A 112,132-nucleotide genomic window follows, 5' to 3' on the forward strand; every position below is an offset into this window, starting at 1 on the left:
TACACAGTAATCAAAGCTTATGCCCAATTAAGCTTTCAAAATGGTACCCGACATTTCATTTAAAAATGGTATGACAAAAAATTAAAATTGGTAAATTCATGATTTATTTAATGAATGACAATAATTTATTTTGATTTTATTGAACCATAAAACTAATTTTTGACTCTTCACATTGAATAATCCGCGAAGTGGATTATGTAAAATGTGAAGAGTCAAAAATTAGTTTTATGGTTCAATAAAATCAAAATAAATTATTGTCATTCATTATAAATAAATTTCTATCAAAAATAAGGCTCAAAGAACTTCTTATATTATTTATTTTGACAATAACAACATACACACATGTTGGTGTATGAATACACAACGTCAGAGTGGGCGTGTCGCCATCAAAATTGATAACATTGAAAATAAAACTAATAATTTTAACCAATCAGAAGACAGTTAATACACCAAATTTATTTATAATCAATATATTAAGAGAGGGCTAAACATACACTATAAGAACAAATAAGTAACTCTTTAAAAGTTTGTGAGGTCAGTTAAACTTACATTATCAAAGGGTGAAATTGCAGTACTGTAGCATAAAAGACTAATGATAGATATATGCAGTAGTTATCTGATCTCCCAGAGGGGCAGATTCAGCGGGGAAGTGACGGCCATGCACCCCCCTAAAATTTGCAAAGCATAGATTGTCCTCAGCATAATAAAAAATATTTCACTATTCTGCCACAAAATTTTTGTCACCTCACTACGCTCAGCAACAATTTAAGTTTGCATCCCCCTAACCTAAATTCCTGGATCTGCCCCTGCCCCAATCCTTACAATTTTAAATCAATAAACCCTTAAAAGGTCAATTAATCATGTCGATTACTGTTAATAGACAAATTATAATTGATTCATTAACTATTGAGTCAGTAGTATAATTAATCACGAAACAACACCCATGTAGAGTCAGCAGTACAACTTTGTAGAAAGTCATCAGCACCGTAAAGATTGGACAATATTGCGTAAGAACCTTTGATACTATTTTAATGACTAGCCATTAGAATCGTAAAGATTCCCCCATGTAAGAAGTTCATCAATTGGATTGTCATAGGTACAACCAATGTAAATGCATGATGATGGTAATGGAAAAAATACAACTAAAGAACAGGTTTATCCTTATAGCACCAAAGCTGTGTGCATATATCAGCAAAAGTTATATGTTATGCAGAACTTGTCTTTCGTGTTGGTAAGTATTAGAGTAAAACTAATAGAAAATATTAAGGCATATTTATGATAAATAGGTAAGGTGTCTGGGGTCCTCTGGTCCCCTGCCGGGTTCCAAACAAGCCCAATTATGGACAAGTGTGGCAAATAATAATTAGCAGATGTGTTATTGTTTTGTTGGTGAGTCATAGAGTTATACTTTGAACATAAGACTATTTTTTACTTTGAGCAAAGTATTGGGACTAATTCAAAGATTGGACAGTATTGCGTAAGGATCAGTTACTATTTTAAATTAATGACTAGTAATAAGCACCATAAGGATTGCAAAATTATTCAGTCACTGAGTGTAAGCATTTCATCAACTTCCATAGGTACTAGCAATGTAAAAGCATGAGGATGGTAATGGTATACACAATAAATGGAGAACATGTCCATGGTACACAGATGAAACAAACACTGGTATAAAATGTTATAAAGGGACATAACTGATAAAATTGTAAAAGGGAAATAACTTAGAAAACTGTGAAAGGGACATAACTTAGAAAACTGTAAAAGGGAAATAACTTAGAAAACTGTGAAAGGGACATAACTTAGAAAACTGTAAAAGGGACATAACTTAGAAAACTGTAAAAGGGAAATAACTTAGAAAACTGTGAAAGGGACATAACTTAGAAAACTGTAAAAGGGACATAACTTAGAAAACTGTGAAAGGGACATAACTTAGAAAACTGTAAAAGGGACATAACTTAGAAAACTGTGAAAGGGACATAACTTAGAAAACTGTAAAAGGGACATAACTTAGAAAACTGTGAAAGGGAAATAACTTAGAAAACTGTGAAAGGAACATTACTGAGAGAACTGTTACAGTGACGCCACTGAAATTTAAACTTTATCTTTCTTTTATGGTAATAAGCATTGTTCACAAGTTTCAAAACATAAAGGAGCCATAGTTTGAGAAAAGTAAAAGTGAAGCCACTTGTTGGCCTTAAAGTTCTTGATTTGTAAAATAACAAAAAATAAATTCATATTGTATAGACAAATTGCTGATAATATGCAGCCAAATTTATTCTGCCATTTAAAGTTCTGAGTTCATGCTGAAGATTTGTTATCACATTCATTTGAAGAAATTGCGTTGTAAGCAGACACAGGAGTTTGCAACTATTCTGTAGTTTGACAGACTTAAGCTCATTTCTTGCCAGCCTAAAAATCATTTAAATCATTTATTTTTTGTAAGTGGGGGTGACAATACAGCTTCACAGACTTCACAGAAATTGTATTTAAACCATGAAAAATAGATATGAAGATACATGTGTGATGTTTGTAAATGAAACCTTAAAGGATAGAAGATCACGGTATAATTTTTTTATCATGATCAGTCAAGTGAGCTTATTAGGGGGATCACATTAAATGTACATACAACCTACAGATAAATAAATAATATGGCAAGAAAAGCAATTGAAAATTGCACATCATTATACATAGGTTTCCGATGTTTGAGTTGAGTTACTTCCCTTGGCTGCCATTTTTAAATGGTTGATATTCTTATTTTCTAACCAAGAATTTAATGCATTCTGGGTAATATTTTCAAAAGCTTACACCATAACATCGTGATTGGTTTAAAACGTTCTAAATAATGGAAATTCAACCAATGATGTAACATTACTTTTATTTTAGTGTGATGAAAAATGAGATTACCCAAAATCCTTTAGATTCTGAAAAATGTCTGACTAGTGATTCTTTCTAGGTTCTAGTGATGAATAAAGTGAAGCTTGAAGAAAAAAATGTTCAGAAAAGACCTTTTTCTTAAGTCTAGTATTTGAATATTACCGATTTATAAAGACTTCACACACTTAGACATCTAACAAAGGGAAGTAATTTATGCTCAATTTGTGTCAATTAAAACCTATCTATTACATATCAACATTCTTATTATATAATAATTGTATATTTACTTATACACACCTTACAATTTTTCAGACAGTTCATATGAGTAATCTAACTTTTGATTTCAATTTTAGTTAAGAATTGCACATATTTTGGGTGAAGATTAGAGGACAACAATGTAGATTAAATTTTAGATTATATTGCACATATTATGGGACAAAAATATGGATTAAACGATTTGTTAAGATTCTGGGACAATAATATGGATTACATTTCAGTTACAATTGTTCTGATTGAGGGTTTAGAAATGTACAGATTATGGGACAACAATATAGTAAAAATTTAGTTAAGAACTCAAATAATATGGGAATTGTAATAATATGGGACAATAATATAGATTAAATTTTATTAGTTAAGAATTGTAATAATATGGGACAATAATATAGATTAAATTTTAGTGAAGAATTGTAATAATATGGGACAATAATATAGATTAAATTTTAGTTAAGAATTGTAATAATATGGGACAATAATATAGATTAAATTTTAGTTAAGAATTGTAATAATATGGGACAATAATATAGATTAAATTTTAGTTAAGAATTGTAATAATATGGGACAATAATATAGATTAAATTTTAGTTAAGAATTGTAATAATATGGGACAATAATATAGATTAAATTTTAGTTTCCAATTGTAAGTTTTCCATGTTTACTACATGTGTTGCTGTTATGAAATTTGAACTCCATTCATCAAATTTTTCTTGGCTTGAGTAATGGTAACTGCTGCATTGGCAAACTCAATGATTGCTCTGTCTAACCAGGTTATTGTGTCAGGGGTGATATATCCTCCTTCAAAAAATCCAAGATGGCCACCATGCTTAGTTATCATCAGTATACAATTTTCATGAGACTCTGAAATACAGGATAAATTTAAATGTTTCAATCTCCAGTTTTATAATTTGATATTATTTTCCATATGTAGGATGTACAGAATTAATTCTATTAGGAAGGTCTCATTTGTGTGTCTGATTCCGGATCCCACTTCCTGTTAAGTGATCATCCCTTATGGCTTATCTTTGCCATAATAGAGCATGTAATTTCCCGAATTCCGCCAGACATTTCTCATTTTCATTTATAATTATTCGACTTTCACATGTCACGCTTATGAATGAAAGAAATCAGCCAATCCTGTGTCACACTTAGACCCCAATGAGACCCTCTATAAGCATGTGATAAGCATTGAACTTAACTTAACCAATAAAATAGTAAACAAATATGTGTACACATTGAAAGCTCTAGCTTGGTTCTTAATAATAAGTGATAATTGAAATTTAAAAAAATATGTGTACATATTGAAAGCTCTAGCTTGGTTCTTAATAATAAGTGATAATTGAAATTTTAAGAGTCTATAGATTGACGAAAGTCTTGTCATTTTCCAAAAAAAAAATATCATAAGAAAGTACCATGTTTATGAAAGGACATTGTTTGGCAGATGTTCGCCTGGATGCCTGCCCGCTGTACATTCCCATATCAATAGCAGATATTTCCTTCAGAAATCTGATTCAAAATTGCATTTACCTCTTTGTTCTATTTTAGACATGTATGCCATGATTATCTGCAGGAGGGAGGCATTATTGGCCATATTTTCAAACTAAATACTCCTTTATATTGTGGCAAAGTTTGGTTAAATTTGGCTCAGTAGTTCAGATGTAAAAGTTAAAGGACAACAACAGAAGAGGGACCCTTTAGACCATGCATCGTTGACAATGTGATGGAATTTGATGCGACTGTCATACAAGTGAGAGGTTTAGCTAGCTATAAAACCAGGTTCAATCCACCATTTTCTACATTAGAAAATGCCTGTACCAAGTCAGGAATATGACAGTTGTTATCCATTCGTTTGATGTGTTTGGACTTTTGATTTTGCCTTTTGATTTTTGATTTTCCTTTTTGAATTTTCCTCGGAGTTCAGTATTTTTGTGTTTTTACTTTTTTATAATATACCTGCATATTGTGTGGCACACTTCAGTAACGGTTGAGGTACCAACGGGTCATCTCTAGCATTCAACAAAAACATTGGTATTGTAATCTGAAAATAGACAATAACAATCTCTATGTTGTAGAATAAAGAATGGAAATATGTAATAAAACAATAACACCCCTTTTCCTTAAAAAGCTACAACTTATAAATTACTGAACTTAAAAGCCCTTGTTAACCCTTTTTATAGCAGAAACCCTTAAAGTATGCTGAACTCTAATAGTAAATTAAAAAAAAAATATCTTAAGATTTAAAAAGCCTAAATAATGATGTGTTCAATGGACTATTTTTTTCCAATATGATTGTCATGTACTGTAGAAACATTAATTTTCGTGGGGTTAAAATTACATGTTTTTCTGTCTCTATAAGATTGCATGGTGATTTAATTTTGTGGTTTCCTTAAATGTAAGTGATATTATATGGAGGTTAAATTTTCATGGGGTTTTAATTTAGTGGATATATTCTTTCCACGAAATAAACAAAATTAAATCTTCCACTAAAATTTCTTCTTGTACAGTATATCTATAATACTAAAATTACGAGGTCCAATTTGTCAGCCGTCATCGGGTAAAAACGACAAATCAAAGAAATCGACTTTATATATAACTAATATAAGACAATGGTGTAGATTAAAAATTACACCACTCAAGACCCTTTTGTTTTCCAAACAATTAATATTGCCAATAATTATCAAGTTCCGGGTCGAGTCCGATACCGATACCAATAGTATATTCACCTGTTACCTATTACCTTATCTGTACGTTCCGCATTTGACAGGCGCACCACCAAACGGTGTATTTCGGATTTTGCTACATAGACGGGTCATAATCAAAGGGCTGACACTACTAAGTTCAATCATTGTCAAATTATTCCCTATTGTAGTTTTATTCAGCAATCAGCAAGATTTTCTAAGATTACTAATATAGGACAATGCTGTTGATTAAAAAATACTCCATTCCTGGATAGCCAGGACCTTTTCTTTTCCAAATAATTAATATTACCAATAATTGATAAGTTCCAAGTCGACGGGTTTCGAACAGAAAGATTTGAAAGCAGAGAAAACTGTGCATCTTATAATCGACATAACTTTATCCGATGACAATACCAATTAAAAAATTAAGGCTTATATATATATAATTAGACATAGTAATATACTTTAAATCAGTCACGGACTCGCGACGTCACGGGTGTGTGTATTTAGGATTTTGCTATATACACTGGTTATTACACAGGGTTGACACTACTAAATTCAATCATTGTCACATTGTTCCCTATTGTAGTATTTTAATCAGTATGACTTTCTAAGATGACAATACGAATACTAAAAATCTGGACTTAAATTATCTTGAGGCGAATAGGTTCAATTTGTAAGCCGGCATGACGTAAAACAGCGAACCAAAGAATTCAACTTTATTTATAACTAATATAAGACAATGCTGTTGATTAAAAAACACTCCATTCCAGGCCTTTTTGTTTTCCAAAAAAATAATACTACCAATAATTGATAAGTTCCAGGTTGACAGGTTCAAACAGAAAGATTTTGAAAGCAGAGAAAAAATGGCATCTTATAATCAGCATTACTTTATCAGAAGACAATACCAATACTATAATAAGGCATACGCATAGTTATATACTTTAATTCAGGAACGGACCCGCAATATCACGGGTGTGTTCTAGTATTACTAATTAATCCTAGTATTGGGTTTATTTTCCTATATAGAGGGCATGTATACATTCTGGTTTTAGTCTTTGTATGATTGCCAATTAGACAACTCTCCACCAGAGGCCAAATGTCACAGAAATTATCAACTATCGGTCAACATACATCCTTCAACAATGAATAAAACCTTTAAAGCATAGCCCTGAAATGATAATATATGCATTAATTGGGACCAATTCAATTGATGAATACCCTATGAGTAAAGAAGAGAATCTAAATGAATATTTACATTGTTAATATAATTACAGCTACTACAGGCTTCATAATACTCGTCTAAACTCTTGTATCCCCAACGTTTTCTGAAAGTAAACAGATTATAATTATGTTCAGTCGACTGTCAAAAATTGGGGAAAATCTCTAATGTGGCACTAAAATTAGAAAGATCATATTATAGGGAACATGTGTACTAAGTAAGTTTTAAGTTTATTGGACTTCAACTTCATCAAAAACAACCTCAACCAAAAACTTTAACCAAAACTTTAACCTGAAGTGGGAAGAATGAACGGACAGACGGACGGACGCACAGACCAGAAACATAATGTCCGTAAATGGGGCATAAAAACAAGGGTTAGGGATGTCCATCCTTGACATAAAATCAGAACATGCACAGCCACAAAATACACAAATAGCAAAGGAACAGTGCTTTAAATGCTTCAATAGTTGTTCTTCATCTCAAAGTCACTATGCCTACTACAATGCAATTTTTTAATTTTAAAATTCTCACTGAAAAAGTAATTCAATCTCTACTTTCACAGATGGGGGATCTCTGTACTGGGGACACATTCTTGTTTTTTCTATTATAGGAAGGCAATACTAAAGAATTAGTTATTTATTTGTAATTATTTCAACTACAATTATGTATAAAGGAAGATAACTCCAATTTTAAACATATCCTCAACAATGAGATATTGTACAGAAATGAAAATTATGTTAAAAAAGGTGCTAAAATTTACAAATATACAACAGGTATTCATTAAAATGTCAACTTTTGTTAAATTTTAAGTGATTCTAAAATGTATAGGGGTAACAGAAATCTTACATAGTATAAGACTGATCTAATTCTGCCAAAGATGTGGAAGCAAATATCTTGTCTTCTTCAAGCTTGTGTTTACTTTTGACATCCTCAGACAGTACCGTGTGGTAATGGTGGCGCAGTAAAAACTTCTGATACGATGTCATAAAATACACATACATTCTCCTCAGATGACTCCATTCTAACAGCAATGGAAAGGCCCTGAAAAAAAGTTTTATGGAAAAATCAAAATAAATAATTTTTATTTCACGAGGATAATCCCATTAGTTAAAACTAATATAATAATAATGTATTCTTAAAGTACATACAATATCATAGTGATATGTAATGGAATTCAATTGTATTATCTGTATTAAAATTCTTGATTGTTAAAACTTTTCATCTACATATGTATTCCTAATATAAACTAGAAATATCTTTATTCTGTTTTTTGATTGTTGGGGATTGTGTTGCTCTGTCTTTAGTTTTCCATGTGTTTTTTTCTTATTTCTTGTTTGCCATGGTTTTTTTTTCTTTTTTCTTGTTTGCCATGTTTTTTTCTAAAATCAAGTTTGATTGTACCTTTGGTTACTTTCAAGCCTCTTTTACCATGTTTACATAGTTTTATTGATAAAAATAAGAAAATGTACAATTGTAACAACAAAAACAAGAGGCTTCCAAATACAATGTACCTAAATCACTCATCTGGTAAAAAATATTCCATTCAAAAAAATTATATTCTCTTATTGGAACTGGTTACTTTTGCTTATTTTTCCTCGGAGTTCTGTATTTTTGTGATTTTTCTTTTTGTTTACTGTAAATTCAGAAATAATTGCAACTAATGTGACAGGTATATATACTCGAAATAATTTGAACTCGCATTTTAAAATGTTGTATATATAATTTGAACAGGAATTTTTCTAAACACCACAAAAATTTAAATAGCAAATTTAGACTCAAATGACAAAATCACAATCGATATTTTCTTAATTTACAGTATTTAGTGCCATATTTGTAAGTCTTGTATAAGTGATAATTTTGACTGATTACACTATATAAGAAATCAGTCAAAACTATCACCCTTTAATGAGGTTGGATCTTAACCCTTTCCTCCAAAATGATGTATTTTGATGGTACCCCCTTTCCTCCATAATAATGCCTTTTGACACCTGTGAAGTGCCTCAGTTGAAATGTCTTAACTGCAAAAAAATCTGTATCAGACCTAATAAAATTTGTATCTCATATAAAAAGGATATTTAAGAAAAACTATGACTGGATTTTTGCAATGCATTATTATTCCTTTAAACCCGATGATTTTTTTTTATTAAAAAAATCCTATGTGAATTAAGCATGTTAAAAAAAATATCAATGGAGGATTAACACCCTCTTGTCTAAAAAAAAAACCCAAAAATCTATAAACACCACAGCCTACTACTCACTTTTGAATATCATATCCCTGACATATTGACATCCCACATATAAACTTATGTTGGTGACCGTTATCCTCTCCTAGATATTTAGTGACTATATTACCCCCCATACTGAACCCCACAGCTAGGAACTGACTATCAGGATAGAGTTTCTCTATGTCTTCAACGATAATCTTTAACTCATCTGTATGCCCTGTAATAAGAAATTTTTTCATTGTACTGATGAACTCAAAATCATTAACTTTTTTTAATTCCAGCATTTACACAGAGATCCTTCTTCCTGTCTGGTTGTCATGAGACTTTGAGTAGTCTAGTAAAATATAGGAACTCAAGGAACACAATACTAATTACATTTTCAATAATTCTTTGTCTTTAATATGAATAAACCATACCTGTCAACCTGTGATGATGAAAATGCAGGTCATGACCTGCATTGAAGAATCAAATCTCAGGTCATAACGCGTACAAACTTTTTCGAGCAGAATTTCAGTATTAATGGTACATTTTCTTAAAATGTAAATCAAAGATACCAAAACATCAATGCATGTTCACTTGGTTAAGTCATTTTAAATTCTATTAATTATTATTTTATTGCACTTTTAAAGATTTTTTTATAAATTTGGGTAACAAAGTCTTGTGTTGTTTGCTTGATGAGATTATGAAACACTACAATTTATTATTCAAATATAATTTTAAATGGTTTGACCCTACTTGCTGTGGAGCTTTAACTCTTACCATCCCCTAAATACTAGGAAATTAGACTATGATAAAATATAGTAATACAGTTAAAGGAAGTATAAATGTAAAATATAATTTTCAACTATTTTTTAAAAATTGTAGGAAGATAAAAAAATAATGATAAGTTATTTTTCAATATGTATTTGAATTTTATATTTACATTATTAAATCTTTTTCACCCATAAAACGTAAATGTAAGGAATAATTTTGAATGGTGACAAACTGAGACTACTAAAGCAAAGGTAATTGGTGTTAATTAACAGTGTGTTTGACACCAAAGCTGTCAAGTGAAGCCATGCACTTAATGGGTCACTTAATTTTACAGTTTACATGGCTAGATGAACTTTCTGTTCATGGAAGAATTACGAATTTGCCGGTATTTCAATTGAATATTACTTATGAAATCAATCTCAAGGCTAAGAAATACGGTTGAAATCGGGTCATTTTCGGAATTCCCGGGATATTTCAATGACCCGGCGGGTGACCCGGGTGATCCCTCAGAACTGTGAAAATCTCGGGTCACACCCGCAGAAAACGGGTCAGTTGACAGCTATGATAAACATTACATGAGGATTGAGTTCTTTGTTTACTTTCAACATGATGTCATAACTTAAATAATGTCACAAGTAAATCTCTAACAACAGAACCAAAATCAGAAACGTTACGGTATTTCCGTTTCTTTTTTAACAGATTTTGGGTTTCCAAAAAAAATAATTCAAACAGGTATTAAGAAATTATAATCTCTGTGACGTGTCAAGTGTATAGGTACTCCATAAAGGAGTTGGTTCACTCACTCATAGTTTTTGCCCTTAAAACCTGAATATTTGTTTTAACTGGTATGATATTGTTATAATTATATGAAAACATGTCTTAAAATGTCCAATTGTTAAAGTTATAAAAGATTTCTCACTGATCATGTCATTTGCTATGTTTTTGTGACGCCTTAAATATAGGTGAATTTGTGAACGACTGACTTTTGACATAATTTTGTGAAATTAAAAAGTATGTCAGTATTCTGAAAAATTAATTTAACAGTGGCCCCCCTCACTTACAAATACTATTGTTGAAGTTTTTAAATATACAAGGTTAAACCCACAAATTTCTTCTGAAAATGTCTGTACTAAGTAAGGAATATGGCAGTTGTTTGACCCTCCTTCCATTGATTGATAGCATTTGATTTGTTAGTTTTATCTTTTCTTCTGATATAAATAACTCCACTATCCTACTACCTGTCGATACATTTATTTTTGGCATTGCACAAGTCATGTCTTCTTTGACTATCAATGACGTTAAAATACTAAATCCCTGGGATGTGTTTTAGTTGATTTTAGTCTCTGATGCATGATTTTTTATTATTAATTGGTTTTGGCTTTTAACTAGCTGTCAGTAACTGCGAGTACTCTCAAATCGTATTTTCTTGTTAATTCGACCTGTTGATACTGTTTATAACGCTTTTTTGTTATTTGTTATTTATATGGATCTTGTCTGTACACCAGCTTTGATTATTTGTAATATCACTTATTCTTACTACATTTGTATAAACTTCAAGATTGTAATTCTTTTTTTAAAACCGTTTTTTTTTCTAAAGTGAATATTGATCAATATTTTTGAAGGGTTAAATATTTCTCAGTGGTGTCCTGCTATGGCTTTGTTTGAATTTGGTTGTTAGATGTTTGGTCACGAATATTTGTCTTTAATATTTAATTAACTGTGCATTTGTATTCAGATATCGCAGATCAAATTTATACGTTCATTGTGTAATCATACGTTTTTTGATTGAGTTAAGTCTGCCAATTGATATTTTATCGTGTGTTTTTCTATGTTGTGATGTTATGCTATTGTTTCAGAAAAAAGGAGAAGGTTTGGATCCATTAAAACGTTTAATCCTGCTGCAAATAGTTGCACCTGTCCTAAGTCAGGAATCTGATGTACAGTAGTTGTCGTTTGTTTATGTAATATATACGTGTTTCTCGTTTCTCGTTTTGTTTATATAGATTAGACCGTAACCTTGGTTTTCCCGTTTGAAGGTCTCTTGTGAAGACTCATCATTTTTTTGTCATTGGCAATCATACCTACATCTTCTTTTTTATATCTATATTATATATAATAAAAACTATAAAACAAATTCCCATACGTTTCGGCCATTACGGCCTTCTTCATTGCACCACCTATAGTTTTATAGTTTTTATTATACAATCATTCAGAGACTTTATGTATAAACAGTAACAGCATGGAATACACGCAATTGCAGAATGTTGTAATTTATTCCAATGAAGAAGGCCGTAATGGCCGAAACGTATGGGAATTTGTTTTATAGTTTTTATTATACAATCATTCAGAGACTTTATATATTATATATATATATATATATATTGTTTTATTAAAGTGCAGCCTGATATAACATTATAATACAATTATGAAACATAGTTTATGTCAGCCAGCCTTCATAGGCTTATGATGCACTGTAACTATAAAATTCCCATATAATGAGAAGTATTGTATGTGAACATTCTAGACAAGTTTAATTGTGTAACAAAAACATACCGTAGGTGAACATTCTAGATGATGTTAGTTCTATACTGAGAACTGCTCCTAGATGGTTCTGTACCACTACTCTGTAACCATTGTCTTGAGCATAATGTACAAATGTACAGATATAGGCCGTCTCACTACTGTTAGCTATACCTGGGCTGATCACTATAGTATAATCTCCTAAAAAAGCAGAAAAAAAGAAAATGAAGTCACGTAAAAATTGTATTTGTATCACTTATTTCATGTCGTAAATTTATGAATGGAATAAATGTTAATAATGCCTTTTATAGCTGACTATGCAGTATGGGCTCTGCTCATTGTTGAAGACCGTACAGTGACCTATAGTTGTTAATGTTTGTGTCATTTTGGTCTTTTGTGGATAGTTGTCTCATTGGCAATCATACTACATCTTCTTTTTTATATAATTTCCTGCCTGTGTCTTTTCGTTTTAATTCTCATATTTTAAATTGATCTTTATAGTTTGTTCTGATGCTGTGTTGTTACACCACTGTCCCAGGTTAAAGCAGGGTTAATAGCTCACAAACATGTTAAACTGGGAGTGCAATATTCTTATTGTGCCTGTCCCAAACCTGTAGTTCAGTGTTCGTTGACTGTTCATGTGTTATGTTTGTTTTTTGTTAAAATGTTTTGTTATAAATTAGGCCTTTAGTTTTCTCAATTGAATTGTGTCATACTTTTCTTGTCAGGACTTTCATAGGTAATTTTACGGTATGGATTTTTCTCAAGATCATTGTTATATTAATAGACTTAAAAGTTTTGGTTGCAATTAAGTGCTTACAAGTTACATCCACTTCATTTAAACTTTGCTGGATAGTTGTCTCATTGGCAGGCATAATACGTATGTCCTTATTTTTAAATAAGATATCTGTATAAAAAAAAAAGCATCATTTTATACACTTTGTTTTTTTAATTAGATATATTATCTAAAAATACTTAATTTTATATTATGACCATTTTATGTACAATTGTTTATGATTGTAATAGATGTGCCTTGATTTGCCAAGGTTTATTCCCCTTAATTTGGACAGATTAATTATTTAGTATTTAAATGTTTATTTTAAGTTTAATTTTATTTAAACACAGTAAGATAAAAGTAAGGATTGTTAATTTAACTGTTTTAGTATTTAACTTTCGATGTTTTGATAATGTTTTATGAATATTTATTTATTCAACTTTTCTTCAGTACTGTTTCAGTTAAAGTTACCTGGTTTAATGACAAGTTTAGAATATCATTTGATTTTCAGTCGGAGTCGGCCTCGCACAGGCCTCCAAATACTCGCCGGACTGATACAGTCCACTGGAGTTTAGAGTTAGTCACCCCTTTATGGTGCAACTTTCACTACTTTAAAACACAACGCGAAGCAAATTTACTGTACTTTTAAGACTAACTCTGGAACACTCTAATTTTCATTTTACATTTGAAATTACTTTATTTTTGAACTGCAGTTAAGAAAGTTTTCCGACTCCTGTTTATATCCGACTTTGTTTAATACATGCAATTATTGTACATTTGTTAATAAGATATAGTTTCGTTTGATTCATTGTCTGTTGTTCAGCCATAATCTGATATCAGGTATCCCAATGGTCGAATAGGGGCGAAGTACTGGCCACTACACGTCCCGGGAGGTGTCTTCACCGACCCCCTCCGTTACAATGATTAAAACTCCAAAATATAATTTGTATATAGTCTACCATACATGTATATATTATACAAACCTCTAAGATGAGGGGATATAGGTTCAAATACATCATATGTCAACGTAGCTCCATCTTCCAGTTTGATAAAATGTCGCTTCCCCTTTGGAAATGGAGATTTAATTCTACCTAATTTCCCATACACAATTGTTTGCAAATGTCCACTTTTCCCCCAAACTTTTGTAGGTATATAACTAAAATAAATTAGATGATTAATTATGATAAAAGATTTCAATAGCAGGATACATACATGTACATATATAACGTCACAGTACCCAAATTGCACTGAGTACCCAAACTGCACCTATTGACTATTCAACATAAACAGCTGAGAAATCGTAAAAGTTTTCTTTGAGACTAAACAATTTGTATTTTGATTATTTGACATTTACACAGCTTATAAATTAGGTCAATACATGTATATTCAAATATACACTAAACATTCACAGTTTATATCAAGAGATGAAGCTTTCACTGGAAAAGTAAAATGAACGAAAACACGGCCATGCAACATTTGTCACGGAATAGAAGTTCCTTTATAATATGTGTTCCAAATGGAAACAATATTCTGGAATATTACTTCCACTGGAATAATTATTACAGTATATGTTCCTAACGGAATAAATGGTATAGAATATTTGTTCCAACAGGAATAGGTATTATGACAGTGTTTATAACAAAGTTTCCATTGGAACTTCTGTAAGGTGGAACAAATATACTTTGACACATTCACAAAAAAGTCATCTTTTTAAACAAAAAAATATTTTTTAAGCATCAATTTAAAAAAAATATTTAGTGAGCATGTACTAATGTCTAATTGTTGTAAATATTTGAAACAAGAATGTGTCCCTATTACACGGATGCCCTTCCGCACTATCTTTTTCTATGTGCAGTTATTAAACTGTGAAAATGGGACGCATAAAAACTGTAATTTGGCAATAAAATTAGAAAAATCATATCATAGGGAATATGTGTACTAAGTTTCAACTTCATCAAAAACTAACTTGACCAAAAATGTTAACCTGAATCAGGACAGACGAACAAATGGACAAAGGAAAGAACGAATGAATGAACGGATGGACGCACAGACCAGAAAACATAATCATGATAATGCCCATAAAATCTCTGTTATTTTATGTTTAATGATGTGAATTTAAGTCCTGATGTAATTTTTGTACTCCTCATTACGGAATCATGGATAGTTGGAAATCAAATCAAACCCATTTTTCTGATAGGATTAAAAATCAAATTGGTGTATTCCTATAATAAAGATTCTTAGATACAAAATAAACACAGAATGGATTTTTTTTCTTTATAATAAAAAAATGTAGGTGAAAAAACTGTCTAAATAGGTATAACTTGGAAACCATTAAATTAACATGTATAAGAAGAGCTGAGCGCATCATGACTCAGCACATTATACGTGCAAAGCTTTTTGAAAGAATAAAGTTCTAATACTTCTCAATATCAACCCCCCCCTTTTTTTATGATCAATGCATTTAAATGAGGACATATGGTTGGAACCCCCTATCTATCCCGCAGAATCCCCGAGGACATATGGTTGGAACCCCCTATCTATCCCGCAGAATCCCCCACACCTGGAATAGGTAAGTATTATACATGATATATAATATATTAATTTACTAGAAACTTAAAAAAAATTTAAGGGTTTGATTGGACAAGAAGTTTTAAGAATGTGCTAAATGTATATTTCTATATTTATTTACCTGTTTTAATGCTTTATCCTTCATCTATTCATTTTTATATTGATATAAATGTGATTTTTATTGATAGATATTTATTGGCTTCAATTTCAAAAATTATAGAAATTCTGTCTTTAAATAATTGCCAAATTGGGGAGTTTTATTTTGTGACAATTTCACCCAAAATTTATATAGAACTTTTGGCTTTCCTTTAGGGTCACACCTTAAATAGGGCAGCGGTACAGGTATACTAAATTGTCCATACCTATAACACGCAGTAAAGTTTAAACCGGTGCGCAATAACCCGAATTTGTGTATGGCCTGAACTTTTGAGTTATTTAGTTGCAAATAATCATTTAAATGTAACATTATGTTATCATACTTACGGTTTTGAGAGTATAGAACACATTTTAAGAATTTGGCTGGCAAAAAACGAGCCATCTTTGTATTTCAGTTCTGGTGCAGATGACGAACTGGCCAAATGAAGCAGACGAATTGTTCCGTAAATTACAACTCCCGCCACACACGCAAGAAGAAAACTCATTCTGACACTATACACGCGTTTAAATAATATGTTAATTGTGTGGATTGCAATACACTAAATGACCTAGTTTATAAGTTCTGCATCCTGAGAAAAAATGTTTCTGGAACTGCGATCATGCGATCATACGATGATAAATAGTAAATTTGGAGTTGCGTCCCTTGTAAAGTCGAAACGGAATGGGGACACAAGACAACTTCCGGACTGTCATATTTCCTTGATTGATATATGATCTGATATTAAATATTGTAATCAATCAGTTAGCCGTATTATGATTGGGAAATAAAAATATCAGTATTTGTTTTAGTATATTTCTGTATATTTGTCCCGAATCTGACCATACTATTTATGATCTATCTGTAAATTATGCAAATTTGTTCTAGATACCTTTTTGAAACATTTATGATTATTGATCATTGCGAGTAACTTTCACAAGTTTCTATGAAATCTGGAACGGAAAATATATACTGGTACATAATATCCGCTTAATACAGCGGATATATTTTCAAGGCTTCTCTGGAAAAAATCTACCTGTGAAATTCCATGTCTGGAAAAAAATTACTGTGACAAATCAAGGACGTATAACTAACAAAATAATCTAATATACGTCCTTGGACAAATTATCCCGAGGATAATATATCACAGAGGAAGAAATAAACCGTTACATCCAAGTTTTTTTAAAGTCCTATATGCAGCTTTTACAGTGGCGGATCCAGAAATTATCATAAGTGGGGGCCCACTGACTGACCTAAGAGGGGCCCGCGCCAGTGATTTCCTATATAAGCAACCAAATTTTTTTTCCTAAAAGGGGGGGGGGCGGGCCCCTGGGCCCCCTAAATCCGCCTATGTTTTATACACACGTGTTATATATACTAACTAAAAGGTATATAGGAAATTTTTTCCGAGACAAGTTCATGTGATACATAGTCTGTTTGAGTGGGATTGAACCATGTGTCAAGTTAACAATTGAAAGTTTAGAGCATTAGAGTTTACCATGTCTATGAGCAGTAGTAGCAAAACATGGATTTAATACAAATATAATAAAACAGAGATTAAATAAAAGCCGGTGTTGTTTACTGGCAGTTTAAGAGGTCAAATGTGTTCCCACTTTGAAATTCCTCTATATATTCATACAAAAACACACATATCCGGATCCATGCTTGATTATGCTTGTATTTGGTAAAATTAATAAATATATATATATATATATATATACAACTCGTCTAAACATCAACCATATATATATATATATATGTATTAGTTGTTTGTACAGTCAGAGGTAGAAAGTGTTTCAATATTCGGAAATTTCTCTAGATATTCATATACAAACATTTATTTAAACTGAGTCAAACAATTATTTAGATTCAATTAAATTCATAAATATTTTGGTAACATTATATTACTGTACTGAGAAATCACTGATTATTTGAAAATAAATATTAAAATCTATTACATTTTCCCCTATGATGAACAAAAAAAACAACAGAAAATCATCAAAGAAATGCATATATATAAACCTTTTAATAGTGAGTTCCTTTAAAACAATATTATCCAAAAAGTGTTTTTTACAGCGCCGGACGCCGGTTTTAGAAATTTTCAGAAGAGAGTAGGGACTGACTGTAAAAGAGGCGGCCCGCTCCAGTCATGCGTCGGTGATTTTTTTTCTGCGTTTAAAGTCAGAGACTTATGAACATTCTCTGTTTTCTTGTTTACTTTACAAAAAGATTATATTGACACCGATGAACTGTAAAGTTCAAGATCATAAAGAATTTGAATTTGATTCCCTGTACAACTAGCAAAGGAGTATGATCGGTAAATGCCGATTGTGGCCTCAAATTTCATGTTCATCTAATGAAATATTTTGGACACTTTTTTGAGTTGAGTGTCTATTTCAATTGATTCAATTAGTTTATGTGAAAATTTTTAACTGATTACGTCATTAAAAATGCTCCAATTCAACATGTTCAAGCTTAAAAATGAAAAATCTATCAAATATGCAAAAAATCGTCACTTTTAATATCCGCGTGTGTTTTGATGTTGTTGTTGTTGTTTTTTATATCCCAGTGTGTAAATTTTCTAGTAAATCGCTTAAACACATTTTCAGAGAACAGATTGCCACGAAGATGCAATTCTGCTGTACATGTTGCTGATGAATAAGGCATTTTGATACAAAATTGCAAATTTTACATTTTTTTTGGGAGGGCATCACCATGGTCACTAACAAAAATAAAATAATATATTTTTGAAATTGAGATACATTGCATATCATTCTACTCCAGATAGCAATGTGCTATGTTCAAATATAATAATAGATAGATAGATAGATACTTTATTCTCTAAAAACTAGATACAAGTTTACAGAGAAACATACAATATAAATACATACACATATAATAAAACATGTTAATTGATAATGAAATGCTATTTAGGGTACATTCAATTAGTTCAATACTAATCTCTCATATGAGGCTCTCCGAATGACTCAAAATATAATATAATACATGCATATAAATAAATAAAAACTAACTATGTAAACAACCGGTGAAATAGATATATATAAAGTATTATGTATCATGAATTTGTTTCCTGTAATGATATATATATATATTGCATAAATAAGTGGACTTTAAGAGTATACACATGTAGATCAAGTTTTGTGATAATTTGTCATTGTATGGTTGACATGAATTGCCACTATGTTATGGTCATAATCATAGAACAGTTTACAAAAACTTTGAATTTACTCATTGATAAGAGCGAGAAAAATATTTTTATTCTAAATTGCGAGTCGATGTATATATTCATAATAATTCAACCAGATTGAATTGTTGTATGACTAACAATTATTAAGTTCAGAAATAACACTTCAAATTATCGTCGATTCGATAAACGGACAGATTTTAAAGGAAAACAAATTGAAAGGAGTTACGTCGCCTCAAACTCGCTTGTATATATAAAATTGATAATTGAGACGGAGAATATGCCAAAGTGGCAACAACCAAACAAACGAACAAAACAGTACAAGGCCACCAATGGATCTTCAACAAAGTTAAAAAAAAAAAAAAAAAAAAATCCCGCACCATCGGAGGTGGGCTTCAGCTGGCCTCTAAATACAAATGAATACTAGTTCACTGAAAATGAACGTAGCACTGAAGTAGCTCCATAACATTTAAACGAACCAACATAAAACAAACCGTTATTTCTTTACAAGCAGAACCACATACAATGAATCTCTCATCAATGTACAGGCTTTCAAAGCTGCACAAAACACCTAACGAATATATATATTTAAACCATTGTTCCATTACAGAACTGTCAGTTCTACATTCTAGTATACGTGGTACAGTAAAAAGCCACCGGATAATAAATTTTTCAAATAAGGCCTTTAGAGTGTAAAACAATCGCTAGAAGCTATTGATAAATTGCATGCTTATATGGGAGATTTTGAATCTGTTCGAAGTTTTGATTTTTCTACTCTATATACCACTTATATTATATCCTTCTTAAGAAAAAAGTACAATTTACAATGCTTATATTCTTGCACATATAGTTTAATACAATTGAAAAAGGGTATAATTATTTTAAACGAAGATATTCGAAATTCATCTATTGAAATTATCAAGGAATCGGAAATTATTCCCGTTTTTAATACAAGCCATTAGTAAAAATTGATGTATAAATTGGAACATGAGCTGGTAACAGAATATTTATTTAATCTTATTATGCCTACAAAAAGTAAACAGTCGTACAACACTCGATTTTCATCTTCAGATAATTTCATTGTCCCTGAATCAAATACAGAATCATACAAATCAAGATTTCTTTGAGTGATCCGAAAGTGTGTAATTCACGTTTCAGTAAAATTAAAAAAATCAAGAGCTTTATCTTCATTCTCATACAATGTACTCTTACAATTAGAAACCACTGTAACACCACTGTCCCAGTTTAGGGGAGGTTTCAGCGATCACAACATGTTTAAACCACCATAATTCTGTATGTACAACCTCCAAGTCAGTTCAAGGATTGTCGTTGATTCAAGTCCCTCATGTTTGTTTTTCGTAAAATATAATGTTTAAAGACAAAATGATCGAAACAACTATATTCCAATGTTGAGTCTACAACAATGAGCAGAGCCCATACCATACAGCAAAGTATAAAACGATAAAGTATGACGAAATGTTAAACAATTCATAGAAAAAAACTAACGGCTTGATTTTTGCTTATTAAAACATACGAAAATCAAAGAAGCGGTAGGTACCCAGTGGGGGATACACATGTTTGTAAGCTATTAATCCTCCCCTTAACATGGGACAATGACGTTATGACACGATACAAGAACAGTTGTCAGTAGCTTAAATTATCAGATTGGCACTATGCACACCAAAACGCTCAAAAAGACCTACACCAAGTACGTGTATCAATCTAACTCTCACAGTTACTGAAAGCAAGTTTGAGTTAAGTTTCAAGGTACACCTCAATTATAAGAACATGAATTACACTTCGAGTTAGAACATAGAGTTCGAACTTCTAGTAAGTATTCGAGGTATGCAATTAGAATTTAATCATTTACAAAATCAAACGCGTCTTCGGTATTTTCGTTATGAGGACAGAGGACTAAGGTAGCACTCCACAATTAGGTGTGTAGTTTCGCATTTTGGCCCCTGTGGATTTTTTCAAATATGAGAGCTAGTGTGCAATAAAATAAATTTTTGGATAGCTGAGTATTCAAATAGCCTTTGTATTAGGTTTAAATGAACATCAAGATTATGTAATGTATGTAATATAAGCTGTTTTCTGTATGACAGTCCGTATTTGCATGTCCATACCATACATTGGTCCGGCAATTATTGTAATGTTTTTTTTCCCAACTTTTTATCGCACGAACTTTGTGATTGGATTTTACCGAAAAATGAGGCGAAAGACACCCATTTTTTATTTGATCATTAGGAAGATTAATGTCAACAGTTTCATAAAAGGTATATATCACTCAAAGGCATTGAAATTCTAGTTTGATCCCAATTTTTGGGGGATATGTGACATGTTCACCCCACTTTTTGCAATATTTTATGGTAAATAAATGCAGTTATTTTTCACCCTTTCAACTTTTGAAAATCAAATCTATGGAAGATACTGATTACATACATATGCACGTGTACAACACAAACAGTTAGGTTTATGTATTAGAAATCCAGGAATAGGAGATGATAAAACATTTTGTGGCTCATTTTTAATTTTATTTTCTAACTGTGGAGTGCTAACTAGAAATAAAGGGGATCGGCAGTTCTGTTCTGTTCTGTTCTGGTTGAGAAAATCCCTCCTTTAAAGGAGCAATTCGCACAATGACGAATAAATGTTTATATATATTGACCTAAAAAGACATACTAGGTACGCCTCGTGAGATGAGTGTTGGTTACTGTCAAAGACCCTTACGCTTGCTTGGCGGAAGGTTTTTAATAATACGAGTTCGTAGTCCATGTAGAGCAATGCAAAGCTTCCTTGTTATGTATTATACAATGTAGCAGACATCCATGCATTTACATTTGCAACCACAAGCACATATAAAGCTACTAGGGTCCTATAGAAAGTTAGTGTCTAGTGTGATGTTACTATGAATACTACATTTCATGCACACATCAATACTACAAATACAATTATATAATTCTTGTAGATAAGGTGAACCGATTTCATGCAGAGCTGGACATTCTATAAGGAAACGATCGATTGTTTCTGGCTTACCCTTGCATAATAGGCATGTTGGGTGTACTGAGTTTTGGTTGAAGGCAGCTTTGTTGCTTTGTAGATAGTAAGTACATGTCAGCAGTTACAACTTCGTCGGTAATCTACTAATATCTTGAGAAGAGGTATTTACGCTGGCTAAGCTTGAATGTGGTCTATTCCATAGCAGATTATTGGTGGATAAGAAGCGTAGAGATAAGTAAAGCAGATCAGAAGATGTGGTTTGATCTTTGTAATAATTGTCAACAGCCTTTTTTACTATTGATTTCCAGCGCTCCTTGCTGTATGGGTGATCAAGAATATCCTGCGCTGATGGGAGTTCATAAATGGCAAGGAGATTTCGAAGCTTGCCAAACCAGATAGAAGAGGAAAATCCAACTAATGCAAGTTGTCTTACAGCAAGATCTTTTTCCACAAATGAATACATATCGCAAATTTTATTTGAGGTGTTAAGAGCAGATTTATGGATTGTCCCAATAATAGGAATAACTCCTACAAGTGTATATATAGCAACGTCTGCCGTATTAGTTGGCATGAATAGAATTTGCTTTAATGATTTTCGATAAAATACTTCTATATTATCTAGTGGTTTCTTATCTGGAAGGAGAATTTCTAAGCCGTATGGTAAGGTAGATTCATGGTATACCGCCATCTTGGATTGTACAATCCCAGTACAAAATCGGTCTAGTTATTTGCCCAAATCAGCAAATTTGGAAACAGATTTGCATTTTAATGGTTAGATTGTTTATTTATATGAAGAAAACTTGTTAATTTATTGTATTATTCAAAATATTTTAACAAATAACATATGTATGAAATATATGATGATTTGTTGTAGGGTTAAGTCCATTTTTGCCGTGGAGTCCTGCGCCAATTAGGCTTTACATGATACTTCTTTTTGCTTTGGAGATGTTTTCATTTATGTGAGAGGTGATGGTCTTTTTAAAGTTAGCATTATGTTTAATATCCAGGTGTACCGCTGAATCTGGTTGAATAGTTGCCTGCTCATTAATTGAAAAGTCTTGGAGAGAACTGGCACTACTGTTACTACCTTCGTTTTTTAAGACAACACTTTTAGTAGGTTGAAGAACATATTTTTCGTGTTTGCTATAATTTTCCACAGTTCAGATCATTACTTGGAGTTCTGTTGGCGAGTTTGCAATCAAGGCGATATCACCGGCACATGTTGGCGCTCCACAGTAAATGTCTCCAATAATATATTTTCCTAACCCGTTGTCCTATAGTGGGTCAAGTACATCATTCACATAAAGTTTGTACAGTTCATAACCTAAAATTCCACTCTGTCTAACTCCTTGTGGTATAAGGAATGGTTCAGAGGTAAGACCGTCCCATTTGATAGAAGTGAGTGCGTTAGTACGTAGCTGTGCCCCCTACACATGACAGGAATAGTTTTTGGTACAAGCTGTTATGGTTCACAACGTCTAAAGCAGACTTTGCGTCCAAAAGAGCTATAAAAATTGATGTTTTTTGATCGAGAGATTCCAAAATAGATTCTAAAAAAATAAGAGCACTGTAGAGCGGGAAAACCGTAGGAGTAAATCCTCTTTGAAGCCTGTTTTGTAGAATTTTGATGAAGTCCCTGATAAGATCACGGAGTATACATTCAAAAATTTTCCCTATAACTGGTAGAACCGTATTTTCCACTGTAATATTTTGATTCAGATATTATGCCTTTGTTTCTGAAGATTGGAGTAAGTATGCCTAACTTCAGGGAATCAGGTACTGATGCTGTTGAACATATCCGCTTGATTATTGCTGTAACTGCCTTAAGTAATGTATCTCCTCCAAATTTTATATGCTCTACCGTTATGCCGTAAATATCTGTAGCTTTTTTGGTGTTAATTAAGTTTGCCGATTGCTTGACAAATTTCCTCTTCAGTAAAAATTATAGGTGAGGCGTTGTTTTTGCAAATTTCTTCGATCTTCGTGAATATCAAATTCTCTATCTGTGTATTCACCATTTTCGTTTGACGTTTGTGGTGTTGCAAGTTGTTTGCAGTGTTTGTTCCACCCTTATTGCCCTTTGATGAGGGAATTCCTCCTTGTACATTTAGCGCTGATAATATGGTTTTTCCTGATTTTCCTTGCGCATTTACTTATTTATGGAACATTTTACTGTCACTAAGTTGTACAGTCATAATGACTTGCATAAATTCATCTTTTTGTTTGGCAATTTCCTGCCGCCTAGCTCTTCGTAGTGCCTTTTTTTTGCGCTTTTGCATTGTTTCTCCATCAACAGGTTTATCCTCTTGTCTCCATTGATAAAGTGCCTTTTTGTTTTCTATAAGTGCCAGACCAATTTCATCATTCCAGATGTGTTTGTTTCTTTGTTTCCCAGTAAATAAAAATATGAGAAAACAGATAATAATAATATATTTTCAGCCAAAAGCAATGTGTCCTGCATAATAAACTCATTATTATTTACATAAATTTGTTAGATATCTTTTTCCATTATGACGTGTATAAAGTAGTTTCGTTTTTAGAATTGCGCGATATTCAGGTTTATGACCCCTTCTATAGCCATTTTTGTACGATCTTTTCAAACTTCAATAGTATCAAAACTACAGATATAATGAATAATAATTTTGTACATATACCATGGGGAAACTTGATGCAAAGCATTATTATTTACTGTTTCATTGCATTTATTAGAAATAGAGGACTTTGTGGCAAATTAACCAAGATTTTTATAGAAAATCCACAGCCTTTAATACAGAGATTTCTGTTATAAAATTTGAAACATAGATTACTCACTTGCTTTTCTAAGAAGTGTTAGCGTTTATTGTTTACAAAAAGTTCTAAGTAACCAGTAAATTTCAAAACACTTCGTGCAGAGTCACTATAGTCGAGCGCACCCTAAAAGGTGTACTTGATTTGGTCCATATTTATATTTGTTTTAACCAATCACTACATTAATAAACTTGTCATAAGGAAATCAATGCTAGCACTGCATGCAATAATCATATATCTATCAGTCACCAAATTGCCAAATGTGAGATAACAAGGATAAAGGCTGTGGATTCCTGCAAAGTATCGCGCATGAATAAATCACAGTGAAGGCTACGAAAGTAGTTTCTGTAACATGATTTATCGAAGTGTAAACCAATAGAAACAAAATCTTATTGCCCAATTCAATTCGAGTTCCGCCTGTTAAATGTCAAACAATTAAACTTTTGAATACGAAGCCTGTGTGTTTAAATGGTTAAGCTTTTTATAAAACGTTAAAACGTTTGGGTGTGCAGTTACAAAGTGAAATAAGGAATCATATATGACAAAACGCGCGTCTGGCGTATTAAATTTTAATCCTGGTACCTATCTATTTACACCACTAGGTCGATACCACTGCTAGTGAAGGTTTCGTCCCGAGGGTATCACCAGCCCAGTTGGTAACAGATCGAAGTTGACATGAATATCAATTATATGGTCATTTTTATAAATTTTCTTTTACAAAACTTTGAATTTTTCGAAAAACTAAGGATTTTCTCATCCCAGGAATAGATTACCTTAGCTGTATTTGACACAACTTTTTGGAATTTTGGGTCCTAAATGCTCTCCAACTTTGTACTTGTTTGACTTTATAACTATTTTGATCTGAGCATCACTGATGAGTCTTGTGTAGACTTTGATAACTATATATGTATCACGAAGTGAAAATAAAGTGTTAAATTTCAAAATTGTTACATCCTTATCTATGTATAATACTTATGTAATATATTAATTGATGGTTTAATTGATATCTATCAGCATTCAATTGGTCAAGATCCGACTATGTTTCTTTCATGCGAACAGTCACCACATGTTGTTCTACTAAAGTTATCGATTATAAGATACACAGTGACCAATTGTTCTGGCAATTAGGTGTTGGTCAATTTTTCCGTAACGTCACATACTCTTTAATTGGTACAGTATCTATTGTTTTTTGTTACGTCCATCATTGAAATCTTAAAAGCCATTACCTTTTTCTACTTAGATTTATAGTTATTTATAATGGTGAGCTGTTACAGCAATGTCCAATGTATTTTGTCTCAGAAATTTTTATACTTTACACAGATATTTGTAAACTGTTGACGAAACCTTTGTATAGGATCAAAGTTTAACAGATGGAAAAAAAAAACTATAATTAAACCATGTGGTGATACAGAGATTTTTTTTTATATTTGATAGTATCTTTTATATTCACAACATTTATAATGACTCAATATAGCATTACGTGAGTGTAAATGAAAAGTATCATCGGAAATGAAACTAAAGTAAATTTCAAGTAGATACACATTTCGTACTTAAACCACATCAGGCTAACAAGATGGAAGGTAAACAATTACTTTAGTTTATATATATTCAACATTATTGTTAAAATATCAAGGGCATCATTCGGGTTATGTATGCCTTATTACTTTGATCTTTGTTTTATTAAAGTTATATTGATATTCAGTCTGCTCTTGGTGCACGATATTGGCCGGTTTGGAATAACTTGTAAAATGTTGCTACGCATTTTTTTAGAATTGTTAGAAATTTTCTCAAAGTAATTTAGTATAATATATATATTTTTACGACTTGTGAATAGGCTCAACATTTCAACATGATCTACGGTTAATTCCAGAGTCAAATGTCTAAGTTCTCTGAATACAACTATTCACACCTTAATTTGACCCTGTGGTGATATAAATATTGTTTTATAATTGATCGTATCTTTTATATTCACATCTTTTATCATGATGACTCAAACATAGTACTACATGTGTGTAAATGAAAAGTTTAATCGGAAATGAAACTAAATTAGATTTCAAGTAGATACTTATATTTCTCACTTAAACCACAACAGGCTAACAAGACAAGATGGCAGGTAAATAATAACTATTTTATAAATGTTTACAAATCTTAACATATCAAGGGCATCATTCGGTTTATCGACGCCTTATTACGATGTTTTTCTTTCTTTCTTAAAGTCATATAGGAAATCAGTTTGTTCATGATGCAAGATTCTGATCGGTTTTGGGTAATTCTTAAAAAGTTACTATACAATTTGAAGAATATTTAGAAATTTAGTACTATATAGTAAATAGGTACATCATTTCAAAATGAACAACGGTTTATTCAAGAGTCAATTGTTTAAGTTCTCTGAATTGAACTGAAAGCAAACAGCCGTACAACTATTTGATAAAACAAGTAGAGATGCGGAAATAAAAAGTGAACTTTACAATAACGCAAAACCACCGGAAAATACTTTCTGCCTATAAACTATTTAACATAATAGTTCATTTTCATTGTTACCCCTCCCATTTTTTTGTAAGTTGTTTTCCTACGAATACATATATATATGAATCTTATATATCAATGTCAAAGATTTTTTTTTTTGTTAGCAAATTTAACTATTTCAAACTTGTTTAACTGGATGGTCAGGCAAACAATTGTTCTAGTCTATATATAGTTTCCTAAAATGAACATATCAAGGGTATATTTTGTTTTTTACGCTGATTTTGTTTTTTAAATTTCATAGAAAAATGGTTTGTTCATGGTGTATGATACTGACCGGTTTGGAGTTATTTGAAAAATGTTGCATAACGGCTCTCGAAAAGTGTTTATTCTCCACAGGCATTTTTGTAAAAAAATCCGTTCTAGCATGATGTATTTGTATAGAATTAGTCATGTCAGTTGATTTATTTTTAAACTTCAACATGTTGAATAGTTTTAGACCGGATTTCTCAAATAATATCAACGCCGACATTAAAACGGAATAATTATCCTTTATGATTTTCCCTTAAAGAAATTGCAATAGGACGAAAATAAATATATCCTGTATTTTAAATCAAAAGAAGTATTTAACAATTCCTCTCACTGTACCTTTGCACTTGGCGTTCCTGGAGCCAGAATATAGATTTAAATAGGCTATTTTTAGACTATTAATGGTTTGTAGTGATTGTATTTGGTGTTCCTGAAAACAGCAGGGGTTTCATACAATTCGTGTCGATGTATGGAACGCCAACACTATCTTGTTATGACCATTTTCATTATATGATGTGCAAACACCTTTATATGATGTGCAAATATCCTTATATGATGTGCAAATATCCTTATATGATGTACGCAGTATGGGGATTTTGTTATAATTATATATTAGAAAAGATATATTTAAAATTCTGTGGTAAATTACTTTTGAATCTGAAATCCTCAACACCCGTAAACTATAAACTGGTACCTGCATAAAGCAAAGGTTGTTAGACCAGTTTTTTCAGTTTCGGAACTGTAATTCGTTAGTCCAAAATGCGTCAAAAGCTATTAATTACAATTTTTAAAGAAAAAACAGGAATTTGAGAAATATTTTAATATTTTGAACTTTAAACATGACATTGTTTCCGTCGATTTGGAATGACTTATGATTATGGACTTTCCAAATTGATTTTCCTCTGAGTTCAGTATTTTTGTGATTTTACTTTTTTTTTTATAACAAATTGCCGATAGAAACAGGAAGGGGGCAAAATGTATTAAGATAACCATGTTTGCAATCAATGTAACAATCGACAAATTGGAGACGAACATAACTATAAAAACGTAAAGAGTATCTATCCTCCAATTTTTTACAACAACGTGAAATACTACGGTTAACAATTTTAATTTCAGTTTCCTGTGTATAATTCTGAGTTTAGTATGACGTCCATTATCACTGAACTAGTATAATATTTGTTTAGGGGCCAGCTGAAGGACGTCTCCGGGTGTGGGAGATTCTCGCTACATTGAAGACCCATTGGTGGCTTTGAGCTGTTGTCTTATCTATGGTCGGGTTGTTGTCGCTTTGACACATTCCCCATTTCCTCTCTCAATTTTATTTGAACTTATGTCGAGTACTCAAAACCCAGTCCTGAAGAATTGTGTTCATTTACCAAAAAATATTAAAACGTGCGTTTGTCCTCCAGCTGGCTTAATACTTTTGAAACCTCTCTCTCTCTTGTTTTGTATATATTGTATATAGTTTCTCTCTGTATACTGCTGCCATACACTGACTTTGTGAGAATAGATATATAGATTTAGAGGCCATAAGTATACCGGTATGGATTTTTGATTGACTGTTATTTAGCGCCACTTTCAACACTATCATGATATTTTATGGGCGGGATTTTATATTGGTGGAGAAAGCCAAAGTGCGCGGAGAGACCCCCTGACCTTCGTTTGGAAAACAGACAATTTTGGTCAACAAAGATTGGAGTCGATCTTTCTTGCCTACTTACTATGACTGTCAATGAGACAACTCTCCACAAGAGGCCAAAATTACACAGAAATTAACAACTATAGGTCACCGTACGGCTTTCAACAATTAAAGCCCATACTGCATAGTCAGCTATTAAAGGCCCCGAAATGAAAATGTTACCACTCGACCACCGAGCGGCCATCCCTTTCATCCGAAATGGATTATAGGAGATATGGAATAAACCTGAACTCGATGCATTACATTTGCGTTCAGCTTTTTATTATGTTTTTGTGCATATATTTCACAGTTTCAACTATAGATGAGTATGGGTGGATTCTTTACGTCAAGCGGCAAATTGATATGCATATTTGTCCAAGAACATGTAAATGTGATACGAATATTAACCCTGCTTTGTACTAGACCGACACCCTGAGCCGGATTTTTAACATGCTAGTTTAAAAGGTAACATTCCGAAGTAAGACATGGCACCTTACACGGACACATTATTCTGATTCCAAGCCGATCAGCGTTTGTTCATTATCATCTATCCTGCGTGCTTAGAAGGGAGGCCGCATGCACAAATGAGTTTTAGTCTTTGGTTTTGATCCGGCCGGGGTTTGAACCCACGACCTCCCTAACTCAAGGCGTACATGCTACCACGAATGCATTTCCACTAGACATGCAGTAACCCACAATATAAAAGGTTTTGTGGGAAGCCGCTCATATACTAGTATACACCTCTAGACTCAATTAAACAGGACCATTGAGATTGGGGGGGGGGATGATTCTAAATGTCTTGAAAGAGATTTTATCTATTTCAGAAGGGAAACGAAATAGTTTGTTTCCATTTAAAATGAGGTAAAAAAAACCAATGATGAAATTTAAAAAAAAATATAAACCATGTTATTTTTTATTTATGTCAAACAAGGAAATACACGTGCTCCTTCCCACAATAGAGTCGGTGTATAACACATTTTATTAATATATAATGTACAGATCATCTGTTTAAGCTTTGCATACAAGGAACTGACAACACTTCTTTTTACTCTCTGTCCTTGTTTATATTACATCAGCCAATCAAAATTTCAGCCTTCAAATTTTTGGAGGTGTGTATCAATCCATCAAATGAGCGTTTTAGATCAGCGTAGGCAAAACTTGAACACACAATATCTGTAATCTAATCAGATTAGTGTCAAAATGAACTTACAACACTGCATTTATTTACTGCTTACTGAGACCTGTTGTTCTCTTACAGATAGAGAGTTGTGTTTTGAATTTTTCAAAGTGAAGATTTACGGCAGCGGTTTTTAATATTTTGCGTTTATCCTGGAAACATAATAGATTTAAAAAAAAAAAAAATAGTGCAATGTGTCTGAATATACTCATAGTAAAGGTACTTTTTGTGCAATTTTGGCTTTTTAGAGTTTTGTTGTTTGATTGGCTATTATCGTGATAACTAATAATAGAGATACATTTTCTTGCAAGGTATAGACAAGAACCTATATAATCAAAGTACTGAAGTATGAAAATTTTTGCGACTTCAGGGAACTTAGTTTAAATTTATGTTTGTGGTTTCATTAATATTTACAAAAACCTTCATTCAATATTAGCTCCAGATGAACATTCTCTGCTAGAAGAAACTGTTGAAACTAAATATTCAGGTTTTAACAATTCAGGTGTGCGGATCAAGGCGTAATGATTGATGCCTACGGATGACGAACAATTTGCCATAACATTATACCGCGGTAAATTTATAACTATATAAAATTAAATGCAACCTTTCCATTCCAAAAATGATAAAATGAAAGGCCCCTTTATTTCTTCCTATCCCCTCTTTTTTTTGGTTACAAATAACCGCTCCCTTATATAACCCATTATCTTATCATTAGTCCGGTTTTCCCCCATTCATTTCATCTTGAGAATATTTAAAGAGATGGTTGTCGTAAGTAGAACGTAATAATAAACATTGTTTTTTCGAAAAAACATACTATCAAAGTTAAAATTTTAACTCCCATCTTTCATTTCATACAGACATTGTCACACCAAACTTACCAATAGCACTGTACCATTTTTTATGTTTACATTTGAATAAAGTTCAACTTGTGTATTATGTAAAATGCATTTACTTAACCAGGTTAAACAGTTTTTATTCATAGTTTTCATTTTACCTTTATTTAATTACAGACGACACTGTACCGCCAAACATATCACTAGCACTGTATCGTTATATATGTCAACATATAGTAGGATCAGAAGATCATGTTAAACGTATTAGAATGATGAGCGCTGTCAGGGACAATTTATTAAGTAACCAGGAACAAACAGTTATAACAAGTGGAAGCTATGGGGAAGGACTAGAGATGCGGGGCAGTGATTTAGATTTAATGTATGCATCAAAATCCTTAGAGGTTTATGAAAATATAAAACCCTTCTTTAACCAAAATATGACATATTTTTCAATGGAAAAGGACGACGTTAAATCTGGTTATGCTCAGTTGAAACTAGATTATAGCAGATCTCGGAGTATATTGGAACAATGTGAACAACAAAATTGCCAACATTATTTGTCGAGTACATTATATAAACAGCAGATCGTAGACGGTGATATTTATAATATGAGTTCGATTCATGGACCCTGTATATCTGAACCCACAGGAACCTTTGACAATGCACATTGCTTACACTGTAAAACGTGGGTATCTCCTACAGAACAGTGGATCACACGATCAAATAATTCATGGCCGAGTTATAATGTCAAACAAAGTATCATAAAACACGGAGTTCTTTTTGTTCCGATTGGAGTTAAGGGCTCACCAAAAGAAGAACTAGAATGGCGAGTATCTTTTTCAGTTGGTGAAAAATTTCTGACTAATACCTTTACACACACTCAATTACTGTGTTATGCTCTCTTAAAAATTGTGTTGAAAGATGTCATAGCTTCTTTCTCCGAATGTCAAGATTTACTGTGTTCTTACTTCCTGAAAACAATTGTGTTCTGGATATCCGAGGAACTGCCACAATCCATATGGAAACCTGATTGTATTATTCAATGTTTTATGCGATGTTTCAACAGGCTGATTTATTGTGTTGAGCACTCAGTTTGTTTACATTACTTCATTCCAGAAAACAACATGTTCGAGAACAAAATTGTGGGTCGTCCTCGTGACGTGCTTTTAGAAAAATTATATATGTTGCATAGTTATAATTGGCGATGTATTTTATTTTCTGATCAAATATCTAACTTTGGTTTATCAATTTGCAATTTATCCATCGAACCACATGCACTATATTCAAATGAAGTAGAAAAAATACTTTCATCCAAGCTTTGGAAACTGGCAAATACTTCTTTCACATTCACCCCGACGAAAATTATCAATATGAAGATGAAACAGACATATTTATTTCAGCAGTCTTCTAACTCTACTATTAAAGACGTATATATATTCTACATTTCAATGTACTGTCATGTTTATGCTCAGCGTTTACAACTCATTAGTACATTAAGTAATAATAAATACCAATACAAACAGTACAAATATTGTCTTAGTACTGTCATATGTAATGTCTATCATGACGTTGCATCTGGATGGCTGATGGTTGCTAGTCTTTTCTATAAGACAAAACAGTACAGTAAAGCCTTATACATCGTCAGTTATTCTTTATCAAAATGTACTCCCGAAAAACTGGGCTACTTCAGAACTTTGTCGGATATACATTACCAGTTGCTAAAATTGCAAACATTTCAGAAAATGAGTTTGGTTTGTTTAATGAAAATATTGGTTGTTGACGATGTAAAATTTGACATAATTTCTACTTTAGTACCAGATGAACTTCAAATGAACCTATTGAATACTTTAGAGACATTTCCATCTACAGCGTATGCTTATTTCCTTAATTTCCTTTGTTATTATCATCTCAATGATGTCAGACAATGTCAAGATTCCCTCCAAGGTTTACAACTGGTTATAGAGGAAAGTTATTTAATGAACCCTACATTTTTGAAAGCAGAAGCTTATAATCTGTTGGGAGTCGCTCTACAGTTATGTGGTGATGAGGAATCCGCAAGACAAGCATTTTTACAATCAGTTTACATAAATGAAGACGAATTAGACATATCTGCTATGAAGAGAACTATGTCAAAGCATTAATAGTGACATTTTTCCATTCAGTTGAATTGCCGAAATCATGACATTTGTGGCTAGAGGCAGTGTAGAATATATTTATATATGTTCAATATATATTTGTTCTAGAGAAAAAACATTATTTAATTGAGCAACACAACACTGTAAAATGACGAAAAATACATAGCATATATAAATATTGATTTAGTTACATTACATTTTGTTGTGATAGTGTTTTTTTGTGGCATGGCATTTTCAATATGTTCCGACAAAGGTATGCATCTCCTGACATGCAAAACTGTTAAATAAAGGCTTTGTTAATGATGTTAAAATTGATAATAGTTACAGGTCTGATCATTCACCTGTGGTCTTTTCTTTCAAGATTAATGAATATATAAAAGGCAGAGGCCTTTGGAACTTCAATAATTCCATTCTTCATAATACTGACTATGTTAAAGAGATAAAAAAAACAACTCATATGTATAGTTAAAGAACAATATGCCGTCAAGATATATAGAGATGAAAATTTACAAAATATTGACAACTCTGAAATTAAATTTACTGTTGATGACCAGTTATTTTCGAAACTCTACTCACAGAAATACGCGATAAAACTATTTCATATGCCTCTAATAAAAAAGGCGGGTATAAAAATTAAAAATGAGATTATTTCAAAATTAAAACAATTAAAAGTACATTCTCTAACAGTAGAAAATATGGAAGAGATTGATCAGAAAAAACGCAGAACTTTTAAAAATGTATAGACAAAAGAAGGTTCAGGGACAATATGTTAGGTCAAGAAGTCAGTGGATTGAAGAAGGAGAAAAAACTACATTTTTTTTTTTCAAATCTAGAGACTAGAAATTATATTAAGGTAACACGATACCGAATGACGTTACGCCACGAGTTATCTTTCCTGACGTTATCGAATAACGTGCACACATGCAAGCCAATGCATCAGGTTTTGCAATCACAAAGTGATACAATTATAAAAAAAATATATTGGGTATTTATGTGACATTTAGTAACTTTTTCTGGATACTTGATAGTAAAGGAAAATAGTTCCGGAACGGAAACGATTACTGTACGGAGTTTGACTAATGTACTGACAACCTGACAATGTCCTGAAAGAAATGAAAATGCTTAATACTTTTTTTATTATTGGAAGGATTAACTTGAAATTTAGAACCAAGCAAGATGAGAACTTATATTTAATTAATAAAAGGAAAAAATGAAAAAAATATTTATAAGAGTTAGAAAACTTGCCCTGACCAAATTGACTTTGAAAACTTCTTATGTCCTGACAGCTATGAACCAGCGATTTGTTTTTTATCATTGACTGAATAGACTTCAAATTCAATACCATAGCAGATTAAAACATTTAATACAATAATACAAGAAAAAAAAGAAAAAACTGTTTTATTTAGAGTTAGAAAACTTGACCTAACCAAATTGACCTTGAAACTTCTTATATCCTGACAACTATGAACCAGCAATTTTTTTTAAAATTATTAACAGGATAGACAAACATAATACAATGGCAGATTGAAATATTTTATACAATAATACAAGAAGAAAAAAAAGAAAAAGAAAACTTGACCTGACCATCTACAGCTTTCCCGTGACTAATGTCCTGACCAATGTAAATTGTGTATAACTTTTTTCTTTGACGGATCGACTTCAAATTGTTTTCAAGGAAGATTCTGACATAAAATATAGAGATATAAGAAACGGATCATTTAAAAAATAATAATTAAAGAGTTAGAAAACTTGACCTTACCAACATCGACTCTACCCAGACTGATGGCCTGACCGATGAAGAAAATGTTGATAACTTTTTTTTATTATTGCTCATTGTTAATCTTTAAAAATGTATTACTTTACTTTTAAATATTCAGTTTCTTTAAAATTTAAGCATCTGAAAGATCTATCATAATATAATAGACTGAGTCTTTATTCTTGGTATATGTTTGCAATAAATACTTTTTCATGATGAACGCCGTATTCCCATGAAATTTGGTAGTAGTGTGATGCTTTTACCCTTCCGATCCTATGTGTTGGTCTAGTAATACTTCTTTAACATGCACTTGCTAAAAAACAGAAGGTAGCTAACATTTTGAAATGTTTCTCAATAAATGGTTCTATTTCACAAAACATTCATGAAGAATTTCCATTTGATGTAGCTGCGTCATGTGCAGCGACAAATATATCAATCATAAAACAAAAAGATAGTACCATATATGTGTTGCAAAACGTTGTTTTATAGTCTATTTGTAGTTACAGTTAATAGATTCTACAAAGTAATGACAGAGAGGTGTTATTTGATGAAGCTGATTCATGTCCAGTGACAAATATGGCAGTCACAATACAATAAGATAGTAATAATTATGAGTTGCAAAATATTTCTTCAGTCAAATGAAAATTCGAGTTAATAGATTTTTGTTTACCAAACCAAAAATCGATGTAGGAAACGTCGAAAATACACAATGCTTTATTTATTGCTATCTTGGTGTTAAATGCCACTTTCATCACTATTGGCGTGGTTTTTTTGTGTGTGATTTGAGGTGGAAATAATGTACATGTACAAGTTCGGAGACAACATGACTGAATTAACATAGTTGCCTTTTTAGGCACCGATGGACATATTGCTCACATACTAAGGGGGGATTCGGCTATGGATTTTTATCTGAACAAACTTTTGTTTACACCATCGGCGAAAGACAATCTATTTTTTTGGCGACAAGTCGAAAACAATTTTTTTCTTACAATTTTAGCATTACATATAGTTGCAGCTGAGGGTGAAACAAACAATTTGTGTTAGCCCGAGGAGTTTCACAGTTTTAAAGGAGTTTTAGAACAAGCATGCAACTTCCACGTAGATCTATATATACATGTAAAACAGAACTGTATGCATTTCTTTCTGTGGATAAATATACTATATAAAAAAATCATATACATGTATGTATATTGTAATACTAGTATAAATTGTATTAGCATGAGCTTTAGAAACACGATGGAAAGCGAGACTCGCCGATCTTTCAACTTGTTTCGTAGCGAGTGCAAAAACCGTTTTATAATTCTGACAATTTATATTGCACATAATTTTATATTTTGTTTATATCCTACAATTTACACCCCAAGGCCTTGGGTGAATAGGGATAAAAAAAATGGTCACTTGGTCTTCTTCCGACCGGCTGTAAAATGCTTCCAAAGTGAGGCGTCCATTTGGCTTTGCTGGATGTATTATTTATTGTTAACTGCGTCTTGAACATGCATAAGATATTTGCCACTGGACGTAAAGTTACCAGCAATCATTCCTACAGTTCAAATTCGCCACTTGAAACTAATAGAGCACGCAACATCATATTGTTTCACCCGTGTAAATTTGATCGTCAATCCCACACTTGATAGTCTTTTTGCTTCAGGTTTGAATTGTGAACCTTTTTTTTCAAAGGTGCGCACACGTCTGGATTTTTTTTTTTTTTTTGGTTCATGACAGGTTGCTTTTTTAGGCATTTTGATAAATTATAAAGGCCTGCAGAGTACAGACTCCGGGTAACATCTCCTACATGTGGAATTTCAAGCTGGAGCTTTTATGATTCGCAGTTTGTTTTACTTATAAAGAATGCATATATGATCTCAAGATTTGTTTTATTAAATAATTTTCCACAAATGATAGACTGTTGAACTAATAGTGAAATTTTGCATACAGTTTGCAATGTTTGTCCGACTTGCTGAGCAAGCAACTCACACATTTACACCACGCAAAGTATACTATACTAATGTCCAAATGTACGTTGCAAATCAAGAATATAAGTTTTGTTTTTTTCTTTGAGTTTTGTTATTTTATTTATCATGCATGAACTATTTGCCACTGAACGTTAAACAACCATCAAAAACAGAGCAATTATATAACTGTTTACTGAATACATTTTTTTAAAGTACTATTTTTCTGCATGGATGAAGCAATGACACCACCATTGTCATAAAGGATGGAGTTAAAAAAAATCATGTTATTTTCACTCGAATTTTACAAAAATATAAAGGTATTATGCTGGTTAAGTGTTAAAATCAGACGAGATTAATGTTAAATTCTTGATAGTGAAATTTCTATGTGCAGGAAGAAATAAATTATATCAGTAGAATCTCATATTACTAGAAAATTTACGGAAACATGACAGGGGAAACGAAAATAAAATAAACACCCTTCAGATCCCGACACATGTTGTGTTTTCCATTTCTCATAAATCTGATGAGAATAACGTTGCATTCTGTATTCAACAACGTCACACGTTTTCGTTCAAATTCTTAGGGTATCAATCAATTTTGAAGCCATTTATCTCAAAAACAAGGATGGTGACATATGATTTTCTATACATGTATGAATTCAGTTTGTAATTCTGAATATTATGTTAGTTTTTTGTTGTTCTCCGTATATAAGAACATAGCCATCCATTGGAAAATCCAAAAAGGTTAGCCGAAAAATAGGCATTTCCCCTATATACCTAAGTAAATTTGTCGCCAAAATCGACGTTTTCCAATGAAAATACCAAGAAAACAAAAATGGTGACCCCCATTTTTTATTACATATTTTGATGTAACTCGGTGCAAAGAACGCGTATGCCAAAAAGTATGGAAATCGGGAGATATGCCATTCGGTATCGTGTTACCTTAATAAGACTATTCAAAAACTTACTTTAGAAAATGGTGTTATAGTGGAAGAACAAAAAGAAATATTAAATCAGACGAAGGTGTTTAATGAAAAACTATATAGAAAACAAGATTGCTTGAAAAAGGTTAATTTAGCACCAGACTTTTGTAATGACGATATACCGAAGCTTAGCGAGGATGAAAAACAGTTATTGGAGGGAAATATTATTTTTTCTGAATAAACTTCAGCATTAAAGAGGATGAAAAATAACAAGAGTCCGGGATCTGATGGTGAAACTGCAGAATTTTTCAATATTTTTGATTGATATTGGTAAATTTGTCCTTAGATCTATAAATTTTGGATAAATGTCTGTCACCCAGCGGCAGGGAGTGATTACATGTATTCCAAAAGATGGTAAACCAAAACAATTTCTTAACAATTGAAGACATATAACTCTACTAAATTCTACGTATAAATTGGCATCATGCTGTATAGCAGAGAGAATAAAATCTGTTTTGTCAAAATTAATAAGTTCAGATCAAACTGGTTTTGTTCCAGATAGATATATAGTCGAAACATTGTCCATTAATATATGATATTCTACATTTTACTGAAGAAATAATATTCCAGGACTTCTCTTGCTGATTGATTTTGAAAAGGCATTCAATTCCATATCTTGGTCATTTCTTTATGATACATTAAGATATTTTAATATTGGTGAATCCGTTATATCCTAGGTTAAAACCTTCTATAACAATATAATTGCTGCGGTGACACAAAACTGTTGTCTGTCAGAATTCTTCACTATAGAGAAAGGCTGTAGACAGGGAGATACTTTATCCCCTTAAATTGTCTTGCTATGGTCAGACATATTAGGCATTTTGGTAAGAAATAGTTAGGAGATGAAGGGTATTACTATAGATGATACAGAATTTGTACTTTCTCAATATGCAGATGAAACATCATTGATATGAGATGGCTCGCCAGAATCGTTCGATGCATCTCTTCGTGTTCTCCAATTGTATGCTGAAATCTCGGGACTTAAGATTAATTTAGAAAAAAAAACCAAATGTTATTTGAATAGGTAGCAAAAAACATAGCCAGGATCAAATGTGTGTAAAGTTGGGATTGAAATGGGTCTCCAGTACATTTAAGCTACTTTTTCAGTCGACCTAGATAGAATGATTAATTTAAATTATAAGCCATTTTTAGATAATAAAGACAACACTCTGAAAAATGGTCAAAACAGTATCTCACCCCTTTGGAAAGATTACCATTTTAAAAATGTTGGTCATAGCTAAATCAAATCATCCGTTTCTATCTATCCCTAGTCCAGATGAGAATATGTTACGTAATTTAACAAATAAAATGTATATTTTTTCTGGGATAATAAACCAGTTAAGGTCAAGCGAGATCTTTTCTGTCAAGATTATTATAAGCAGTGATAAGGGTGGTTTAAAAACGCTAAATTTAAAAGCATTTTTACAGGGACTAATACTTACATAGGTAAGACGTCTGTATAATTCAAACTCAAAGTTGGTGAGATTAGTCTCTATTGTGGAGCAAATAAATTTTATTGAAATAAAACCAGATGTTATGATGAAATTCTATCGTATTCTTTATGGGAGGTAGAAAACTTTAAAATTGGTGGTTCAAGAGTTTACTATAAAAACTGGGCAAATACGGGAATTTGGACAGTGCAAGATTTGTAAGATGACCAGGGCAAAGTTATGTCGTTTCAAAATTTCCAACAATTATATAAATTTAGGGCAAATATTTTACATTATTATGGAATAGCGCACTCGCTTAATGAGTGGTAAAACACGATCAACATTGAAGTAAATGAGAACAAAATTCATGCAATACTACCTTTTAACATAAGTATCTTTCTCGAATCAAAACAAGGTTCGAAGGAAATGTACAAAGTATTGAATGAAAAATATGTTACATTTGCTGCAAAAGAAAAATGGGAGAACCATCTTAGTATGACTGGTGTTTTGGAAAAAAATACACACTTCGTATACAAAATATAGTAAAAGCACTAAACTTTGATGGTTCCAATATAGAATTATCCATAGAATTTTGGGATATAATTCACTACTTTACAAGATGAAAATAAAAAGTAACAACATATGTACATTTTGTCAAGAAGGACCAAGGGCCATAAAACATTTATTTTGGAGCTGTCCGATGATCACCAGTCTATGGCATGCACTTAATGACAAATATTGGACTGCCTCTGAATATTATGATTATTTTATCTGGTATCTACGACAATGTTAAATTGAATTTTGATAAAAATAAGATTATTCTACTTTCAAAATACTATATTTACCGAACAAAACTAAAAGAAGTATTGACAAATTTAAATGCTTAAATTATTTAAAGGAACACTTAAACTTAGAAAAATACATTTCATTTAAAAACCTCTATGTAGACGAATATAACAATTACTGGAGTCCCATGGCTCCTATCATAGAATAAATAATAAATCTTAAAATTTGATCGAAACACCACTTATGTATATTGCAAGAACACATAAGATTTCAATGTTATAAGATATTTATTTAATTTAAACCTATTATTGCACCATCATATATATTCCATTGTTGTTTTATTTAAGGAATGCATGCAAACTTTTCCAAAACAATGAATTTAAATATGCTCGAATATGTGAGATTTTCGCAATCCACGAAAATTGGTACCCACGAAAATAAATGAATCAACAGTAATACTTCCTTTGTGTGAAAATGCCATTATGTACACCTTTGTTCATACATGTTGTGCTAGTCTATTGTTACAATAAAGAAAATTCATTATAAAATAATAAAGGCGACATTAGTATACCGATATTCGAAATTCATAAATCGATTGAGAAAAAAATACAAATCCAGGTCACAAACTAAAAATGAGGGAAATGCATCAAATATAAGAGGAAAACAACGACACAACTGAAACACAACATTAAAATATAACATACTCAAACACGAACTATAATATTTCAATAGCCATTTTCCTGACTTGCTATAGGACATTTTTAGAAAAAAAAAATGGTGGGTTGAACCTGGTTTTTGTGGCATGCCAAACCTCCCACTTTAATGGCATTTTTAAATATAGCATTAACATAACAACATTTTATGACAAGACTGCAATACAAATAAATGGGAGAAAATATTGGACAGAGAAACACACGAATAATAGCTAACCAAGAGCAAGAGTATCAGGTTTAAAATTTAATACGTCAGACGTGCGTCTCGTCCACACAAGACTAACCAGTGACGCTCAAATGAAAAAAGTCCTTAAGCCAAAACAAGATAAAAGTTAAAGAGCACTAAAGACCAAAAGTTCAAAAAAGAATGTGACCAATACGGCTAAGGTTTTTTGCCTGGGATATGAACAAGCTTATTATTTAGAATAATTCATACGTTTCCAAACAGTATTTCTTTATAAAATGGCTATACACAGCCATGTTAGCCAAAGCCAGCATAGAGTACAAAGTACAAAGTGACGTCACATTTGAATTTCTAAAACGAGTTCCCAAAATTAAGAAAGAATTTGTATGAGATTCAAGATTAGATTTGTATGACTTATCTAACATTTGTTAATAACAGTGAACATTACAATACTTATTAAAATTAAATTGTAGAAGCTATTAGATAATTAATTGTATTATCTAGCTTTATCGGTGTTCTTCTACATCAAATTCACTGGTATTAAAGAGATAATCGTAACTGCAATTACGATTATCCCAAATATGGCGACGGCAGATAAAGGTGAAATCTTTGCAGTAATTTTTCTCAATTGTAGCATGTTTTTGTCACTAGTTACTCAGCTGCATGGTTTTTCTATACCATTACATCATATTTGAATACTAACAGTGCACTCACCGTGTAGAACGCCACATGCGGGGTGTCGGCTATGTTTGACACGGGGTGGCAATTTCGAAGCGAAGAAAAACTATCAAAGTGAGTTCAAGTATCAAAATTTCTTTATTTAGAAGTCTTAGTACCATATGATGTACTGCACGGAAGGACCTGAAACACAATCTATTTCCTGCAAACAAAACCAGTCGTTTCCAGTGCTCTGTTTTCTCAAACACCTCTCCCTCGTTTTCCCTGTTGCAGATTTTGAGGCTTCATATGCAAATTTTTGAATATAAAACTACTTCAGACGACTTCCCTCTGCATCATTTATATATAATTGAATTCCCATTATGGAATTTAACCGAATACCAGCTTCATACTTATAATTGATTGCCACCCCGTGTCAAACATAGCCGACACCCCGCATGTGGCGTTCTACACGGTGGCACTGGCATTGTCTAAGCGCTTTGATAATTGCCGTTGAAAAATTCGGGATGATTATCGTAACTCTATGGAATTTTTCTTGTTTGATAATCGTAATTTCTTTATCGGATAATAGTAACTGAAAAATATTAAATGTGTCTTTCAGCATTCAATGGTATTGTGTGTATTAAAATGCAAATGTTCAGTTAATTGATGACATTAACGGAAAATAAAAATAAATGAAGAAACTTACATATCAATATCTAAGACAAACTTACTTATAAATCTCTCTATTTATTGACGTTTTTCTACAAAACCGTGATTTCTTGTCCCAGCCACTTTAAAAAAAATGTGTTTGATCTTTACAAGTTCAATTTTTAATTTGTTGTGCAGTCAGTACATGGAATTAGATTTTGAAAATTTTAAGCAAAGAAACATTCTATTTTTTGAAGGACTAATCAGCTATTGATTCCTGAAGGATTCAAAATAACCAAAATGGATTTCCCTAGACACCCTTTTCAACATTCATGCTCAATGTTTGCAAGAGATATAAACATAAGGGTCTTACAAAAGAAATAATGTTTTAATAACGGCAGTTAAATTGTTGACAAAAAAGAGAACATCAAATGGACCAGAGTGATACCGTATTTTTGTTAATGTCCACTTCGAAACGGTTCAAATCTCCTTCAGTATCTGGTTTTAAAATTATAAAACAAAATTCAGTGTACAGGTTAGTACGTGTTTTGATGAATATAATTCTTGTTACTATTGCAATATAGAGATTGTGGGAAAAAAAACATGTAAATATGTCCACTACAAAACGGTCACCTACGAAACAAGTATTGGAGATTTTTATTTTTCAATTCTATTCGTGTAAAAAAACAAATAACAAGGGTTAGTTTCGTGTAATTTTCAGTATGTTATCAACATAGTACAGGGTTGATGTCAACTACGAAACTTTTTGTTCACTGCGATCACAACGGTTTTGTCCACTACGACACTCATCAAAATGTCCAGTACGTAACATAAGTTGTACGTTCATTGTATGTGAAGTACTGTTTAATATTTATCGATAAAAAATGGTTCTCACATTCAGAAAAAAATGAGATCTTTCTGTTTATAAAGTAAAACAAACTGGAATGTCCATAGGAAACATTAAAATGCAATAAGATGTGCATTTAAAAGCAATTTCGTAGTGGACAAATGTCCCCTGCGCGACAGTTCGTACATTATGAAAATGATATCATTTCAAAGAGTATTTAAGATTGCACTTTTTATTTACAAACAGGTATACAATAGAGGTATTCAAAATAACTCTAGAAATAAAAATTTTGACAAGTTGATTTTTCATTTTTTTAGGTCTGAAATTCACACTTTTATTGAAAAATGTACTTATAACAGACAACAATATGCATAACCTTTTAATATATACATGTACTTGTTCAAGATATTGACAATGAAGCAGCTGTCGGGTCAGGTATTGTGGTAAGTGGATATTCTAGTTGTTTTCAAAGTTTATGTGTTCGTTTAAGGGTTTTTTTTGGGGGGAGAAAATGGAGGGGGATTAGCAATATCCCAAATCTCAAAAGTGCAAAACTGTTGTTCTTAACTTCTCGTCAAACTGTCTCTGGCGAATACTAAACGTCTTTCCTACTTCATTATGGCATAAAGGGTATAGGCTAGAATTGAACTAGCAGTCGCTTCCCGGGGGATGAAATAGCACATATCGCCACCTGCATTAAATGATTTAAAACATTATTTACTATATTAACTATGTTTTTTATTCAGGATAAATCAATGTTCTTTAACAGTCTTAGAGCCAGTTGAAAGACTCCTCCGGGTGCGAGAATTTCTCGCGACATTGAAGACCTGTTGGTGACCGCAATTTTCAATTTTATTTATCAGAAATCTGATGTAGGGTGACACATGCGTTTCCCCTGACAAGTATTGCCATATATCATAACTTCCTTTAAAATTTCCTCTTCGCTCATTCCAATATTGTGTGACATTCCTAGTTCTTGGGAGTTTTCTGTATTTTAACATAGTTCGTGTTTTTCCCATATCCAAATTTCTTGAAGTTTGTTCACCCTTCCAATTTTAAGATATTATAGTATGTAGCTGTTTTCATTAGAACCAATAATAATATATGCACAAAAAGAGATGTCATAAGATGTTGAAACGTGATTAATTCATAACCATAATTTCATCATGTGCTATCAGATATACGTTTTTAGTGTCAATATCAATAAAACACTATCCAGTTACGATTATCTTCTCGTTTTTTAATACCATAATTACGATTATTTTTTTTCCAAGTTACGATTATCATCCGGAATTTTTCAACGGCAATTTTCAAAGCGCTTAGACAATTCTAGTGCAAAGTTACGATTCAAATATAATGTAATGGTATAGAAAAACCTTGAAGCTGAGTAACTAGTGACAAAAACATGCTACATTTGAGAAAAATGACTGTAAAGATATCTGCCGTCGCCATATTGGGATAATCGTAATTGCAGTTACGATTATCTCTTTAATACAAGTGAAACTTTAAACCAAATATAACGTGTATATTTCGTTGATCCAAACTAAAATCTAATAAATGAACTGGATGATTAATTATCTTTACCATAACACACGAATACAACAGAAAAAAAAAAAAATTTACAACTACAAACGTTAAGACATGTGACAAAATCAGATGACAATAACAAATATAACATCAAAACTTCATAAATAAATTTGGGAGGTAAAAGAACCGTTACATGTCTTATAGCAATTCGTATGTACACTCAGCAAAACAGTCACAATCGGGAATAAGTCACGTTCGGTAATAAAAAGATCAGACAAACCACAAACTAACCCGTTGTAAAATTGTCCATAGTTAGTTTGGATAAAGATATATCGTATGGATCAACCAATTCGTGAATGTAAAATTTACGGAGTGTCATTTTTAATCTGTCCTCCTCATAACTTTGTTTGAGCAGTGTCTGCGTTAGGAGAACACTCCTATATATGGAGTCCGTAAAGATGATTTCCTTCTGAAGAAATCAAATAGCATTGTCTTGTTTAAGTTTGAAAATCTGTAAACATCAAATTAAGAGTAAGAAAATGATATATTTGTCCTTATAGTCTTCAGTTATAGAAAAGATGACAGTAAACTTTGGTTAACTTTTAAAAGACCAATGAACTGACTGAGTTACTTATCAACCGACCATTTATCAAATTTCTTGATATCAGTTGTGCGTTTTTTTTAGTCAAATTCCATCACTGTATTTTATATTTTTACCTGAAACAAATTTGAAATAAACAGTATGTAAACTATAAGCTTTGCATATATTTATAAAAATGGTTGACACAAACGTAGTGTGGTTCTTAGAGTGATTTCGCCTATTCTTATTGAGTTGTGATAAGAAATATTCTGTATCCATATATTTGTTGATCGCTTTGATATAAAAAAGAAGATGTGGTATGATTGCCAATGAGACAACTATCCACAAGAGACCAAAATGACACAGAAGTATAATGTTTTATATGTCTTAATATAACATTATATCAAAATTAAATAATCTAAATACTTTTTACAAGTAGCCATTGAATTACCTTTTACCTTATCTGTACGTTTTTCATCTGACAAGTGCTCCACCAAACGGTGTATTTCGGAATTTGCTATATACACGGGTCATAATCACAGTGTCGACACTACTAAATTCAATCATTGTCAAATTGTTCCATATTGTAGTATTTAAAGCAGTAAGACTTTCTAAGATGGCAATACGAATACTAAAAATCTGGACTTAAAATATGTCGTATAGGTACAGTTTTCAATTTATTAGCGGGCATGACATAAAACAGCGAATCAAAGAATTCAACTCTATTTATAACTAAATTAATAAATATAGGACAATGCTGTTGATTAAAAAATACTCCATAACTTTTGTTTTCCAAATAATTAATATTACCAATAATTGATTAGTTCCAGGTCGACGGGTTCAAACAGTAAGATTTTGAAAGCAGAGAAAAATGTGCATCTTTTAATCGGCATGACAATCCCAATACTAAATAAGGCTTTCGCATAGTTATATTCTTTAATTCAGTCACGGACACCCGATATCACGGATGTGTTCTAGTGTGTACTAAGTTTCAAATTGATTGGACTTAAACATGATCAGAACTACCTTGAAATATAAGCGAGAATAACCGAATGATTCAGGACATTATAGAATATATTGACAACGAAGATGAAGAAGAAATTATATTATTTTTGGATCAACAAAAAGCGTTTGATAGGGTTGAATGGGAATGGATAGATTTTGTATTGGAGAAATTTGAATTTTGCGGGAAATTCAAAGCATGGATAAAGATGCTATTATACAATGCTACTACGGGTATCAAAACTAATTGGTTTGTATCAAGATACTTTTCTATTACTCGCTCCGCTAGGCAAGGGTGATCAATAGGGCCTCTCTTGTATATCATACAAGCTGAACCAGTGGCTTGTGCGACAAGGGGTGACATTAAAATGGAAGGATTAAAATTACCAGGAGGGGAGGGAACTTTATAGAGACCAAATTATGTATGTTTGCAGATGACACTCAGGTATTTGATAAAAATGAAAAATCTGTAGAAAATACTTTTAAAATGTTGTCCTTATGCGATAAAGTTTCGGGTTCTAAAGTAAACTAAGACAAAACAAAAGGCTTACTATTAGGGGCTCTTAAAAAAGAAAACGATTTAAATTTGATAAACTCAAATTGATCACAGGCAATGTTAAAACATTTGGGGTGTGCCATGGTTATGAAATAGATGACGATGATATTTGGAGAAAAATAATAGAAAAAGTTAAAAACTGTATACATGTATGGAAAAGTAGGAAGCTTACGTAAAACGCTTATAGTAAAAAAATATGATACTTTCTCTTTGATCTTACGAGATCGAAATACGAGGAATTCCGGATAAATACTAGTATACAAAAGAGCTAAATAAAATAATTTGGAACTTTATATGGGACGGAAAAGTGAACCAGGTAGATAGAAATGTCTGTTGTTTGGACGAAATAAAAGGGGGGACGGGAATGGTAATGACAGATACGCTTATAAAAAGTAAACAAACAAAACTTGTTTATCGTTTAATGTATGAGCCATAGGAAAGCTGGAATGCGATCGGTAAGTATTGGCTTCGGAAATTTGACGAAAAATATAATGATGTTTTTTTGTATGTAAATGTTCAAGTTTACATGGTTTAGATATGAAACAACTACCACTACCACAAGTTTATCAAAACATTATAATAACGTGGTCAGGATTTATTCAAAATGTTGAAATACCTCCATATAGAAGTGCTATTTTAAATTCGAGGATATTTGGAAACTCTTCCATTCGTTTCAAAAATAAACCATTGTTCTACTCTTCTTTTTAAACGGTTTCACAACTATCCAGGACATTTGGAATTTAGAAACTACAGATTTCATAAGCTGTAATGAAATTTATAGGAAGCTGATTGATCGATTTCGTGCAAATTTTGAAATCTTGTGGAAACCAGAATTTGCATTATGAAAGTAAATTCAAGATGTCAAACGATCTTGAGATCATTAATTTAAACAACCAAAAAATCAAACCATCAAAGTTAAAACTCAATTATATCCGTACGGTTTTAAATAAAAATGTATCTCCGAAATGTCAAATTAAGTGGGAGGAAATATTTGGAACAAATATACCTTGGGAAAAAATGTGATCGGGTTAAAATATTTGAAATTTGAAAATAAAGTAAAAGAGTTCCAATGGAAATCCTTCCACAATATTTTATATACTGAAGAAAAAGAAAAAAAAAAAGAAAATATCAAATGGAAAATGCCACATTTGTCAAAATGACAATAAATTAGAAGCCCTGCAACACTTATTTTTCAGTAGTAGTACATCACAGTTAATTTTAAAAAATCTCCAAGAAATACTTATCGAATCAAACATAGGAATAAATAATCCTTTTTGGTGAAAAGGAGGTTCTATTGAGTAAAAACACGGGAGAACTAAAATATGATAGTTTTTTAAACATAATTATCATATATTTTAAATGGACACTATGGCAAACTAGGAATTCTATAAAATTTAATGAAACGCCTAAAACACCACGAAATATTTATAAAATCTGGAAACAAAACTTGAAATATAATCTAAAATGTGTTCTTCTTTTGAAAGGTGTTGATATCATTGATAAGACAAAATTGGTGTCTGTAATAATGAAATTTAGACATTTTTTATAGTATAATACAGCTTGAGTCAAAGTTCATTTTTTATGGTTTATAGTATTATAATGATGATTGTATCAAAAACAAAGGATAAAAAAGTATTAGCCTATCATGGTTATTGTAGTAAATGCACATATTGTATGTGGGTATCTTATAATTTTACTTACTATTATATTTTTTACACTAAATGTAAATCCAAGGTTAAAAGTGGACTACTTTTTTTATTGCCTTCTATTTCCCCTGGATAGCTGGTGTTTTAGTAAACAGGGACCCTTAGCCAGATCCTGGACGACTAAGGTAATTGTACACAGGAAATATTTATGAATAAAACGTTTATATGTCTTAAAAAAACAAACAAAAAAACAACCTCGACAAAAAACTTTAACCTGATCGGGACAGACAGATGGACAGATGGACGGACGAACGGACGAACAGACAAGAAAACATAATGTTCATAAATAGGGCACTAAAAGTGATTTTTGGAATTTTGCTGCCTAGAGAATGGTTTAGTTTGAAAAATACAAACTGTGATAAAATACATATTTGAAATAATACACGTCTATAACCTATTTGAAATGATACACATATACAATTGCAAACTTTCCAGAGGTGCTATCAAGCACTTTGATTTCTTATGTGCTTTGTCTATATGTCTTTTTTTTTTTTTTTTACATATTCGGTTGTTAATAATAGTGCTTAAGTTTATACCACACATGTTGACTGCTCAACCCCTATTTGTGACTTTTTCATCTGATATATCTGTTTGTTTTATTAAAACATTGTTGATAAAAAAATGAATTTAATGCAATTGCGTACAAGTGAGAAGGGAATTTTTGTACCAAGTCAGAAATATGACAGTTGTTATCCGCTTGAGCTTTTGGTTTTACCATTTAATTAGGGACTTTCCATTTTGAATTTTCCGCAGAGCTTTGGGGAATTTATTTTACCGTTAATAGATATATATTTAAAATTGTTATAATTCTTTTTTAGGCATCTATGGGGAAATGACGTTTGATAAAATAGATACTAAAGTTTTATATAAAGAAAACAAACACCAAAAGGCGAATAATACCAAAAGATCATAAAGTAGTTTTACCAATATGCCAACCAAGCCATAGTCGTGCATGACGCTACTATGAATATACGAGTATGTATAATATATAGGAAAATAAAACTTATTTATACAAAAATCCCATGGCAGTGATAGACATCACTTTCACGTCCAGGGTCAATGCGGGAAGGTCAAAAATCAAAGTTCGTAACATTAGGTTAAATAATCATCGAACATGACCTGATAGTTCAATATGAGTAAATAGAGGCAACTATGATTAGCGCACCCAAATTAATTCTTTTGTCAACCATCTATCAGTATCGTTTGATAGTTTTGTCAACCATCTATTAGGTGTTCATTCTCTTATGTCATTTATTCTTCTCCCTTTATAAACAGTATTTTTAAAATGAACCTTTCCTTATTCTTAGACTTTCCATGAATACGAACTGAATTTCTTATTTTCACAACTGTTAATCATAGATATAAGAAGATGTGGTATGAGTGCCAATGAGACAACTCTCCATCCAAGTCACAATATTCAATGTAAAACATTAAAGGTCAAATTATGGTCTTCAACACGGAGCCTTGGCAAATTTCGCTATGCTAGGACTTTCTTTAAACAAAAATTGAAATCTTTGTTTATTTTCACAATAATTAATTATAACTGCATTGCTATTAAACCTTCTGGTATAGTTATGAAGATGATTCTTTTTTATTCGAAGACTGGACTTTTTTTTTATCTATAATATTATATAAAAATCAAAATAGTCAAAATACAAATCACAAGTAACCATTAATAAAGTGTTTAAGCTTGCTATGAATCCAGGTTGTATCCCCATTAATAAAGTGTTAAAGCTAGCTATACATCAAGTTTTATCCCCCATTAATAAAGTGTTAAAGCTAGCTATACATCAGGTTGTATCCCCATTAATAAAGTGTTAAAGCTAGCTATACATCAGGTTTTATCCCCCATTAATAAAGTGTTAAAGCTAGCTATACATCAGGTTTGATCCCCCATTAATAAAGTGTTAAAGCTAACTAAACATCAGGTTTGATCCCCCATTAATAAAGTGTTAACGCTAGCTATACATCAGGTTTGATCCCCCATTAATAAAGTGTTAAAGCTAGCTATACATCAGGTTGTATCCCCATTAATAAAGTGTTAAAGCTAGCTATACATCAGGTTTTATCCCCCATTAATAAAGTGTAAAAGCTAGCTATACATCAGGTTGTATCCCCCATTAATAAAGTGTTAAAGCTAGCTATACATCAGGTTTGATCCCCCATTAATAAAGTGTTAAAGCTAGCTATACATCAGGTTGTATCCCCATTAATAAAGTGTTAAAGCTAACTATACGTCAGGTTTGGTCCCCCATTAATAAAGTGTTAAAGCTAGCTATACATCAGGTTTGGTCCCCCATTAATAAAGTGTTAAAGCTAGCTATACATCAGGTTTTATCCCCCATTAATAAAGTGTTAAAGCTAACTATACCACAGGTTTTATCCCCCATTAATAAAGTGTTAAAGCTAGCTATACATCAGGTTTTTTCCCCCATTAATAAAGTGTTAAAGCTAGCTATACATCAGGTTGTATCCCCATTAATAAAGTGTTAAAGCTAGCTATACATCAGGTTTTATCCCCCATTAATAAAGTGTTAAAGCTAGCTATACATCTGGTTGTATCCCCATTAATAAAGTGTTAAAGCTAGCTATACATCAGGTTTTATCCCCCATTAATAAAGTGTTAAAGCTAGCTATACATCAGGTTGTATCCCCATTAATAAAGTGTTAAAGCTAGCTATACATCAGGTTGTATCCCCATTAATAAAGTGTTAAAGCTAGCTATACATCAGGTTTTATCCCCCATTAATAAAGTGTTAAAGCTAGCTATACATCAGGTTTGGTCCCCCATTAATAAAGTGTTAAAGCTAGCTATACATCAGGTTTTATCCCCCATTAATAAAGTGTTAAAGCTAGCTATACATCAGGTTGTATCCCCATTAATAAAGTGTTAAAGCTAACTATACATCAGGTTTTATCCCCCATTAATAAAGTGTTAAAGCTAGCTATACATCAGGTTTGGTCCCCCATTAATAAAGTGTTAAAGCTAGCTATACATCAGGTTTTATCCCCCATTAATAAAGTGTTAAAGCTAGCTATACCACAGGTTTTATCCCCCATTAATAAAGTGTTAAAGCTAGCTATACATCAGGTTTTTTCCCCCATTAATAAAGTGTTAAAGCTAGCTATACATCAGGTTGTATCCCCATTAATAAAGTGTTAAAGCTAGCTATACATCAGGTTTTATCCCCCATTAATAAAGTGTTAAAGCTAGCTATACATCTGGTTGTATCCCCATTAATAAAGTGTTAAAGCTAGCTATACATCAGGTTTTATCCCCCATTAATAAAGTGTTAAAGCTAGCTATACATCAGGTTGTATCCCCATTAATAAAGTGTTAAAGCTAGCTATACATCAGGTTGTATCCCCATTAATAAAGTGTTAAAGCTAGCTATACATCAGGTTTTATCCCCCATTAATAAAGTGTTAAAGCTAGCTATACATCTGGTTTGATCCCCCATTAATAAAGTGTTAAAGCTAGCTATACATCAAGTTTTATCCCCCATTAATAAAGTGTTAAAGCTAGCTATACATCAGGTTGTATCCCCATTAATAAAGTGTTAAAGCTAGCTATACATCAGGTTTGGTCCCCCATTAATAAAGTGTTAAAGCTAGCTATACATCAGGTTTTATCCCCCATTAATAAAGTGTTAAAGCTAGCTATACATCAGGTTGTATCCCCATTAATAAAGTGTTAAAGCTAACTATACATCAGGTTTTATCCCCCATTAATAAAGTGTTAAAGCTAGCTATACATCAGGTTTGGTCCCCCATTAATAAAGTGTTAAAGCTAGCTATACATCAGGTTTTATCCCCCATTAATAAAGTGTTAAAGCTAGCTATACCACAGGTTTTATCCCCCATTAATAAAGTGTTAAAGCTAGCTATACATCAGGTTTTTTCCCCCATTAATAAAGTGTTAAAGCTAGCTATACATCTGGTTGTATCCCCATTAATAAAGTGTTAAAGCTAGCTATACATCAGGTTTTATCCCCCATTAATAAAGTGTTAAAGCTAGCTATACATCTGGTTGTATCCCCATTAATAAAGTGTTCAAGCTAGCTATACATCAGGTTTTTTCCCCCATTAATAAAGTGTTAAAGCTAGCTATACATCTGGTTGTATCCCCATTAATAAAGTGTTAAAGCTAGCTATACATCAGGTTGTATCCCCATTAATAAAGTGTTAAAGCTAGCTATACATCAGGTTTTATCCCCCATTAATAAAGTGTTAAAGCTAGCTATACATCAGGTTTGGTCCCCCATTAATAAAGTGTTAACGCTAGCTATACATCAGGTTTGATCCCCCATTAATAAAGTGTTAAAGCTAGCTATACATCAGGTTGTATCCCCATTAATAAAGTGTTAAAGCTAGCTATACATCAGGTTTTATCCCCCATTAATAAAGTGTAAAAGCTAGCTATACATCAGGTTGTATCCCCCATTAATAAAGTGTTAAAGCTAGCTATACATCAGGTTTGATCCCCCATTAATAAAGTGTTAAAGCTAGCTATACATCAGGTTGTATCCCCATTAATAAAGTGTTAAAGCTAACTATACGTCAGGTTTGGTCCCCCATTAATAAAGTGTTAAAGCTAGCTATACATCAGGTTTGGTCCCCCATTAATAAAGTGTTAAAGCTAGCTATACATCAGGTTTTATCCCCCATTAATAAAGTGTTAAAGCTAACTATACCACAGGTTTTATCCCCCATTAATAAAGTGTTAAAGCTAGCTATACATCAGGTTTTTTCCCCCATTAATAAAGTGTTAAAGCTAGCTATACATCAGGTTGTATCCCCATTAATAAAGTGTTAAAGCTAGCTATACATCAGGTTTTATCCCCCATTAATAAAGTGTTAAAGCTAGCTATACATCTGGTTGTATCCCCATTAATAAAGTGTTAAAGCTAGCTATACATCAGGTTTTATCCCCCATTAATAAAGTGTTAAAGCTAGCTATACATCAGGTTGTATCCCCATTAATAAAGTGTTAAAGCTAGCTATACATCAGGTTGTATCCCCATTAATAAAGTGTTAAAGCTAGCTATACATCAGGTTTTATCCCCCATTAATAAAGTGTTAAAGCTAGCTATACATCAGGTTTGGTCCCCCATTAATAAAGTGTTAAAGCTAGCTATACATCAGGTTTTATCCCCCATTAATAAAGTGTTAAAGCTAGCTATACATCAGGTTGTATCCCCATTAATAAAGTGTTAAAGCTAACTATACATCAGGTTTTATCCCCCATTAATAAAGTGTTAAAGCTAGCTATACATCAGGTTTGGTCCCCCATTAATAAAGTGTTAAAGCTAGCTATACATCAGGTTTTATCCCCCATTAATAAAGTGTTAAAGCTAGCTATACCACAGGTTTTATCCCCCATTAATAAAGTGTTAAAGCTAGCTATACATCAGGTTTTTTCCCCCATTAATAAAGTGTTAAAGCTAGCTATACATCAGGTTGTATCCCCATTAATAAAGTGTTAAAGCTAGCTATACATCAGGTTTTATCCCCCATTAATAAAGTGTTAAAGCTAGCTATACATCTGGTTGTATCCCCATTAATAAAGTGTTAAAGCTAGCTATACATCAGGTTTTATCCCCCATTAATAAAGTGTTAAAGCTAGCTATACATCAGGTTGTATCCCCATTAATAAAGTGTTAAAGCTAGCTATACATCAGGTTGTATCCCCATTAATAAAGTGTTAAAGCTAGCTATACATCAGGTTTTATCCCCCATTAATAAAGTGTTAAAGCTAGCTATACATCTGGTTTGATCCCCCATTAATAAAGTGTTAAAGCTAGCTATACATCAAGTTTTATCCCCCATTAATAAAGTGTTAAAGCTAGCTATACATCAGGTTGTATCCCCATTAATAAAGTGTTAAAGCTAGCTATACATCAGGTTTGGTCCCCCATTAATAAAGTGTTAAAGCTAGCTATACATCAGGTTTTATCCCCCATTAATAAAGTGTTAAAGCTAGCTATACATCAGGTTGTATCCCCATTAATAAAGTGTTAAAGCTAACTATACATCAGGTTTTATCCCCCATTAATAAAGTGTTAAAGCTAGCTATACATCAGGTTTGGTCCCCCATTAATAAAGTGTTAAAGCTAGCTATACATCAGGTTTTATCCCCCATTAATAAAGTGTTAAAGCTAGCTATACCACAGGTTTTATCCCCCATTAATAAAGTGTTAAAGCTAGCTATACATCAGGTTTTTTCCCCCATTAATAAAGTGTTAAAGCTAGCTATACATCTGGTTGTATCCCCATTAATAAAGTGTTAAAGCTAGCTATACATCAGGTTTTATCCCCCATTAATAAAGTGTTAAAGCTAGCTATACATCTGGTTGTATCCCCATTAATAAAGTGTTCAAGCTAGCTATACATCAGGTTTTTTCCCCCATTAATAAAGTGTTAAAGCTAGCTATACATCTGGTTGTATCCCCATTAATAAAGTGTTAAAGCTAGCTATACATCAGGTTGTATCCCCATTAATAAAGTGTTAAAGCTAGCTATACATCAGGTTTTATCCCCCATTAATAAAGTGTTAAAGCTAGCTATACATCTGGTTGTATCCCCATTAATAAAGTGTTAAAGCTAGCTATACATCAGGTTTTATCCCCCATTAATAAAGTGTTAAAGCTAGCTATACATCAGGTTGTATCCCCATTAATAAAGTGTTAAAGCTAGCTATACATCAGGTTGTATCCCCATTAATAAAGTGTTAAAGCTAGCTATACATCAGGTTTTATCCCCCATTAATAAAGTGTTAAAGCTAGCTATACATCTGGTTTGATCCTCCATTAATAAAGTGTTAAAGCTAGCTATACATCAAGTTTTATCCCCCATTAATAAAGTGTTAAAGCTAGCTATACATCAGGTTGTATCCCCATTAATAAAGTGTTAAAGCTAGCTATACATCAGGTTTTATCCCCCATTAATTAAGTGTTAAAGCTAGCTATACATCAGGTTTTATCCCCCATTAATAAAGTGTTAAAGCTAGCTATAAACCCAGGTTTAATTCCCCATTTATAAAGTGTTAAATCTAGCTAAAAACCCAGGTTTTACCTATCTATAAACCTAGGTTTTATCCCCATTATTAACGTGTCAAAGCTAGCTATAAACCCAGGTTTAATTCCCCATTTATAAAGTGTTAAATCTAGTTATAAACCCAGGTTTAATTCCCCATTTATAAAGTGTTAAATCTAGCTAAAAACCCAGGTTTTACCTCCTATTGTCAACATAAAACAATGTCTTTATCCGTTCTTCATTACAGTGATTGGACTATCATCGACCTGTAAGAAACCATTATGTTACCTTTAGCTGTCCAATATTTTTAAGAATAGCCCTCTTACTTAGAAATATTGGACAGCTTAAGGTAGAATAACTGATTCTTACAGGGATTTAAATGATAGATCAAGCACTGAAATACAAATAATAATGCTCCAACTATTTTCATAATGTAAACAAAAATACAACCAAAAAACAAATGACAATAGAAAAGAACATTTTATTAAAAACAATCTACTAACCCTGCCGGTCCACCTGAGATCACCCCTTGTTTTTGGTGGTGTTCGAGTTGTTTATTCTTGTGTTGTGTCGTGTGTACTTTTTTTTGTCTGTTTGTCCTTTTTTTTTTTAGGTATGGCGTTGTCAGTTTATTTTCGATTTATGAGTTTGACTGTCCCTCTGGTATTTTTGGTTCCTCTTTTATTAAAGTCACTTTCCAATACAATAATTTTGTCACTCATCAAAACGGTTTCTTGCGGAAAAAATCTATTGATTTTTGACACTACCAATACTTATATCACAGCCATTTTCTCATATTTTTTTTCAGTTGTCTTTTGCACTAATTCAATAAGTTGATTATACTCGTTGTTAGTCTTGATTTTGTTACTTTTATTAATTTCTTTTTGAAAATATTTATCCTTGTCCGTCTTTAAGTTATCAAAATTGACCTCTGGTGTTGCTCTAATTCTTCCTAACATCATTTTCAACTTAAATTAAAATGAAAAAAAGCAATAAAGTAATGATTCTAAAATTTGATAGATTATGCGGCAAAACAAGGCCAATTAATAACCTGAACCTTATCCTGTGTACAAAGTGAGAATCTGAAACTTCCTTTTTGAACTAGAGGACTATAATAGTTTTTATAATTTTCAGGTTTTGGCGTTGATTTACAAACTTTTGTTTTTAAGTCTTATATCATTGCTAAAATAATAATATAATGAAACAGTTCGCTTATGAACAACGATGAATATGGCAAGCAGAATAAAGGAAGACATTATCGCATTTTATCTGTCAAACAAACCAATCTTGTGTACGATTCGCACTTTGTTCCCAGTGATAGTTTTATAAAAGATTTTTCTTCAAAGAAATAGTATTTGTATGTTAAAGTTAAAAAAAAAAAAAGGTTTTATTTAAGTATCAAATTAAGACAATGAAATAAGTGTCCTTGTGATCTAAAGATATAAAACAGATGACAGTAAACTTTGGTTAAATTCCAGCAGACACAAAAAGTGACCGAGTTACATATCAACCGATCGTTTATCAAATTTATTAAAATTATAGATCGACGGGAAATGAGTCCTCTGATATCTGAATGACGCCCTTGATTCACATAAATCAATCAACAAACTTTTGCACTAAGAGGGGATGGACTTTGATGCGGGAAGATAATTTTTTAATTCAGTTATGCGTTTTATAAAGTCAAGTTTCATCCATGTGTTTTATGCATTTACCTGCAAGACAATTGAAGTATTCTATGTAACCTACAAACTTAAGATATATTTACGAAAACGGTTGACACAAACATACTGATGATTTGAAGAGTTATTTCCCTAAATGTAGATCTGCCTCATTTAGTGCCTGTCTCCCAAAAATCCATATAACGTCATTCAGAACAAAAATGAATGAAACATTACAGGGATATTCACCGTAGCGAATCTTAAAAAATTCAAATTAAAAAAACGAGGGTTCACAATCGGAAAAGAACCTATTTTGTGCATTAATTCTTCAGTTCATAACTGAGACCGAAGTTAAATTCTGTTCTACACTTAAGTAGTCAGGTAACAAGCTTATTTTTATTGTAATTCCTCAAATCAGAGTGGGAATTTAGTTTTAGAATTGATAAACAGTTGATTTCTTATAAAGTTATGATATACATGTATATAAGATTGAGAAAGTGCACAAAATCCTTTTCAAAATGAACTAATGCATATGCATTGAATTCTTTTCAGAAATAGATATATGTATTTCTCTTTGACATTATAAATATATATGGTTTATAATTTGATTACAGAATAAACTTCATGTCTTTACTAATCAGATGATCAATCTCTCCTAATTATTAATAACATACAGATTTGGTTTTTATTTCAATTACTGTATGTTTATGTCTTATTTTTTTTCTTCAGAGAAAACATACCACATTGTAATTAACTACATGTATGTTATAGATAATGCATATTTAAAGGTTTTTCTTGTCGTAGAATACACCGAGGGGTGTCAGGATTGATCAAATGAAAGACCGACCGGCATGAACAATCCTGACACCCCGAGGTGTGTTCTACGACAAGAAAAACCTTAAAATATGCATTATCTGACTTATATACCGTCAAAAAATATTAATTTTTATAAAGATTTGTAAAATTAAGTATCCTATTTTACCGACAACACTAAAGTGGGATATTCCTTTCTAATGCGTTCAGGTTTTAATACGCCCTGCGGCTCATTTCAAATGTGAAATAAAACTCACTAAATAATTTAGATATAAACCTTTTAAAAATTGTTATCCATACACAATAAAAATATTACTGTAACTGCGTGAAGTAAGACACAAATGTATTGTTACCATCCGATTATAGTGTATGACAAATACAAGACATGTTGTAAGTTATTAACTGTACCACTCAGCTTATGGAAAAGGGAGAGGGATTATGTTTTTTTTCTATTTGCTATGTTATTTCTATCGCGGAAAAGTTGTTATTTATTTAACCATTATACTTGAATCGAATGAAAAATTCAGAAAGATTGTCTTTCGAATAGCAATACATTTTATTAAAAGATAATCAGGATAAAATTATATCATGCCCTACGCACCCGACCCTTTTGTGAGTTACGTTAATGTTATTCAATAGAATATACGATTATTTTATTAGTTGATCATTTGATAGAGTAAAAAGTATACATTAATTTTAAGTTAAGAACTGACACGAAGACGAATATAAATACACGTAGGTCACAGTATGATTTCCTATTCAGTGTGTATCGTTCTGAACATGCATGAAATATTTGCCACTGGACGTTAAGCAAGCAACCAAAAATCAATCAACCTATTCATTTTGACTCAATAAGATTTTCAAAATCTTACACACGAATATGTTAAATCTGGATTAATTTTATGAAAATCTACATTAAAATGCATCTGACCTATATGATAATGTCTCTTTATTATAGCGATAAATCAACAAAACTTCACGTAATTTGTCTCTAAAATTAAATTGCGGGTCTACAATTACGGTTTCTTTTACATCTATCATCGGTTGAACTTTAGAAAATAAATTTCCAAATCGGCAACAAAAAACTATTAGACGAATAAAATTAAATCATAGATTGCATGTTTATTAAGGAGAATAATGACCTTACACAGGTCATTATTTTATGCCTTGGAGCATATACCATTGAAACATGGTATCGTCCGGGTTGATTCTGAAAAAGAATGACCTGACGTTCTGAAAGAAAATAACTCCATATAGGTATATAAGTAGACATAAATGTACCTGTTTTCAATGAGTAAAATCAATAAAACTAACTCAACTCAGTATGGAAGCAAAATTTTTCAAAAAACCTTTAATACAAATAAGTATACGATGAAATGCGATGTCATCTCTCACTCATAATGATAATAAAAGTTTCAAGATGTTTTTTTCCTTTGTAATGTTAGAAATTCATCTAACTGTCAAACTTTCAACTTATTATTTGGAAACAATATTTTAATGCTGTGTTTGGTAAAGTTTTATACTTTCACTATACAAATGTTGAGAAACGTAGTTGTGTTTAACTAGCTTTATTTTTTTGTTGCAATTTTGAAGCATGTAATTGTCAGTAATCGATAAGTTATGTAATTACTTTTGATAAAGTAATCGATAAGTAATGTAATTACTTTTGATAAAGTATTCGATTACAATCGATTACATACAAAAATTTGAGTAATCGATTATTAATCGATTGCACAAAAATCATATCAGACTACATCAAAATTACCAAGAACTTGATTATACTTATAAAGTAAAGCCGAGACCAACGTGGAGTACAGTTGATAACAGAAAAGTACTGTCAAAATAATGTCTAGCCAAAAATTATACACATGGTAAAAAGTATTGCAACACCTTGATATTTTAAAAACTTGAATAATCAGCCTTTTATTTTGTATGGAATATGATAAAATATATGTAAAATAATATTGACACATAGTTTATGATTACATTGGCGTTTTAACGAACAAAAAATGTTTGAAAACATTTATTTATCTAACCACTATTTTAAAATCAAAATGAAGTGTTTTTGTACAAAAAAACAGCATTTAACAACTTTTACTGTAGTCGAACTTTACAATGTTAGACATTTCAAAATTTTTCTTAAGATGATTGTTCACATCATGGTTGATCATTATACGCCAAAGAATTAGTACTTTGTTCGCAGCCTCCTTTCAAACGGTTAACCGCCACTTAACGTTTTCTGATTACTGCAATAAATCGATTCATTTTTTGCTAAGGTAGCAGCAACCATTTCTGATGAAGGGCATTGCTTATTTCATATCGTGTTTGGACTTGAATATTCTTTCGCGCACATTTACGCCCAATAGTGTCCCATATATGCTCGATATGGTTCAAATCCGGGCTACGATCGGGCCAAGGAAGATAAACAGAATTCCATTTGAACAATGGATCTTCCTCCACGATGCTAATTTGTAACTTTGGCGAGCTCTGCACTACATAGAATGTCTGTTCGTAAGCAAAGGTCCCCTAAATGGTCTTATTGCACAATAACCAGACGCGGTGAGTCGATCTCGAACATTTTTTGTTAAAAGGCTCCAGTATTCCCACCACTCTCTTTTTAGGATTGTATTGTATGCAATGGGTATCTTTCTGAACAAGCTTCGTTATGCTTGATTGTCCCTAGCAGATGGCATAGTAGGTCTTTTTGATCTCGGATAGTCTTTAACATCGTTTACTGCCTGATTTGTATTTTCAAAACGACTAATAGTGGAATGGTGATGACCAACAATACGTGCGGATATTGTAGCGACATTCCTGCTTCTCTCATGCTGATAATCCGCCATCTTGCTGCGGTTAAGAGTTGTGAAGGACCCATTACAAGGTGTCAATCACATAACTTTATAAACTTGGTTATGTAAAGTGTTGAAAACAATGAGGATACAAACACCTGTTTTGCTGTTTATGGGTACAGTAGGTGCATGTGCATATAAGAACTTATCGAGTCGATAATTATTGATCAAACTCAGGTGATATTTAAGTAATGTTTTACTAGTTTTATTTTAACAAATTATATCACAAAAAAATAAATAGTGTTTTTTTAATTTCAATTTCAATTTGGTGTTGAAATATTTTTTTCCATGTGTATATGTACAAAATATAATCTTTTCAGACTCTGACCAGTTTGAAGAACTAGGAAACCATTTCCGTATGTGCAGTTTTTTTTAGTTTTAATACATATGGGCATCATAAATTACTTGGTGTTCGAGTATAACCACAGTTAAGTTTTTACGTAACTTTAATTTTCCTTGAACTCGTCATTTAAAGGGACAGACATAAAATCGAAATGGATTTCACCTATGGTCAGTAACAATCAATAAATAATAAATCAGTTCTTTAATTGATAAAAGCTCCGATTTTCAATTTATACGTGAATAGGTTTTGCTTGCTTTCAAATAAAACATCGACAGGACGTTAATAAATAGGAAGAAATCAATTATTATGTTTTAACATGTCTGCCCAAAATCACAGTGATTTCATATTTGTTACCGTTTTATTTCAAATGCATGTTTTCTGTCTTATGTGTTTTTGAATCGATAGAAAAAGGAAGATGAGGTATCAGTTTCAATGAAGCACGATTGGCATGTAAGGTGAAACATGTATATAGCTTTCTTTTTCGATGTGAGCCTAGGCTCCTTTTTTCATGCCGTACTTTGACCGATAATAGTTTAGCTTTTACACATCGTTTTGTTTGCATTTTTCTGCATCTTCTTCTTGAATTTCGTGAAAAATGAATTTTATTTAATAGAAAACTTTTTATTGACATTTTTTTCTTATTTCAGACAATATAACACGAAACATATCAATGGCACTGTATCGTTATCTATGTCAACATATAGTAGGCTCAGAAGATCATGTTAAACAAATCAGATTAATGAACGCTGTCAAGGACAATATAGAAAGTAACAAGGAATACACACTTATAACCAGTGGAAGCTTTGGGGAAGGACTAGATATGCGAGGAAGTGATTTAGATATTATGCAGGTTTCAAGACACGTACAGGTGTATGAAGATGTAAAACCCTTCTTAAATCCAAACATAACATATTTATCAATGGATACAGACGATGTTAAACCTGGTTATGCTCAGTTGAAACTAGATTATATCGGATTTCGGAACAAAGTTTTAAAACTATGTGAAGAACAAAATGGTGAACATTATTTTTCGAGTACATTATGTAAACAGATGAACGCTATCAGTCGCACTACAATTCATGGACCTTGTATATCTGACCTGACAGGATTTATGGACCATGCTTGTTGCTTACATTGTAAGACGTTGGTGTCTCCTGCAAGACTGTGGGTCACAAGATCAAATTATTCCTGGCCGAGTCATAATGTCAAACAAAGCATTATAAAACACGGAGTTCTTTTTGTACCGATCGGAGTAAAGGGCTCACCAAAAGAACATTTAGAATGGCGAATCTCTTTTTCAGTTGGTGAAAAATTTCTTATTAATACCTTTACTCACACTCAACTACTGTGCTATGCTCTCTTAAAAATTATATTGAAAGATGTAATAGCTACTGTTTCCGAATGTGAAGATTTACTTTGTTCTTACTTCATGAAAACAATTGTGTTTTGGATATCTGAAGAACTGCCACAATCCGTTTGGAAACCTGATTATATTATTCCTTGTTTTATGCGATGTCTCAGCAGGCTGGTTTATTGTGTTGAGCACTCAGTTTGTATCCATTACTTCATCCCGGAGAACAACATGTTCGAAAACAAAATTGTGGGCCGTGCTCGTGGTGTACTTTTAGAAAATTTGTATGTATTGCACAGCTATAATTGGCGATGCATTTTATTATCTGATCAAATATCTTACTTTGATTTCTCACTTTCGAATTTTCCTATCGAACCACGTGCGCTCTATTCAAAAGAAGTAGAAAAAATGCTTTCATCCTAGTTATGGCGTTGTGCAAATATGTTCTTATCAGCCTATGAATCGAATATAATGAATATAAGGACGAAACAGACCTCTCTGTGTCATCAGATTTCCGGATCTTCTATTAAAGATACATATAAGTTCTACATATCAAAGTGGTGTCAATCACATGCCCAGTGTGTGCCACTAATTAACACATTAAGTTATAATAAATATATATACAAACAGTACAAATTATGTCTAGGTACTGTCATAGATAATATCTATCATGACGTTTTATCTGGATGGCTGATGGTTGCTACTCTTTTCTATAAGACAAAACAGTACAGCAAAGCCTTATACATCGTCAGTTATTCTTCATCGAAATGTACTCCTGAAAAACTGACCTATGGGATGACTTTATCGGATAACAATTACAAGTTGCTTAAACTGCAAACATTTCAGAAAAAGAGTTTGGCGTGTTTGCTGAAAATTTTGGTTGTGGACCATATAAAATTTAAGTCGAATTCTACGTTAATTCCAGATGAACTTCAAATGAACCAATCAAATGAAATGTGTGCATTTCCATCTACAGCGTATGCTTATTTCATCAAATTCCTTTGTAATTATCATCTCAATGATGTCAGACAATGTCAAGATTCCATTCAAAGTTTACAACTGGTTAGTAGTGAACTTTATTATGTGGAATCTGACCTTGCCGCAGCAGGGGCTTATAATCTCTTAGGAGTCGCTCTACAGTTATCAGGCGATAAGGAATCCGCCAGACACGCATTTTTACAATCAGTTGAATTATACCCGGACGAATTTCGCAATTTTGGTGTTAAGAGACTTTCGTTAATTTGTTAATTGTAACATATGTGTATTCAGTTGAAATTCTGACATTGTGATATTTGTGAGTGTTTATCTATGAAGCAGAGTATGAACTTGCTGGAACAACATGACATTACAGAATGACGAACAATACATATCATATATAAATTTTTATTTAAGAAATAATTCCCTCATGTCATGTTCTATGCTCATTTCAGCATGGGTAGACATCAAATGTGTTGATATTTTACACTAAGTGGAGAGCTTAACATGAAGAAACTATTTCGAGTCTAATGAGACACATAATGTTTTTTTATTGTCGAAACTTACGAAAAACCCATACGAACATAGCTATTCCTGTTTCCTTCTCAGGAATTATTTACATTTATTATAGATTTATTATATTTACAATTATTTTCATATTTAAGTTTAACATCTAATAGCAGGGAAAATATATGATGTTTTTATAACATATTAATATAATATTGATAGACTTTTATGTGAGCAGTTAAAATTAATTTTACCAGTATGCAAGGACATAGCGATAATGTAAACAGTAAATTTGTGCGCATGAGTCAATCATATGTTGTGCTAAATAAAACGGGACTTAGCTCACAAAGCGAAATAAGGATGTCATTATAGAATAAGTAACATTATAATCTTTGGTGAAAGTCACAATGAATACACACCTATTTTTTGTTTATTTATTTATTTTTTCTGGCGTTTTATTTTTCTGTCGTTTCTCTTTTTTGTCATGCATTTTTCAGTATGTTCCGACAAGTGCTTTATGCTTAAATTTCCAAGGTTTGGGGAGGGATGGGATCCCGCTAACCCTACAACAATTTGTCATGGAATTTTCAGTATGTTCCGACATGTGCTTTATGCTCAGATTGTCGAGGTAAGGGGAGAGATGGGATCTCTCTAACATGTTTAACCCCACCAAAATGTGTATGTATGTGCCTGTCCCCAATCAGGAGCCTGCAGTTCAGTGGTGGTTGTTTGTGTATGTGTTACATATTTGTTTTTCGTTCATTTTTTGTACATAAATAAGGCCGCTAGTTTTCTTGTTTGAATTTTTTACATTCCGGGGCCTTTAATAGCTAACAATGCGGTTAGGACTTTGGTCATTGTTGAAGGCCGTACGGTGACCTATTGTTGTTCATTTCTGTGTCATTTTGGTCTCTTGTGGAGAGTTGTCTCATTGACAATCATGCCATATCTTACTGTTTATATTTGTCAATATGACATTTTGTTTTTCTTTGTTTACTTATTTGTTTGTTGTCTAATAATGGTTATAAAGATTATAACACAAATATTGTCTGCTGTGTCCCTATTTTGTTCACTCATAGTTCTTTCTATTTATAATAAAGACCGATAATTTCAAAGGTGAAATAAACGTGGTAATTCCTCTGACGTCATACAATAATAGGCGTTGTCATGACTTCGGATCAAACCAAATTGTAATCGCTTAGAAAAAATATAGTTCCTTACATTTTTCCTTTAATTTCAGAAAAATAAACATTTGCCAATGTATTAAAAAGAATAACTAATCAAAGAATTCAAATATCGAAAACTATTCAACTCATGACCGAACAACACTGATAAATAACGCGCATTTGTGAATGTATGTGTTGTTCGGTCCCTCGTGGACTATTTTTCTCTATTTTAATTCTTCGATTAGTTAGTCTTGAAATCTTATTGTATCTTTTTTATACAATATAAATTGAAATGGCATTTTTTGAGCGGGAACTTACTTTTGTCCAGTGTCATAAATTATCATTTTTTGAACATTTGTTTTTACAGATTTCAACATGTAACCTAGAATGACTTATAGACTTGTGTCGAGTAACTTCGACTTCGAACTATTGAGATCAGCATGTTAAATAGTTATCAAAGGTACTAGGATTATAATTTAGTACGCCAGACGCGCGTTTCGTCTACATAAGACTCATCAGTGACGCTCATATCAAAATATTTATAAAGCCAAACAAGTACAAAGTTGAAGAGCATTGAGGATCCAAAATTCCAAAAAGTTGTGCCAAATACGGCTAAGGTAATCTATGCCTGGAATAAGAAAATCCTTAGTTTTTCGAAAATTTCAAAGTTTGGTAAACAGGAAATTTATTTAAATGACCACATTATTGATATTCATGTCAACACCGAATAAAAACCGAACAATTAAAACATAAAATTGAATTTCCTCGGAGTTCAGCATTTTTTTGTATAAATCTAAACAATAAATATCACATATGAAGTGTGTTTGTTTAAATTGTTTAGCTTTTGTATAAAACGGTAAAACGTTTAGGTATGCAGTGAAATATAGAATCAAATATGCTTGATATTTGATCGTATCTTTTATATTCATAATGACTCTAACATAGCGTTACGTAGGTGTCAATGAAATGTTTCCAGCGAAAAGGAAACAAAAGTATACTTTAAGAAAATACATATTTCCTCGGAATTTAGTATTTTTGTGTTTAAAACTAACCAATCAAAATTTCAAATATGAGGGGTTTGTTGAAATTGTTAAGCTTTTTATAAAACGTTTTGGTATGCAGTGAAAAATAGAATCATATATTTAACAAAATTATTCACACCTTACTTCTACCTTGTGGTGATACAGAAATTGTTATAATTTCATCGCATCTTTAATTTGACAACATTTATGACTCAAGCATAACATTACGTAGGTGTAAATAAAAAGTTCCCTCGAAAAGGAAACGAATGTAAATTTTAAGTAGATACATAATTCTTAAACCTCAACAGGCTAACAAGATGGAAGGTAAATAATTATTATAGCTTGTATTTTTTACAAATCCTTCTGTATTAATGGTATCATTCTGTGTATCTATGCCTTATTATGCTGATATTTGTTTACTTAAAGTTATATAGGAAATCAGTTTGTTAATGGAGCACGATTCTTGCCATTTGGATTAATTTGTAAAATGTTAATACTCAATTTGAAGAATCTTTAAAATTTTAAATTTTTTAAACTTTTAAACTTAAGTATATATTAAATAGGTTCACCATTTCATGAAGAATAACGGTTCTCTAAATAAAACTGAAAGGTAGCGAAACACTCCATCAAGTTAGCAATAGAGTTATTTGAAAAAAAAAAAAAAAAAAAAAGTTAACTTTACACTAAAACAAAACACGGAAGAAACTAGATTATCAGTATTTATGTTGTTCGTAAAGAATTCTTAATCTATTTCATCTTTGCTTTCTTAAACTGTAATATAAAAGTCTGCTCTTAGTGCGCGATATTGGCCGCATGGAGGAAAATTTGTAAACAGTTGCTACATTTTTTTTTTAGAATTGTTAGAATTTTGTATAATATATATATAAACTAGTAGTACATAGGTTCAGCGTTTCAAAATGAAAATCAACGGTTAATTCAAGAGACAAATGTCTAATATCTCTTAATAAAACTAAAAGAATAAATTGGAGATGCGGAAATACAAAGTGATCTTTGCACAAAACACAAAAGAAATTAAATGACTAGTAAATGTGTTTTTGAGAAAAAGATTGATTAATGCAACACATTTTCATAGAAGTAGAAACAAACTTGTCGTTGATGAGTAATTAAATGTTAACCTAGTCCTTTGAGAAAGTAGACCGTCTAGGTTTGGCAAATTTATTAACTATTTTCTTTATTCATTCAAGTGTCACGTGATCAAATCCGTCATTATTGAACAAAACCATCTAACTTCTATGTAAGTTTCATAAAAACAGGTTATCAACATTATCGGTATTGCTCCCTTCAGAGTTTATCTAAGCCCATATTTTATTAACATACTCGGTATTGCTCCCTTCAGAGTTTATCTAAGCCCACATTTGATCAACATACACGGTCTTGTTCCGTTCAGAGTTTATTCAATTTCAAAGTTTTCCAAGTGGAAGAAACATTATTTTCTATATTGACGTCTCATGTAACTGATGATAATTAAATATCAAACTTCTGCTGGCTTTTTTTTTTTAAAGAAAACTAAATATATATGGTTCTATATTATCAACACATGGATGTTCATGCATATGTATTTGGTTTTGGATGGTAGAGTCATTAAATATACTAGATAAGTTAATAAAACCAAAACATCTATTTATATATGTCAATTTCAGCATATTAAGTGAATGTCAAATTTAATTCATAATTCTGTATAATAGGACACATCATACATTTTTGTTATTTTTCTTTATTGTAGAAATTAGTTATGATGATAGAAGAGATAATTATTTACTTTGGGCGATTTAATTTAGTTGTGTTGGCCATTCGAAATAAAATTTCGCGAACCCATCTTGAACTAAATAGTTATCAAATTTACCAGGATCATAATTAAGTACGCCAGACGCGCTTTTTGTCTACATAAGAATCATCAGTGAAGCTCATATCAAAATATTTATAAAGACAAACACGTACAAAGTTGAAGAGTATTGAGGATTCAAAATTTTAATAATACTGTGCAAGTCTCGACAGGATTTTAAATCGAAAATAAATGCAATAGATTTAATTTTTTTTAACTTTCAAAACACAAACAATACAAAGAACTAATTTCATATTAAAGATAATAACTGTTTAGTGTCTTTTAAATATCAACCAATACTCGCATGACACCTGCCTCAGCCTCGTACAACTACAGCTGATTTTTAAATATCACCCAATGCTCACATGACACCTGAATCAGCCTCGTACAACTACAGCTGATTTTTAAATGTCATCAAATGCTCGCATGACACCTGCCTCAGCCTCGTACAACTACAGCTGATTTTTAAATGTCCCCCAATGCTCGCATTACACCTGACTCAGCCTGGTACAACTACAGCTGATTTTTAAATATCAACCGATGTTCGCATTACACCTGACTCAGCCTGGTACAACTACAGCTGATTTTTAAATATCACTCAATGCTCGCATTACACCAGACTCAGCCTCGTACAACTACAGCTGATTTTTAAATATCACCCAATGCTCGCATTACACCTGACTCAGCCTCGTACAACTACAGCTGATTTTTAAATATCACCCAATGCTCGCATAACACCTTACTCAGCCTCGTACAACTACAAAACTAAGTTTTTGACCCGGAGGTAGTTTACTCGTTTACGAGCCCTTTCAATAGCTTGACCACAATTGTCATTGTGCCAGTACCGTCTCATTAGTATGTCTGACCATATTATTTTTAAAGCTGGATACAATGCATGTAACCGAAGCAGGTCACATTCTATATCACTGAATAATTTCTCTGATGTCAATATACACAAATCATTAGACCCAAGTTGAATAACAAGGAAACTCGGAAGGGGGCGGTTAAGCAACCTTTGTTCAAAGACTCTATTTAAATCACCCCACTTCATACCCCTTTGACCATCCAAACCATATGAGCACCTGTATTCTGTAGGCCAAGGTGAAGTCCCCAGGTCTAGACGAAGCTTCTTTATTGGCCCAATATACTATGGATGATCCTATTATCCAAATTGTTTTGACACCTAGAATTGATGAATGTATTATAATTTTTTTTTTTTTTTTTTTTTTTTAATAAGCTATTGCGTTTTAATAAGTATAGCCTATAGGTTTAAATGTTCAAACGGATGTATTTTGTGTAAGCATCCGATGTCCAACGACCCCATTTCTTTAATGTTTCGTCATCTACACATAGCCTTTTAGCATCAGTTGCTCCCCCGATTCTGAAAGAATGTGCTCTGAAACGTCCATTGATTTCGGAGAATGACAAACTATTTTGTAAAATAGACGAAAAGTTGATAACGAGTGAGACTTGATCCGTCAAAATGTATGTATAAATTACTCCCGGACGAAGGATATCGAATTTGTAAAAAATTCTTTAGTTAGTGAATGGGACACAAAGATTGGTCGATTTGCTCACTAATAATCAAAGTTAAAGAAGAGTGTAGTTGATCTGTTTTGGAACTACGTATACACAAACGAAGCTCTTCTTTGTGGTCAAATTTGACAACTGAAACGTCAGATATTTGTATAACATGTGCCCCTAAATCAGTTTTACTTTCCGCAGCTATCTCACCCACGCGAAGTAAAGCGAAAAAACTTAGACTAAAAGCTGAAGCAAACATGGCGGATTCATACGACGAAAAACAGACATGTTGATGTGACCTGATTAATTTCCGTAATAAATCAATTGAATTGGTACCCGCAAATCGTTTTTTTTTTGGATTTGACCTTTTTAAACCTTCTTATGTTTTCCCTACTAAAAAGGATTTTGTACTATTTGTTAAATCTTGAATCTTATGTTGATAACTTATTCTTGACATATATGTTAAGACAGTAGAGGCTGACAGACCCTTGAATGAAAGGAAGGCAATGTCAAATATTAAATCGCTAAGCGGGGCTGGCCAAATATCATGTAAGTTGTATGCTGATCGAAAGTTTTAAAAGGATTCGATTGCCGTATTGTATGTTTTCCAGGTTTTTTGTGCCATAGAACTGGTAAGAAGATGATTTAATTCAATTTCGAAAACGTCCAAAGGTGGTCTGGAATTGCTGTTCTGTACTGATCTGCTTCTGGGCAAAGGTTTCTGAAACGCTGAAAATCACAACGGGATAATGAATCGGCTATGGTATTTATTTTACCAGGAATGTGTTCTGCTTTTGAAACAATATTATATTTTAATGTGGAAAAAACTAGATTCCTGATAAGGGACATAACGCTATTCGACTTAGAAGTTCTCTTGTTTATGATAGTAACAACGGCCTGATTATCCACATAGAAAATGATTCATTTGTTTTTAAGATGTACTCCCCATATGTGAAGAGATATAACAACTGGGAAAAGTTCCAAGTAAGTAATGTCCTTCAATAAATCATGTTCTGACCATTCTTTTGGCCAACAACTTTGTGCCCATTTTCCCTGAAAGTAAATGCCAAAACCTTTGTTTTGACCCCCGGCACTGTCTGTAAACAGTTCAAGCATATCGTTGGAAGTCCATAAACTATCAATCATGACCGTAACTCCATTATATTGCTCTAAAAAAGAGGTCCAAACTTTAATGTCCTCGCGCATATTACATGATACCCGTACCCTGTGGTGTGCTTTTCTTATGTTACAAGTAGCATCAATCAATTTTCGGCAAAAAGCCCTTCCAGGGGAGATAACCTGGCATGCAAAGTTTAACAAACCGATCAGGGACTGTAACTGGCGCAAGGTTACCTTTTTTGAATGAAGAAACAGCTGCAAAGTTTTTTTTAAATTAGTCAGTTTTTCCCCAGGGAGCCTCATTTCCATTTTTAAGGTATCAAATTCAATACCTAAAAAGGTCAAAATTTCTGTGGGTTGAACGGTTTTGTCTCCAGCTAATGGAACCCCCCAATCTGAACAAATTTTCTTGAACGTTTCAAGAGTTTCCTGACCAGTTGTACTATTTGCTTCACCTCCAAAAAGGAAAAGGTCTAGGTAATGAAGTATATTTGAATTTCCACTGGTAAGTTCCGTAACCCAATGAAGCGCTGTTGAGAACTTTTCAAAGAGCGAACAGTTGATTGAGGCTCCCTGTGATAAACAACGATCAAAATAATATTTATTATATATATATATAATAGCTTGCGATCAACAACAACTGAAGGAAATAATATGTGTCGATTATACATTATAGCTGTGTTACAAATATATATGAAAAGTGCACGAAAGACTTAGTTAAGGGGGCTCGCGGGTCTAAATCATTTTTTTTATTTAATATAAGATTTCGCTATTTTTTTCTATAAATGAACTTTATCTTATAACTAATAGAAAAATGAAATAAAAAAGGGGGGTCACCGATCATTTACGCTCACAATCTGCCTTCGAAAGAAACATACATTTTTGTAAATGTCCTTTTTTTCTGTTGAACTAATAGGAGAAAACGAGGTAATATCGAAATAAAAAAAGAACCTTATTACAGAAATCGCTTAAATTTTACAATTATTTAGTTTGTGTATAGCTTATTTGAAAACAACAATAAAAAATATAGGTCACCAATGAGTAAAAAAAGATATTTCAATATTAATGCCAAAAAATAGCATTTTTGCATCAAAGGGAGATAATTTTGAGCTTTTTCAATGATATCTACATTTAAAAGGTCAGGTGGGGCCAACACGGATTGATTTTTTGGAATGATTTTTAGGCCATATGATAAAGTAACAACTACTTAAGGTAATTTATAGAATTTATAATGAAAATTAAATGTTTAATTTTTTTCTGAAAATCTTATACCCGCGAGCCTCCTTAAGTATATATGCATGATTTGGTTCAATAATTTCGATAACATTAAAATTTCAAGAAAGTCGTTTCATATGACTATAGTTTTAAAAACAGAATATATTGGTAGAATTAATTATGAATAAAGGCAACAGTAGAACAAAAGAAAAATCACAAAAATACTGAACTCCGAGGAAAATTCAAAACGGAAAGTCCTTAATCAAATGGCAAAATCAAATGATAAAACACATCAAACGAATGGACAACAATTGTCATATTCCTGTCTTAGTACAGTTATGTAGAAAATGGTGGATTTAACCTGGTTTTATGGCGCTATACCTCTCACTTGTGTTCAAACGTCATTAATCGATAGAGAAAAAACAAACAAATCCGGGTTACAAACCAAACCAAAACAGGAAAACACATCATTTATACGAAAACAAATGCAAACACAAATATCAACGAACTATTTGATAACAACTGCCATATGCCTGGACAGTTTAAGAAAAAAAATAGTGAATTGACATACATATGTCCTGTTCCATGCCATATGTCTAGCATGGAACAGGACAGTTTAAAAACAAATGGTGAATTGAACCTGGTTTAATGGCATGCAAAACCTCCAGCTTTATGACAATGCTGAAAATATCACTAAACCACTACTTGACAGAAATACAACACAAACACACACAAACACATTCATAACAGATAAACACCACATAATGTATTTAAACAGGTTTAAAGGTTAAGTTGTTAATTTCTGTGTCATTTACTCTCTTGGAGAGAGTTGTCTCATTGGCAATCATACAACATCTTCTTTTTTATATTAAAGTCGTTGTGTGCAATGAAATCAATGGTTGACTTGCATTGCCGTCTGCAATACATAGACCTTTTTATTTTTCTATGGATACATCTATTGATTTTGTTCTGATTATAATTATTACATGTTTCCACTTTTCCATGTTTTTTTCCTTCGTGATGTATAATGGTAGCAACTCTTTATTAATGAAAACTTTTCAATATTGGATTAAACCATTTAACATTTTGGATTGTAGTTCAAAATAAATCCAACCCCAACTTTCAACGTATAAGAACAGATGAACACAAGTAGCCACTAATAGAGTGTATTAGCTAGCTATCAAACCAGATTTAATCCACCATCCACAAAAAAAAATATGAAAGTTGTTATCCATTCATTTGATATGTTTGATTTTGAATTTGTCATTTAATTATGGACTTTCTGTTTTGCATTTTTCTTGGAGTTTGGTGTTTTTGTTTTTGTTATTTTACTTTAATTTTAAACAAAATGAAAAACAAGATTTAAGCTTTCAGAACCTAGTTTCAGCTACTTAGCGGATTTCTGTTTTATTTTATCGGGTATATTTCATAAGTTTGAACAGTAAAATATTAAAAAACAAATTTGAATGTTCCTATATGCCATTTTGTGCTTCTTAGTTACATATTTGTTTTTATAGTGCTCAAGATAATAACACAATGTTGACTGCTGTATCCCTATTTTTGACATTTTTACCTATTATGTCTGTTTGTTTTGATAACACATGGTTGTCAATACAATGGAATTTGATGCGACTGTCATACAAGTGAGAGGTAAACCTAGCTTTAAAACCAGGTTTAATACACCATTTTCAACATTTAAAAAATGCCTGTTCCAAGTCAGGAATTTGACAGTTGTTATCCATTCGTTTGATGTGTTTCAGCTTTTTGATTTTGCCATTTGATTAGGGATTTTCCTTTTTGAGTTTTCGTCTGAGTTCAATATTTTTGTGATTTTCCTTTTTCCTAATGTCGTAACTACAATCCCATTCCCCCCGTTTCACGAATGTGACCTATCGAATTAGACTATTTTCTGGGTTTGTCATAGCATGAGCAACTCGACGGGTGCCGCATGTGGAGAAGGATCTGTTTATCCTTCCGGAGCACATTTGACCCCTTCTTCAGTTTTTGGTGGGTTTCGTGTTGCTTAGTCTTTACTGTTCTATGTTTTTTGTACTGTACTATTGTTTGTCTGTTTGTCGTTTTCTTTTGAAACCATGTCCAGATTGTTTTTTTTTATGATTTGAAACTCCCTCTCATATCTTTCGCCTCTCTTTTATACTGCAGTAAAGAAAATTCGAGCAACATTCGAGTCGCATTAATTTATGTATTCCTAACTGACGGCACAGCACTATGACAAAAACGCAACGAACGTACAGAAAAAAAATCGACGAACGGTTCATAACCGTCCGGAATCACCCATTCTTTGGTTATACCCTTGTTTATACAAGTAACCATCTACGACTAGCTTACATTTCAAATTGTAAATATCATCAATATAAAAGTCATTAAACGACTATTTTCAGTTGTTTAATGTCGGATTGTGATAACAAAAAAAAAACAACAATGAAAATGCATTGCACCTCCAAAATTTCAAATAGCATTTGTAGTTAAAATGTATCGCATTAAGTAATCAATATTATTTATTCAGCTGCTTTAAATTCAAGTTCTTGAATTTCATCCTGTTATTTATTATACGTAAAACATGTTATATTCTAATGAAATTGTGTTAAAACATACTTTTAAATCATGTATTTCGTATTTTCAAAAGGTAAACAAACGCAGTTTTTCCCATCATCTTTTATTCTACAATAGACATACTCGCATACGACAGTGAACATCCAGAGTGCATTTCTTTCTAACCTAAATTTTGTAAAAGTTGCATGGCGTTTGCTATCGTTTGCTAAACGCTATGAAAGTAGAAACAAATACATCGTTTAATCAATGTTTGCTGACCCTGTTTGAACTTCTAATAATGCATGCACATGTTGTTGGTAAACAGACTTATTACGCGGTTATAACAAAAAATGCTGTTCCTTCAACCAACATAGTAACAGATCTCAAGACTTTGCACCATTTTTTCCGGTTCATACATGTATGTACAATGATGTATGAAATAGTGTTGCCTATAATTATGATGATTACTAACAGTGTTTCGGGATTTTTGGCTTATACTGTTAAAGCATGGGTCCCTTTTCAAAATTATCCTAACTATTGCCTTGTTTTAGCAAGTTATGCTCTTATATTTTTCTTACGTTTATTTGCTATGATAGGCACTAGGGCGAATATTTCACTGCATTGTTTGTCTTTTTTGCAAATTGGTCAAATGTTTCTTTTAATTTTACTGAAATTCAAGGTTGAAATAAGAAACAAATGTAGCGTTTGTACTAACAAACGATGAACGACAAACTGTAGACGCATTTTTAGCGAGTTTGCAAACGTACGTTAGAAACAAATGATTAAAACATGCGCGCTTAGCCGTTTGCATCGTTTGTGTTAGAAAGAAATGCAATCGAAGTAACTAGATTTGCAATTTAGAAACTTTGTGTAAAAGAACCAAAAATAAATAAACATGGTCTGTTTACAATTGTAAATGCATGTGCAGATATTTGAATATTAAATGTTCATCTTCGAAATTCAGTGCCGTTTTTTGTCATCATTTTTAGAAAACAGATTTTACAAACAATTGTGCATCTGGAGCCGCGTACTTTGCCGCAAAAAACTGACAACGTCATGATAAAAATGAAAAACGAAAAAAACAACATAATAAAACATTTATATGACATTATTTAATTATTCAAAGTGACTTCTTTCTCAACAAAGTTGAATGTAAATTAATCAATATTTTATATGATATGTAACTTTTCTGCTCCATAAAATACTAATTACACTTTTCTTAGTACAATTATATATTGAACGTATATACAAATATTTTACTCTGCCTCGTAGACAAAAAAAGTACAAATGTCATAATTTTGGTAATTTAACAACTGTTACAATTAAGGTGTAGACCTTATGTCGGGGAGATAACTCTTTAAATCAGTGATGCGTTAAAAGTAAAAGTCAGGTTTCATCAATCTGTTTTAAGCATTTACCTCAGAATGGAAATAATCTATGTAACCTAGAATCATCGAATGTATTTATGAAAGTGGTTGACACAAACGTATTGATAATTTTAAGAGTTATTTCTCTTGACTTAGGTCTATTTCCTTAATTCATTAACAAAAGTCTCTTTCCAGCAGAATTATACAATTCGTCCGGGCATAATTTAAATGATTTTAAAAATACGTGTCTTGCGGATTCCATATCGCCTAATAACTGTAGAGCGATTCCCAATAGATAATAAGCTTCTGCTTTCAAATCTACATTAACCATAAAATAACCTTCATCTATAACCAGTTGTAAACCTTTGAGGGAATCTTGACATTGTCTGACATCATTGAGATGATAATAACAAAGGAAATTAAGGAAGTAAGCATACGCTGTAGATGGAAATGTATAAATTGTATTCAATTGGTTCATTTGAAGTTCATCTGGTATAAGCGTAGAATTCTCCTCAAATTGTGTATAGCCCACAACCAACGTTTTCAGCAAATATACTAAACTCTTTTTCTGAAATGTTTGTAGTTTTAGCAACTGGTAATGGATATCCGAAAACGTCATAAAGTGGCAGAGTTTTTCAGGAGTACATTTCGATAAAGAATAACTGACTATGTTTAAGGCTGCACTGTACTGTTTTGTCTTATAGAAAAGAGAAGCAACCATCAGCCATCCAGATACAGCGTCATGATATATATTATCAATGACAGTACTAAGACAAGATTTGTACTGTTTGTATCGGTATTTGTTATTACTTAATGTACTAATAAGTGGTACAGACTGGGCATGTTCTTGACACCACTTTGATATGTAGAAGTTATACACGTCTTTAATAGAAGATCCGGAAGACTGCTGACACAAAATTATCTGTTTCATCCTTACATTGTTTATATTCGATGTCGAACATTCAAAGGAAAGATTTGTAAAATGCAATAATCTGGATGTAAGTACTTTTTCAAATTCTTTTGAATATTGGGTATGCGGTTCGATGGGGACATTCCAAATTGATGAATTAAAGGAAGATATTTGATCAGAAAATAAAATGCATCGCCAATTATAACTATGCAACATATATAATTTTTCTAACAGTACTTCACGAGGACGGCCTACAATTTTGTTCTCGAACATGTTGTTCTCTGGAATGAAGTAATGTGAGCAAACTGAGTGCTCAACACAATAAATCAGCCTGCTAAAACATCGCATAAAACAAGGAATAATGTATTCAGGTTTCCATACAGACTGTGGCAGTTCTTCAGATATCCAAAACACAATTGTTTTCAGGAAGTAAGAACAGAGTAAATCTTCACATTCGGAGAAAGTAGCTATTACATCTTTCAATATGATTTTCAAGAGAGCATAACACAGTAGTTGAGTATGTGTAAAGGTATTAATAAGAAATTTTTCACCAACTGAAAAAGATACCCGCCATTCTAGATCTTCTTTTGGTGACCCTTTGACTCCGATCGGTACAAAAAGTACTCCGTGTTTTATAATACTTTGCTTGACATTATAACTCGGCCATGAGTTATTCGATCTTGTGATCCACTGTCCTGCAGGAGATACCCATGTTTTACAGTGTAAACAACAAGCAAAGTCAAAAATCCCTGTCGAGTCAGATTAACAGGGTCCATGAATCGAAAGTTTAATATCACTGTACAAGAACTTTTGTTTATCTAATGTACTAGAATAATAAATTTTACCATTTTGTTCTTCACATAGTTTTAAAACACTCCGAAATCTGCAATAATCTAGTTTCAACTGAGCATAACCAGGTTTAACATCGTCTCTTTCCATTGAAAAATATGTAATATTTGGATTAAAGAAGGGTTTTATATTTTCATAAGCCTCAAAGGTTCTTGAAACCTGCATTAGATCTAAATCACTGCCTCGCATATCCAGTCCTTCCCCAAAGCTTCCACTTGTTATAAATGTTGTTTTCTTATTACTTTTTAAATCGTCCCTGACAGCGTTCATCAATCTGATTTGTTTAACATGATCTTCTGAACCTACTATATGTTGACACAGATAATGATACAGTGCTATAGATATGTCTGGTGTTACATTGTCTGTAATAAAAACAAACAAAATAGAAAACTGTGAATAAACAAATATTATTTTACTGTGAAAGTAAATACATATGACAGTAGCTGTCAATTCGTTAGATGCGTTTGAGCTTTTGATTTTGACATTTCATTAGGGACTTTCCGTTTTGAATTTTCCTCGAAGTTCAGTAAACAAAAGTTTATTTAAAATGTAAATATTCGTATTAATACATTCAAATACTATTATGTTCCTCACACTATATATTTCTTTGTACACATGACAACCAACGTGAATACGATATTACATTTACGGTAGATTCATGGCATATCGTCATCTTGAATTGGTCAATCGCTGTACACAATCGGTCTAGTTCTTTGCCTAAATCTGCAAATTTTTAGGCAAATTTGCAATTTATTGGTTAGACTGTTTATAAACATACTATATAGTAACATACTATATAGTAAAAAATCATTTCTGTAGATCACCGAAAGGGGAAGTGGTCTAGAACACAGTATTATTTTATTTAGGGGATTCACTATACACGCAAATTTTTATTAGTCTTCACTTCAAGGTTAATCGAGCAAATTTTATTAAACAATGCTTTTTACAGTTTTTTTTACTTTACAACGGGCTCATAAGGATCTTAAATCTGATTTTATTGCTGTGTCCACAATAGACACAGCAATATTATTCTACGTATTTCACCTGTATCGGTTTGGACAATTCCATGGACTATTCCATACACACACCATTATGCTTAAGGGGTTTTCATATGTCATGCCAAGATGATATAGGCTATTTACCGTTGTTTGTCACAAAAAAAAATCTGGTAAAGTCACTTTTCTGAAAAACCAATATAAATATAGTTAACATGTTTATGTATTTAATCTAACTGTGTTCATTGACCCGAATGTTTTAATGACAACACACACCTAAAATTCGTTTTGGTCTATTCCATGACATTAGCGCGGGAAATATTCATCAGAGACTTAATTTTAATGGACGTTCATTTGGAAAATTTTACTATCTATTTTATGTGAACAATTGTCATATGTGTTTGTGTTTCGTACATTTAAAGGATCAACGTTATTTAAATTCCGTATATCTTCATTTGACATCAGGTTTGTACGCATTTAGTCTCTTCTCTAGTCTATAATCTAAACTGAAGGCCGCGAAGGGACACATGTCATGATGACACGTGCTGCACAACAGGTCAGGAATAACCACCAATTGGTGGATTATACCTCAATTGACGTATAATCCACCAATTGACATATAATGGTATAGACCAATTGGTGTATAATTCTTTGTTTTTCAAAACAAATTATTCTACCAAAATGGAGCATTCTTTTCTTAAAACCATATTATGGTATGAAAACTTGTCAAACATTCCTAGTTTAGTAAAGTGACATAACATATTGCATTTAATCAATAATTGTATTTGCAGTTTCTTCTATTGTTATCTTGTCAATTCTTGATTGGCACATTTACCTGTAATCACCTGTCAATGGACATCATTACTGCAATCGTAACTACTCGGCTATTCTCGCTACGCAGTACAATAGCTATTTCTTCGTGCAACCAGAAAGGCCGAGTTGTTCCGATTGATCATTACTGTTTGCAGTCATGTGATCTTGAGTACAACTCCACAGGTGAATGGAGCTCTATGTTAATACTTGACTTTCATTATCAAAAGTCAATCATGGTCAATAGTACAAATGTTTCAACAAAAGAATTGTTGTACACATGCATTCTCAAGAGATGCAGCAGGCTCTGACAAAACTGAAACTTTCGGAGGACTCAATAAGGGTCATAAAATAGGTTGCAAGTTGCAAAATCATGCTCCTATCTCACACTAGCATTTTATTACAAAACCAGATGCTCCGCAGGGCGTAGCTTTATACGACCGCAGAGGTTGAACCCTGAACGCTTGGGGCAAGTATGGACACAACATTCAAGATGGATTCCGCTCTAAATTTGGACTGTGATTAAATAGTTGACACAGCATAGGTTTCTGACACAGAATGAATGTATTCAAATGAACTTAAAATTTTTGTTTTCTCTTAAAGCAATTCACTATGCTGTTGAATATTAATCCTCTCAAAAAAATGTTTGAAGAAATTTTCTTTTTATTTATGAAATTTCAAATGAGAAAAATTGAACCCAATTTTTTATTCACATCCCCCTTTCCCTTATTCCAAAACTAATTTCAAGTAAAATATTCTAATGGAGTTTGCAACAATTACTACTCATTTAAATACATCATTAAATATTAAGATGTAAAAAAACTGCTTGTTATCACTGAATGGTAAAGATTATTTAAATTTATCAGTTGGTAGTAAAAAGTAAATATACATTGTATATTGTATATAACAAAGATTTAAGTTGATTCTGGACAAAGAAAGATAACTCCAATTAAAAAAAATTCTTGCAGATATTTCTTGCTTACTATACTGGACAAAGAAAGATAACTCTTAATTAAAAAAAAATTTGGTATTTCACAATATTGTGAAATTAGATATTTCTTGCCATTGCACAATACTGTGCAATTGAAAAGACTTGCTATTGCACAATACTTAATATAATAATTTTAGATCCTGATTTGGACCAACTTGAAAACTGGGCCCATAATCAAAAATCTAAGTACATGTTTAGATTCAGCATATCAAAGAGGCCCAAGAATTTAATTTTTGTTAAAATCAAACTTAGTTTAATTTTGGACCCTTTGCACTTTAATTTACATGTAGACCAATTTTAAAACTGGACCAAAAATTAAGAATCTACATACACAGTTAGATTTGGCATATCAAAGAACCCCAATTATTCAATTTTTGATGAAATCAAACAATGTTTAATTTTGGACCTCGATTTGGGCCAACTTGAAAACTGGGCCAATAATCAAAAATCTAAGTACATTTTTAGATTCAGCATATCATCAAACCCCAAGGTTTCAATTTTTGTTAAAATCAAACTAAGTTTAATTTTGGACCCTTTGGACCTTAATGTAGACCAATTTGAAAACGGGACCAAAAATTAAGAATCTACATACACAGTTAGATTCGGCATATTAAAGAACCCCAATTATTCAATTTTGATGAAATCAAACAAAGTTTAATTTTGGACCCTTTGGGCCCCTTTTTCCTTAACTGTTGGGACCAAAACTCCCAAAATCAATACCAACCTTCCTTTTATAGTCATAAACCTTGTGTTTAAATTTCATAGATTTCTATTTACTTATACTAACGCTATGGTGCGAAAACCAAGAAAAATGCTTATTTGGGTCCCTTTTTGGCCCCTAATTCCTAAACTGTTGGGACCGTAACTCCCCAAAATCAATACCAACCTTCCTTTTGTGGTCATAAACATTGTGTTTAAATTTCATTGATTTCTATTTACTTTAACTAAAGTTATTGTGCGAAAACCAAGAATAATGCTTATTTGGGCCCTTTTTTGGCCCCTAATTCCTAAACTGTTGAAACCAAAACTCCCAAAATCAATCCCAACCTTTCTTATGTGGTCATAAACCTTGTGTCAAAATTTCATAGATTTCTATTCACTTTTACTAAAGTTATAGTGCGAAAACCAAGAAAATGCTTATTTGGGCCCTTTTTGGCCCCTAATTCCTAAAATGTTGGGACCAAAACTCCCAAAATCAATACCAGCCTTCCTTTTATGGTCATAAACCTTGTGTTAAAATTTCATAGATTTCTATTCACTTTTACTAAAGTTAGAGTGCGAAAACTAAAAGTATTCGGACGACGACGACGACGACGACGACGACGACGACGACGACGACAACGACGACAACGACGACGCAGACGACGACGCCAACGTGATAGCAATATACGACGAAATTTTTTTCAAAATTTGCGGTCGTATAAAAATTGCATTATACGTCAATTGGTCTATACCAATATACCTCAATTGGTGTATTATACGTCAATTGAGGTATAATCCACCAATTGGTGGTTATTCCTGACCTGCACAATCCCACACATTTCAACGAACAAAAAAGTTACTATTGAATAGACTTTATCAGCTGTTTATAGACATCTATATGCATTTCATCCCCTAATGTCAGTCATGAATACACTGGCATTAACAGCGGAAACCGTGTATTCGCGAATTCTGTCTTTCGCCTGCTATGGACGATTCCATACAACATTGTATATTAGGGGTTTATTATGGACGATTCCATATAACATTGTAGTTCAGGGGTGGTTTACATGTTTAGTCGTATCTGGTATCGTACATTATTTCTACATATTTGTATATGTTGTAGGAAACAGCTCAATTTCATGATAATTTGGTATACAGAAACATGGCATAAGTTTGTTACATAGTTGATGCGTAACGTAAGGGTACCCAAATTGCACCGGGTACCCAAATTGCACCTATTTAGAAAAAAATAGCAATAAAAATCTTACAAGATTTCCTAGAGACTAACTATCTATTTTATGTGAACAATTGTCATATGTGTTTGTGTTTCGTACATTTAAAGGATCAACGTTATTTAAATTCCGTATATCTTCATTTGACATCAGGTTTGTACGCATTTAGTCTCTTCTCTAGTCTATAATCTAAACTGAAGGCCGCGAAGGGACACATGTCATGATGACACGTGCTGCACAATCCCACACATTTGAACGAACAAAAAAGTTACTATTGAATAGACTTTATCAGCTGTTTATAGACATCTATATGCATTTCATCCCCTAATGTCAGTCATGAATACACTGGCATTAACAGCGGAAACCGTGTATTCGCGAATTCTGTCTTTCGCCTGCTATGGACGATTTCATACAACATTGTATATTAGGGGTTTATTATGGACGATTCCATATAACATTGTAGTTCAGGGGTGGTTTACATGTTTAGTTATACACAAAACGTTCACAGTATTTATCAACAGATGGACTGTTTACTGAAAAAAAACAAAATGTACGAAAACGTCACTATGCGACGTCATCAAAATGTCATCTTTTTTAAAATTGGCAAATACAATATATTATAAGTATCCATTTCGTAAAATATGTATAGTAAGCATGGACAAATATCCAATTGTTCAAAATATTTGAAGAAATTAAACAAAAGCTCGGTTATTCGACTTTTGATGATGTAAATTTAAGCATGGATGCAATTTGGGTACTCCTCATTACAGAATCATGGATAGTTTGGAGGTTGATTCAAACCCATTTTTTAATGACTCAATATGGACTAAAAATTAAATTGGTGTACCTATAAGGATAGGGCTACAAAATAAACACAGTATGGACATTTTTTTCCTGATCATAAAAAAACGTAGGTGAAAAAACTGTCAAAATAGGTGCAATTTGGGTACCGTCACGTTATCTGATCCGTGATTTGTATATATTTTAATGGTGCTCTCAGTAAGGCCAAAAAAATATATGTTTGTTTACGGGTACCTGACAGATCCTATTTTGAGCACCCATCCTAAGCCATTGTATTGCCGTCGTAAGAAATAATCCAATCATTATAAATAGGGGAACTCTCTCCCCATGGACAACTCGGACCATGCAAGACGGACCACACAATTCAAAATCATGGCGCAAAAAAAAAAATTGACAAAATAATAAAAAGAAAATACCGACCTACCTACCTACCCTACATATTTTTATGATGTAACCTTAAACAGACATGTTAGTTTTCTCGTTTGAATTGTTTCACATTGTCTTATCAGGGTCTTTTATAGCTGACTGCGGTATGGGCTTTGCTCATTGTAACATGTACAACAATCAAACATCAACCCACACTAAACTGAATGTAATTGAAAGACATCTAGAGGTTGATATCAGAGGCGGATTTAAGGGGGGGCGGGCCCCTGCTTTTTGAGAAAAAATTTGGTTGCTTATATAGGGAATCACTGAATCGTGACTGGAGCAAGCCCCCTCTTAGGTCAATCAGTGGGCCCCCACTTTAAAAATTTCTGGATCCGCCATTGGATATACAGTATCGAACAGAAGATAAAAAAGGGAACAATATGGTGAATTTTAGAGATTAATATTATTTCATGTACATGCATTTGAAATATTTAAGATATATTGTTTCGATTTTTTTAGTTCTAGGTTCCACGGTGACCTAGCTTCCATTTTCGAAAACTGTGATTTAAATGCTAGTCTATTAGAGGGATATTTCCTTTTCATTGGTTGTAGATATGGAATCTTATTTTACCATGGATCAGATTTGAAAATGACTTTGGGAATGAAGATATCGTAAAGACTGAATGTCAGTTTTAGTCTTATATATGTACTTTATAATTTTAGTCTTGCATGTACATAATTATGTGTACATATATCACTGATTCAGTGGCAATGGTAAATAGACACTGACAAGTCTTAGATAATATTTTATAGTTTTGAATGTTTTGTCCGTTGACTAAAATTAGGTGGAGGTTTGTGTGTTCTTATTTCCAACAGAGGTAAACTCGACACATATCAATATGTGCATGAAGCAAATTGATAGTTGCTAGATACGGAATAAATGTACCACAAGAAAGTTTTAACCTGTGTATATATACTTAAAATGTGATAAAAAAAATCATGTCTTTTTCATGACTTCTGAATCCAACCATGTAGTATGGAATGTTTTTGAGATGTGGTTTTGGTCGATGTTAATGAAGGACCTGTAGTACAAAGTATATCACTGAATTTAGCTCTTTGTCTAAGTGTATTATTGAATACTTTGCTTTGAGCTCATTTCATTGTTATGCAAATCATTCTTTGTGAAATAAAGATTTGACAGAAAACTCTCATGTACAAGGATTTGTCAAAGTAGTATCACCTCTATTTACAATGTAAGTATTAGGGAGATAAAAGCATTCTATTTTGATTTGAACCAAACATATTATAAAAAAAAAAGAACAAATTTACCCGAGAATGCTACTACCACTACTAGCAATATGATGCTAGGTTGTTCTAATACATCTGTACTAGCTGCCTACTGATGACTCGGTTCTGAGTGTAAATGGTCCTTCAACTATGCGGGGAAAAATTATAAGGCATATCTAGGCTTATCAATTTCTAAAACAATATTTCATTGTACATGTTTGAAATTTTTAAACAACCACAGAAATTTTTGTAGTTGAAATACATGTAGGTATCCTGTCGTCGTCTTCCCAAGACAGATGGTTTCCAGATAATAACTTCAGTATAAGTAAAAAGGAAGCCTTAAAATTATAACATACTGTGGATGCATTTATTTTTGTGGGTACCAATTTTCGTGGATTAAAGAAAATTTGCATTTTCGTGGATATTTAATTTCGTGGTTTTGCCGAAGTCTGCATACAAGCCTATAGAAAATTTGTTAATCGTTGAACATTTAATTTCGTGGTTAGACTCTACCCACAAAAGCCATGAAAATTGGTATCCACAGAATAATAATGAATCCACAGTAATATTTATAATCATAAAAGGAAGCTTGGGATTGTTTTGGGGGTTATATATATAGTCCCTAAGGTTTAGGAATAAGGGTTCCAAAGGTGACCAAAACAAGCATTAATCTAGTGTCCGTACAAAAAGTCGTGTATAAGTATTTCAATTGTTCTGAAATTGTACCATAATATTGAATACCATAAGTAGAAGGTTGAGGTCTATTTTTGGGGTTATGGGTCAAACAGTCTAGGAATTAAGGGCCAAAAACAAACATTTTTCACATTTTGTAGATTCCAGACAATAAATTGGAGTTATTTTTTTGTGCAGAATGGTTGTTGAATTACCTAAAACCAATGCATTATGAAATCTTCTTTAAAAATTGGAGTTTAGATTTCTCTGTCCAGAATAGTAGTTGAATCAACTTAAAATAAAAATAATGCTATACATGTATATACAATATACAATGCAAAATTCACTTAACTACCAACTGATAAATTTAAGCAGTCTTTAATAGCCATTCAGTGTTTACAAGCACTTTGATAATCATTCTAGGGTTATGCCCTTTCACAAATGGAAAAATTTCTCAAGTTTGTCTCAACTAAATTTAGTGAAATGTGTATATAATGCTTATTACCTCTAAACTCAGTTTAAGTTCATATTTTGGCAGCTTCACTTTATGTACCCTTTTAACGTTATATGCTAGCGGGGACGTCATCACCATGACTGTATGACATTTATATATTTTAATACTTTGTTTTATTAAAATGAGTAGTTGAATAATTATAGTTGCAAACTCCATTAGAAATTTGATTTGAGATCATTTTTATACGACCGCAAAAATTGAAAACTTTTTGGTTGTACATTGGTATCACGTTGGCGTCATCGTCTTCATCCAAAGACGTTTGGTTTTCGCACTCTAACTTAAGTAAAAGTCAATAGAAATATCTGAAATTTAGACACAAGGTTTATGACCATGAAAGGAAGGCTGGGATTGATTTTGGGTATTGGTCTCAACATTTAAGGAATAAGGGCCCAAATTAGCATTGTTCTTGGTTTTTGCTCTATAACTCAAGTATTAGTAAACAGAAATCTATGATATTTTAACATAAGGTCTATGGCTACACAAAGAGGGTTGGAATAGATTTTGGTAGTTTTAGGTGTAGGATTTAGGAACCAAAAACAGGTCCTAAATAAGCATTTTTCTTGGTTTTTTTAACAATACCTTTTGCATAAGTTAATAGAAATCTATAAAGGTTTATGACCACAAAAGGAAGGTTTTGATTATTTTTGTGAGTTTTGGTCCCAAGGAATAAGGGGCCAAAATTAAACTTTGTTTGCTTTCATAAAAAAAATGAATTATTGTGCTTCTTTGATATGCCAAATCTAACCGTGTTCAGATTCTTAATTTTTGGTCCTGTTTTTAAATTGATCTACATTAAGGTCTAAAGGGTCCAAAATTAAAATTAGCTTGATTTTAACAAAAATTGAATATTTGGGGTTCTTTGATATGGTGAGTCTTAACATGTACTTAGATTTTTGATTATGGGCCCAGTTTTCAAGTTGGTCCCAATCGGGGTCAAAAATTATTATACTAAGTATTGTGCAATAGCAAGAAATCTTTAATTGCACAGTATTGTTCAATAGCAAGAAATGTTCAATTGCACAGTATTGCACAATAGCATGAAATCTCCAATTGCACAGTATTGTGCAATAGCAAGAAATTTTTAATTGCACTGTATTGCACAATAGCAAGAAATATCTAATTGCACCATATTGCGCAATAGCAAGAAATTTTCAATTGCACAGTATTGCCCCGTTTTCAAATTGGTCTACATTAAGATCCAAAGGGTCAAAAATTGAACTTTGTTTCATTTCAACAAAAACTGAATATATGGGGTTCTTCAATATGCTGAATCTAACCGTGTATTTAGATTTTTAATATTTGGGCCCGGTTATCAAATTGGTCCACATGGAGGTCTAAAGGGTCTAAAATTAAACATTATTTGATTTCATCAAAAATTGAATTCTTCGGGTTCTATGATATTCTGTATTTAACCATGTATTTAGAATTTGGATATTGGACCAAAAAAGGTAAATGTCCAATTTAAAAATTTTAAGTTGAAGTTCTTTATAGACCACATTCAATCTGTCAGAAACCTATGTTGTGTCAACTATTTAACCACAATCCAAATTCAGAGCTGTATCCAGCTTGAATGTTGTGTCCATACTAACCCCAACCGTTCAGGTTTCCACCTCTGCAGTTGTATAAAGCAGCACCCTGAGGAGTATCTGTTCCATTCATTTGTTATTTCTTAATTTGTGTGAATTAACATTGTTACAGTAAATGTTAATTACTACACTTGCATACCACAACAAATACTGTATTGATACATGTATCACTTATATTTATATCCATATAACAAAACAAACCAGATGCTCCGCAGGGCGTAGCTTTATACGACCGCAGAGGTTGAACCCTGAACGGTTGGGGCAAGTATGGACACAACATTCAAGCTGGATTCAGCTCTAAATTTGGATTGTGATTTAATAGTTGACACAGCATAGGTTTCTGACACAGAATGAATGTGTTCTAATGAACTTAAAATTTTTGTTTTCTCTTAGAGCAATTCACTATGCTGTTGAATATTAATCCTCTCAAAAAAATGATTGAAGAAATTTTCTTTTTATTTATGAAATTTCAAATGAGAAAAATTGAACCCAATTTTTTAATCACATCCCCCTTTCCCTTATTCCAAATCTAATCTCAATAAAAATATTCTAATGGAGTTTGCAACAATAACTACTCATTTAAATACATCATAAAATATTAAGATGTAAAAAAACTGCTTGTTATCACTGAATGGTAAAGATTATTTAAATTTATCAGTTGGTAGTAAAAAGTGAATATACATTGTATATTGTATATAACAAAGATTTAAGTTGATTCTGGACAAAGAAAGATAACTCCAATTAAAAAAAATTCTTGCAATTAGATATTTCTTGCTTACTATTCTGGACAAAGAAAGATAACTCTAATTAAAAAAAAAATTGCTATTTCACAATATTGTGAAATTAGATATTTCTTGCCATTGCACAATACTGTGCAATTGAAAAGACTTGCTATTGCACAATACTTAATATAATAATTTTAGATCCTGATTTGGACCAACTTGAAAACTGGGCCCATCATAAAAAAACTAAGTACATCTTTAGATTCAGCATATCAAAGAGGCCCAAGAATTTAATTTTTGTTAAAATCAAACTTAGTTTAATTTTGGACCCTTTGGACCTTAATGTAGGCCAATTTGAAAACGGGACCAAAAATGAAGAATCTACATACACAGTTAGATTTGTCATATCAAAGAATCCCATTTATTCAATTTTTGATGAAATCAAATAAAGTTTAATTTTGGACCCAGATTTGGACCAACTTGAAAACTGGGCCAATAATCGAGAATCTAAGTACATTTTAAGATTCAACATATCAAAGAACCCAACCGATTCATTTTTTGTCAAAATCAAACTAAGTTTAATTTTGGACCCTTTGGACCTTAATGTAGACCAATTTGAAAACATGACCAAAAGTTAAGAATCTACATACACAGTTAGATTCGGCATATCAAAGAACCCCAATTATTCAATTTTGATGAAATCAAACAAAGTTTAATTTTGGACCCTTTGGGCCCCTTTTTCCTCAACTGTTGGGACCAAAACTCCCAAAATCAATACCAACCTTCCTTTTATGGTCATAAACCTTGTGTTTAAATTTCATAGATTTCCATTTACTTATACTAACGTTATGGTGCGAAAACCGAGAAAAATGCTTATTTGGGTCCCTTTTTGGCCCCTATTTCCTAAACTGTTGGGACCTAAACTCCCAAAATCAATACCAATCTTCCTTTTGTGGTCATAAACATTGCGTTTAAATTCCATTGATTTCTATTTACTTAACCTAAAGTTATTGTGCAAAAACCAAGAATAATGCTTATTTGGGCCCTTTTTTGGCCCCTAATTCCTAAACTGTTGAAACCAAAACTCCCAAAATCAATCCCAACCTTTCTTTTGTGGTCATAAACCTTGTGTCAAAATTTCATAGATTTCTATTAACTTAAACTAAAGTTATAGTGCGAAAACCAAGAAAATGCTTATTTGGGCCCTTTTTGATCCCTTTTTGGCCCCTAATTCCTAAAATGTTGGGACGAAAACTCCCAAAATCAATACCAACCTTCCTTTTATGGTCATAAACCTTGTGTTAAAATTTCATAGATTTCTATTCACTTTTACTAAAGTTAGAGTGCGAAAACTAAAAGTATTCGGACGACGACGACGACGACGACGACAACGACGACAACGACGACGCAGACGACGACGCCAACGTGATAGCAATATACGACGAAAATTTTTTCAAAATTTGCGGTCGTATAAAAATGAAAAGGAATAATTTTGCAATACCTTTTGAGTACTAAATAGCTTTTAGGTATTTAGACATATTAAGACTTATTAAGTAGATGTTGATGATATCTGCTTGACATGCTTTAAATTCGATCAGATTACTTTTGGAGCAGTTATGAGTCTTTGAAGCATGCTCACAAAGGTTCTTTTGGTGAAATCATTTTTATATTGGTCAAAATTTGTCTTTGCTTCGACCAGCTTTGGAGGAGATATAAAGAATTGATATAAATCAGCACAGAGGTTTACTTCCTATCTTATTTAGCCCCAATAATCATGTAAGACATAAGCCATTGTCATTACTTAAAACCAATAAATGTATTATAATCTAAGGAAGAAATTCGACATTTTAACAAAAAAATTTACTAATGATACTGACGATCCACCACAAAGTAATGTAAATAGAACCATACCAATAGTAAGCAAATACATATAAAAAAAGATGAGGTATGATTGCCAATGAGACAATTCTCCACAAGAGACCAAATCGACACAGAAATTAACAATTGCTCTCCCAGCTACAAAATGTATCCAAAACCAAAGATGTAGAACATGTTCTATCATAATCATTTGGTAACTAATGTTATTACTGTCTCCCCATGTCTGTATTGAACATAAAAAAATATCAAATAAATAACACTCCTAATGCTCAGATCGGTTGTCACCGTGCAACACAGTTATTAACACCATATAGGAAAAACATAGAACTTTATTGTCATAAGACACTGTCAAACATCCAAACATACTATACACACTCATCTGTGTCCACACTTGTTTATATAAGGAAAAATTAGTGATTTTTTGCATAATCCAAAATGTTTAAAAAAATACCAAATATTTTTGTTTTTAGAATACATATTTCAGGGGAGTTAAAGTGGCTGGGTGTCTTGATTAAAATTGATAGAATTTTCAAAAATTTGTCAAAATGATTTGATTTGATTTTTGGTGTTTCAACGCTGCATTTAAGCTATTTCGTGGCGGTCAGTTTTTATTGGTGGAGGAAGCCGGAGTGCCCGGAAAAAACCACCGACCTTCAATAGGAAGACTGACAATCCTAGTCAATAAAGATAGGAGTCGAGTGCACCCGCACGTGCGGTGTTAGAACTCACAACCTCAGTGTTGACTGGCTAGTGATAACAGTAGTAACTACTAAGACCACTTGGCCACCGAGGAGTTAAGGTGGCTGGGTGTCTTAATCAAAATTGATAGAATTTTTCAATAATTTGTCAAAATGAAGTTTTTGTCTGGTAAAGTTGAAAAACAATTAATCAAACACTAGTAAGGTGTTTATAAGAAAACACCGATGTAATTATGATAAAACACACAATTTTCTATATTTCTATATTTACATTAAAAGTCTTATACATAAATTACATACTACTCTCAAATTTGCACATTTCATCAAAGATCTAGACCAACGTTATCTACTTGAAAATCCAAGATGGAGGAAGACGCCCGAGCCACCTTAACTCTTTTAGTAAAATATTTATACTGGACAGATAGGGATTTTTTTTTACTTGTAGCAAGAAAACGAGTTCAGTACCTCATCAAAGATCTAGCAAAAACTACCATTTTTTCTTATCATTTCCTTAAAGCATATTATATAACCTTTCTTCTCATTTCTAATTTCAAAAATCTTTTTTTTCATGAACAATCTATGCAAATTTGGGCAATTTTGCACGACTTGTAGGTTGATAATAGCACGGTGACCATCAATTTATTTCATATTTTCAAAAAAAATTGCAAAATTTTCATTTTGGCAAAAAATTAAAAAAAAACTCTATCTGAGGAAATCTATACCGATGATCTACCTTAAGCAAACAAATAATGTTTTTTTTTTATAATAACAGCTATATTTAAGCGAAATACAGTTTTTACAGATACAAAAACAATAACGGTTTATTATTTTTAAATATCAGCTGTATTTGTATCATCTTCGCTAGCCAAGGGTTACGATCCACTCTCGCTCTCTCGTGAAGAGAGCAGGAGTGGATCGTAACCCTTGGCTAGCGAAGATGTATTTGTATGAGAGTGAGAAACAGGTGTAATGCGAGCTTTAGGTGATATTTAAAGACACTAACCTTTATTTTGCAATTAATTCTGTATATTGTTTGTGTTTTGAAAGACAGAAAAAACTCACATTTATGGCTTTATTTTCGATTTAAAATCATTTTGAGGCTTGCGTAGTAATATTTAAATCACACATTCAGTTGAAGACGGGTTCGCGGCATTTTTTTCGAATGGTCAACAAAAATACATCGTTTAAAGTAAATAATTATTGTTTTTATCATCACAACTAATTTCAACAATACAAATAAATAATAAAAATGTATGCTGTGTCCTACGCTTTAAAATTATGAACTAAAATTGATATTCACTTAATATGCTGAAATTGAAATTGACATATATGATGTAAAAGATGTATTGATTTTAATAACTTATCTAGTATATTCAATGACTCTACCATTCAAAACCAAATACATGTACCTCCATATTTTGATAGTATAGAACGACATATTATTTCGTATTCTCATTTAAAAAAACAGCAGAAGTTTGATGTTTAATTATACGTCAGTTAAATCAGACTTCAATATAGAAAATAATGTTCCTTGCACTTGAAAAACTTTGGGATTTAATAAACTCTGAACGAAACAAGACCGTGTATGTTGATAAAATGTGGGATTAGATAAACTCTGAACGGAGCAAGACGGAGTATGTCGATAAACTGTTGGATTGAATAAACTTTCAACGGAGCAAGACCGATTATGTTGATAAACTCTGGGATTAGATAATCTCTGAATGGAATAAAACGGAATACGTTGATAACCTGTGGGATTGAATGAACTCGGAACGGAGTACGATCGAGTAGGTTAATAACCAGTGGAATTAAATGAACTTTGAATGGAGCAAGACTGAGTTATTGATAACCTGTGGGACAAAATAAACTCTGAACGGAGCAATACCGTGTATGTTTAACCAGTGGAATTAAATAAACTCTGAATGGAGCAAGACGGAGTATGTTGATAAACTGTTGGATTGAATACACTCTAAACGGAGCAACATCGATTATGTTGATAAGCTCTGGGATTAGATAAACTCTGAATGGAACAAAACTGAATACGTTGATAACCTGTGAGATTGAATAAACTCTGAACGGAGCACGATCGAGTAAGTTGATAACCAGTGGAATTAAATGAACTCTGAACGGAGCTAGACCGAGTAAGTTGATAACCTGTGGTATTAATTATACTCTGAATGGGGCAATACGGAGTATGTTGATGAACTGTTGGATTGAATAAACTCTGATCAGCGCAAGACCGATTATTTCGATAAGCTGTATGATTAGATAAATCTGAATAGAACACAACGGAATATGTTGATAACATGTGGGATTGAATAAACTCTGAACGGAACATGACAGTGTATGTTAATAACCTGTGGGATAAAATAAAAAAAAACCTGAACGGAGCAAGAGGGAGTATGTTGAAAACTTGTGGAATTGAATAAACTCTGAACAGAGCAAGACGGAGTATGTTGATAACCTGATGGATTTAATCAACTCTAAACGGAGCAAGAGGGGGTATGTTGATAACCTATGGGATTAAAAAAAAACTCTGCACGGAGTTCGACCGAGTATGTTGATAACTGTAGCATTAAATAAACTCTAAACGTAGCAAGTCCGAGTATCTTGATAAACTGTAGGACTAGATAAACTCTGAACGGAGCAAGGTCGATACACTCAACATGATAATCATATCTTCCTATTTACTGTAAGCCATCTTATTTTTTAGGATAGTTTTTTTTTTCACGTTTAACTTTTTCTAACCGATTTCATGGCGATTTAAATACGCGAATCTCAAATTTACTTCAGGTAGATAGATATGGGGAAATCCAAGTTTTCCATATTTGCGACGATTTATATTCACGTTATTTTTCTACTCGTTAAAGACGCCAAAATAAACAAGTCTCGAAAATAAGTCGGTTTCCAGTATAAGTAAGAAGATATGATATGCGGGCAAACGAGATAACTCTCCATCCAAGTAACAATGTATAAAAAAATGTTACCAATTATAGTTCAAAATACGACCTTCAACACAGAGCCTTGGCTCACACCGAACAGCAAACTATATACATGTTTTACCTTACACATTTACCATGCTTCATTGGCACTTAAACCGAATCTTCTTAAGTCTATTCATTCAAACACACATAAATAAAGACAATAGTAGTATACCGCTGTTCGAAAGTCATAAATCGATTGAGAGAAAACAAATCCGAGTAACATAAAAGAAAACCCATGCATTTGAAATAAAACGGTAACAAATATGGTATTACAGTGATTTTGGACAGAAATGTTAGCACATATTAATCCGATAATTGATATTTTAAGTCTTTATTATTTGGTAACAATTAAAAGCAAGAAAAACCAATTCAGACTAAAATGTAAACCAGAACTCTAATCAATTGAAGAAACTGATATATGATACATGGTTTGTTACTGACTTCCTACTGGTTCATAGAGGGTAGGTAAAATCCAAACCGATTTAATTGTTTGCCCTTCTTTACTGATGAGTCCAAAGTTATGTAATAACGTTACCATGGATGCACTCGAGCACCAAATGCAAGTGATTAATCATACCCATATGTATTTTCAAAGACAAAAAAATCAGCACATAAGGAAATGATTTCCTATAACCTTAATATTGTGTTGTGGTGTAAACAAGGAAATTGATAGTTTAACCTTATTTTTATTTTATTTGAAACAAAAGATTATTTACGATAAATATCTATATGTTTGTATCCTTAATTTTAGTTTGGGATGACTGTACATGGATTTGTCTTAAACGTATTGCATGGCAAAGGTCCACTAAATGGCAACGGCGGCGCTTTGTGTTCCTTAGCAGATGTATACAGGGTCTTTTGTCCAACGTTATAAGTAACGGAACTACGTTCTGTGCTCATAAGTGTGGTGCTGGCTGTTGTAATATTCGGTAGAGGAAGAAATGTGGAAGAAGGACCAATTGCTAAAGTTTTAGGAGGCACTGAGCTTTGTAAAGCAAGAATAAATGATGATGTTTCACCAGCAGTTAAAGCTAATGCTTTAGAAGGTTCAGTGATGCTTTCTGTTAAAGTCTGCCCCATACGTATCTTATCATCATTATCAACCCGCTGATACAAAGAAAGGGATGCTACTGACTTATGTCCAGTTACGGCCATGATCTGTGCATTGCAATATGAGTGTTTAGCTAGAACAGTAGCCCCGGTAGCACGGATTGTCAATTTGAATGGTTAGTGTAAATTTCAGACAAATTGCACTTTTTGCTCAGGTATGACATGAAATTGCCAAGCGTTTTTTCGCCCACAGGAATGTTATAATACCATGAAGGGTCCTCTTCCCAAAACTGATCTTTTGGTCTCTGCCATAGTTTGTCACACTCTGGATTTAATTTATTTACATACTTTTCAGAGGAGGACACGGGGCAATATTCAGAACTGGAATTTTCTGGCATTATCCCTGACGTTTTTTCTTTGTCACTGCTGCGATGTTTTTTTGTCAACTCATCTAAAGTTTTAACCACATATTTAAGCCCCGTCTTCGGATCTTTTATTACAGAAAACGTGGATTTTGTCATTTGTGGCATATTTTCCATTCCCCGTTTACAAAAATACAGGCGAATATCAAACTGAACTTTATTTTGAAGTCCAAATGGAGTATTTGGTGATAAATATATTGAGGTATACATTTTTCTTCTGTCAGCTTCGTCAATAGACGGATAATGCTCTACGTCTCCTAATCCCATACGTTTCAGCTCTGCCATTGCCGCTTTAAAATTTTCTATGGAAGCGCTAAAACTTTCATCATTCACGATGTCAATTTTTTTTATTGTACGGTGGAGCCTTTAAATATCTATTCAGTAAGTATCTCAAGCATTGCAGTGAATTTGTTTTATAACGATTTCCATCAGATTTACGCACATCCATATAAAAATGACCCAAAACTTCTTCTAGTTTTAAGGTGTCATACTGTTCAAATCCGGGATCCATTTTCTTCACTTTTAAATACTCCCTGAAAATAGTGGCTGCTGCTATATTCTGCTTTATCGTTTTGTCAGCACTCATTTTGAAACGTTTTTGTTCAATTTCTTCATCACTAGTATCTACAAATCGTCGTTTACCAGACTCAATCTTCAGTAGGCATAAAAACACATGAACTATGCACTACATGGAAAATCGATAGATCATCAGGTTACACGATACACATTAGGAGTGAGGTCAGTGGGCGGAGTTAACATGTAAATATTGCGTAGTAAAATCTAGGACACTTGTGTATTAAATGTTTCATTAATTATATACCTAGTACGGTTAGCATAATCACACAAAAATGCTATCATGCTTTGACCCAACTAGCATGATTATTTAGACGGAGTTGAAATTGTTGAACGGTTCGGGCTTTCGCCCTCACCGTTCAACAATTTTCGACACCGTCTAAATAACCATGTTAGTTGGACCAAAGCATGATAACTTATATTTTAAGTCTTTATTATTTGGTAACGATTAAAAGCAAGAAAAACCAATTCAGACTAAAATGTAAACCAGAACTCTAATCAATTGAAGAAACTGATATATGATACATGGTTTGTTACTGACTCCCTACTGGTTCATAGAGGGTAGGTAAAATCCAAACCGATTTAATTGTTTGCCCTTCTTTACTTATGAGTCCAAAGTTATGTAATAACGTTACCATGGATGCACTCGAGCACCAAATGCAAGTGATTAATCATACCCATATGTATTTTCAAAGACAAAAAAATCAGCACAGAAGGAAATGATTGCCTATAACCTTAATATTGTGTTGTGGTGTAAACAAGGAAATTGATAGTTTAACCTTATTTTAATTTTATTTGAAACAAAAGATTCTTCACGGTAAATATCTATATGTTTGTATCCTTAATTTTAGTTTGGGATGACTGTACATGGATTTGTCAGAGATTGACCCTTAGGGAGCTAGCGATTGTCTTTAAGTTTTATTCAGAGAACTGAGACATTTAGCTCTTGAATAAACCGTTGTTCATCTTGAAAAGTGTAGTAACATTTTACAAATAACTCCAAACCAGCCAGAATCGTGCACCATGAACATCATGATTTCCAATATAACTTTAAGTAAACAAAGATCAGCGTAAAATACAGAGATTAAAAGAATGATACCATTGATACATAAGGATTTGTAAAAATATAGAAATAAAAATAAGTGTTTACCTTCCATCTTGTTAGCCTGTTGTGGTGTAAGTGAGAAGTATGTATCTACTTAAATTCTACTTTAGTTTCATTTCCGATGATACTTTTCATTTACACTCACGTAATGCTATGTTTGATTCATTATAAACTTTGTAAAAGATACGATCAAATATAAAACAAGTTATGTACCACTTCTGTTACGTTGGTAGACTATATAATTAAGAGATACGCCATGTGTACTGGTTAACATACTTTAATATAATGCTAGAGCTAACTAATCAACACAAATACAAATTGCAATACGACGCACCCTTATCTGATGTGTCTATCAACACAACACGTGCGTGTACTCTGAACTGTATAAATATTTATGAATGAATTAAAGAAAGTTACAATATTGCAACCATCGGGTCGAATTAGTGTGTGATTTTCCTTCGTGTGATATGTTTACTATTTTACTTTTTGATACTATATAAATGTTTATTCAAAGTATTTATACAATGGGCATTGTTGTAACAGCACTAGATTATAGATAACTTACTATACATATTCAGGATCCAATCAAATTACCACGAATGCTTCACTGTCAAACTGGTATTATATCTAAAATTAAAAGAAAAATGAGCCTGGGGACACTAATGCCCCCGCTCAAGCTTCACTGTCAATCTGGTATTATATCTTTAAAAAAAAAAAGAAGAATGAGTCTGGGGACAAGAATGTCCGTACCCAAGTGTTACCGTTAAATTGGTATTATATCTTAAACTAAAAGAAGAACGAGTCTTCGGACACGAATGCCCCCGCTTAAGCTTCACTGTCAAACTGGTCTTATGTCTTAAAATAAAAGAAGACTGAGTCTTTGGACACGAATGCCCTCGCCCAAACTTCACCGTCAAACTGGTATTATGTCTAAAAATAAAAGGAGAATGAGTCTGGGGACACTAATGCCCTCGCTCAAGTTTCACTATCAAACTGGTATTATATCTAAAAATAAAAGAAGAATGAGTCTGGGGACACTAATGCCCTCGCTCAAGTTTCACGGTCAAACTGGTATTATATCTAAAAATAAAAGGAGAATGAGTCTGGGGACACTAATGCCCCCGCTTAAGCTTCACTGTCAAACTGGTATTATATCTAAAAATAAAAGAAGAATGAGTCTGTGGACACTAATGCCCCCGCTTAAGCTTCACTGTTAAACTGGTATTATATCTAAAAATAAAAGAAGAATGAGTCTGGGGACACTAATGCCCCCGCTTAAGCTTCACTGTCAAACTGGTATTATATCTAAAAATAAAAGAAGAATGAGTCTGGGGACACTAATGCCCCCCGCTTAAGCGTCACTATCAAACTGGTATTATATCTAAAAATAAAAGAAGAAACCAAACATTTAAGCGATATCTTGCAAAACAAAATTCATACGAAAAAAAAGATGAACATAATGAATAATTAGAAGAAAATCAATCGGCCTTTCCACAGAAAATTGGAAAACTAATGATACTAGCACTATATTTTTATATGTATAAGATGTACAACTATCTTTATTCTGACAGGATCCGCTACTCATACATGTTCTGCCATCATTACAGAATTATGTTACTTTGTTACGAATGAACCTGTAAAAGTTGACATGTAAATACATGTAAAAACAGTCTCTGTTTTGAAGAATTTGCTTAGTCTTAAGTTTCCTATGTTGTGTCTTGTTTTCTATCATTTGTCTGTTTATATTTTTTCTTTTTTAGCCATGGCATTGTTAGTATATTTTCGATCTTTGACTTTGAGTGGTAAAAAGCATGCTTATTTCATTCGTAGCTAGTTTGAAAATAGTTCAAAACCCTAAGCTATGTTACTATTTGTTAATACCGAACTTAAACCGTTATGAAATAAAGGCAATAGTAGTATACCGCTGTTCAAAACTCATAAATCCATGGACAAAAAAAACAAAATCAAGGTAACAAACCAAAAACCGAGAGAAACGCATTAAATATAAGAGGAGAACAACGACATCACACTAAAATGTAACACACACAGAAACGGACCGAGCATCAGACAAAATCCCACGAAAATAACAAATATAACATAAAAACCAAATACATGAATTTGGGATAGACAAGTACCGTGACACCTATTTCACTGGTTTATATGGTTTGGTCATTGGATAACATATTCAAGATATGATCGACCTCAATTTAGTTATACCCAAGTAAACAAACTCGTATCAGGCTTTTAGAGTAGACACAGTTTAAAACGTTAAATCATTGTTGAAACAAATCTCATTTTTCATTTCATCAATTGTAATTTTGTAAATTAGTCAAAATATGATAAAGTTGTTAATGTGTAAAGACGTCGTCCTATTTTGTCGCCAAAACACTCTAGGACACGACATTTCAAACGATAAAACTAATGGCCTAATTTATGTACAAAAAAAAACGAAAAACAAATATGTAGCACATAAATGAACAAGAACCACTGAATTGCAGGCTCCTTACTTGGGACAGGCAGATACATACAGAATGAGACGTGGTTAAACATGTGAGCGGGATCCCAAACCTCCCCTAATCTGGGACAGTGGTATAAAGCAAAATTACAAAAATACTGAACTCCGAGGAAAATTCAAAACGGAAAGTCCCTAATCAAATTGTAAAATTATAGGATAAAACACATCAAACGAATGGACAACAACTGTCATATTCCTGACCTGGTACATGCATTTTCAAATGTAGGAAATGGTGGATTGAACCTGGTTTTATTGCGCTAAACCTCTCACTGTTATGGCAGTCGCATCAAATGACTTTATTTTTACAACGATGTATGAACAGTCATCACTGTGTGACAATCTCAAGACAAACAAATATATAAAAAACAATATATATGTAACAGTATATGTATAACAGTACAATATAAGAACGAACTATAAAAAATAGTTGAAAAAGACTTAACTCATCAGATGGATAAAAATACAAATATTACCAATACAAGTGGACGTTTACCCGGATTTGTGTGTGGGGGAAGAAAAGAGAACACGTATCACAAAAAATATCATTCAGTGTGTCTTTAAATTATTTTAAGGACTCAAATCCATGATAATTATTCATAATTATATTCATTTATGAACTGTTTCGACTTATAATTCTTGCATCTGAAAGTTGATGTACGTATCCAGTGAGGATTCTCTGTCGCTTTCTGGAAATAATAACCGTGGCGCATTTAGGATTCAACTTCACAAAGGCTATATATTGGACGGGAAATGGGAATGTTCCCTACTCGAGTTATCGTTCGTATCAAAATGTCCAACAACAACGAGACGGGTCTTTTTTTGCATTGACTTTGTGATCGCTACGTACGCATGGTAAATGTCTCTGCCGATACTTCAATCGGTATTTTTTTTAACGCAGATATCGCAGACATCGTATAAAAACAATTTACCTCAAAGTTACCAGTCCCGAATTGTACCAAATCGCATTCGTCTTGAGTGATGAGAATCTGAAAGTATATCACCCGATGGATGACTGTTTTGCTTGCAACATTTTTGCAAGAGAACTATATGAGGAGATTAATACACAGGCAGAAAAATAAAGGCCACAGTATTAAACCGCTGTTTCGAAAGTCATACTAAGCTGGTTCTCGGCTGACTACTACACTTTGTTCATAGAGTGAAGCGAATACAAGCGGATTCCAGTTTAAAGTCATACATCGATTGAGAGAAAACAAATCCGTGTTAAAAACCAAAACAGAGGGAAACACATCAAATATAAGAGGAAAGCAACGAAACAACAGAAATACTAAAGTGCAACAAAAACAAAACGACAATTACTAATTAAAGCCAAACAAACATTAACAGCATTGATGATTCAAAATTCCAAAAATTGAGCCATTTACGGCTTAGTTTATCTGCCTGGGATAAGATGTGAAGATGTTTCGGTGCGTTCTATGTCGTAGCGGTAATGTTTGGCGGCATGATTTTCGAAGACAAATGAAAAACAACCTGCACAGCAGTGGCAGCAGCAGCAGCAGCAGCTGTTCCCTCCCCTAAAAGAGAATACTTATCTTCTGAGCGGTAGAAATACCAGCAGCCAATGCAGCAATAAAAGCAGTAGCAGCAGTTCCCTCTTCTGAAAGAGGAATACTACTTTTCTGAGTGGTAACATCGACGGCAGTGGTAGCATCAGCAGCAGTTCCCGAGTCTAAAGGGTGATTTTGAATTTCATCAGCACCAGCAAAACCCTTATCTCTATACAACAGACCTATAGAAGTGTTATTCAAAAAGGCAGTCAATATGTGTTCTTACATAGATATAAGAAGATGTGGTATGAGTGCCAATGAGACAACTCTCCATCCAAATAACAATTTATAAAAGTAAACCATTTTAGGTCAAGGTACGGCCTTCAACACGGAGCCTTGAATCACACCGAACAGCAAGCTATAAAGGGCCCCAAAAATTAATAATGTAAAACCATTCAGATATATGTATATATATATTATTTATTATAAATCAACCTCATTCCACTCTTTATTTTGACATTCTGAAAACTCAAGACACATAATGACGCTGACAGAGTAAATCTTGAAGTCGAGGAAAAGTGTTTTCCATGTCTCTTTGACCGAAATCACCTTCGAATAATAAATTTTCAACGATATATGTATACTGTTTGTAATAAATTAATGGCATCCACACTATCTATCTTTTGATGGAGCACCACCCGGATAATGGTCACAATGTCTAAATGGACATATAATCATTGGACATGGATAAGCTGAAATATAAAGATATTTGATGGACAGACAATTCGAGAACAGCAAACATCGGCTGTGAGATACGTTTTCTTATTTCCTTATTAACGTGTTCGTGAGTAGCAAACACAACAAAGGGGAAAATGCAAATGTTATATGGTTACCTAAGATGCGTGTCTCAATGGTGATTACAGGCTAGATAATTATTGCCAAAAATCAAATTATTAGAGAAAAATGAGAAAAATATAAAGAATTGAGAATAATATGATACAAAAGAATAAACAATAACGATTGAAAATAACAGAATTAAGTAATAAAATACAGTAATGAACGATGAGGGCAAAAATCATGTTTACGAGAATTTTACAGATAAGCGTTATTTTTTTAGAAATAAAGAAAACTGCCTTCAAAATTTAAAAAAAAATATAACGATTAATTACCAACCCCCAAACCAATGCCCAACAATATGTGCCTTTTTTATATTCCAATTAAAAGAAGGGCCAAATTGTAAAGTGCCCAATTTTTAACTAGTTTTAAATGGTAATAGTGTGGCAGCTCCAAGTCAACCATACACTTACGTATCGGTCTAGGTTTAGGTTTACAGCGGCATGTTTCACATCCACGTCTATCTACAACTTTTCCGTACGGACATGATATCAAGCACGCTCCTCGTCCTCACGCCGGTGGATATATCAACGGTCCATGCTTTGGATTAATGCACTTCCTAGTGCATCCGAACGTGCAACACTTCTTTCCTCCCGCGCAGTCGTAGTCAGAATCACAACCATGACTTTGCTTAGCGGGACATTCTATATTTGATTTAGAATTTTTTGGACATTTTTCAACTTCAGTTTGAAATGCTGAAAAAAAATCCAAATAGCATCATGGTAAGGTCCGCAAAGTTATTATTTAAATATAACCTGTGATTAACTTTTATGTCATTCGGTATCTAGTAAAGAGTGTTTTCGTTGTTAATCAAACCGCGCATCTTCTTATTTTGATACATTCATATGTGAAAATTTACAATCACAAGTATTACATCTGTGAATATCATATGTGTATCTGTGTATACTTACATGAAGGTTTACAGTCACAATTAAGTATAACATCTATGAATGTCAAGTGTTTGTCTGTGTATACATACATAAAGTTTCACAGTCACAAGTATTACATCTATGAATATCATGTTTTTTCTGTGTATACATACCTGAAGTTTTACAGTCACAAGTATTACATTTATAAACATCATGTATATATCTGTGTATACTTACATGAAGGTGTTCAGTCACAAGTATTACATCTATAAATATCATATGTGTCTCTGTGTATACTCACGTGAGTGTTTACAGTCACAAGTATTACAGCCATGAATATCAAATGTGTATCTGTGTATACATACATGAAGGTTTACAGTCACAAGTATTACATCTATGAATATCATGTATGTATCTGTGTATACTTACATGAAGATTTACAGTCACAAGTATTACAGCCATTAATATCATGTGTGTATCCCCGTAGACAATCTTCACTACATCTAACTTCGGGGCAGACATAATCTGTTGGTGGTCTTTTAACTGAAATCAACAATTGGATAAATATATGTGCTGAAATATAGTTACAAAATTAAAGTAAATGAAAACAAATTTGTATTAAATTAAATTAAGTTTTTCGTGATTCTATCACTTTTTTCAAAGTTAACAGAAACACAATGACAAGCAGCTACATGTATTACTAAAAAAATATTATTGAAAAGAATAATAGAAGTGAAAAACTGATGCCCCTCAATCTCCTCGTCCACATAAATCATAGGTACTTGAGAATAAGACAATTATTTTCAGCACTCCACTTTTTTTTTCTAAAATCAGCTTTTTTTTCTTGTTATTTCTGTTATTTCTGTACTTTTTAAAACATTTGACCTTTGTCCTTTCCCCCCAGTACCTATGCAGTAATAACTAATGTTTGTTGACCAAAAAAATGGTATATAATATAAATTTATGAATACCATGTTCATCAATCGCCCGCTGATTCAAGTCGGGCATGCTGCAATTAATTTGCTATTCATGTAAACGAAATATAATTATGAAACAATAAAAAAAACTTATTTTGTTAGTGTGTTAACTTCAACGAAGTTAAAACCATAATTATGGAGTGTTACGAAATAAATTAGATAACACTTACTTGTTTTAGATGACACTGTCTGAAACGAAAAATTTTAAAACGAATTACTCACTGTGACTTTAAAATGAAGAACAGCAATACAAGTGCTGTTTATTTCATTGTTGTCAGGTTTTTTGCTGTACATGTACTGATTTTGTGTCATGGTTGGACAGTGGCGGATCCAGGGGGGGGGGGGGGGGGGGTTCCGGGGGTTGGAACCCCCCCTTTTTTTTTTGCCGATCAATGCATTTGAATGAGCATATAGTTGGAACCCCCCTTTACTCTGGGTTGGGACCCCCCTCTTTTTAAAATGGCTGGATCCGCCACTGTTGGATACCAATATCTTTTGTTTTTCTATTATGTACAATCTGGCATAAAACGTAGGTAAACACAACTTTTGTAAAGGTATAATTAAATATTTCAAGTTACTTTTTCAATCAATTAAAAACTCAAGTTTTCCTATAATAGCCTGAAACAGAATTAAAATTAAAATGGAGACTGTGTCAAAGAGATAAAAACCTGACAAAACAGCAGAAAACAACCACAAGGTAACCATTTTCAAAATTCCGCATCCGCATCGGAATGTATTTTTATAGGCCCTACATCTGTCATTTTTAATGCATAAATTGAATTCAATACATCTAGTTATCGACATAATTATACATTTCAAATAAATTATTATGTAAAACAATGTTAACAAAGAAAATAATTAAAACGTGGCATTTTAAAATATGTATTTACCTCAATGTTTAGTGACAAAAGTAAACTGCATATAATAATCCGTAACATGTTTACAGGTATAATACTTTGCATTCTCTGACAAAACTTTATGTAACTGGTAAATTATCACAACAAACATAAATATCCGCGTCACTCGGCGTCAAATGAAACGTCAAAGATGAAACTAAGGTCAACACAATTACATTTTTAATTTCTTAATACTGAAATTTGACGCAGACAGTTTTATATGATTTATATATTTTCATGAATGGCCATTGATTAACGAAGACTATACAATATCTATCAAGTTTTCAAAATACGAATTAAAAGCACTTGTCTCGGGAAAACAAAATCTGAGACAACAGTTATATTAAGGTTGATAGAGAGACAAGTGCCTGTGTTATATCTTTATCTTTATTTGAAAAGCACTTTACGCCCATATGGACCAATGGCTTAAAACATTATACATAATATACAGTTTACATAAAACAATGAAAATAAACAATGGACACACTTTGAACTATAATTTGTCTTCTTTTTTTTTTTAAATCAATATATATATATATATATATATATAAGAGATTCAAATTATATCAAGGACTCCCTGCCCTCAGTCTTAGTGACTTTTTTAAAAAGGAGCCTTATTTGCAAGTGTCCTGTTTTGTTTCAGGATTGAGCATATGTTTTAATTTATCTATATCATTTAAGTTATTATATTTATTTTCATTTAAAAATTCTTTTGTTAATTGTTCATTTATTTTACATTTAAAAAAGAAATGAAACTCATCATCTAGTACATCACAATGTGTACATAGTCTTAAATCTCTGGGAATTTTCCTGTATCTTCCAGTTTCTATTAATAAGCAGTGGTCACTTATTCGAAATTTAGAAATAAGTTGTCTATATTCAAAGTTTTGAGAAAGTAGGTATGGTTCAAAGTTATAGCTTTTCTTTATTTTTTTAAAAAGTTGGAGTTTGCTATTCTCTTACTAAATTTAATATTTTATCATTATATAAATTTTCATAGGAGTTTTCTAGATTTTGTTTGTATATTAGCCTATTATTTTTATCCTTATTTTGGTTAACAATTTCTAAATCATTTTGACTTCTGACATGATTTACATAGGAGTACCAAGAATAAAAACCTGCAATCAATAAATCATAGACAGAACTTTTTTTACAGCTAATTTCCAAATGCATGTAGAGCAAAACTTTGGTTGACTTGCTTGCTTTGTTTGTATAATTGTTTATACAAGCTAGCTTCGTAAATAAGATTGACATCTTTAAACAATATATTTAGGCAAAGTTTAACCTATATATATAATATTTGAATTTAATTGGGTGTTATCCTAATGATTGTGCAATATAAAAACAAAGCAAACAAGCTAACTAAAGTTTTGCTCTACATGCTTTAGGAAATTAGCTGTAAAATATGCATTTAAACGAGCTAATTATATAGAGTTGAATAACAAAGGTACTTCTCAGAGACAGATTTCGGTGGTGGTGGTGGTGGGGGGGGGGGGGGGGGGGGGTATTAGAGGGTCGATTCAGGATGCATCACCCTAAGGAAGCTTCATATAATAGTATATGGAGGACACATAGACCTTTCATATGGCCCAGTTCAAGCATTGCCCCCCCCTTTTTTGCCTTTCAAAATTTTGAATCTGCGTTTGCTTCATATAATTATGAATTATTAAGAGTAAGAATAAGAATTTTATTAGTCTATAATCCAAACAATAGAATAGTTACTAAAATACAAAACAAAAACAAAATATTACATCTATAAAGGATGAGGTACACTAAAGGTCCACATCATAATTTGGTATCCAAGTCGACTTTTAAAGATTTCTTGGCAAAGAAAATCACGTCCAAAATCTAATTGTGTTGTGGTCTAGTACATAAGTTTCTACATCCTGTTACGTTGTCACCCATGCATAAATAATGAATACATTAAAACAAAAACAACATATAAATATTTTTTTAAACCATTTGACAGGATTAGCCTTTTGTATTAGTCAATGAAATATCTTATAATCGTCAGTCACATAATATGCAAAGAACCCAAACCGCCAAAACAAAATGAACAGTGGCGGATCCAATGGGGATAATATACTTGGAGTTAAAACACCCCTTTTTGACGATCGATGTTTTTGAATGAGTCCATATATGGGTAGAGCCCGTCCTCCTTTTTTGTCCTGGGTAAGAACCCCTTTCAGAAATGGCCAGATCCGCCCGTGATAATCACCTGTAGGGGTCAACATATTACACAGAGTGGTTCGTGTTTAGTGTACAACGAACTACGTGTTTAGTGTACCAAGAATTACGTGAAGGGGTCAACATATGTTGAAGGCCGTACGGTGACCTATAGGTGTTTAAAATGTCTGTGTCATTTTGGTCTCTTGTAGACAGTTGTCTCATTGGCTAGCATACCAAATCTTCTTTTTTATATATTACAAAGTGTGGTTCGTGTTTAGTATACAACTTTTCGCGAATAATTTTTTCTGTAAATGTTTATTTTTGGGGAATCACCATATATGTCCGTCCATTAGTATACCTGGTGTTAGTCAGTCTGCATATCCTATTGTAATTATTTTTTTAACCGCAACTCAATTCATCCTTAAACGACAAAACAAAAATATTGCGAAATCAAAGGTGTGCTTTTTTTTCTTCATTTTGTCTTTATCGCTGGACTCAAATATATATATATATATATATTATACATAAATTGTAGCCATCAACTTTATGATAGTGATATTTTAATGGACAATCAATGGGGCTTAGTCTGTGTGTATTTTGAGCAGCAATTCGAGGTCCTCCTTTTGAAAAGGGAATTGTTGGTGCTATTTTCCCAGAATCTGGCACAAAACTTTATTTTCCCATCATTTCAATGTATGCAATTCCAAGTGAACACCTATCTAACGATAAACTAATTCGGCTATTTTGTAGTTATATGTCATGATCATAATATTACTGTGTCTGTTCTAAAAATTTGAATCGGTCAACGTTTTGAACAGCAGCTATACTACTGTTGCCTTTATTTAAGTTTATATAAATTCAAATGTTTATTGCCATTAAAAAGTTTAAAAAAAATATGTGATTAAGTGCAACATGTGCAAAATGAATTATATATATGTTATATTAAAATTTTGTCTTTGGCAGAAAAATTATGAATTGCCAAAGACCAAATTTTAATATAACATAATTATATACATCACGGTACAATGAATTATATATATATACATCATGGTACAATGCATTATATATACACATCACGGTACATCAACAGTTATTGCTTTCATCATATAAAAAGTTTTCTCATTAAAAATGTAACTTTCCAATTTAATAAAAGTTGTTTCTCATTTTCTAGTAAGTTATTAGTGGCGGATTCAGAACTTTTTATAAGCCAACTAGCTGTCTAACCAACAGGGGGGCAACTTCTTCAGTCATGCTTCAGTGATTCCCTATATAGTCAAACAAATTATTCCCACAAATGGGTGTTCAGAGCCCCCCAGCCCCCCCCCCCCCCCGGTCCGTGTATCAATTCAAAGTTTTAAAAAATGAAAAAAAAATCAAATTTTTGGAATTTTGATCAAAGTTGTAAAATATCAAAAATCCAAATTGTGTAAAAGTTTTTGAAATTTTGAAATTTTAACCAAATTATTAAAATATCAAAATTCTAAATATCGTTTATAAATTTGATAGTTTAGTAAATTTGATCAAACTTTAAAAATACTAAACATAACGTGCAATTTTGATTATTTCAATTTTTGAAAGTTTGATTTTTAATTTTTTTTTATTAAGTAAGATATCAAAATAGAAAAGGGGCGAAAAGAGGGGTACTTGTAAACACGGCTCTGGAATAAATAGCACGAAATATATATATCAAATCATTTATAATTAGAAAATAAATAATTAAAAGAGTAAGTCTTTCTTTTATTAAACCTATCAGGCATTGTCAGGCATCACATTGGATAATAGTATCGTGAAATTTCAAAGTAGTGCATCTTTTGAAGAAAAATAAACTTATTTAAACCAGCATCGAATAGGTTGATTTAAATCTCTAATATAAGGTTACCGTTTGAGATAAATAGTTTAGAGCTATAGTTGGTGTCCCCAGTGCCCAACATTTAGAAGTAGCAGTGAAAACTGATCAACTTGCAATAGGTCAAATAGTATTATTCGCCTTTTTGACGTTCCTAATGAAGCACGGTAGATCCAGAAAAAAGCGCTTCGGTCGCATGCAACTTTAAGCGTTTTGTTTTCTTTTTTATTGTTTAAATATTTTGCCTTTTATGATTGATTTCAGTTCCAATTAATGATGCGGAAGGAATATTTGATTAATGGTGTCGCAATGAACGTTGTGCTGGGCGGGCGTGTTTCAGCTGGTCCCTAGACATAAAAGTGTACTGGTTTAGTGATGGTTTAGTGATGGTTCAGTGATGGTTCAGTGATAATAGACGTAATACTAAACTCCGAAGTATAACAATGAATTAAAGTTAATTTCATACAAGACTAAAAAGGCAAGAGGCGTCTGAATTGGGACAGGCGCACAAATGCGGCGGTGCAAAACATGTTTTGTGAAATCACAACCCTCCCCTATACCTCTAGCCAATGTAGAAAAACAAACACGCGTCAATACACAGTCAAACGCATTTAAAAAAAATCTAAGTCCTATGTCAGAATAGGAAACAAAAGAAACAATTCAAAATGACAATCATAATAAATTAACAAAGGACCAGTATATATATAAAGCTAGCAGTTAGTGACTTATGCCAGCTCCATACTCCAAACAAACTAATCAAAAGATTATGTCTTCGTCAAATGAATAACAAGCACATTCCCTTCCTGTTGTATTTATTGCTAATTTGTTCCTGAACATTCATGCAATATTTGTCACTGGTAACAAAAAGTCGATAATTCAAAATAGGTTGTTTACAAACAAATTACAAAGAAACTTAGGATTCAACTCTCTCGGGCAAAGTAGCCCTTATAGATGGATTTTGTTACGCTTACCTGCACTTTGGCCAAACACCTCTTCAATTGTTTCGGTTCTTATAAATACTAACTTTCAACTAATTAGTTTCAGCGTTCCGTAGGTTCAGCATTTTACATTGTACTGGTTTTTCGAGAGTAACATTGGTGTATGGCCAAAAATGGAAAAATCAATCCTGCATCATTACACGCCCCATTCTGACTGGACACACCTGTGTTCCTTTACTTTGCTCAACGTTGATTGTCGTACGATAACTTAAAAATGCCATCATAACAAATACGGAATAATGATATCCCTCAATACAACAAAATCCCTGTTCCTTTTATTTGCTATTAAAAAACAGTGGTTCATTTAGGGCCCCTAATGGAGCTACGTATATGATAAATGTACATACTTTTAACAAGCAGCAGTCCAAACGTTGTCTAAGGGAGCAAGCCTTCAACTTCAAAAGTGTAGATATGGTTATTATGTGGAAGTACAAAAAAAAAAAACGCGCTAAGTGCTTACAATTTTATTAAGTTTGTTTACTCATTTTCAATCAAATTATTTGGTTTTGAATTTAACACCATAAAGCACGGGGGATAGTTATCAAAAGTACCAGGGTTATAATTTTATACGCCAGACGCGCGTTTCTTTTCAAAATATTTTTTTGTCCTCTGCTTGCACAGAATAATTTTTCCCGTCAAATTCGGGATCCGAATATGTTTATGTATTATTATTGAGGCCCCTCCTGAAAGTATCCAAGTAAAAAGCAATGTGACAATATTTATATATCGGATTCCAAAAAAGATTACCATTTATCGCTGATATAAAAAAAAAATATTTTTTCAATTTTCGAAATGCCAACACCTACAAATGAATAGATGGGCGCTTAACGTACAGCGGCAACTAAAACATAAATATGAAGGCAGAAGATAATGTTCATGGTATACGTTAATTATATGCAGTTATATGAATGTGTTCAGCTTTTACAAAACCAGAACGATAAGTTGAATATTAAATTTTACTTTTTTGGGCCTTTTTAATTTTATTTGACTTAATTGGCTTTTTTTTTTTTTTTAACTTAACTTGATTTGAGCGTCACTGATAAGTCTTTTGTAGACGAAACGTGCGTCTGGCGAAACGTGCGTCTGGCGCAAATATAAAATTTTACATCCTGGTATCTATCTATGATGAGTTTATGTAGATATATACCTTATAACAGTATCTTGGCTCCAAGCTACTAATATTTGTTTTTAGTCTCAATTTCAGCGTAAGAAAACGCTTCTATTTCGTTTCACAGTCATTATAAGTGCCCCTCTTTTCGCCCCTTTTCTATTTTGATATCTTAATCAAAAATATAAAAAATCAAACTTTCAAAAAGTGAGGTATTCAAAATTGCATGTTAGGTTAAGTATTTTAAAAGTTTGATCAAATTACTAAACTATCAAATCTTTAAACGATATTTAGAATTTTGATATTTTGATTATTTAGTTAAAATTTCAAAATTTCAAATCTTTTGCACAATTTGGAGGGAATTAGGATTTTTGATATTTTAAAACATTTATAAAAATTCCAAAAATCTAAAATTTCAAAACTTTTTAAAACTTTAAATTGATAAGTGTTACACGCCCCTCCCCCTCCTCCCTTACACTTAATAAAAATATCATAGGAAAAGTGCACACAAATTACAGATAAAATATCAAAATTACCCTTTTTTGAGTGCATCTCCTGCCAAATCAGTATTTGTTGCATCTATATATAATACTAAATGAGTATAATCAATGTAAATAAGGTAATTTTTGGAAGAAAACCCCAAAATTTTGAAAAGAACCCACCCCCAATAATGTTGTACCATAACCCCAAAATCAATTCTAATTTTCCTCTTGTGTATTGAACCTTCTAGTAAAATTTCATAGAGATCCATTCACTTATACTCAAGTTATTGTCTAGAAACAAAATGTGTCTTCTTGAAAACAACTATGACACAAATGTATGACATGATTTAGCATTACTCGAAAGCAAACTTTTGTATGCTTGTATTTCCCATTTACATTCTCAATTTTATTTTGCTGCCATATAAAAACTTGAAACGTAAGCTACC

At 32.3% G+C, this 112,132-nt stretch overlaps 4 protein-coding genes across 4 annotated transcripts; 2 read left to right on the forward strand and 2 right to left on the reverse strand.

Moving 5' to 3' along the window:
* Positions 1-463: 463 nt before the first annotated feature.
* On the reverse strand, positions 464-16,688 carry LOC134719132 (monoacylglycerol lipase ABHD2-like). The gene is made up of 8 exons (XM_063582103.1): positions 16,372-16,688; positions 14,304-14,476; positions 12,579-12,746; positions 9,306-9,489; positions 7,894-8,088; positions 7,084-7,153; positions 5,101-5,185; positions 464-4,008 (listed from the first exon to the last, which is right to left on the reverse strand). The coding sequence occupies exons 1-8, from the start codon at positions 16,527-16,529 to the stop codon at positions 3,824-3,826; spliced, it is 1,218 nt and encodes a 405-aa protein (XP_063438173.1). The 5' UTR covers positions 16,530-16,688; the 3' UTR covers positions 464-3,823.
* Positions 16,689-26,560: 9,872 nt separating this feature from the next.
* On the forward strand, positions 26,561-65,150 carry LOC134719850 (uncharacterized). Its single transcript, XM_063582789.1, has 2 exons — positions 26,561-26,593; positions 62,283-65,150. Exons 1-2 carry the CDS (start codon positions 26,587-26,589, stop codon positions 63,407-63,409), a joined length of 1,134 nt encoding a protein of 377 aa, XP_063438859.1. The 5' UTR covers positions 26,561-26,586; the 3' UTR covers positions 63,410-65,150.
* On the forward strand, positions 27,120-33,614 carry LOC134719260 (uncharacterized). Its single transcript, XM_063582264.1, has 2 exons — positions 27,120-27,126; positions 31,651-33,614. The coding sequence occupies exons 1-2, from the start codon at positions 27,120-27,122 to the stop codon at positions 33,612-33,614; spliced, it is 1,971 nt and encodes a 656-aa protein (XP_063438334.1).
* A 36,969-nt stretch (positions 65,151-102,119) lies between the features above and the next one.
* On the reverse strand, positions 102,120-105,221 carry LOC134719851 (whey acidic protein-like). Its single transcript, XM_063582791.1, has 5 exons — positions 105,078-105,221; positions 104,358-104,376; positions 103,640-103,753; positions 102,755-103,036; positions 102,120-102,199 (listed from the first exon to the last, which is right to left on the reverse strand). The coding sequence occupies exons 1-4, from the start codon at positions 105,147-105,149 to the stop codon at positions 102,852-102,854; spliced, it is 390 nt and encodes a 129-aa protein (XP_063438861.1). The 5' UTR covers positions 105,150-105,221; the 3' UTR covers positions 102,120-102,199; positions 102,755-102,851.
* Between the last annotated feature and the right edge of the window lie 6,911 nt (positions 105,222-112,132).

The sequence above is a fragment of the Mytilus trossulus genome, chromosome 5, assembly GCF_036588685.1.
Source record: "Mytilus trossulus isolate FHL-02 chromosome 5, PNRI_Mtr1.1.1.hap1, whole genome shotgun sequence".
NCBI lineage: Eukaryota > Metazoa > Mollusca > Bivalvia > Mytilida > Mytilidae > Mytilus > Mytilus trossulus.

Excerpts from the sequence above, each read along its gene's own strand:
- LOC134719851 (XM_063582791.1), bottom strand. The coding sequence starts at position 105,149 with ATGCAAAGTATTATACCTGTAAACATGTTACGGATTATTATATGCAGT. Across the intron at positions 103,037-103,639 it reads TTGTGACTGTAAATCTTCAT|CATTTCAAACTGAAGTTGAA; the intron begins GTAAGTATACAC and ends ATTTTTTTTCAG.
- LOC134719132 (XM_063582103.1), bottom strand. The coding sequence starts at position 16,529 with ATGAGTTTTCTTCTTGCGTGTGTGGCGGGAGTTGTAATTTACGGAACA. Across the intron at positions 8,089-9,305 it reads CAGGGATATGATATTCAAAA|GGCCTTTCCATTGCTGTTAG; the intron begins GTGAGTAGTAGG and ends ACTTTTTTTCAG. Across the intron at positions 5,186-7,083 it reads GCTGTAATTATATTAACAAT|ATTACAATACCAATGTTTTT; the intron begins GTAAATATTCAT and ends GTCTATTTTCAG.